The sequence below is a fragment of the Emys orbicularis genome, chromosome 13 (assembly GCF_028017835.1).
Source record: "Emys orbicularis isolate rEmyOrb1 chromosome 13, rEmyOrb1.hap1, whole genome shotgun sequence".
Classification (NCBI taxonomy): domain Eukaryota; kingdom Metazoa; phylum Chordata; order Testudines; family Emydidae; genus Emys; species Emys orbicularis.
Genome location: NC_088695.1, coordinates 24,178,222 through 24,311,101, shown reverse-complemented (window position 1 = coordinate 24,311,101; position 132,880 = coordinate 24,178,222). Strand labels below are relative to the sequence as shown.

General features: G+C 46.9%; 2 protein-coding genes across 3 annotated transcripts; both read left to right on the top strand.

Moving 5' to 3' along the window:
• The first annotated feature begins 22,067 nt into the window (after positions 1-22,067).
• On the top strand, positions 22,068-46,311 carry LOC135887904 (myosin-1B). Of its 2 annotated transcripts, none has more exons than XM_065415693.1 (38): positions 22,068-22,271; positions 22,357-22,500; positions 22,593-22,749; positions 23,573-23,600; positions 23,702-23,810; positions 23,907-23,999; positions 24,195-24,258; positions 24,354-24,452; positions 25,036-25,139; positions 25,302-25,440; positions 26,415-26,533; positions 26,632-26,781; positions 27,488-27,658; positions 28,249-28,555; positions 28,686-28,759; positions 29,879-29,966; positions 30,061-30,178; positions 30,570-30,693; positions 30,779-30,915; positions 31,842-32,097; positions 33,635-33,877; positions 33,985-34,161; positions 34,248-34,393; positions 34,475-34,565; positions 35,102-35,491; positions 36,353-36,479; positions 39,672-39,790; positions 40,115-40,311; positions 40,676-40,859; positions 40,940-41,105; positions 41,257-41,381; positions 41,630-41,938; positions 42,039-42,242; positions 43,652-43,777; positions 43,871-44,041; positions 44,126-44,230; positions 44,540-44,635; positions 46,159-46,311. In XM_065415693.1, the coding sequence occupies exons 1-38, from the start codon at positions 22,068-22,070 to the stop codon at positions 46,309-46,311; spliced, it is 5,814 nt and encodes a 1,937-aa protein (XP_065271765.1). The 2 variants fall into 2 exon arrangements, with proteins under 2 accessions (XP_065271765.1, XP_065271764.1); XM_065415692.1 differs by having other exon boundaries at positions 23,702-23,840; positions 28,249-28,573.
• A 24,801-nt stretch (positions 46,312-71,112) lies between these two features.
• On the top strand, positions 71,113-132,222 carry LOC135887592 (myosin-13). The gene is made up of 39 exons (XM_065415312.1): positions 71,113-71,316; positions 71,417-71,560; positions 71,655-71,811; positions 73,941-73,968; positions 74,063-74,174; positions 79,100-79,192; positions 79,313-79,376; positions 79,470-79,568; positions 79,672-79,775; positions 82,655-82,793; positions 86,419-86,537; positions 86,640-86,789; positions 86,874-87,044; positions 90,222-90,531; positions 95,563-95,571; positions 95,997-96,070; positions 96,183-96,270; positions 97,871-97,988; positions 99,652-99,775; positions 101,231-101,367; positions 101,759-102,014; positions 107,394-107,636; positions 110,188-110,364; positions 110,597-110,742; positions 110,828-110,918; positions 113,575-113,964; positions 114,054-114,180; positions 114,757-114,875; positions 115,693-115,889; positions 116,602-116,785; positions 123,979-124,144; positions 125,450-125,574; positions 127,684-127,992; positions 128,080-128,283; positions 128,368-128,493; positions 129,637-129,807; positions 130,854-130,958; positions 131,064-131,159; positions 132,052-132,222. The coding sequence occupies exons 1-39, from the start codon at positions 71,113-71,115 to the stop codon at positions 132,220-132,222; spliced, it is 5,847 nt and encodes a 1,948-aa protein (XP_065271384.1).
• The last annotated feature ends 658 nt before the right edge of the window (positions 132,223-132,880 follow it).

Sequence of the window (132,880 nt, the reverse complement as noted above, 5' to 3'; positions counted from 1 at the left end):
ATAATTATGAGCCAAAATATGTAAAAAAGAGTATTTAAACAGAAAAATTAGAAAGATAATTGGGAATTGTTTTAGAAGACTTTACTACACCTCTACCCTGATATAATGCGACCCGATATAACACGAATTCGGATATAACGCGGTAAAGCAGTGCTCCTGGGGGGCGGGACTGCGCACTCCGGTGGATCAAAGCAAGTTCGATATAACACGGTTTCACCTATAACGCGGTAAGATTTTTTGGCTCCCGAGGACAGCGTTATATCGAGGTAGAGGTGTATATACCCAAAAAGCCACAATCCCACAAAAAGCCACAATCCCACTTTGGTTAAAAAATAAATCTGGCTTAGACAGGAAGTGAAAGAGTCTATACAATAATAGTAATAATAATAAAAACTCATTATATAGCAAATGGAAGAAAGGAGAATTGATAGTAAAGAATATAACTCAGAAGCTAGGAATTTAGCAATTGATAAGGAAGCAAAAGGACATGAAGAGAAATCTATGACCAGGAGTGTTAAGGACAATTAGGAGTTTTAAAAAGTATATTAGGAACAAAAAGAATCCTAATAATGTTATTGGTCCATTACTAGATGGAAATGGTAGAATTGTCAATAATAATATAGAAAAGGCAGAAGTGTTCAATAAATATTTCTGTTCTGTATATGTAGCCACATCATATGATGATGCTGAAACACTATTTCCATTCCAATAGTAACTCAGAAGAATGTTAAACAGCTGTTGCTAAAGCTAGACATTTTAAATCAGCAGGTCTGGAGAACCTGCATCCAAGAGTTTTAAGAGAGCTGACTTAGGCTCTCACTAGATCATTAATATTGATTTTTCAATATACTTTGGAACAGAAATTCCAGAAGACTGGAAGAAAGCTAATTTTGTACCAATATTTAAAAAGGGTAATGGGATGACCCAGGTAATTATAGGCCTTTTAGCCTAACATCAGCCCTGGGCAAGATAATGGAGTGTCTGATACAGGACTTTATTCATAAAGAATTAAAGGAAAGTAATATTAGGCCTGGTCTACACTAGGCATTTATGTCGAATTTAGTGCCGTTACATCGAATTAACCCTGCACCCGTCCACACCACGAAGCTATTTAGTTCGACATAGAGGTCTCTTAAATTCGACTTCTGTACTCCTCCCCAAAGAGGGGAGTAGCGCTAAATTCGACATGGCCATGTCGAATTAGGCTAGGTGTGGATGGAAATCGACGCTAATAGCTCCGGGAGCTATCCCACAGTGCACCACTCTGTTGACGCTCTGGACAGCAGTCCGAGCTCGGATGCTCTGACCAGCCACACAGGAAAAGCCCCGGGAAAATTTGAATTCCTTTTCCTGTCTGGGCAGTTTGAATCTCATTTCCTGTTTGGACATCGTGGCGAGCTCAGCAGCACTGGCAACGATGCAGAGCTCTACAGCAGAGATGGCCGTGCAATCTCAGAATAGAAAGAGGGCCCCAGCATGGACTGATCGGGAAGTCTTGGATCTGATCGCTGTGTGGGGCGATGAGTCCGTGCTTTCCGAGCTGCGCTCCAAAAGACGAAATGCAAAGATCTACGAGAAGATCTCTAAAGCCATGGCAGAGAGAGGATACAGCCGGGATGCAACGCAGTGCCGCGTGAAAATCAAGGAGCTGAGACAAGGCTACCAGAAGACCAAAGAGGCAAACGGACGCTCCGGATCCCAGCCCCACACATCCCGTTTCTACGAGGCACTGCATTCCATCCTAGGTGCGGCCGCCACCACTACCCCACCACTGACCGTGGACTCTGAGGATGGGATATTGTCGAGGGCCGCTTCCTCGGACATGTTAGCGGACGGGGAAGATGAGGAAGAAGATGAGGAGGACGAGGCAGTCGACAGCGTTTACAACGCTGATTTCCCCGACAGCCAGGATCTCTTCATCACCCTTACAGAGATCCCCTACCAACCGTCCCCAGCCATTAACCCGGACACAGAATCAGGGGAAGGATCAGCCAGTAAGTGTTTTAAACATCTAAACATTTATTTTTAACAGAACAGGAATATTAACAATACCAACAATGGGTTTCTCATGATTAGTTTGCCCTAGGCGCTTAACGTTTCAGTCCTGGGCAGTGCAACTATTGAAAAAAAATCTAACAATGTCCGGTTTAGCATGATTGTTCTGCCCAAGCCGCTCTACTGTTTAGTCCCTGCCAGTGCAGCTACAGTAAAATGCGGTCTATATGTCCGGGGATAGAGCAGAAATCCTCCTGGGACATCTCGACGAAGCTCTCCTGGAGGTAATTGGAAAGCCTTTGCATCAGGTTCCTGGGGAGAGCGGCCTTATTGGGTCCTCCGTGGTATGAAACGTTTCCGCGCCAGGAGACAATCAAGTACTCCGGGATCATTGCCCTGCAGAGCATGGCGGCATACGGCCCTGGTCTTTGCAGGCTTTCCCGAAGCATTCTTTCTTTATCAGTGTCTGAGATCCTCATCAGGGTGATGTCGCTCATGGTGACCTGCTTTGAATTAGGTAGGGGAATGTTAGTATTGGGACTGCTTGCCCGTTCCTTTACAGAACTGTAACCGCCAGTTTACAGCCACGCGGTGGAGGCGGGAGAGGGGCGGCATACAGGGATCTTTCCCTGGGACAGCCGCGAGGGGGTGGGACAGGGGCAGAGTTCATGCTTGCCGGATTGCTGGCAGCAGGGACTGGCATTGCTTTCAATGTGAAAGGAGGCCAGTGCTACTATTAAAGTTTTAAGCAACCACAAGTCTACGGCTTACCATGTCTGCCTGCTACACAAATTCCGGTGTCCTGCCCCGCTTCTCAGATCTGCAGTGCAAGACCCCAGGCACTGAATGCGAGGGCCGAAAATTCGACCTTGTCCTGAGTGCGCATGTGATAGGTGCTGTGCATGGTCTTGTTCACAGAGAAAGACTATGTTCTTTGTTCACAACTACATTTATCTTTCTGAGGAATTCACTCCCTTTTTCCCATTCCCACAGCCACAGCTGCGACTGTCTCCCAACCCAGCCTGGCATCACACTCCCAGAGGCTAGCGCAGATTAGGCGTAGGAAGAAGAGGACACGGGAGGACATGTTCTCGGAACTTATGGGCTGCTCCCGAGCCCAGGCAGCACAGCAGACCCAGTGGAGGGAGAACTTGTCCCAAATGCACCGATCACACATGGAACGGGAGGAGAGGTGGCGGCAGGAAGACCAGCAGGCGACTCAAACGCTGCTTGGATTAATGAGGGAGCAAACGGACACGCTCCGGCGCCTTGTGGATGTTCTGCAGGAACGGAGGCAGGAGGACAGAGCTCCGCTGCAGTCTATCTGTAACCGCCCTCCCCCGCCACCAAGTCCCATACCCCCCTCACCCAAAGTCCAAAGAAGGAGGGGCGGCAGAGTCCGTGAAAACTCTCACTCCACTCCTGCAGACTGCTCTACTACTAGAAGGCTCTCATTCCCCAAAATTTGACAAGTCCTTTCCTTCCCGCCTCACACAAGCCCCCGTCCAAGTTTCACCCCCCAGTTTCATGTGTAGTTGCTAATAAAAAATACGTTTCTGTTAATTACTGTTTCCATCATGTTCTTTTGGAGGAGAGTCTGTCTGAAGGGGGGGAAGGGGGTTGGTAATTGGACAGGACAGTCACCTTTAGCAGGGTACAGAGGCGGGGGCAGGTCCAGCAGCAGGGCACATACACAGTGCAGTGACTAGTTACCCTGGTCAGTCTGGGAGGTGGTTTTCATGTTCTGGGGGGGCGGGGTTGCTCTGTGACTTTGTGGCGGGGGAGGGCAGTTAGAGATCTTATGCCGCGGTCCTTATCCTGGATCACAGAGCCACGCAGCAGGGGATCTGTAACCGTCCTCCCCCTGCCACAAAGTCACATAGCCCCCACATACACACAGTCCCGATCAGGAGGGGTGGCAGGCTCCGTTGAAACAACCAGTCCACCACTGCGGAGCCTGTCATTCCTGGAGTTTAGAAGCGTCATTTGCATCAGTACACTACACCCGCTCCCCACCACAGTCTGCGTCCCAGGTTTAAAACTTTCCCGCGAAAACAGTAATAAAGAAAACGGTGTTCATTAACAAAATAGAAGTGATTTTATTTTTAAACGTGTGTTGGAAGGAGGTGAAGGGGGTATGTAACTGGAGAGGATAGTCAGCATTAACTGGGTAAAGAAACGGGGGCAGGTTCAGCTTCTCTGTACACAAACTTAAAAGTCACAGGTTACCCTGCTCACTCAGGAACCTAGCTTTCAAAGCCTCCCGGATGCACAGCGCGTCCTGCTGGGCTCTTCTAATCGCCCGGCTGTCTGGCTGGGCATAATCAGAAGCCAGGCTATTTGCCTCAACCTCCCACCCCGCCATAAAGGTCTCCCCCTTGCTCTCACAGAGATTGTGGAGCACACAGCAAGCTGCTATAACAATGGGGATATTGGTTTCGCTGAGATCACAGCGAGTCAGTAAGCTTCTCCATCTCCCCTTGAGACGGCCAAAAGCACACTCCACCACCATTCTGCACTTGCTCAGCCGGTAGTTGAAGAGTTCTTTTTCAGTGTCCAGGGCGCCAGTATAGGGCTTCATGAGCCAGGGCATTAGCGGGTAGGCTGGGTCCCCGAGGATGACTATAGGCATCTCCACATCCCCAAGACTTACTTTGTGGTCCGGGAAGTAAATACCTTCCTGCAGCCGTCTAAACAGACCAGAGTTCCTGAAAACGCGAGCGTCATGAACCTTGCCCGGCCATCCGACGTTGATGTTTGTAAAACGTCCCCTATGGTCCACCAGTGCTTGCAGCACCATTGAAAAGTAGCCCTTTCGGTTGATGTACTGGCTGGCCTGGTGGTCCTGTCCCAGGATAGGGATGTGAGTTCCATCTATAGCCCCAACTCAGTTTGGGAATCCCATCGCGGCGAAGCCATCTATGATGGCCTGCGCGTTTCCCAGGGTCACTACCTTTGAGAGCAGTACCTCAACGATTGCGTTGGCTACTTGCATCACAACAATCCCCACGGTAGATTTGCCCACGCCAAAGTGGTTCGCGACTGTCCGGTAGCTGTCTGGCGTTGCAAGCTTCCAGAGGGCTATGGCCACTCGCTTCTGGACAGTCAGGGCTGCTCGCATCCGGGTGTCATTGCGCTTCAGGGCAGGGGACAGCAACTCACAAAGTTCAAGGAAAGTTCCCTTCCGCATCCGAAAGTTTCGCAGCCACTGGGATTCATCCCAGACCTGCAGCACTATGCGGTCCCACCAGTCCATGCTTGTTTCCCGGGCCCAGAATCGCCGTTCCACAACATCCACATGACCCATTGCCACCGTGATGTCCTCGGCGCTGGGTCCCGTGCTTTCTGACAGGCCTGTGCTACTCTCAGACTTCAGGCCCTCACCACGGTGCCGTAGCCTCCTCGCCTGATTTATCTGCATCTGCCTCTGGGAAAGGTGGATGATAAGCTGCGAGGCGTTGACAACGGCCACAACTGCAGCGATGGTCGCAGCGGGCTCCATGCTCGCAGTGCTGTGGCGTCCGCGCTGTCACTGACCAGAAAAGTGCGCGAACTGATTTCCCGCCGGCGCTTTCAGGGAGGGAGGGCGGGAGTGACGGACGGATGACGACAGTTACCCAAAAGCACCCTTGACACATTTTTTTACCCAGAAGGCATTGGCGGCTCGACCCAGAATTCCAATGGCCAGCGGGGACTGCGGGAACTGTGGGATAGCTGCCCACAGTGCACCGCTTCCAATGTCGACGCTTTCCCCGTTAGTGTGGACTCACAAAGTCGAATTACTGTCCTTAGTGTGGACACACACGTTCGACTTTGCAATATCGATTCCACATATTCGATTTAAGTAAAATCGAACTACTCTCGTAGTGTAGACATACCCTAAGTAATGCCAATCGACATGGGTTTATGGACAATGTTCTTGTCAAACTAACTTGATTATTTTTTTAATGAGATTATGAGTTTGGTTGATAAAGGTACCAGTGTTGACGTAATATAGTCAGACTTCTGTGAGGCATTTGACTTGGTACAGCATAACATTTTGATTTAAAAAAACTATAATGATATAAAATTAACATTGCGCACAACTGGCTAAATGACAGGTCTCAAAAAGCAATTATAAACAGGGCATCATTATTGAGCAGGTATGTTTCCAGTGGGATCCCACAGAGATTGGTTCTTGGCCCTGCACTATTTAGCATTTTTATCAATGACCTAGAAGAAACCATAAAATCATCACTGATAAAGTTTACAGGTGACACAAAAATTGGGGGAATGACAAATAATGAAGAGGACAGGTCTCTGACAGCAAGTAAACAATAGATATTTTAATATAGCCAAATGTAAATGGATACATTTGGAATAGAGACCTGAGTGCACTAGGCTGACCAGACAGCAAGTATGAGAAATTGGGACAGAGATTGGGGGGTAATAGGCGCCTATATAAGACAAAGCCCCAAATATCGAGACTGTCCCTATAAAATCGGGACATCTAGTCACCCTAGAGTGCACAAAAGGTGCCTTGAAAATCACTGTGATTCCAAAAGCTGAGTTAAGCACCTAAGCTCCTATACAATGAATGGGGAGAAGCAGGCATCTTAGACTGCGAATCACAAAAGGCAGCATGCTAGGCAGGGCATCACCTAAGCTAGCCAATGGGAGATGCCAACAAGAGGGGTGTGTGCTAAGCCCGCCCCTTTCTCAGCGATAGGTACCTAAATCCAGGCTTCAGGGAGGTCCTAGCTCTGCCTGGGAGTCTCAGCTGCAAATTTTCTCTTCGCGGTAGGTGCCTACACTGTTAACAAGAAGCTGGAGGGTCTGGGGGACGAGGACGACTTCCATCATAAGCTTTAGCCCAGTGGTTAGGGCACTCCCCTGGGATGTGGGAGACCCCCACTTCATGTCTCCCAACCACCTGAGCGGAGAAAGGATTTGAACAGGGATCTGCCAGAGAGAGTGAGAGAGAGCACAGGCATGAGAATGACCCCAAAGCCTGGTGGTTAGAGCACTCACCCAGGATGTGGGAGGCCTGGGATCCACTCCCCCTGCTCCAGTGACTTTTTTAAATGATTTATCCACAGTGTAACAGCTTCTACAGGAGAGATTGTAGGATCCCCATGTCATACTGTCCCACAACCCAGTGATTAGGGCATGCACCTGAAAGATGGCAGATCCCTGTTCAAATCCCTTCTCATCAGGCAGAGGGGAGACTTGACACATGCATCTCCTCTATTCTGGGTGGTGCACCCTGTCAAGACTGTATCCCTACTTTGAACTTTAGAGTACAAATGTAGGGGCCTGCATGAAGACTTCTAAGCTTAACTACCAGCTTAGTTCTGGTCCGCTGCCACCATCCCAAAGCTAATTCCCTTTCCTGGGTAGACTTGAGAGACCTTCACCAATTCCCTGGTGAATACAGATCCAAACTCCTTGGATCTTAAATAAGGAGAAATTGACCCTTCCCCCCTCCTTCCTTTCACCAACTCCTGGTGAATACAGATCCAAACCCCTTTTAGATCTTAAAACAAGGAGAAATTGACCCTTCCCCCCTCTTTCCTTTCACCAACTCCTGGTGAATACAGATCCAAACCCCCTTTGGATCTTAAAACAAGGAGAAATCAATCAGGTTCTTAAAAAGAAGGCTTTTAATTAAAGAAAAAGGTAAAAATCATCTCTGTAAAATTAGTATGGAAAATAACTTTACAGGGTAATCAAACTTAAAGAGCTCAGAGGACCCCCCTCTTCTGTCTTAGGTTCAAAGTACAGCAAACAAAAATAAACACTCTGGTAAAAGGTACATTTACAAGTTGAGAAAACAAAGTAAATCTAAGACGCCTTGCCTGGCTTTTACTTACAATTTTGAAATAAGAGAGACTTGTTTAGAAAGATGGGGAGAACCTGGATTGATGTCTGGTCCCTCTCAGTCCCAAGAGCGAACAACCCCTTAAACAAAGGACACACACAAAAGCCTTTCCCCCCCCAAGATTTGAAAGTATCTTGTCCCCTTATTGGTCCTTGGGGTCAGGTGTCAGCCAGGTTACCCGAGCTTCTTAACCCTTTACAGGTAAAAGGATTTGGAGTCTCTGGCTAGGAGGGATTCCATAGCACTGTACACAGGAGAGCTGTCACCCTTCCCTTTATAGTTATGACACGCCCCCCAAATCACAGATAGTGTTGGACGTCCGGTTCCACACTGGCTGTGATTTCTTCCTGGAGCTTTAGGAGAAAACAGAGTTAATAAAACACATGTACCTTTAGACATACTACTGATTATATAAAAACTAACAATATGTTTTATTTCAAGAACAATTGTTAACCAGTTAACTCTGGGAAACTTTCCCGGGAGAGTGCATTAGCCACTTTGTTAGAAGCTCCCGAAATGTGTTGTATTTCAAAATCAAAATCTTGGAGAGCTAAACTCCACCGAAGAAGTTTTTTGTTATTTCCCTTGGCGGTATGAAGCCACTGTAGCGCAGCATGGTCTGTTTGTAGTTGGAACCGCCGTCCCCAAACATATGGGCGTAGCTTTTCCAGCGCGTACACAATGGCGTAGCATTCCTTTTCGCTGATTGACCAGTGGCTTTCCCTCTCAGACAGTTTCTTGCTGAGAAACACGACAGGATGGAATTCTTGATCCGGTCCTTCCTGCATTAAAACTGCTCCCACGCCTCGCTCGGACGCATCTGTGGTTACTAGGAACGGTTTGTCAAAGTCTGGGGCCCTTAGCACAGGGTCAGACATGAGTGTTGCCTTAAGCTGGTTAAAGGCCTTTTGACACTTATCAGTCCACTGAACTGCATTTGGCTGTTTCTTTCTGGTTAGGTCTGTCAGCGGGGCGGCGATTTGGCTGTAGTGTGGTACAAATCACCTATAATATCCGGCCAAGCCTAAGAAGGATTGGACCTGTTTCTTTGACTTTGGAACCGGCCACTTTTGGATAGCATCCACTTTGGCCTGTAGGGGATTTATAGTTCCTTGACCCACCTGGTGTCCCAGGTACGCCACTCTGTTTTGGCCTATTTGACACTTTTTAGCCTTAACAGTTAGTCCTGCCTGCCGGATGCGCTCGAAGACTTTTTTCAGGTGCTCCAGGTGCTCTGTCCATGAATCAGAAAAAATGGCCACATCATCGAGATAGGCAATGGCAGATTCTCCCAATCCCGCTAAGAGACCATCTACAAGTCTTTGGAAGGTGGCGGGTGCATTTCGCAACCCGAAAGGGAGTACATTGAATTCATACACCCCTGCCTGGGTGATGAAGGCGGACCTTTCCTTAGCGGGTTCATCTAGTGGTACTTGCCAGTACCCCTTGGTTAAGTCTAAAGTAGAGATGAATTGGGCATGTCCCAATTTCTCCAATAGCTCATCTGTGCGTGGCATTGGATAGTTGTCAGGACGAGTTACAGCATTTAGCTTACGGTAGTCCATGCAAAAGCGTATTTCCCCATCTGGTTTGGGAACTAGAACCACTGGAGATGCCCATGCACTGCTAGAGGGGCGGATTATACCCATTTGTAGCATGTCCTGGATCTCCCTTTGTATAGCCGCTTGGGCATGAGGTGACTCCCGGTAGGGTGGGGTTCTAATTGGGTGAGCATTACCTGTGTCAATGGAGTGGTATGCCCGTTCGGTCCGTCCTGGAGTGGCTGAGAAAATCGGTGCAAAGCTTGTGCACAGCTCCTTTATCTGCTGTCGCTGCAGACGTCCCAGGGTCGTGGAGAGGTTCACCTCTTCCACGCCACCATTCCTTTTTCCTTCATAGTAGACACCTGCAGGCCACTCCGCGTCATCAGTTTCCTGGGCTGTAAACTGGCAAACGTTTAATTCTCTAGAATAAAAGGGCTTAAGAGAATTAACATGGTATACCTTAGGCTTTATGTTGGAGGTGGGGGAGGCTATGAGATAGTTAACAGCTCCTAGGCGCTCCTGGACCGTGAATGGTCCTTCCCACGATGCTTCCATTTTATGGGCCTGGAGCGCCTTTAAGACCATGACTTGGTCTCCTACTTTGAAGGACCGTTCTCTGGAATGTTTATCATACCAGGCCTTTTGCTCTTCCTGAGCATCCTTTAGGTTTTCTTTAGCAAGGGCTAAAGAGTGTCGGAGGGTGTTTTGTAGGTTGCTTACAAAGTCTAGAATGTTAGTTCCTGGAGAAGGCGTAAACCCCTCCCATTGCTGCTTCACCAACTGTAATGGCCCCTTAACCTCGCGGCCATACACAAGTTCAAATGGTGAAAACCCTAAACTGGGATGTGGTACAGCCCTGTAGGCAAAAAGCAACTGCTGCAACACTAGGTCCCAATCATTGGAGTGTTCATTTACGAATTTACGTATCATGGCCCCCAAAGTTCCATTAAACCTCTCCACCAGATCATTGGTTTGATGGTGATGAGGGGTGGCAACCAAGTGATTCACCCCATGAGCTTCCCACAGGTTTTTCATGTTCCCTGCCAGAAAATTAGTTCCCGAATCTGTAAGGATGTCGGAGGGCCAACCTACCCTGGCAAAAATGTCTGCTAATGCCTGGCACACACTTTTAGCCTTGGTGTTGCTTAAGGGTACAGCTTCCGGCCATCGGGTAGCAAAATCCATGAAAGTCAGTACGTACTGCTTTCCTCTGGGTGTCTTCTTTGGGAAAGGACCCAGAATATCCACAGCTACTCACTGAAATGGGACCTCAATTATGGGTAGTGGCTGGAGAGGGGCTTTAACCTGGTCTTGGGGCTTTCCCACTCATTGGCACACCTCACAAGACCGGACATAATTAGCAACGTCCTTGCCCATTCCCTCCCAGTGGAAGGACTTCCCCAACCGGTCTTTGGTTCTGTTCACCCCAGAATGGCCACTGGGATGATCATGGGCTAAGCTCAAGAGTTTTACCCGATACTTAGTGGGAACTACCAACTGTCTTTGAGGATGCCAGTCTTCCTGGTGCCCACCAGAAAGAGTCTCCTTGTATAAAAGTCCTTTTTCTACAACAAACCGGGATCGGTTAGAAGAGCTGAGAGGCGGTGGGGTGCTCCGTGCCGCCGCCCAAGCTTTTTGAAGGCTGTCATCTGCTTCCTGCTCGGCCTGGAACTGTTCCCTTGATGCTGGAGACATCAGTTCCTCCTTGGACTGTGGACTGGGGCTTGGTCCCTCTGGAAGCGATGCAGGTGCTGGGGCTTTTTCCATTGACTGTGAACCGCTGTCTTCTGGTGCACTATGTGGTATTTCAGGCTCTGGCTGAGCCTCTTGGGTAGGGTTATCTGCTGCTTCCGCCAGTTTAGGCTCGCTGGTGCCCTCTGGCATTGGACTTGTAGACGGGGTTGCAAGCGCTGGACTCAGTGCTGGCAATGGTTCTGGTGCTGGTTGCGTTGCCAGTTCCGGTTCTGGGACTGGCTTTGGCTGGGTCTCTGGGATTGGATCCACTACGGCTGTTGCAGTCGTTGGCAGGGGATCCGGTTCCACCACCTGTGTTTGGGTCTCCGGTAACACAGACGGGGCCCTGGTGGACGGCTCAGGAACAGGGATGGGGGTGAAAGCTTGCTTAGCCTGGCTGCGGGTGACTATTCCCACCCTCTTGGCTAGCTTCACATGGTTGGCCAAGTCTTCCCCCAGCAGCATGGGAATGGGATAATTGTCATAGACTGCAAAAGTCCACATTCTTGACCAGCCCTTGTACTGGACATGCAACTGGGCTGTAGGCAAGGTTACAGACTGTGACACGAAGGGTTGAATTGTCACTGTAGCCTCAGGGTTGATGAGTTTGGGGTCCACTAGGGATTGGTGGATAGTTGACACTTGTGCCCCAGTGTCCCTCCAAGCGATAACCTTCTTTCCGCCCACTCTCAAGGTTTCCCTTCACTCCGAGGGTATGAGAGAGGCATCTGGGTCTGGGGTTCTTTGGTGTGATTGGGGTGTAATGAACTGTAATCGGTTGGGGTTCTTGGGGCAGTGAGCCTTTATATGCCCCAGTTCATTACATTTAAAACATCGCCCTGCTAAGGTATCACCGGGGCGATGTTGGTTGATGGAGACTGGTGTGGTGGGGTGAGAAGGCGTCTGGGGTTTCCCTTGGGATGTGGGTGGGGCCTTGGGTTGTCCCCGGTGATAAGGTTTTGTTTCGGCTTGCCCCTTCTGATATTCGCTCCAACTGCTACTAGCTTTTTTCTTTTCTGTCACCTCCACCCATTTGGCTCCAATCTCCCCCGCCTCGGTTACAGTTTTGGGCTTCCCATCTAGGATGTACCTTTCTATTTCCTCAGGAACACCCTCTAAAAACTGCTCCATTTGCAATAGGAAGGGCAACTCTTCCGTAGATTTAACATTTGCTCCTGATATCCAGGCATCCCAATTTTTCCCAATGTGGTAGGCATGTCGGGTAAATGACACATCAGGTTTCCACCTTAGGGCTCTGAACCGCCGACGGGCATGCTCAGGTGTTAGCCCCATTCTGATTCTGGCCTTGTTTTTAAAAAGTTCATAACTGTTCATGTGTTCCTTAGGCATTTCAGCCGCCACCTCTGCTAAGGGTCCACTGAGCTGCGGCCTCAGCTCTACCATGTACTGGGTTGGAGGGATGTTGTATCCAAGGCAGGCCCTTTCAAAATTTTCTAAGAAGGCCTCAGTATCATCGCCTGCCTTGTAGGTGGGGAATTTCCTGGGATGGGAAGTGGTACCTGGAGAGGAGTTGTTAGGATGGTCTGATGCACCCTGCCTAGTCCTTGCTGCTTCCAGTTCCATCTCTTTTTCTTTCAGCTCCATCTCTCTTTTATGGGCCTCCTGTTTGGCTTTTTCTTCTCTTTCATGGGCCTCCTGTTTGGCTTTCTCTTCTCTGTCATGTTTGGCTTTTTCCAGCGCCATTTCTCTCTTGTGGGCCTCCTCTTCAGCTTCTTTCTCGAGTTTTTTAATTTCAAGCAGTCTCTGATGTTTTCTCTCATTTTCTTCTGCTTCTAGTCTGGCCAGTTCTATTTTGTAAGCTGCGTCTTTGGTAGTCATTTTCCTGTTTTCTTGTGCTGGGTCACACCCTCTGCAGTTGACTGAAACTGGGATGTATTTAGCTTAGGCTCCTGCTGAGTGCTGCTGAGTTAACAGAGACTTTCTAACTAGCTACTTCCGAGGATGTAAAAAGAAAAAGAAAAAATTCAGCTTGTAAATTACCTTTACCAGATCAAAGTTTGCTCACTTATTTGAACACTTCTCTTAACAAAGGACCTTGTTAAAAAAACTTAACACCTCTGCCTTCAGGCAAGGAGAGATAAGATATGCATCTACCTTCAGCTCTGCTCTCCAAGCAGCTAGAAGGGGGAAAAAAATCTCTTACTGGCTTTTGGGTTTAAAACGATCCCACCGCTGTGCCACCATGTCAAGGCTGTATCCCTACTTTGAACTTTAGAGTACAAATGTAGGGGCCTGCATGAAGACTTCTAAGCTTAACTACCAGCTTAGTTCTGGTCCGCTGCCACCATCCCAAAGCTAATTCCCTTTCCTGGGTAGACTTGAGAGACCTTCACCAATTCCCTGGTGAATACAGATCCAAACTCCTTGGATCTTAAATAAGGAGAAATTGACCCTTCCCCCCTCCTTCCTTTCACCAACTCCTGGTGAATACAGATCCAAACCCCTTTTAGATCTTAAAACAAGGAGAAATTGACCCTTCCCCCCTCTTTCCTTTCACCAACTCCTGGTGAATACAGATCCAAACCCCCTTTGGATCTTAAAACAAGGAGAAATCAATCAGGTTCTTAAAAAGAAGGCTTTTAATTAAAGAAAAAGGTAAAAATCATCTCTGTAAAATTAGTATGGAAAATAACTTTACAGGGTAATCAAACTTAAAGAGCTCAGAGGACCCCCCTCTTCTGTCTTAGGTTCAAAGTACAGCAAACAAAAATAAACACTCTGGTAAAAGGTACATTTACAAGTTGAGAAAACAAAGTAAATTTAAGACGCCTTGCCTGGCTTTTACTTACAATTTTGAAATAAGAGAGACTTGTTTAGAAAGATGGGGAGAACCTGGATTGATGTCTGGTCCCTCTCAGTCCCAAGAGCGAACAACCCCTTAAACAAAGGACACACACAAAAGCCTTTCCCCCCCCCAAGATTTGAAAGTATCTTGTCCCCTTATTGGTCCTTGGGGTCAGGTGTCAGCCAGGTTACCCGAGCTTCTTAACCCTTTACAGGTAAAAGGATTTGGAGTCTCTGGCTAGGAGGGATTCCATAGCACTGTACACAGGAGAGCTGTCACCCTTCCCTTTATAGTTATGACACACCCTAACCACTAAAAGCTATGAGGGAGGTTCTCCTCCTCTCTCCCCAGCTCTTTGGTGTGAATTCATGTGAAAGGCTCAATCCTATAGATGGCCTCCAAGCACACCTTCCGGACCAGGTCCCGCATGTGACTTAGGGCTTGTCTTCACTACGGTGCTAAATCGGCACTGCTGCCATCAATGCAGCGGCATCAATTTAGCAGGTCTGGTTAAGACACGCTAAGTCAATTGGAGAGTGCTCTCCCGTCAACTTCAGTAATCCACCTCAACGAGAGGCAGAAGCTATGTTGATGGGAGAGTGTCTCCTATCGACACAGTGCAGTGTAGACACCACAGTAAGTCGATGTAGGATACTTGACTTAAGTTACTTAGTTTACGTAATTTAAGCAGCATAATTTACATTGCCGTAGTAACTTGCTAAAATTATACCTTGCTACCAAACACTCCGCCTGCTGTGGACCATGCTGAGTAAGAGATGCCTGTGGGTGTACCTGGGTAATAAGACCAGCTCACCCTGTATCATAAACAATGGGCTATCACAAGGCTTTGTACTTGTGCCAATACTTTTTAATATACAGTATACATAAGTGACATGCCTCCAACTAAATCACGAAAATTTGGATATGCAGATGATCTTGCCATGACAATCCAAGCATCAAATCTCCATGACATTGAGAAAGCATTAACTGAGGACCTCCAAAATATGGAACAATATTTCCAGAAATGGAGGCTCAAACCAAACCCTGGAGAAACAATAGTAAGTGCATTTCATCTTGATAATAAGAGTGCCAAAAACACACTGAAAGTAGCTTTCTGTGGTAAAAATGTGCAACACGATTACACTCCAACATATCTCGGAATGAAACTCGACTGCACCCTCTCCTTCCATGATCATCTTGACAAGGTAGCTGCAAAGATAAAAACAAGAGCCAACATAATCCAGAAACTAGCAGGTACAATCTGGGGTGCATCAGCATCAGAGTTGCGAACATCTGCAATACCATTTGTATATTCAGTAGCTGAATATTGTGCGCTGGTATAGAGCTGTCATAAATATAGAGAGAAGGGTAGCATAAAATTCCTCCTTGGCAGCTGTACTGAATTGCCTTACCTGTAAGGGGTTAAGTACTCAAATAACCTAGTTGGCACCTGACCAGAAGGATCAATGAGGAAAGAAGATACTTTCAAAACTGGGGGGGGGGGGGGGAGGTTTTGTTTGGGCTCTCTCTCTGTTGTTCCCTCTCCGGATGGAGGGAGAAGCCAAGCAAGTACAACATCTCCTGAAAATATACCAGGAATATGCCATCTAAAATCACAGAAATTGTAAGTAAGGCAAGGAAATGTGTTAGGTTATCTTTTGTTTTAGCTTGTGAATTTTCCTATGCTACAGAGGTAGTTTTATTCCTGTTTTTGTAACTGTGAAGCTGAGCCAGAGGGGAATCCTCTGTGTTTTAAATCTTTTATTTACCCTGTAAATTACCTTCCATCCTGATTTTGCAGGTGTGATTCTTTTATTTTTTTCTTTTTAAATAAAGTTCTTCTTTTAAGAACCTGATTGATTTTCAGTGTCCTGAAGACAAAGGGTCTGGTCTGTACTCGCATTGCTAAGGCAATTGGTTGGTATATTATTCTCAAGCCTCCCCAGGAAAGGGGGTGAAGGGGCTTGGGGGGATCTTTTGGGGGGATAGGGAGTTCAAGTGACCCTTCCCTGAATTTTTGGGTAAATCACTTGGTGGTGGCAGCAATACCGTCCAAGGACAAGGAAATGAATTTGTGCCTTGGGGAAGTTTTTAACCTAAGTTGGTAAAATATAAGCTTAGGGGGTCTTTCATGCAGGTTCTCACATCTGTACCCCAGAGTTCAGAGTGGAGGGGGAACCCTGACAGGAGCAGATGCAGCCACACACAACTTGTGGATACCCAGCTAAATACAGTGATGTGGTGCATCACGGGAACCCTTAAGTCGACTCCAACACCATGGCTACCTGTCCTGTCTAACATCACTCCCCCGCCGATATGCCGAACTGCTGCAACATTCCGCGAAGCTCAGTAAATCCAGGAAAACAGATATCCTCCTAGCCACCAAGACCTTAACAACGCCCCTCCCCACCACAATGTCTTAAGTCCCGCCAGCCTTTCTGGGAACATTCGTTTAGCCTCATGCAATCAGGCTATGATCAGAAGGAGGCTTGAAAAGCAGATTGGGCTAAACAAGACTTTAAAAAGAAGCACCTTGTGCCAGTTCCCATGCAGAAGGTTCCTGGGTTTGACTTTCCACGGTCATCTTGGTCAACTCTGAACCAAATTCGAACCAACCATGGTAGATGTGGATATCTAATGCACAAATGGAAAATCAAGGACTCCCCGGTGTGTGAGTGTGGTTCTCCATGACAGACCACTGAACATATCACTACATACTGCCCAATTTATAAATATGAAGGAGGCATTACTGCAATAAATTCTGCTACTCCTGATGTAGCCATATGAAAGAAGAAGTGCCATAGTGAAGACAAGCCCTTAGGCGGCCAGCCACCTGTCTTCCCTAGTTTGTGCATCATTCGGGGGCTTAGGTGGGAGACAGACACCTAGAAGGAGGCAGCAATGCATGTGCCCAGTGCCAGAAAGATAGGTGCCTAGGCAACTTTCACTACAAAAATGTAGTGAGTTTAGGTGGGTTCAGCAGGAGTTTTGTGGATTGCGTGGGAGCCAAAGCTGGGACTTTGGAGTCTAAACCCAGACCTACGCGCCTATGTACTTTGGTGAATCTAGCCCTTTGAGGCTTTGGCCTGTGGCTCTCTGCAGCGGTGTATGTGGCTGTGTGTAGGTGATGTTGGAAGGGAGGTTTGGAGAGCATACAGAAGAGAGCAGGGAGATGATGAGAGCTGGCTGAAAAATGGAAATACTGTTTTGTGAAAGATTTTGATGTTTCCATTTTGCAGGGTTCAAAATGTAACAATATTTAATAGTTTGATTTTTTCTGAAATATTTTATTGAAAAATCTTGAAAATTTTAGTTTACAAAGCTGAAATTTCCAATTTATGCCATTTCATTTTTTGCCATTAATGCAACAAAAAATATGGTATCCAGGTTCTTCCCGTGCCACCATTTAATGTTTTAATTCCCAATCACCCTGCAGTTTTTCCTTTTCCTACTCTGTAATTTTTCAGAACTTCTCCAACTTGGAAAAAATTACAGTAAATTTTTCCTTTTGCTCTTGTGGAAATTTTCCAGAAAAGAAAACAAACAAACAAACAAATAAATAAACCCCCAAAATCTCAAGTCCCTAGATCTAATTTATTCTAATGAATTCAGTGGCAAAAGGAACACAGGAAAAAAGGGAGGAAAGTGCTAAGGGAGGAAGGAAAACAACCCCAAAAAACAAACTTTGAAATTTTACAAAATGTTCAGTTTTGAAGAAAAACCAGCAAACTTTGAAAAACAGAAAGCTTTTTGTGAAAGTTTTGGCTTTGAAAACAGTAATTTTTTGTTTTAAAAGAAAGTTTTGACCGAAGAATTTCACCCAGTAGTAGGGTTTCTGCAGGTGTGTGAATGTTACGGTGGTGTCAGCAGTATGTTTGTGCTGAGATACACATGTGCTTCATTTGGTTTTAATCATTTTCATTCCAGCACAGGAGTGAGGACAGCTCACAGTGATTGATATGCTGGCTGAAATCCTACAGCATTTTTAGGCCCAGATTCTCAGCGGTTATAAATCCATTGAAGTCAATGAAGCAATGCTGATTTACACCCACTGAGAATTTGGCTCTTAGGCTTTAAGTTCTTGGAGCTCAATATCTTCTGCACATTTTCAATGTGGATTTATGCCAAATGTGAAACTTGACCTCTGCAGGGTTCCTAGGACCCATCCCCCACCTCCAGCACTATTGTGCTGTACCAGGCAGACAGCTCACTGGGAGTAAAGGAGGAAAGCATTTCCTCAACCTCATAGCTGGACATCTAGGCAGGCAGCTCTAATGGGGTGTGCAGCCCAAGCTGGAAGCGCTAATGGGGGTGTATGCAGTGATCCCTGTATTGGGTACTATGATACGGTTCCCGGCTCTGATCCCAGTTACACAACAGTTTGCCTGGCTTATTATAGAAATTGACGCCTAGAAAGTGAGGAATGACAGATGGGAAAGAGAGGGACTCTCCGTCACTCTGTGGTGTATGCAAAAGTGGCCCTGGAACCCCACTGCACCCAGGAATGGTGTGGAAGGCATTTGCCCTTCCATAACAATGTGAGGTGCACCTGACTCTCCACCAACAATGGGAGGATGCACATGATCTCCCCTAAAATAGCAGGAGGCACCTCCCCCTCCAGATCAATGTGGGGTGCTCCTGTTCTCCCATATCAGTTTGGGATGCATCTGCTCCCTCCATAACAATGTGGGATGCATGTACCCTCCCCATATCAGGGGTGGTGGAATCTGGCTACCTATCACAGTCTGGGGGTAGCTGTTCCTTGCCCCTTTCCAGTAGAATGTATAATTTTTGCATCCATTTAACACTCCCCATCCATACCGTCTCCAGGGTCCTTCCCCCACTCACGTGGGGACCTCCTTCTTCAGGACTCCTGCTCCAGTCTCTTGACTCTGGACTTCCATTTCTCTGCTCTTTCCCTTCCACTGACCCCCATTTCCTAGCTATTCCCTTGCACTTACTGCCCTCCCTTCTGGTCCTGGATTTACTTCTTCTCCCTATCCCACTGCCCCAAGGATCCCCGTTCTTCTTTGTTCCCCCATCCCTGAGCCTCCGGGCCCCTTGTTCCCCAGACATCCATATCCTCTCTGGTCCCCTGCTCCTGTCAGCTATGCCCCCATTCCCAGACTCCCTCCTGCTAGACTGAGGGACCCTCTTCCACTGCTAGATCCCTGTCCCTGAGACCCCAATTTTCTCTCCAGCTACATGCCCCTGGAACTCTCTCCCCTCTCTGTCTCGTTCCCTGCTCCCTCTGCTAGGAGCTGTCTCCCATGACAGAAACTAGATTCTTCCCAGTCTCTCTTCTTCTGCTTGATTTCAGGATCCCCTAAAGCACAAACTCCAGGCAGCCCCTTTCACCTCCCCAACTGCCCCTGCCAGCTCCCTTGTCAAAGTATTTATAGGAGATTGATTCACAGAACTATGGCTAATTATATCCATTCACATCTAATATGAATGGGAATTATGTTAGGAGACAAGATTGCCAAAAATGTTTTGACCTAAGAAAGAGGAGGCGGCTGCTGTGTTTGCAGCTCACACCCTATAAAAGCCCCTGGGACCAGTCTGTCTTGTCCTTTCACAGAAAGCTCTAAGGTAAGAGTGTAAGGGACTTGGGTTTGAAGGGAGGGGGAGCCCACTCTGCATTCCACACATCCCACTGCATTCCTGCTGCTGCTAGCACTCATTTCCAGGAGGGATTGCGTATGACAGCAGGACTTTTAAATCCACTTTTCGAGTCATCTATACATTTTCAATCTCCAATTTATCACTGGAGTTTCATGCAGCAATAAGAAAGGAATTTCTATTTCTATTTTAGAATATTGACCAGCTTCCAGTCTGCATACTATCCATCTGGTATCACGAAAGAGGTAAGATCCTGATTTGCTAATTCCCAGGGGATGGTGAGTGACCCTCTAGGGTGGGATTTCTATATAGCTCAATAGGCAGTCATTGTATCCCCTAATATCTATGCCCATTGTGTAAATGCACTGTATATTGTGCTTGGGCTCTGTTGCCCATGATAGGCAGGTCTCCAAAGTGGCTGGACTTGAAGCCACTGACTACTAATACTGGGCCAGCAAGTGCCCTCTCTGAGATACCTCTCCTGAATACACACATCACAACGTAATTGTACACAGTGAGCTCCGACACCCCAGCTCATAGGTCCCTAATAAACCAGGACAGAGTGGCCCAAAAGAGGAGACCCACTAGGGGATAGAATCTAATTACTTGTCCAGAGAATAAATCTATTATTTTAATGAACACGTATCCAGAATTTGCTTTTTCCCCACACCCCAAACATCACTGACAATAATTGTGCCCCAGCTGAAAGAGAGACACATTTCTCTGGTAAATGCTAATCAAGTTTTCATCTCTTACTGCGCAGAGTAGCTTAGTGAGTGGCACTTAGATGCTATATGTGTGAAAATGCCTTCAGAAGAGGATTTCAGGCAGTGTTTAAGGCAGCTGGTGGCCCTTTCACACAGACATCTTGACCAGTCTGACAGTGCCATTAATGCACCGTATAGTTAAATAAAGAAACTATAAAAGGAGTAATGGCAAATAAAGGCATATTGATAATATTTGATTAACTGGCGTGGGAGGGGCAGGCAGACAGAGTAACTATTAAAGTAACCATTCTTAAATTGGCAACACTGGATGACTTGTACCCAAATGTATGAAAAGAATTGGCTGAACCACTAATGATGATTTTTAACAAATCTTGGAACACTGGAGTAATTCCAGAGAAATGAAAAAAAGCCAATGTTGAGCCAATATTTAAAAAGGATAAACAAGATGACCTGGTTAGCCCAGGGGTGCTGGAACAATTTGTATAGTGGGGGTGCTGAGAGCCATGAACCAAATTGTATACCCTGTATATGACTGAAACCACTTCAAGCCAGGGGGTGCTGCAGCATCCCCTGCACACCTAGCTCCGGCACCTATGGGTTAGCCTAACATTGATCCCAGGCAAAATCATGGAAAAGCTGGTATGGAATGCAGTCAGTAAAGCAATATAATTAATTAATTAAGATTCATTAATTCCAATCAATCTGGTCTCATGGAAAATAGATCTTGCTAAACAAACGTGATTTTTATAGGAGATCATGAATTTGGTTGATAAAAGTTACTCTGTTCACATAATACACTTCGACTTCAGTAAGGCATTTGAATTAGTCCCACATGACATTCTGATAAAACAAAAAAAGCACTATGAAATAAAAACTAGTTAACTGATAGATCTCAAGAAGTGATTGTAAATGTAGGATCATGATCCATTGGCAGATTTCTAATGGAGGCTCAGGGAGAGCTGCTTTTGGCCCAATGCTAGCCAATCTCTTTATCAATGCTCAAGTTTGCAGATGACACTAAAATTGGTGAAGTGGTAAATGATGATGACAGGTCAGTTATACAGACTACACTGGATCACTTATAAAGCTTAGCTCATTTGAACAATTTGTGTTTCAATATAGCCAAATACAAAATCAAATACAAAGAAGGGAGGTCATACTTATAAGATGGGGATTGGAATCCTGAATGAAAAGCTTAAATTACATCAAAAGCATATCTTTATTATTCAGTGCAAGAAAACACCGACAATAGCAGCCTCTATCTTGTCCCTCTCCCCACGCCCACTTTCCAGTGCCCCCAACAACCCTTTCATTGTAACCACAAAACACAGTCTAAAATGTACCCAGGAAAGAGGACCTAAGAGGGCTTTCAAAATTCCTGGTATGTTTTTGGCTCTTCCTGGTCCCTCATGTAGGGATCTACTTACGTTGTTCCTATAAACAATGGTGTTCCTTTTGGCAATGGGTGGGTGGACAATGGTGTGCATCCCACTGGAACTGCAGGACCTCTGGTTCTATAGATATGATTAGGAAAGGTATAAATAGGGGAAGGAATTAACAGTGTGATAATAGGGGCTCAAAATTAGAGTCTGGATCTAAATGACTGGGAAAGCCTCTCACTCAGATCTCAGGAGCGGCATTTGGGAGTGACGTGGCCAGTTAAACAAGTGTAAGAAACTGACATGGCAGAGTATTCTAAATGAACAGCATGTGAGTCAATGTCACACATTTTCTCCCCATCAGAACTCACTGCTGAGCTGCCCTAGATAACCGCAGCCATGTCGTCGGATGCTGAGATGGCCGCCTATGGGGTGGCAGCTCCTTTCCTCCGAAAGACAGAGAAGGAGAGAATTGAGGACCAGAACAAGCCTTTCGATGCTAAGACATCGGTCTTTGTGGTGCATCCCAAGGAATCCTATGTGAAAAGCGTAATCCAGAGCAGGGAAGGAGGGAAGGTCACAGTCAAGACTGACAAAGGAGAAGTGAGTAAAAACAAGGAGTAAGGAACAGCATTTTGTTCCTCCTCTGTTTTTAGCTGATAGAAATGGGTCTCTTCTTTCCTTCCAGACTTTGACTGTTAAGGAAGATCAAGTCTTCCCCATGAATCCTCCCAAATATGATAAAATCGAGGACATGGCAATGATGACCCATCTCCATGAACCTGCCGTCCTGTATAACCTCAAAGAGCGTTATGCAGCCTGGATGATCTATGTAAGTACAGGCCGAAGTCTTTCCTGGACTTCCAAACTAACAGCTACACTAAATCATGTGGAAGCCAATCACGTTATCTCCCTTTCTTTCAGACCTACTCAGGTCTCTTCTGTGCCACTGTCAACCCCTACAAGTGGCTGCCAGTGTACAACCCAGAAGTTGTGTCTGCCTACAGGGGCAAAAAGCGTCAAGAGGCCCCTCCCCACATCTTCTCCATCTCTGACAATGCCTATCAGTTCATGTTAACCGGTGAGTGGCTCAACTCCTGAAAAGTGATTATAGAGTGAAAATTTCATATGAGGAATCACAAGCTTCTTTCCGGGAAATATGACATGCAGCTAAAGACACCAAAAACATTGAAAACTAGCAATGTGCAAACACGAATTCGTCCAAAGACAAACTGAACCTGACCCAAACATTAGTCCAGCTCTCACAGAACCCAAAGCAAACCTTTTTGGAAGTTCACAAGCGTGTGGTTAATGGAAAAAGTACAGAATGTCCATATCTGCCTTTGCACATTCTGGCTCTAGCTGGGCCCAAAGAAGAACTGTCAAAAATCATGACACTCTGTTCTCAGGAAGCCTGATTCTTCCTGACTTTGCATCGTGTGTGTCAATTATACTTGTGCTAAGTGGTGCGTCAGAATTCTTCTCTCCCTTACATTGAGCGGTAATTCACACACACTTTGCACTCTTTTTGCACTGGTGCTATGCAAATGGTTATAAATTGAGGATCAGGTCATTATTCTGTATAATGCTTTGCTGTCCAGAGATATAAATAGCTCCATCAGATTTCTGTAAGAGGGAATTCTGTGAAAGGGAAGTGGGTATAAGTATCCTGCGATGGCTCTATTGATCTGCATGAGTTTATATTTATTATTTATTATGGCTAGGATTTTCAAAGAGGCCTAAGGGAGGCAGATGCCGAATTTTTATGGACTTTTGGTTAGTTGCCTGATGCCCTGAGGCCCCTTTGCAAATCCCAGCACTTATTTGTTTCACTCAGTTTTCAGTGAGTTCAATGTTACTCAGTAACTCTTTTAAAAGTCTCTTTGATTCTGTCTCTTTCACAGATCGGGAGAATCAGTCGATCCTCATCACGTATGTATATTTCCCTGCTCCGTTTTTTGCTGGCTTTGCTGTGCACTGCAGGAAGAAACTCTTTGGTTATGTGTTCTCTGCTTCTCTGTTTGATTTGACAGCGGAGAATCCGGTGCTGGAAAGACTGTGAACACAAAGCGTGTCATCCAGTACTTTGCAACAATTGCAGTTTCTGGGGAGAAGAAGAAGGAAGAGCCAGGCAAAATGCATGTGAGTTGGTCATTAGGGATGGGATTAAATGTTCTGTTCTGAAACTGCCACGTGGTTTAAAACAACCTTAATTTGACAATAATTGTTACTTTGTAGGGGACCCTTGAAGATCAAATCATCAGTGCCAACCCCCTGCTGGAGGCCTTTGGGAATGCCAAGACCGTGAGGAACGACAACTCCTCTCGTTTTGTAAGTCTTTTTGACAAAATTGCTCCTAGTCACAAGTGTAATGATGGGCCATATACATTCCTATCATTAGACTGATAGTATAAATCTTGGCTGAGGTTCAAACCTGCTGAAGGGACCCCCAGGGCAGCTTTGCAAATCCCACTTCTGGAGTCTGCCTCTGAAGGCTTTAAATGAAATGACTTTTTTCCTTTAAAGGGTAAATTCATCAGAATCCACTTTGGTACCACAGGGAAACTGGCTTCTGCTGACATTGAAACATGTAAGGGACCTCCCTTTAAGGGTCACAATTCTCTGTCTCTCTTTCTTTCTCATTGTGTTTTCTTGTGGCTAATTGTACTTTACCTGCCTTGCCAGATCTGCTGGAGAAATCTAGAGTCACTTTCCAGCTCAAGGCGGAAAGAAGCTACCACATATTTTATCAGATCATGTCCAACAAGAAGCCAGAACTAATTGGTAAGAAACGTTTTAACTCTTTTGGTGGAACTGGTCACTGAGTAACACTAACTGATGAGCTTTGTTACATGGGCAATTATGGACATGTCTGCACTGCATTGTAAACCCAGGCTCAGACTCAGGTTTGAGCCCAACCCCTCCTCTACAGTTCACACTCAAATCTATCTGACTCGGGTCAGTAAGTTGTCAGGACCAGAGTCCTATGTGGGGTGGTAGGTCCAACCCCAAATCATGCTGTGACTTGGGTCCAAGCTCCGTCATTTCTCAGCGTGGACCACAGCACAAGCCTGGGTCCCCAGAAGCAGAAAGTCTGACTCGAGTCTGAGAGCAATATGGATGCATCAGCATGGTTCTGAGAACCAGGTCATTCAATTGTAAACCTGGGTTTACTATGCAGCATGATGCACATGTGTAAGCTTGGAAACACTGAGTCTGTAGGCGTGGGGCCCACAGACCTGGGTTTGTAATGGAGTGTAGATATACCCTTAAAGCCCTGTGTTACCCTGAGGCAAAGTCTGGAATAAATACGTGACCAAAGACCAAACTGCAGCAGGTAAAAATTGGGATCTATTCTTGTTTTCAGAGATGCTTCTGATTTCCACCAACCCATATGACTTCCCCTTTGTGAGTCAAGGTGAGATCACAGTAGCCAGCATCGATGATCAGGAGGAACTCATAGCAACAGATGTGAGTAGCACACAGAAAGTAGCACAGGGACTATTACCTATACCAGAGAAGGGGTAAAATGTCTGAGTGCTTTAGGAGCTGAAATCCCATCATAAGTCAATGGGGCTTTGGCTCCTAAGTCACCTAGCTGCTAGATCTTTCCTTTCCTGATTCTGTTGACAGAGCGCCATTGACATTCTGGGCTTCAATTCTGATGAAAAAATGGCCATATACAAGCTGACAGGGGCAGTCATGCACTATGGGAACATGAAGTTCAAGCAGAAGCAGCGTGAAGAGCAGGCAGAGCCGGATGGCACAGAAGGTATTAGCAGAATTTGAGCTAAACTCTCAATAATAAAAGCAAAAAATGAAGCCTTAGTTATCACTTGTGCTGAGCTGGCACAATTTAACTCATGGGGGAGGTGGCTATAAGGGCTGATCTAAGTTATATCATACCTACTATAACATACCTACTACACATGGGTGTAAATAACACATAAGGTGTAAGCATCTCAACCTCCCCATCTCTAAAATGGCCATCTTTGTAAAGCAGCTTGGCTTCGCACATGAAAGGGCCCTGTAGGTGTTTTATTGCCTAACCAGCCCATGGATTGTGCTATGAGATGAGACAGGCAGTGGGGAAGTGATGGCAGGAGAGGGCCAGCATTGGGTATTTATACTAGTTTAATATCATGACGTTCCATTCTGTCCCAGAAGGCATTCACAGCTCCTGCCTATGCCAATGGGAGCTGCATGTTCATTCTGTGGATACAATTTGGGCCATGGTTTGAAACTGAAGAGAGACTTTCTCATTTGTTTCTAGGCCAAATGCTGCACTGAAATACATCCCTTTGTAATCCTGTTGAAGTCAGTGGGGTTGCACAGCATGGAATATGGCCACTAACCTGAGTCCTTTATTCTGATCATTCAGAAATCAGAATCTCTATACAGGCTGCACAGTAAAGTGGCAAAGAAAGAGCTTCAAAACCATCTTTTCATTCTGGCTGTTCATCTGCTTCTTTCTCCTTTAACATTTTTTATTCAGACCATATAGGATATTTTTTTGACAAATTATTTCAATCACTTGATGTACAGACCCTCTGAATCAAATGCAAAACATTTCAGCAAGAAATCAAGAAATAAAGGAAGCTCTAAACTCCATAATTACTGGAGTTATTAATAGTATGTGGTAGCTGGTGAAACACAAACAGATCTCATTGCTCTTTTCTAGTAATTATAAAAGACACCAAAGTCTATTTTTGAGCTACTGGTTCATTCCTCTCACTCTTTGTTTAGTGGCTGACAAAGCTGCCTACCTGATGGGTCTGAACTCAGCTGATCTGCTCAAAGCCATGTGTTACCCCCGAGTCAAGGTTGGGAATGAATATGTGACCAAAGGTCAAACTGTGCAGCAGGTAACAATTGGGGATCTAGAATTCATGGTTTGAATTAACACACCCAGGTTTCTTCCTCTGCTTTGTATGGTAACTCCAGTCCCTCTCCCACTGGTTAGGTGCACAATTCGGTGGGTGCTCTGGCAAAGGCTGTCTTTGAGAAAATGTTCCTGTGGATGGTCATTCGTATCAACCAGCAGCTGGATACCAAGCAGCCCAGACAGTACTTCATTGGTGTCCTGGACATTGCTGGCTTTGAGATCTTCGATGTAAGGAGCAGAGATTTGACAGCAGGTTCTTGGAAGGGATGCTCAGGGGTTCTGAGAACTTTGAGGGTTATTTTTTTTTAATTATTTAAATAATTTCCTGGAAAAGCCTGACTTTTCTGCAGAAACAGGTGTCTCTTGATCTTCCTCCACAGTAGTATGACCCTCCAATGATTTCATTTTTGGATAGATTTTGTGTGGTATATGCCCAAATGACAACTACACTGAAAGTGCCTTCAAATTGTTAACAGGTGGTGCATAATAGCAAAGAAATTATCCTCCACCTAATACAAATTATTGTAGGTGTTCATGGCACCTAGAGGACAGCTCATTAACTCCCAGGCAGGGTTGCAGCTGAGTATCTGGAAATGTTTGAGTAGGCCAGAGGGCTGAGAGCTCAAAAGGAGCTGGGCAGGCCCAGATCCTAATATATGATCAGGACCAAGAGCTTAAATGCCTGAGTACGCCTGGGCCCCAGAGCACAGAAATAGCTGGACAAGCCTGGGCCTTAGACTGCAGAAATGTCTATGCAGAGCTGAGGATTGAATCCCAAAACATCTGGCTAGTTTTAGGGAAGAGAACTCAGAATCCCATTGAAGCCCAGGTTAGTTACACAGACATGATGAGTTGAAAGAAGAGTCATTGTTAGGTATATCAGGTGTGCACAGGATTTTACAAATAGATATATCTTCTTTTTCCCTTTGTGTAGTACAACAGCCTGGAGCAGCTGTGCATCAACTTCACCAACGAGAAACTGCAACAGTTTTTCAACCACCACATGTTTGTGCTGGAGCAGGAGGAGTACAAGAAGGAAGGAATCGAATGGGAGTTCATTGACTTTGGGATGGATTTGGCTGCCTGCATTGAACTCATTGAGAAGGTTCTTATGCTTTATGTGCTCAAGCGTTCTTTAGCTTCTAAAGGATTTTGCTATACTTAAGATAATGAATAAATGCATGCTCAAGTGCATGTAAATTATTTAATATACTCTGAATAATTAAATAAATATATTGGACATTTGGGATAGGGTCACAAGGCAGCCACATATAACTGTATGGCAACCATCCCTGTCCCTGCTCACTTCCACAAAGAAAAGGACAGTGTAAGTTTTAGAATTCTTTTCAGTTACTGAGACACAGTCACTATTTGAAGGACATCTAAAGAAATGCATGGCCTCACCCCTAGAAACAGAGGTTTAGAATGATTCCTGTTTCATTCACTTTATCTGTCTAGCACATAGAAAATCTGTCTAGGACACGCAAGGTGATTTACCATGAGCTATATCTTTATTATTTTCAAACCTACAAATAGATACCATAGGTAGGTTACTCTAATTTCATCTTGTTGAAGGCACATTCACTGACACAATATCCCTTCTGAATGCAACCAAGAAATGCTCACATTGTCTAGGAGGCTGATTTGTAATATCTCTTTTCCCTCTCTCCTCTCATCTGTTGCTGTGTCTTTCAGCCAATGGGTATTTTTTCCATCCTGGAAGAGGAGTGCATGTTCCCTAAGGCAACTGATGCATCTTTCAAGAACAAGCTCTATGACCAGCATCTTGGCAAGTCCAACAACTTCCAGAAGCCCAAGCCTGCCAAAGGAAAGGCTGAGGCCCACTTCGCCCTGGTGCACTATGCTGGCACTGTGGACTACAACATCACTGGCTGGCTCGAGAAGAACAAGGATCCCCTGAATGAAACTGTCATTGGGCTGTACCAGAAATCGTCACTGAAAACACTGGCTTTGCTCTTTGCCGCGTATGGTGGAGATGCAGGTAATTTCTGTGAAATCAGTATTTTCTTTGACACACAGCAGGTGACTCCTATAGAATTAAAAAATATGCAAAATGTTAATCTTCATGAGATCCTTACATTTTAATTGCATCCTTTTCTTGTATTATTCAGAGAGTGGTGGTGGTGGCAAGAAGGGAGGCAAGAAGAAGGGTTCTTCTTTCCAGACCGTCTCTGCTCTTTTCAGGGTACAGTACAGTGGTCATTATAAATCTCTTTTCTATGGGAAGGAGGAAAGAAGACCCCCTTTAATTCTGCAAAGCCTGGTTTCCAGTTAGTTCTGACATGCACAAGCCTCCTTGCTCATAAAGAGCAAAGGGCTGCAGTCCTCAAACAAAACTTCCAGGCAGGTCACTAGGAGTTTTGCCTAATTAACAACACGAGAATAAGGGCCAGAGTCACTGTTGCCTCTGGATGATGTCAGAGTCACTGTCTCCTCTGGATGATGTCAAAAATGATATAAAACAAAATCATCCTCTGATATGGGGCTTAACGTGTCCCTTCCCTCTACTTACCCTTTCAGAGGAAAATGATTTAGGGCCATAAACTGTGCAGCCCTTCCCCCCACATGTGGATGTTGCAATGGGGTCGGGTCTGTAGGCACCCTTCATATCTCTGATTATAACTGAAGAGCTGAGTGTGTCACTTGTGTCTCACTTTCCTTCTGCCTCTCACCCCCTTCCTTTCTCATCCTCTTAAGCGTCCTGATTCTCCCCTGCCTGACACCTTGGGTGTCACTTTCACTGGTGCAAAGGAGTGCAAACAGGGTGTACAAAGCTCCCAAATCAGAATTCCTCCCTCCCCCCCATGAGTGGCAGTGCCTGACACCCACCTTGCATTCACTTTGTTCAGGTGTCAATGACTAGACAAGGTGGTGGGCAGTGGAGAATCTGCATTCAGGCCTGTGTTTTATCCTCACATACAGTCCATTAAATTTTAAGTTCAGAATAAACTTCTGATGTTTGTCCCAGATTTTTGAAAGTTGCCTTATGTTTTAGCAACTCCAGTGTCTCTTCTGCCAGTCATAATGGCCATTTCCCATAGGTTCAATTGTACTATTTTAATTATTTAATTTCAATTTATTAACACGTTTCAAAATTACAAGAAGGAGGGAGGCATAGGTTAGAATGGCTCCTGCTGGTAAGACCTGACAGCTCATTTGTCTGAATTTCAAACACTGGTCAACAGTTTGCTACAAATCCTGATCCCATTATAAACATTTTACTGTCTTTATCAGTGCATAGATCTGCATACATCTGCATAGGTGTCACATTGGTTAACCTAAACCTTTGCTTATGGTCTCACAGGAGAATTTAAACAAGCTGATGAGCAATCTGAAAAGCACTCATCCTCACTTTGTGCGCTGCCTCATTCCCAATGAAACGAAGACACCCGGTAAGAAGCGCCAGTGTACAGAGCTCTTAGTGAGATGCAGCCATTCCCTCTGGGCTGCACAAGGAGGTACTAATTCATGCTATGATTTGTTAAGGTGCCATGGAACATGATCTCGTACTGCACCAGCTAAGGTGTAACGGCGTGCTGGAAGGGATCCGAATTTGCAGGAAAGGCTTCCCCAGCAGAGTCATTTATGCAGACTTTAAACAGAGGTCAGACTCCTCCAGTCCCTGTTCCATTCTCTCTCTGTGGAGTAGCTTGCATTTTCTAACTACTTTAACTATTGTAGTCACTGCAGTGCCCAGCACATGCTGTGTGTATAGAAGAAATTTAGGACCAAACTGGTGTTGTCCAAAAGGCAGCAAAAATGCCACACTTTTCCTGTGTGGGGGGAGGGGAATGGGCTGGGTGAGCAGTGGAGTGGCCATGCTAGATGACTATGTAGCCCTTTAAATACCATAAAGCTGAATTTCATGATGGGTCTGTCTGTGGGAACTCAGAATAGGGGCTTCATGGGAGGACAAAGGCAGTGACAGAGATATGGCTAGTGTGGCCAGAATTGTGAGCAATGTGAGCTTCTTCATATTTTGTTTTCTCCCACAGATACAGGATTTTAAATGCAAGCGCCGTTCCAGAAGGACAGTTCATGGACAGCAAGAAGGCTTCTGAGAAACTACTTGGGTCCATTGATATTGATCAGACCCAGTATAAATTTGGTCACACCAAGGTACAAACACTCTTTGATTCAAACACTGTCTATTTGTATTCTGTACAGAATGAAAGTGATTGTCTGTAACATTCTCTTCCTCAAGGTGTTCTTCAAAGCAGGACTTCTGGGTCTTCTAGAGGAGATGAGAGATGATAAACTGGCACAGCTTATCACCCGCACACAAGCCATGTGTCGTGGCTTCCTGATGAGAGTGGAGTTCAAGAAAATGATGGAAAGAAGGTAGCAATGTACTGTATGTCTGCTGGGTCTGTGTCACCCCACAGAGGTGAAATGAACAGAATTGGAGGGATGGACTCAGTCTGACTTAGATCTCATTAATCTACTGTATCAATGTGTGAGCGCTTGGGAGTAGAGCTGGGTGAAAATTTTCGAATAGTTCATTTGCTGAAAAATGCAGTTTTAGGTCAACCAAAACCATTAATGAATTTGCTGGTAGTTTAGGCCCAAGAAAATGGCTGATCAAGATTCACAAGGGGAGTTAGGTGCCATTCACAAAACAACCAGAGGAGGAGCCCCAGAATACCTGTCAGTTAGTTTTGGTTCAACATTAGTTTTGGTTCAACCCAAACTGATTTATTTTATTTTATTTTTCGGAACTGCCAGTGAACCAACAAATCAATTATTTGCCCAGCTCCATCTGGGAGTGCAAATCGATATAACTGCTATAGCAAGGAGCAAGAAGAAGGTGTGTTAGACTAGGGTTGGCCAACTTTAACTTCCACCTTAACTTCCATCTTCCAGTTGGGTACTTTTATGCTACATTTTCTTTGGCTCCTCAGCATGAATTACACCAGTTCAGAGTTCCTTAGACTCCAAAACATTCATCAGAGGGAGTGGGTCAGTTACAGATGTGATGTGTAAAGAGGGAGCGAAAGTTCATCCTGGTTTGTGAGCATCAGTCTACAGAGAACAGACATTAGTTCAACATGCACATTGAGGAGACCGACAGTGGAGTTTTACTCCCCCTAGACTTTCTAAGGCTCAAGCAGGTCCAGAGTCTGTAACCCTTAGAGTAGTATTTTTTCATGTGAGTGGCCCCATTTGAACTCAAATGAGGCTACTTGGCTGAATAAATGCTACTCACAATTAGTAGCATTGCAGAATCTGGCCTTTAACATTGACCATATATTCTGATGACATTATAGAGAGTCCATCTTCTGTATCCAATACAACGTTCGCTCGTTCATGAATGTCAAGCACTGGCCCTGGATGAAGCTATACTTCAAGATCAAGCCCTTGCTGAAGAGTGCTGAATCTGAGAAGGAAATGGCCAACATGAAGGAAGAGTTTGAGAAAACGAAGGAGGAGCTTGCTAAATCTGAGGCAAAAAGGAAAGAACTGGAGGAAAAAATGGTGACCCTGCTGCAAGAGAAAAACGACCTGCAGCTCCAAGTACAATCTGTGAGTATCACCAGTGCATTCAACCCTTATTGTACAGTAGAAAGGTCCAAGCTGAAAGTTCCCAATGCAACTTTCCCATGAAGCATCCCATTAATAGCACTGGGATCAGTGTTTGGCCAAGATAAAATATTCCCTGTGTTTAAAATATAAAGTATCAAAAAGAAAGTATCGGTGTATAAATAAATAAATAACAATACTCCCAGCCACGTATGACAGGTCATGCCCTAAAACAAAGTGAGAGCAAGCAAATTCGGCGAAGCAAAGTTATGCTCTTTAAATACTCCTGCCGCATCCATGGCAATTTACTGTGACAGTGCCAATGTATTCACAAGCCCTGATGAATTTACACATCTGCTGTACCCTTTAAATGTATTATGCCACCGATGTTGCCATCCCAGGCTGGATTAAGGCAATCTGGAGCACCACACACACCATGACAAGGGGCCATCTATGGCTCCACCTGCACAGCCCAGCCCTGTGATGTGGTCCCCCCACCCCTCCAACACACACAGTTGAAATGGCAGTGGCAGCAGGGCTCCTCCCTTCCCAGAGAAGCAGTGACCACAGTACGAGGTCCTCTTTTCCCAGAAGAAGAGGCAGAAAGGGCCTCCTCTCCTCTGGAGCAGCAGTGGCGGATGTAGGGTTCCCTCTCTCCCTCCACAGAAGTAGAGGTGGCAGCACCCTGAGTACTTGCTTTATGAGCCAGGGTGTGTGCAAGGCGGGAAAAGCAGGGACACGGCCCCCCAGTAATTGGCGGGGGCACGGAACTCCTCTGGTGGCCCTAGGGTGATCAGATGTCCTGATTTTATAGGGACAGTCCTGATTTTGGGGTCTTTTTCTTATATAGGCTCCTATTACCCCCCACCCCCGTCCTGATTTTTCACACTTGCTGTCTGGCCACCCTAGGCAGCCCCAGGGCAGTGGAGGGAGACTGAGTGCTGGGCAGCCAGATCCCCTCTTCCAGGAGCCAGAGTTCTCCGGAGCTCACTCACCCTGCCCCCTTCTCTGCCTCCACCAATTAGCGCTGAGATGATATGGAGTGACAATCCTCTTAACCAATAGTAGTGCGGCAGTGAGCAGAGTCTCTGGGGGTGGGGCAGGCAAGGGAGGGATTGGTAGAGTGGGGAGCACAGCGTCCCCGGACAGTGGTGGTGGGAGCACAGGGTACCCTGTGGCAGTGCTGGGTAGGAGGGGGGAGCACAAGGCCCCCAGTGGTGCCCCGGGGGGAGAGCGAACTCCTCTGGCCAAAAATATGAACTGGTGAGAGATGCTTCACTTATGGCCAGATATTTGAAAAATATTTGTTTTTCATTTCTGAGTTGTGTTGAAATTAGATAAATTTCAGGCCAAATGGTTGTTTTTTTCCGGAAAATTTTAAGTGACTGATAATATGAGCTACAAGTGGAAGTGTCATCAAAACCATAACTATAAAATACCTATTCCATGTTATAAAAGATGCAGTAAAAGTCATTATGAGACAAACACCAGTAAAAAAAAAAACCTTTTAGAAAAGATCCTAATAATGGATTCACTGTAGGAATCTGATGGCTTGGCTGATGCTGAGGAAAGATGTGACCAGCTGATCAAAACCAAAATCCAACTTGAAGCTAAAATTAAGGAGCTGAGTGAAAGAGCAGAGGATGAGGAAGAGATGAACGCTGAGCTGACAGCCAAAAAGAGGAAACTGGAGGACGAGTGTTCAGAGCTGAAGAAAGACATTGATGACCTTGAGTTAACATTGGCCAAGGTTGAAAAGGAAAAACATGCCACAGAAAACAAGGTATAAGGCAGAATCTCTAACAAAGATTCTAAAATATGACACTGTTGGTTCACAAACAATAACGTTTTGTATCCATTTTCTTTAACTACCTTTGTTTAACTCTGCAGGTGAAAAACCTCACTGAGGAGATGGCAGTCCTGGATGAAACCATTGCTAAACTGACAAAGGAAAAGAAAGCCCTCCAGGAGGCCCATCAGCAGACCCTGGATGACCTGCAGGCAGAAGAGGACAAAGTGAACACACTGAGCAAAGCTAAAACCAAGCTGGAGCAGCAAGTGGACGATGTAGGCACAATAATATATTGAGAGAATAAAACCAGTGTGAAATTAGGCTCTTGTTAGCAGAGAATTTATGGTCTTTTTCTGTTTAGCTTGAAGGGTCGCTGGAGCAAGAGAAGAAGATTCGCATGGACCTTGAAAGATCGAAGAGGAAACTTGAAGGAGATTTGAAGCTGGCCCAGGAATCCACAATGGATTTAGAAAATGATAAACAGCAGCTGGAGGAAAAACTAAAGAAGTAGGTATGGTTTGCAGGGGGTGTCATGCAGATACATTTTGTTCCGGCATTAACTCTTTTTTTCTTTGTGCGTGTGAAAAGGAAAGACTTTGAAATCAGTCAATTCCAAAGCAAAATTGAGGATGAGCAAGTCCTGGGCGTCCAGCTGCAGAAGAAGATCAAAGAGTTACAGGCTAGTCATTAATTCTTTCTCTTCTGGCCTTCAGAACGAGTTCAGTTAAAAGGAAGCCATCTTTCTTAGGCTTGGTCTAAGTTAGGTTGACATAGTCATGTCGGCCAGGGGTTTGATAAAACCACATCCCTGACTGACATAGATTTGCCCAGTGTAGATGCACACCAGCTGTGTTGGTGGAAGAAAGCTTCCATCAATGTAGGCGGACGAGAGGAGGGAGAAAGGAGGGAGAGTTGTACCAGGGCCCTGAGCTCAGGGGATCCCCAAAACATCTTTAACATCTGTGTAAATAAAGTGAAATGGAAAGAGGTGAACACAGTGAACGTGATGTATCAGGGACCCAAATTTCTCTCAGTGGGTTTGGACGTAGCTATCCTAGTTCAGGGAGGTGGTGTTTCCTTGCCACCAGAATCCCCTGTTGTCAGTGTAGGCTGCATCTATTCTACGGTGTTATGCCAGCAGAACTCTGCCGACAGCCATACTGGTGTTGACCCCAGAATGAATCCACAGTCTTAGTGTTTCCTGTCGTTCTCTAGGCTCGTATTGAGGAGCTGGAGGAGGAGATAGAGGCTGAACGTGCCTCTCGGGCGAAAGCAGAGAAGCAGCGGGGTGATCTCTCCAGGGAACTTGAGGAGATCAGTGAGCGTCTGGAAGAAGCTGGTGGAGCAACAGCGGTTCAGATTGAAATGAACAAGAAGCGTGAGGCAGAATTCCAGAAAATGCGCCGAGACCTTGAAGAGGCCACTCTGCAGCATGAAGCCACAGCTGCCGCCCTCCGGAAGAAGCACGCGGACAGCACAGCAGAGCTTGGGGAGCAAATCGACAACCTGCAACGAGTCAAGCAGAAGCTGGAGAAAGAGAAAAGTGAACTGAAGATGGAGATTGACGACCTGGCTAGTAACATGGAGACTGTCTCCAAAGCCAAGGTACAGAGCTGTGTATTGAAAGTGCTGTCTTTATCCTAAGTGTTATTGCAGCTGAAAAGAACAGAGGATTTATATTTAATTATATCAAATTTACATGTAAGCAGGGTGTAAAAGAAGGGTAAGAGCTGTACATGTATTACTATGAGTTGGCGTTTAGTAATTTTGGCACTAATATAATGATAACTAATGGGTACTTTTGGTTTATAAGATAAGAACCAAATGCAGGGTTGAATAAAGTCTAAGGCTAATGGCCAATGTTTTGATAGGAAAGAAACTTGGAATCCAAAGGCCTGTACCTTTATTAGTCCAGGTTAGTACCACGTTAGCAGGAAAGACCTTCACAATTATTATTATTATTACACTGAAACTTTAATTAAATGATTAAAATTTAAATAATAAAAGAAAAACATTAAAAACTTCTGACAGATTAATTATCTCAACATCACTCTTTTTTACTTTCCTGCCTTTTTCTCTTCTGCCCTCCCTTCCCTCCCTCTGATCACTGTAAAGTGCTGAGTTTTGTTAATAGTAAATACGCAATAAATCATGATTTAAAATAAAAATCAAGGACTCTGCATCTCAACTGACAATCTGTTCCTTAATTTAAACAAGTGAGATAACATTTGAATGATTTATGACAATACATTATCACACACTACTACATATCGTGGTGCATATCTTCTATAAGTCCTGCAGTCTCAGTGATATAAGTCCTTACTATAGAACTGTTTTCTCTCTTAAACGCTGGCTAGCGTTTTGTGGTCCATGAGAGTTGCAGATGCTTAGCACCTCATGTGATCTCAGAATACAACAGAGCCAGTTGTGTAGCCTCTTTCCTTTTGTCCATTTCACATATTGCAGGCAAACCTTGAGAAGATTTGCCGCACTCTGGAAGATCAGCTTAGTGAGGTTAAGACAAAGGAAGAGGAGCACCAGCGCCTGATCAATGACCTGAGCACTCAACGAGCTCGTCTACAGACAGAAGCAGGTAAGACACTTCTAAGTGTTTGCTTCAAGGTAGAAATTTGACCAGTCTATGCCTGAGAATTGGGATACTTCTGACAATGGTAAATTTATCTCTCTATGGCTTAGAATCTACCTGCCATTCTATGTGATGCCTATAAACACTCTAGATCATCATAAGTCAGATCATTACCAAGTAGAAATCCCTTCTTGAATACTTCATGCTAATAGAATAAAGACTAAAAGATTTTTGTTTTATTTTGAACACACCACCAAATGCATTGGTACTGCTGCTACTGCTAAGAATAATAAGGAAGAGAGGGGAAATGACACACTAATGAAATTTGCAGAGGATACTTATATGGGGAGAGTTGCAAAACCCAGCAGGGAGGGGTAAGGAGCAGGGATCAGGGTGGGGTGGCAGGGGCTCCTGGGAGGGTAGAGTAGGGAAACTACCTGGCGGAGGCTTCTAGGAGGGGATGGGTCTAGGGGCTCATGGGCTAGGGAGGTCAGGGTGGTATGGTGGGGGGCACCTTGAAGGGGAAGAGGAGGGTCCGGCTGGTGGGGGGTTTCTGGGAGGGGAAGAGGAGGATCAGGCTGTTTGGGGGATGCCCGGGAGGAGAAGAGGGGGAGTCAGGGTGATGGGGGAGCCTGGGAGGGAAAGAGGAGGGTCAGGATGATGAGGGATGCCTGGGAGGAGAAGAGGGGAAGTCAGGCTGGTGGGGGGTGTCTATGTGAGGAAGAGAAGGGACAGGGTGGCGTGTGTGTCCAGGGATGGGGGGTCAGTGGCCGGTGTTTCTGACTCTCAGCGATGGCAATCCCCTTTGGGTCCCATTAAATCTGGCCCAACTGCCCCGGCTGTCATGCTGGGGGGCGGCTGGGCCAGACTTCAGTGAGTGGTGTAGTGACCTGTTGAATGGGATTGCAGGCTACCTAGGTTTGCCACCGTAGGCAGATGAACTGGCAGGTCTGGAGCCCTAGGCACTGGGTCTTGTCTTAGCGCTCTCCCGAATGGTCATGGTGATCAGAGACACCTAAGAGGAGGGGGCTTCTGGGAGGAGTCTGGTTTCTTGGGTTGCTTTTTGGGCTTCCTGGGAGCTGGGAATCTTGGTACTCAAGTCCACCCTTCTTCTCAGGGGAAAAGAACCAGCTTGCTTGCTTGCTCGGCTGGTGAAGCCCAATCCCACAATTGGTGTCTCAGTGTCAGTCCCTTATTTGTATTGATTTGGATCCAACATGTGTCCAGAGCCAGTTGAGACTCAGAGCCCCTTTCCCTGAGGAGCTGGCAAAGTTCCTCTCTGAGCCCTGCCTGTTTTTCAAAGGCAGCGAAGCGTCTGTGGCTCAGGAGGCTCACTCAGGTTCCAATGCACTAATGTACTTGCTCTTTTCTGATTTATATGGTCTCTGGCAAGTCTTGCTTTCATTGGGAACTTTCCCCCTGTAGCTGGAGAGCCAACTGGGCATGGTCACATTAATTTCTAAGTCCCATTTCATAAATATACCCCAGCAATTAGCTTACTTAGCAAATGTTTTCCAGAGCAAAAGAAGAGACAGAGAGTTGGTATTAAATTTTTAATAAATGGCCATGTATATTTAAATTAAATATTCTAGATCTATTAATACTAATATATTTCATATTCAATGTTTAAAAAGTCTTATCTGAACTTTCTCTACCAATTTAGAATAGTTATCTCATCTAGATATTTTGGGAAAGTCCTGGTGGCACGATCCGATCTCTCAGGGTATGTCTACACTGAAAGTAAGACCAGGGTTTGAGCTGAAGCCTAACCCCCTTTTTGTCTACACACAAATCACACTAACCCTGGGTTCAGACACAGGGTCCCAGGACCCCACGGGGGTGGAGGGTCCAAGCCTGAGTCAAGCCAGGACTCAGGGTCCAAGCCCTATTCCTTTGCAGTGTAGACACTGCCCCACAGGACTCGTGCTCTGGGAGTTTGCCAAAAGTACTGCACAACTCCACAGGCTGATTTTCTTTGTCCTCCAGACAATCAAGTTTTCCCCCACTGCACCATGAACAAAGGGCTAGAGTGGCCACATTTTGGGATGGTGCTAAGAAGTCTGGGACATGGGTGGCTGAACTCAGTCCCGCACAATGTAGCATAGACATTGGAGCCCCAGGTTGGGACCCAGGGTTCAACAGTTCCTAACCTGAGGTTACAAATGAGTGTAGATGCTCAAACCCTAGGTTAATAAACCCAAGGTCTTCTAACTTGAGTTCTATTAACCTTAGGCTTACATTGCAGTGTAGACAGACCCCTAGTGAAAGGTGGATACGTTATTATTCCTGATGTCCAGTATGTGAAAAAAACAATGCTAAGTCCTGTGGTGACCTGAGGTTATGAAGGCATCTTTATTGTCAAGAGTAAAAGGAAGCAACCAAATCTCATTGCAAAGCTACCATGTTATTGGGCTTGGCTGGCACTGACATTCATTTAAGTATTGGGAGACTCAAACTTGTGTGGCTGTACAGTGAGCTGCAAACTTCCACTCTGGGCTCTGAAACCAAATCCATGGTCCTACTCTAAAATCAATAGGTGCAAGAGGAAAATGATTGGGATACAGGTGCTCTCACTCTGATTCTCAGAAGGCTGTCTATACCTCTCCCTCTATATACACATTTGGATCATTCGAGTCTTGGCACAATGCCAAGCTAACTGAGACACGCTGCCATATTTACAGACTGTATATCACATGCTGTGTCTCGGGTTTAAGGAAGATAAGGGGCCCCCAATTTCCACAGTGCACAAGGCTCCAAAATTCTTTAATCCAACCCTGACCAAGGTGATGATGGAACTAGTAATGAGAAATGATTTAATAAGATAGTAACGTACAGTGTGGCTAAGTGATAACTATGTTTAGTGTGATGCACCAAGGGTATAAGTAGGACTACTGGAATGAAACTAAGAAAAGAAAATTTAGAGTCAATATTAGGAAAACCTTCCTGGCAGCGAGATGTATTAGACTGCCACAGGTGATGAGTCTATAAAATTATATGGAACTAGAAAAGTGGACTAGAGAAAGCTACTAGAAAATGTACTGTAGGGAACAAGAGATTGGCAGAGAGATAGACTGGATGATGTAACAGGAGTTTCTTACATCTAACATATGATTTTGTCTCATTTGTGAATAAACATTGTTTCTATCATTTTCAGTTGAATCTCATTAAATCCCTCCTATTTCACTTTGTCCTTTTCAGGTGAATTTTCACGTCAGGTAGAGGAAAAAGATACATTAGTTTCTCAGCTCTCAAGAGGCAAGCAGGCTTTTACCCAACAGATTGAGGAACTGAAGAGGCATCTAGAGGAGGAGATAAAGGTGAGGATTTTTCAAACTGTATTGTCTTCATCTGAAGGTTGGAGGTTTCATTTGATGCCTGATTCATCGTCTACAAAAGATGCTTTAACCTCGTATAAAATCATACCAGTTTGGAAACTAGACAGGGAAATGACTTATTAAGTCACTTAGATTAGCCCCTTACAATGCAGGTAATTTCCCTGCGGTGTATTTATATTTATCCAGATCAATTTTAAATGCCTCCATACAATGGGGTTTCTACCACTCCATCAATTGATGGAGGATACTGTCAGAAGGATTCCCAGGATATTTAGCAACACTGTACTAACACTGTTGTATCTCCAGGCTAAGAACGCACTGGCCCACGCCTTGCAGTCTGCTCGCCATGACTGCGACTTGCTCCGGGAGCAATATGAGGAGGAGCAGGAAGCCAAGGGTGAGCTGCAACGCACCCTGTCCAAGGCCAACAGTGAAGTTGCCCAGTGGAGAACCAAATATGAGACAGACGCTATTCAGCGCACAGAGGAACTGGAAGAGGCCAAGTACGTGCTGGGATCGGGGGAGGGCTGGAAGAAACCAAGAATGTAATGTGGAAATGGGAAGAGGCCAAAGATATACCCAGAACACGGAGTATATGGGGCCCAGGTGTGATGTATGGTAGAGAAAAAGAAAAATTAAAGTGTATATATCTCCTGGGAAACAATAGGGGGAAAGTCCAAATGCAGTAGTGTCTCGAAGGTTAGGAGAGGGCACATATTATGTATGCACTGGGGTCACAGCCCAGAAGAGATGACTTATGCTCTCACGAATCTCAGAGCAGCTGCACACAGTTTGCTTCCCATATTGCTCACTAAATGGGAGCTGTATTTACTCACTAAAATGGGAGCTGTACTTACAATCTTCCAGGAAGAAGCTTGCTCAGCGTCTGCAGGATGCTGAAGAACATGTCGAAGCTGTGAATTCCAAATGTGCTTCCCTTGAAAAGACGAAGCAGAGGCTGCAGAATGAAGTGGAGGACCTGATGATTGATGTGGAAAGATCTAATGCTGCCTGCGCAGCTCTGGATAAGAAGCAGAAGAATTTTGATAAGGTATTTCAGCCTTGTGGGTGTTGGATGGAGCACCCTCTAGTGATCTCCGTTGCTTAGACTAAGGTCTTGTTGTTCTTCAGGTTCTGTCAGAATGGAAGCAGAAATACGAGGAAACGCAGGCTGAACTGGAAGCTTCCCAGAAAGAGTCTCGCTCTCTCAGCACGGAGCTGTTTAAGATGAAGAATGCTTATGAGGAAACTTTGGATCAACTTGAAACTCTGAAGCGTGAGAACAAGAACTTGCAGCGTAAGTCCCCGGATTTCTTCTCCTAACATGGGGCTTCTGGAAAGCTTGTCAACACTCTAAAGTGAATCTGTCTGTGCCTGTGGCATTTCTAAGGAGCCTCTCTCTCTTTGGGCCCTTTGTCTGACTACGTTATTTGTCTGTAACCCAACAGAGGAGATTTCTGACCTCACGGAGCAGATTGCAGAGGGGGGAAAGGCCATGCATGAGCTGGAGAAAGTGAAGAAGCAGATTGAGCAAGAGAAATCAGAAATCCAGGCCGCTCTGGAGGAAGCTGAGGTACACACGCCATTAGTCACTGCTTTACAGAGAGATAGTCAGAAAACCTTGGAGCTGTATCCTATTGTAAACACGGTGGGATAATTCACAGGGACAGGGGGACAGCACATGCTGTGCTAGAAGCTATGTACTCAGTGCCCATGCTACCCACAGCACTACATTCCAGTCTGTGGGAGCATTTAACACTTTATTTGGAAGGAAAAAACTATTTTTGTCCCTTTATTGACCCTTCACTTGCTCTTGTTAAGGCTTCACTAGAACATGAAGAGGGCAAAATCCTCCGCATCCAACTTGAGCTGAACCAGGTAAAGTCTGAAGTTGACAGGAAGCTTGCTGAGAAAGATGAGGAAATTGAACAGCTGAAGAGGAACCATATCAGAGCTGTGGAGTCCATGCAGAGCACCCTGGACGCTGAGATCAGGAGCAGAAACGAAGCCATGAGGTTAAAGAAGAAGATGGAGGGGGATCTGAATGAAATGGAGATCCAGCTGAGCCATGCCAGCCGCCTGGCTGCAGAGGCACAGAAGAACCTGCGAAACACACAAGGAGTGCTCAAGGTACAGTAAGCCACACATGCCTAGTGCGATAGCTCAGCTGGTCTTTTCAGCATGCCAAGGAGTCTGCGCCTCCAGCTAATTTCTCTCACTCGTTTTACAGGATACCCAGATACACTTGGATGATGCTCTCCGAAGCCAAGAAGACCTGAAGGAGCAGGTGGCCATGGTTGAGCGCAGAGCTAACCTGATGCAGGCTGAAATTGAGGAGCTGAGGGCAGCTCTGGAACAGACAGAGAGGGCCAGGAAAGTGGCTGAACAGGAGCTTCTGGATGCAAGTGAACGAGTGCAGCTCCTGCACACCCAGGTCAGGGTCTAGTGTGAAAAGAAATCCCACAAACCCCTATGCAGGAGACTGCTCTGTACGTTCCCTGCTCCAAAGAGCAACGCTAGGGGGTGTTTAGAAGATTTTTTCCCCTGAAATGGCCTTTATGCTAATGTCCATAGGCTGGACGTTTGTTAAACAGAAAGCAAAAAGCTGCAAGGCCATCCTTGTTTTTCCTCATGTTGCTGTGTTGAAGGTGATACAGGGATGACGAAGGTTATAATTGCAGTGATGTGATGGAGGGGGGCAAGTGTCTCAGAGGCTCTGGGAGTGGCTTTCCTGCCTCCTATCCAGTTTCCATCATTGGATACTTTTAAGTCATCTCTGACATCCCCTGGGGCTCAGGAAATATTTCTACACAGTGATTATTTTGTTTTGGAATGGACCAGATTTACAACAATTGGCACATAGGGTTTGTCACAGGTTATGGGGGTAATGTTTGTGAGAGCTCTTAAAATATTCACAGCATATTCTTCAAAGAGCAGAATTAGGCAGTGTTAAGAAGCAGTAAAGACCTTTTCTGAAGTGAGTATTGTGGCAATATTCAGTAGGATGGACCATTGCTGAAATGGAAGCAGAAAACTGCAAGCCCGTGTTGAAGGCTACATGGGGGTTGTGAAGGTCAGAGGCAATTATAGCAATACTTGAAGTTGAGTGATGGAGGGGGATATCAGGGGCCTCAGGTAGCCTTTTGGAATCATTCTGAACCAGTCTGAAGGGAGAGCTGGTGGGTTTCCTGCCTCAGATGTAGTTTCTGTTGATGGATACTGTTAAATCATCTTTCCCAGAGATGATATTTGGGCTCAGAAAGTGTTTCTAAAGAGCAATTATTTTGCTTTTGGAGTTGACCAGATTGCACCACTATTTCCAACCTATTTTCACAAGGGATGATATCACCAGTAGACATTAAAAGATGATCTTCCCATTGTACCCTTCTGTAATGACACACATTGAAGTGTGAGCTACACTAAATTGTCAATACACAGCAATATATATCAAACATGTGTGTGAGGTGCTTTCTGTGTTTGTTTGCCAAGTACTCCTTACTGCTACCTTTATTAAGGCAATGAGAAAGATTTTTCTTTGCATTAATATAGTATTTATTCACTCACTACTTCTGTCCTTCCTGCAAGCACACAGCCTTGGTATACAGGGTTTGTCACAGACTGGGCGGGGAGGGATAATGTTTTTGAGAGCTCTATCTCAAAATATTCACAGCACGTCACTGACTATCTGCCAATGTTCTGCAGTGATAATTCATTTAGAGGAGAGTTCTGTTTTACAACATTTTAATAGTAACCTGTACCTTAAGTACAAATATTCAGTTCATGTTCCAGAGTCAATATTTTGGGACTAACTGTAAACACGACTTGTCTGTTGTTGTTAAACAGAACACCAGCCTGATCAACACGAAGAAGAAGCTGGAAACAGACATTTCCCAAATCCAGAGTGAAATGGAGGAGACAATTCAGGAAGCGCGTAATGCAGAAGAGAAGGCCAAGAAGGCAATCACTGATGTGAGTTGAAGGCACTTTTCTTTGGAGAATATGGCTGTGTTTGCACCTGAAATGGCTGGTTTTCTGGACCGGTTTTCTTTCTTTACTCCCTAGGCGGCCATGATGGCGGAGGAGCTGAAGAAGGAGCAGGACACCAGCGCCCACCTGGAGAGGATGAAGAAGAACCTAGACCAGACGGTGAAGGATCTGCAGCTCCGTCTGGATGAGGCAGAGCAGCTGGCATTGAAGGGTGGCAAGAAGCATATCCAGAAACTTGAGGCCAGAGTGCGTATTCCCCATATTTGTGCATTTAGGAGCATTTCCTATGTCCTGTCACAGTGAAACTCAATGATCCATTTCTCATTTCAGGTGCGTGAGCTGGAAGGTGAGGTTGACAATGAGCAGAAACGCAGCGCTGATGCTATCAAGGGTATGCGCAAGTATGAGAGAAGAGTAAAGGAACTGTCCTATCAGGTAAGGAGGGAGGCCCTTTGTGCTGTCACATCCTTCTCCTGGGAGCACGAATTATTTGCATGTGAACCTGCAGGGCAGAATTTTTATTGCCATTTTCAAATAGTAAGACAGTGAACAGTAATACTATGGAAAAACAAAGAGTTCACCAGAAATCATTTAAAAGATTATTAAAATATCCATGTTATAATCTTTATTATCCTACTTACCAAAATGTTTTATATGGAACATTGCTTTCACTTTATAATATGAAGGAAATAGACAAATAATTAGGAAATGAATTGACTCTCTTCCATTACAAACGCTTTTTAGACTGAGGAAGACCGCAAGAATGTTTTCAGGCTCCAGGATCTGGTAGACAAACTACAACTGAAAGTGAAAGCTTACAAGAGACAAGCTGAGGAGGCTGTAAGTATCATTCTGAGGCAGGCGAATATTCATCCTCTTATGGGATAGAAATTCTGCTACTTTGAGGAGAATGATATTAAGTTGTTTTCCACTAATTGGCTGTCTGTATGTCTGCCTATCTAAGCCCCTGGAATTTCTTTGATGCCTTGTGGTTGTTTTTTGCACAACAGCTCAAGTACACAGAGAATTAGTTTGTATTGGCCATTGTAACATTCCTTGTGGACACCTGGACGGGTTCAGAGCAACATCGTTGGGAGAGGGCTTCCCACAACACAGTGCCAACCTAGAACAATGGATCTGGGAGGCTGCAGTAAACACAATTTCATTCAGATATAAACAATACCTTTAAGTTGCAATTTTGCCAGAGCCAGAAAATGCTGTCACCTTATCAAAGAACGTTTCTTCCCCCGGGGCAATGGCTGAGGTATTTCGGTCTTGGAACAAATCAGGATTTGTGTACATCATAGCAGAGCTTGCACATTCTTTGGCCTGTACCTGTTCGGTTTACCACTCTTGTACATTCTGTAGCATGGTGTTATCAGTCTGGTGGGATATTTACACTCCTCCTGTTTTTCAGGGGTGCTTGTACATTTCTTGAAAAGAATTTGTCACAGAAAGTTATGAGCAACTGAGAAAGGGGTTAGAATGGAAGCTATCTGAACTACAGTATACACTACCCACTCAAATATTAAGTACATACAGTAAATACCATTAAAGTCTTTTTAATATAAAACTCCCTCTTATCTTGTCCCAGAATGTAAATCGCCTGTCCAGTAGCTCTTCTAATTATTTAAATCCCCACTATCTATCAGAATACTTTTGATTTCCCTGCAACAATACACAAAAAATAAGGAGCCACTCCGTGTGTGTGTGTGTTTCACACAGATAGATAGATTTGCACTAGGGAACTAAAACTTTTTAAAGTTTTTTGTGACAGGCTTATAGTGCTTTTGATATAGCAAAACTGATCTGTTCCTTTCATTCAGTTCTGTCTTCCTCTTCCTTGTAAGATGCATCTCACTAGAAAGTACCAATTGCCCTTTTCTTGCAAAAGCATGAGCACACATTCTAATTGTATGAAAGGTAATTTTGGAGGAATCTAATACAAAATCTAGCAAATAGGAGATTTTTTAGACTGCTCATCTAAAGTGTTCCCCTTAAAATGCTTATGAGCTAGAATGGTGTGGCATCTGTCATTTGGATTTCTTCATTGTCCCATCCACCGTAGGATAAACTTTTAGTAACAATCATATGTTTACTGTCATTTTGCAAATGCAAAAGACTCCAGCATTATCAGTGAACATACACAGCTAAAGATACATAACTCTTAAATGTTTGCAAAAGTATTTCAATTAGTTTTAAATAAATTTTCTAAATTAGAAAATGATGAGGTAAGAAGTGGTCAGTGGGTGACAGAGTTTGGGCCTTCCCCTCGGCAAACAGTTGCATCCAATCAAGTCCCAAATGTGGGAGAAGGGGAACTGTTAGCCTTTTGGTTTTCACAACACTTTCTCCATCCTCAGGAGGAACTATCCAATGTCAACCTCACTAAGTTCCGCAAGATCCAGCACGAGCTGGAAGAGGCTGAGGAGCGGGCTGACATTGCGGAGTCCCAGGTCAATAAGCTCCGGGTGAAGAGCCGCGAGGTTCACAAGAAGATTGAAGGAGAAGAGTGAGGATGTCTCCATGCTGCAAAGTGACTGAGAAATGCACAAAATGTGAAACTCTCTGTCACTTTGCTTTGTAATTATTGTTTATTCTGTCCTCAGTGTCTAGGAAATAAAGATTGTAGAGCGCTTTGCATACAAAGAACCAGAAGTGGCCTTTGTGTTGTACTCGTTAGCTCTAGAGTCTTATTAAGGTTTGTGCACTTATATTTTTCTAACTAAACATACACAAAATATTTGTAAACTGTCATCCCTACATTTTTAAAGAATTTGGGCCACCATTAAGATAATCCAATCTGACCTCATGCAAATACACCTCTACCCCGATATAACGCTGTCCTCGGGAGCCAAAATATCTTACTGCATTATAGGTGAAACCGCGTTATATTGAACTTGCTTTGATCCGCCGGAGTGCAAAGCCCCACCCCCCCGGAGCGCTGCTTTACCGCGTTATATCAGAATTTGTGTTATATCAGGTCGCGTTATATCGGGGTAGAGGTGTACAAGGCCACAGAATTCCCCCAAGAATTCCTTGAGTAGAGGAAATTATTCTTCTGTATGATGTAAGTGAATGCTGTCAACCCATCCAGTCTTGATTCAAAGCCACCAAGCAATGAGGAAATACCAAATCTCTTGGTAATCTGTTCCACTGGTTAATTACTCACACTGTTAACAAGTTGTATCTTATTTCCAATTTGAATTTTTCTAAATTCAACTTCCTGGGAGTTGTGTTACATGAAATTGACCCCACAAAGCAGATCTGCTCCCTGTGTAGTGTGGCAAATGGCCGGTGCTATTATGATGGGTCCCATGCTTTCCCTTCCTGTGATGAGTCAGGGCGCTGCCTGTTGCCCCTATTCTTGGGCATTGAGGGATCCGCTAGTGCCCTGGTAGGAGAGAGAAGGGGAGCTGGGAAGGGACCCGGGCCTGTCCTCTACTCTGGGTCCCAGCCCCTTCAGTTTCGTGGGCTTCCTGCCCTCTCCCCCCTTGGGCAGGGTTTCTCTCAGTCCTGTGTGCCTGGGGAGTCCCTCTGCTTTGCTTGAGCAGGGTTTCCCTTCCCCTGGTACTCTGATCCTCTGATTAACAACAGTACTCCTCCAAACTACAGTCATCTCTCCTTCCCCCTCCCTGTCTGACTGAAGCAGGGGGTTTTATTAGGTCTCTGGCAGGGCCCTAATTGTCTCCAGGTGCTCTAATTAACCTGTAGTAGGCTCTCCTCGGTCCATAAGGCTCTGATCATCCTGTGGCTTATGTATCTCCCATCTACCACTCTCCTGCTTCCCTCTGGCCCTGCTGTATCACATATTTTCCCTCCCGCCCCCACCCCCCCGCTCAACACTACAGGGTTGGGCTACACGGGATGAGAGGCAGTGCTGTCACGACAGGCCATCAGCATTGCCGTGTTGGTTTCCGGCCATATGCTGTACCTGGAAATGGAAGGGTTGCAGGGATAGGAACCATCTAGTCACTCTCACATTCTCCTTGTTTCTGTGCATCCATTGGAGTGGAGCATGGTCTGTCACAAGGGTGAACTGCCGCCCCAGTAAGTAGTATCGGAGAGTCTCTGTGCCCCATTTACTCGCCAGACATTCCTTTTCAACGGCGCTGTACCATTGCTCCCTGGGGAGGAGTTTCCAGCAGAGGTACAGGATTGGGTGCTCCTCCTCCCCTACATCTGCAAAAGGATGGCCCCTAGCCCTACCTCCAAGGCATTTGTATGTAGGATGAATTTCTTCTTGAAGACTGGGGCTATGAGCACTGGATGACTGCAAAGGGCCATCCATAAATCTGTAAATGCATCTCCGTCTTCTGCCACATTGGTCCACTTTACTATATTTGGGCCCCGAGCTTTTATCAGGTCCGTCAACAGCCATGTCCTCATGGCGAAGTGAGGGATGAATCTATGATAGTACCCCAGTATCGGTAGGAATGCTCTGACTTGATTTTTGTGGACCAGTCGGGGCCAAACGTGTATTGCCTCTACCTATTTCCATTGAGGTTTCACCAACCCCCTTCCTACTACATACCCGAGGTATCTGTCCACGGCAAGCCTGACCACACACTTGGGAGGGTTAGGGTGAGGCCGGCCTGTCTAAGGGTGTCTAGCACCTCTTCTACTTTTCTAGGTGCATCTCCCAGTCAGGGCTATGCATGACTACGTCATCTAAATAGGCAGCAGCATACTTGGCATGGGGTCATAGTAATTTGTCCATTAGTTGTTGGAATGTTGTATGGGCCCCATGGAGTCCAGAAGGGAGGATGGTGTATTGGAAGAGGCTGTCGGGTGTGGAGAAGACGGTCTTCTCCTTGGTGTCCTTGGCCAGGGGGATTTGCCAATAGCCTTTGGTCAAGTCCAGAGTGGTCAATCGGGCCTTGCCTAACTGATCAACTAGCTCACCGATGTGTGGTATTGGGTAGACATCAAATTGGGATATTTTGTTCAACTTCCATAAGTCGTTAAAAAACCTCAGGGTGCTGTCAGGCTTGGGGAGTAGGATGCTAGGGCTGGACCACTGGCTGTAGTATTCTTCAATAACCTCAAGTTCCAGCATCCTCCTCACCTCCACCCTAATTTCTTCCCTTTTGGTCTCTGGTACTCAGTATGGTTTTATCATTATCGTTGCTCCTGGGTAGGTGATGATATGGTGTTGGACCATCGTCGTACGGCCTGGCTGCATGGAGAACATGTCTTGGTTCCGCTGGATCATATCAATGACCTCTGTTCATTGTTCTGGGGTTAGTTCAGGGGATATCCTCACTTGCCCTTGTGAGCCATCTATCTGTCTCCCGGTCACACCAGGGTTTCAGTAAGTTAACATGGTACCAGTTCCAGCACCCATTCTTCTGCTTTCTCCCTGCTTTTGCCCGGCGGTTGTAATAGGTCCACTGGGCCTCTTGTGCTTTCTCCAAATTCTCTCATATTACGGGAGTCACTCAGGCTATTCGCTCTCTCATCTGTGCCATGTGCTCAATGACATTCTTCCCTGGGTTAGGCTGTTCTTCCCAATCCTCCTTGGTGATATCTAATATGCCACGTGGGTGGTATCCATATAGTAGCTCGAAGGGGGAGACCCAGGAAGTTTTTGGAAAGTGTAGGGGACAATTTCCTGGTGCAAGTGCTGGAGGAACCAACTAGGGGCAGAGCTCCTCTTGACCTGCTGCTCACAAACAGGGAAGAATTAGTAGGGGAAGCAAAAGTGTATGGGAACCTGGGAGGCAGTGACCATGAGATAGTCGAGTTCAGGATCCTGACACAAGGAAGAAAGGAGTGCAGCAAAATATGGACCCTGGACTTCAGAAAAGCAGACTTTGACTCCCTCAGGGAACTGATGGGCAGGGTCCCCTGGGAGAATAACATGAGGGGGAAAGGAGTCCAGGAGAGCTGGCTGTATTTTAAAGAATCCTTATTAAGGTTGCAGGAACAAACCATCCCGATATGTAGAAAGAATAGTAAATATGGCAGGCAACCAGCTTGGCTTAACAGTGAAATCCTTGCTGATCTTAAACACAAAAAAGAAGCTTACAAGAATTGGAATATTGGACAAATGACCAGGGAGGAGTATAAAAATATTGCTCAGGCATGCAAGAATGAAATCAGGAAGGCCAAATCACACTTGGAGTTGCAGCTAGCAAGAATGTTAAGAGTAACAAGAAGGGTTTCTTCAGATATGTTAGCAACAAGAAGAAAGTCAAGGGAAGTGTGAGCCCCTTACTGAATGAGGGAGACAACCTAGTGACAGAGGATGTGGAAAAAGCTAATGTACTCAATGCTTTTCTTGCCTCTGTCTTCACGAACAAGGTCAGCTCCCAGACTACTGCACTGGGCAGCACAGCATGGGGAGGAGGTGACCAGCCCTCTGTGGAGAAAGAAGTGGTTCAGGACTATTTAGAAAAGCTGGACGAGCACCAAGTCCATGGGTCCAGATTCACTGCATCTGAGGGTACTAAAGGAGTTGGCGGATGTGATTGCACAGCCATTGGCCATTATCTTTGAAAACTCATGGCGATCGGTCCCGGATGACTGGAAAAAAGCTAATATAGTGCCCATCTTTAAAAAAGGGAAGAAGGAGGATCTGGCGAACTACAGGCCAGTCAGCCTCACCTCAGTCCCTGGAAAAATCATGGAGCAGGTCCTCAAAGAATCAATTCTGAAGCACTTAGAGGAGAGGAAAGTGATCAGGAACAATCAGCATGGATTTACCAAGGGCAAATCATGCCTGACTAACCTAATTGTCTTCTATGATGAGATAACTGGCTCTGTGGATGAGGGGAAAGCAGTGGACGTGTTATTCCTTTACTTTAGCAAAGCTTTTGTGATACAGTCTCCCACAGTATTCTTGCCAGCAAGTTAAAGAAGTATGGGCTGGATGAATGGACTATAAGGTGGATAGAAAGCTGGCTAGATCATCGGGGTCAATGGGTAGTGATCAATGGCTCCATGTCTAGTTTCAGCCGGTTTCAAGCGGAGTGCCTCAAGGGTCGGTCCTGGGGTCGGTTTTGTTCAACATCTTCATTAATGATCTGGAGGATGGCGTGGACTGCATCCTCAGCAAGTTTGCAGATGACACTAAACTGGGAGGCGTGGTAGATACACTAGAGGGTAGGGATCGGATACAGAGGGACCTAGACAAATTAGAGGATTGGGCCAAAAAAAACCTGATGAGGTTCAACAAGGACAAGTGCAGAGTCCTGCACTTAGGACGGAAGAATCCCATGCACTGCTACAGACTAGGGGCTGAGTGGCTAGGCAGCAGTTCTGCAGAAAAGGACCTAGGGGTTACAGTGGACGAGAAGCTGGATATGAGTCAACAGTGTGACCTTGTTGCCAAGAAGGCTAATGGCATTTTGGACTGTATAAGTAGGGCATTGCCAGCAGATCGAGGGACGTGATCATTCCCCTCTATTCGGCAGTGGTGAGGCCTCATCTGGAGTAATGTGTCCAGTTTTGGGCCCCACACTACAAGAAGGATGTGGAAAAATTGGAAAGAGTCCAGCAGAGGGCAACAAAAATGATTAGGGGGCTGGAGCACATGACTTATGAGGAGAGGCTGAGGGAACTGGGATTGTTTAGTCTGCAGAAGAGAAGAATGAGGGGGTATTTGATAGCTGCTTTCAACTACCTGAAAGGGGGTTCCAAAGAGCATGGATCTAGACTGTTCTCAGAGGTACCAGATGACAGAACAAAGAGTAACAGTCTCAAGTTGCAGTGGGGGAGGTTTAGGTTTGATATTAGGAAAAACATTTTCACTAGGAGGGTGGTGAAGCACTGGAATGGGTTCCTATGGAGGTGGTGGAATCTCCTTCCTTAGAGGTTTTTAAGCTCCGGTTTGACAAAGCCCTGGCTGGGATGATTTAGTTGCGGATTGGTCCTGCTTTGAGCAGGGGGTTGGACTAGATGACCTCCTGAGGTCCCTTCCAACCCCGATATTCTATGATTCTATGAATCCAGTAGTCACCTGGGAAACCTCCTGTATTGCAAACATCAGGTACGGTAGAAGGGTATCCCAGTCTTTTCTGTCCCGGGCCACTACTTTCTGGATCATGCTTTTGAGGGTATGATTAAATCGCTCTACCAGACCATCTGTTTGAGGTTGGTAGACTGAGGTTTGCAAGGACTGGATGTGGAGTAGGGTACATATGTCCCTAATTAATTTTGACATGAAGGGAATCCCTTGGTCATTCAGGATCTCCTTAGGGATGCCTACTTTAGTGAAAACCTGGACCAGTTCTTTTGCTATTGCTTTGGACATGGGGCTTCTTAGGGGGATGGCTTCTGGGTACTGTGTGGTGTGGATGATAAGTATGCTTCAGTGGTTCTAGGACGATCTTTCTAGAGGGCCCACTAGGTCCATGGCTATCCTTTTGAAAGGGACTTCAATAACAGGCAAGGGCCCCAACGGGGCCCGTAAGTGAGGCCAGGGGCTGTGCATCTGGCATTCTGGGCAGGAGGTGCAATAGCACTAGACTTCCACCCGTACTCCTAGCCAGTTAAACCTCCTTAGGACTCTATCCAGGGTCTTATCTACTCCTAGGTGTCCTCCAAATAAATGGCTGTGAGCTAGCTCTAACACTGCCCTTGTGTGCTTCCGTGGTACTAAGACCTGCTCTACTTCTCCCCCCACCCCATATTTGGGCTACGTGGTACAACAGATTGTGTTTGACCATGTAGTATGGCTCTGGGCCTTTGGTTTTCCCCTCTGCGGGCATGCCGTTTATCTCCACTACCTCCTCCCTCATGTTCGCATATAGTAGGTCATAGGCTTGGTCCTGCCCAAAATTCTCACATGCAGGACCGATCTGGCCTAATTTTATGGGATCAGTTTCAACTCTGCCCCCTGAGTTGCTCCTATTGGTGCTGGGGACTGCCTCCAGGTCCTCACTGGTCCGAGCTGTCTCCTGGCCTCCTGAATAGATTTGCCTGCCAACCAGGGTGGCTTTCTGGTTCCCCACCAAAATCCTGGTTCCTAACCTTTTATTTAACCTCCTTTCCCACCTAGATTTCTGGGGCTTCCTGGAGGGTGAAAATAATTCTTGGGCAAGTCTGGTGAAAGTTCGAGCGGGGCTATGTGTGGGTGCCTCAATCTCAGTCTGGGGGTTGCTGCCCTCCCCTGGCTCTATTGGGGGGAGTAGGTTCTCAAACCCTGCGAAGTCCCGATTAAGACCGGGTAGGGAAGTCCGGAGACCACCCCTGTGGTCACCTTGGTAATATTCCCCTGGATCTCAACCCTCACTGGGATCGTGGGGTAGAAATTTATGGTGCCATGGACACACATTACTCCTGTGGTTTTGGCCCATGTCAGTTGTTCTTGCCCCACTAATTTCCCCGAGACCAGTGTGACAGCACTCCCAGAATCCACCAAAGCTATGGTCTCGATGCCATTCATTTTTACCGATCTCATGTACCCACGTGGGGTCGTTGCGACCCCCACCAGGCTGATTAGGCTACATTCCTCCCCGTGATACCCCAGATTGCACTGCATGGGCTCCTTCCTGTAGGGGCACTGGGCTGCTATGTGCCCCAATTCCCCACACTCGTAACACTGATACCTTACCCTGGTTGTCACCTTCTGCATTGGGCTATTCGGCCCACTCCCCCAACCCCCTTCTCCCAAGCCCCCTGGTCCCTTCAGGGCCTCGGGCTGTTCCTCAGCGCCCCTCCTTCCAGTTATGGCTCTCCTGGTGTTCTCGACAGTCCAGGGCCTCAGGGTTGGGACTGGCTTCCTGGTCTGTCATGCCTCATCTCCTGGGGTCTGGAACAGTTCACGGGCTGCCAGCTGTCTCTCTACCAGGTGGAAGGGTCATTCTGGCCAACCCAGGCTTGAGCCCCCAGCACCAGGAGCTCCATCATTTTCTCAGAGCTGAGGGCGTCGGGCCACAGCCACTTCCGGGTCAAGTGGATTGGGTCAAAAAGTTGTCACCATGGTGCCTTGTCCTCACTATACAGCCACTCATGGAACCTCTGGGCTCGCAATGCTGTCGTTGCTCCGGATTTGGCCAGGATCTCTGCTTTCAGCTGGGGTTAGTCTGCCACAGCCTCCACGGCCATATTGTAGGCCTCCCAACACAGGAACAGGGCGAGGATGCCAGACCACTGATCTCGGGGCCAGGCCTCCCATAGGGCTCCCCTCTTGAAGGCCAAGAGGTACGCCTCCGCATCATCCTCCTGCATCATTTTCTGCAGGCAGTTGCTGGCCAGTACAGTCCGTATCCCATCACAGCCATGGCTCGGCACCGTAAGGGCCTTCATCTGGTTCACCATTTCCTGCAGCATGGCGCGGTCCTGGGCGGCCTGGCTCATCAGCAGGCAATTGGTCTCCTGCTGCAGCTGTACTGTCTCCTGTTGGGCGGCTGCCTGGAATTTGTATTGAATTCACTGAGTTGTTTCAGTCAAAAATATTTTTTCCAATTAAACATTTCAATCTTTTAAGTCAAAATAACTTTTTGTTTTGAATTTTATTATTTAAAAAGATTAGAAAACCTTGAAAGTAAAAAAGAAAGATTTGGCTGACTTGAACCTACTGTTTTTTTATTTTTATTTTTTTTTGGTTTGGCTACCGAATCAAAAAGCAGCTCTAAAGACACAAGATCATGGTTATTTTTCAGGTTTGTGCTGGGAGATGACCAAGTGACAGGTTTATTGTAGTGAGCATCATTTCCCGATAACTTGTGATGTACAGACTGACTACCTTTTGCAGTGTTTAGCAACCAGCTGTCAGACTCTTTTCCTGCCCATGCTGCTCTTACAGTGGAAACTATTCTTGTGTTCAGGATAGTGATGGCAGCTGTGAAATAAGTATGCAAATATATTTTTAGAAAGGAATCTATCAAAGTCTATTATGAAGTCAATCTGCCCTTCATAGGAGTGTCAAAAACAGAGAACCAGTGCAGAGAACCAGCAAGAATGATCAAAGGTCTCTCGCTTGAAATTTATGTTGTTCACGTATTGGTTAATTTTCTCTCCAACTTTGAATAATTTAAAATACTATTTTGAGAAAGAGAAAAGATCATCATTTTAAGTCAAACAAACAAATTCTTTTCTCATGTCAGATAAAATTTTGAGCACCACATTTTCAAAGCTGAATACAACTGTCTCTGAAAAATACAACAGTGCCTACTATGTTCAGAAAATGAACATTTGCAGGCACAAAACCATACATTGTGCACTCAAATGTAGTTACAACAATGTAGGTAATTGGGACAAACTGATGGGTTGGATTTTAGTGATGTGTAATTTGTAAAATCATCATATAAATAATACTGACTGAAATGTGTAATTCTGGGCACACCCCTTCTCTGTGAGGTGAATGAAACATCACTGCATAAGATGGCTTCCTGGAGACTAGTATCTTATAGAACTTTTTTCCTGTATTATATTATTACTGGCTTATAGCAATAAATCTGACTGATATTGGTTATTTGGTCTCTTGAATATATTTTATAACAAACCAAAGTGTTGTCAAGCAATTTACTATACAATTTATGAACAGCAATCAATTTGTAAGCACCTAGAGGATAAAAGGGTAATAAAGAATAGTCAAGATGAATTTGTAAAGAACAAATCATGCCAAAAAAACTTAATTTCTTTCATTGATGGGATCACTGACCTAGTGGCTGGGGCAAAGCAGTAGACATGATATATTTTGATTTTTGTGAGGCTTTTGACATAGTCCCACACGACATTCTGATAAGAAAACCAGGGAAAACTAGGGAAATGTGGTCTAGATTAAATTACTATGAAGTGGGTGCACAACTGCTTGAAAGACCATACTCAAAAAATACTTATCAATGATTTGCTGTCAAACTGGGAGGACGTATCTAGTGGAGTCCCATCGTGGTCTGTCCTGGGGACATGGGATCATAGAATCATAGAAGATTAGGGTTGGAAGAGACCTCAGGAGGTCATCTAGTCCAACCCTTGCTCAAAGCAGGACCAACCCCAACTAAATCATCCCAGCCAGATCTTTGTCAAGCCAGGCCTTAAAAACCTCTAAGGATGGAGATTCCACCACCTCCCTAGGTAACCCATTCCAGTGCTTCACTACCCTCCTAGTGAAATAGTTTTTCCTAATATTCAACCAAGACCTCCCCCACTGCAACTTGAGACCATTGTTCCTTGTTCTGTCATCTGCCACCACTGAGAACAGCCTAGCTCCATCCTCTTTGGAACCCTGCTTCAGGTAGTTGAAGGCTGCTATCAAATCCCCCCTCACTCTTCTCTTCTGCAGACTAAATAAGCGGCACTATTCAATATTTTCATTAATGATTTGGATAATGGAATGGAGAGTTTGCTTATAAAATTTGCAGATGACACCAATGGGGAGGGTTGCAGGCACTTTGGCGAACAAGATTAGAATTCAAATCAACCTTGACAAATTGGAGAATTGGTGTGAATTCAGCAAAATTAAATTCCAAAGACAAATGTAAAGTACTTCAGTTGGGAGGGAAAAATCAAATGCACAACTACAAAATGGGGAATAACTGGCTAGGCGGAAGTACTGCTGAAAAGAATCTGGGGGTTATAGTGGATCACAAATTAAATGAGTCAACAACATGATTCAGTTGCAAAAAAGGCTAATATCATTCTGGGGTATATTAACAGGAATGCTTTATATAAGACACAGAAGGAAATTGTCCTGCTCTACTTGGCACTGGTGAGGCCTTAGTTGGAATACCATGCCCAGTTCTGGGTGTCACAAGAGGTGGATAAACTGGGGAGACCCCAGAGGAGCAACAAAAGTAATAAAAAGTTTAGGAAACCTGACCTATGAGGAAATGTTAAAAAAACTGGGCATGTTTAGTTTTGAGAAAAAAAGACTGAGGGGGGACCTGATAATAGTCTTCAAATATGTTAAGGGCTGTTATAAAGAGGACAGTGATCAGTTGTTCTCCATGTCCACTGAAGGTTGGAGAAGAAGTAATGGACTTAATCGACATCAGGATTAGACATTAGGAAAAGCTTTCTAACTGTAAGGCTAGATAAGTACTAGAAGAGGTTACCAAGGGAAGTTGTGGTATCCCAATCAGTGGAGGTTTTGAAGAGCAGGTTGGACAAACACCTGTCAGGGATGGCTTTAGAACAGTGGTTCTTAACTTGGGGTGCACATACCCCCTGGGGGTGCGAGATGCCCTTTCTGGGGGTGCGAGACATGCCAGATTTTTAGAAGGTAAATCATTGAAAACACAAATTAAGCACAGGCACATAAGTACAACTACTTTGTTTCATCAAACCTATGAATTTATTAACATTATACATTTTTAACGATTACTGTAATATACAAACAAAAATATATCTAGGTTTAAGGGGTGTGAGAACATATTTTGATTTTTGATAAGCGGTGCGCGAACATATTTTGAGAACCAAAGGGGTGCAGGCTGCAGTAAAGGTTAAGAACCACTGCTTTAGACAAAAGACTCAAGTTAATGGTCTGTTGATGTAGCGGCCAGTCAATCCAGTTATCCAGAGGGAAGGAAACAACATGGGAGCCTCAGCAGTTGTAGTGCTGGATTGGGGTTGAAAATGCTGACCAAGGTAAAGAGTGAGGCCCTAATTCATTGCTTCTCCTCACCACATGTAGTCATTTAGGTCTTGTCTAGACTGGGACAAAAGGTGCTTTCCCCCCCACTCAAGTTAGGTCAGTTGAGCTAGTTTAACTAGCAGCTAAAAAGCTAATGGGTCATTCTTGACATCTGACAGTACAAATGGTTCCTGGATTATTCCCTTACCTCTCTGGCTGTGCCCATATGTTCTGATGGACACGTCTCATTTTCAATGTCTCCTGTTTCTCCAAAGGGTGACTGCTTTCCGCAGCACAGAAGAAGCAAAAACAACATCTTTGTCTGGGTTCCTCTTCTCTTACCAACCTTCTCTCTGGCAGACTGCTGCAGGAGGAGTTGCATCCAGGGGAGATAAACATTCTTCTCTGTCTTCCTTACTCTGGGCCAGGATTTCATGACCCCATGGCTGCAGAGGGCGAGCAGCATTATAAATACATATATCATTATAGCAGTTAAGAACAGAGGTTAAAATGTCTTAGGGCCTGATCTAAACCCCATTGAAACCTCTGGGAGTCTTTACATTGATTAGAGTCGGCTTTGTATTAGGCCCTAAATTGTCCATTCTCAGAGTCAGAGGCTAATCTGCCATTTCCTCTGCTCCTCACCTGTCTCTCTCAAATATCTGGACTCAAATTTTCACAAGTTGCTGCTGATTTTGGGTGCTCAACAACAGATACTTGGGGCTGATTTTCATTAATGCTGAGCACCCACAACTCTATACAAAGCCCCAGACAGGAGCTGCAGGTGTTCAGCCCTTCTGGAAACTGGCAGTGCTACCCCCAGTGCCATCACAGTAATCGCACGAGCACTTGCAATGGTGCAATGATGACACACCTTTCAGGTGTGGGCAGGGGAATGCAGATACTCACCAGGACAAAGCTCTAAGAGGAGGTCTTGGACAGTGCCAGAACCTACTTTAAGAATAAAAAAAGGTCAATTTAAAGTCCAGCAGCCATCTCATCGCATGCGTGCAGTGTAAAGAATACTGGGTAGCTGTAATGTGATCAAAGCGGCTCTGTGCTGCGAGCAGGTGTGTTCCTGTACTCTGCACCATCTTCAAGCAACTGTGGAGTCCTGCTGACAGCCCTGTAAACAGGGAAGTGAATGATCAGCTCTTTTGCCCACAAGGGCAATGGCTTTGTAGGACAAACAAGTGCACAAAGTTTGCAGCTGACATTTTTTTGTACCTTGTCAGTGTCCATTGAACTGGTGTGGTTGGAAATAACGCCAAGATGTTAGCCTGACACATTCCTTCTGAATAGTCCCTCAGCAAGTGGGGTCATTCAAGGAAGCAAAATCCTCCTCATGCCAACTATCTCTATCCAGCAGCAAAAGTCCTCGGTCAAGGCAACCGTGATGAATCACAGCTACATTGACCAGTACCTAGAATGCTGGTATTCAAAATAAAGAAAAGGAAGGAACAACAATGTAGGTAACTGGGACAAACTGATGGATTTTAGTGATGTGTAAAGAGGCACGTAACTTGTAAAATCATCATATAAATAATACCAACTGAAATGTGTATCTCTGGGTGCACCCCTTCTCTGTAAGGTGAATGAAACATCACTGCATAAGATGGCTTCCTGGAGACTGCCATCATATAGAACCTTTTTCCTGTACTATATTATTACTGGCTTATAGCAATAAACCTGACTGATATTGGTTATTTGGTCTCTTGAATATATTTTATAACAAACCAACGTCTGGCCAAGCAATTGACTATGCAATTTATGAACAGCAAGCAATTGGTAAGCACCCTTTTTCTGATAAATAGATTGAATGCCTTAAATCGTTTGTCATAAGGCTTATTCTCCAGAGTTGGAGGGTTTTTTGCAGCTCTTCTTTTAACCCTCTCCAGTTTTTTAACATCCTTGTTCAAGTGTGGATACCAGAATTAAACACAGTATCCAGCAATAGTCTCCCCTGCATTGCATACAGGATAATATCACCTCCCTACTCTTAGTCAATATTACTTTTATACAGCTAAGAAGCACATTAAGTCTTTTTGTCACAGCATTGCACCGGGCGTTCATGACCCCTACATTCTTTTCAAAGTCTCTGCTTCCCAGGATGCAGGTTCCCAGCCTTTCAGTGTGACCTACTCTATTTGTTCCTAGATCTATAACCTTGCGTATGGCTGCCTTAAAATTAATGTTGTTTAACTGCCCAGCTTTCAAAGTGATCCAGATTGTTCTGCATCAGAGGTTTGTTCTCATAATATTTAGGGCCCCAATGATCTTTGTGTCTTCAACAGACTTTATTAGCAGTGATTTGACTTAACCCTGTTGGACCAAAAAACTGATTTCATGTTTTTTCATCTATGGTTCATGCCAGGACGTTTCAAAGGGGGATAACTTTGGGAAACCAGGTGGCATAATCTAAAACCACCAGGATATATTTGAACTTCATGATGCTCTTTGTGAAGGGCCCCATGAGGTCCATGGTGAACTTCTTGAATGAGGTGCTAATCACTGACAACAGGATGAAGGGAGCCTTTGGCACTCCACACAGGGCCACGAGCTGGCATTCGGAACAGGAGTCGCAGAATCTTTCACCTCCTGGTGCACCCTGAGCCAGAAGAACTAGGCCAGGACTCACGCTAATGTTTTCTCATGACCCAGGTGGCCAGCTGCTGGAATGTCATGGGCGAGTCGCAAGACCACGCATTGGTGGCATTGGGGTACCACAAGCTGAGCCCAGAAGGGTTGTGGTTGATCCAGTAAAGGCAAGTCACTGGTCAATTCAAAGTGGGGGATACAGCGTCATTTGATGGGGCTCGGTCATGGTCCCATTGATGCGAGCCAGCTGCTCATAGACCTGACTGAGTGTGGGATCCTCCCTTTGGTCCTGACTGAAGTCTGCCCCCAAATTCAAGGCCTCTTCACGAACAGGCTGCCGGGGTGACCTCTTCATCGGCAAGGGCGGTGGAGTTCGCAGTCAGGATCTCGGTTTTCTTGGCCATTCGGGTCGGGGTCCTCAGGCGCCTCATCCACTTTCTCAAAGGCCTCTCCCTCAAAGGTTACTTCAGGATGTTGGGACCCAACATTGGCAGCAAACCCCCTCTAGTCATGGCCCAAGATGACGGGGAATGCTGGTCTCGGCACCAGGCCTATCGTCATGTCCTGTGTCTCTCCTTTCACCGTTATGGTGACACACGCTTTGGAGTAGAGCTCACATCCCCATGGATGCATTGCAGCCAGATGATTCCTAGAGGTGGGTCTGGGGGCTTGATGTAGTCCTGGTGGATGAGAGTCTGTCTGCATCTGGAGTCAATAAGGCCAGAGACTTGGATTTTGTCCACATTGAGGGGAATCATCACCTTACCCAAGGGCTGCTTACAGGTCCTAGACTCCCTGGTCCATTCCTGGTCGAAACTGCAGTACATCATGGGACAGTCATGTTGAAGGTGCCCAAAGCACCCACAGATAAAACTATTTCTGGCCGCCTGAGCCTGTCTTTGGAGTTGGGCAAGTGTATTGGCTCACCCAAGGTCTGAGACTTCCCCACCATGTCTAGGTCCCCAGGTATTCCCCAAGATGCACAGGGTGGGTGCCTCAGGGTCCTCCATCTCTTCAGGCAGTAGGACACTGGTCTGCTCAGGTCCTGCAAAAGGCTCGGCTTCCTAGAAGCAAGATCCACTGAACTTTATACTTCCTGTCCTACCCTGGAACTTCCGGCGAGGGGGGAGAGTTTGGCTCCGCCCATCAGGGGAGGGTAGTGGTCTCTCACTCTCAAGTCCAGAGGAAGGCCACTCTGCCGCATTGCAGCTACAAATATAACTAATGCAGTTGGCATGGTTTCATGGAAGGCACGTCTTGTCAAACTAACCTTTTTTGACAGGATTACAGGTCTGGTAGATAAAGGTAACTGTGTTGGTATAGTATATTTGGATTTCTGCAAGGCATTTGTCTTAGTATCACATGACATTTTGATTAAAAAGGTTGTATTATATGAAACTAACAGGGCACACATAAAATTGATAAAAAAAATAACCTGGCTCATTGAAGATCTCAGAATGTAGTTGCAAATGGAGAGACATCAATAAGTCTGGCTGTTTCTAGCATGGTTTCCCAGGGATTGTTTCTTGGTCGAACACTATTTAATATTTTTATCAACAATCTAGATGATGATATAGAACCTTTGCTGGTAAAGTTTGCAGATGACACAAAGATTGGTGGGACAGCAAATAATGAGGACAGGTTACTGCTACAGAGGGATCAGTCACCTGGTTAAGTGGTCACAATCCAACAAAATGTGTTTTAATACAGCCAAATAATAATACATCTGGAAACCAAGAACACAGGTTATACCTACAGGATGAGAGACTCTGTCCTGGAAAACAAAGCCTCAGAGAAGGGCTCATTGTAGATAATTGCCTCTACATGAACTCTCAGTGCAATGCTGTGGCAAAAAAGGCTAATGAGATTCTTGGATATACAAAAACAGAATATCAAGTAGAAGTAGGTGTGACGCTTTGGGGTTCAATCCAGAGCAGTAAAGGGCCACGTCACCGCCTGCCCTGCAACTCTGGGTACCTTCAATGCTATGCTGCTGCAGCTCATAGCCCTGACACCAACAGCCAGCAGACAAGCATTCAGTCACAGCAAGGCTTCTACAGCCCAGTTACTCTTTGCAGAATGACGCCAGCACCCTCCCAGTCCTGAATTTTCCCCAAATTGTCCAGCCCTCTCACTGAACACTTATTGAAGTTGTTAAATTCATTGCTCCTATAAAGAGACATTACACTGCAGCTCATTAATTTAACTGGGGTTTGACAAACACTCTTATTTCAGTCATAGCACCGATTCGGTTTATAGTAAAGTAAAACAAGTTTATTACACAAAAAATCATAGATTTTAGTGACACCAAGTCTAAGGAATAAAGAAAGATAGAAAGGGTGACAAGCAAACAAAAGTAAAAATATGCTTCTAAGCCTAAAACTTAAGTTCAGCAAGTTACAATCTTTGACAAAGCAGGTTTATCACCTATAGTCAGTTCCCAGAGACTGCAACCACCTTGGCTGAAGGATCCAACATTCTGTGAATTCAAAAGCTCTGACCCCTTTATTCCCCCAATGATGGATACCAAAAAGGCTTTCTGTTTCTGTTTATATTTCCCATAGTTCACTGACCCTGCTCCAAGCGGAAGGATGGCTTCCTGCTGGTCTTCTCTTCCTGTTGACTTCCCTCCCCTCTGCTGATTTGTATGTAAATAGGGCTTCCATTGTTTTGATTCCACACTGCTTAATTTACATTGGAGACACATAGATAGCTGCCTTCCCTCCTGTCTGAGAGAAAAACAGTCACAGACTTTAAAGCATAATATCAATGAATATCCATAATTCTCATATAAAGTTAATACAGACATTTCACAATGACATTAACCACTTGTGTGTCACAGGCTTTCATAAAAGACCTTACTCAATATACTTTCAAAACACAGTAATATTGTTTACAATCAGTTGATTCAATTGCTTATCATTTGAGGTTCAGACCCCCTGTCTTTATAGCCCAGTAAACCTTTTACATGTATTCTCAGCTAAAGTTCCTTTACTCAGGCTGGGAAGAGATGTCTTGCGCTCTTCTCCCCTGCTTGTTAGCTTGATAGCTTTGTTTACCTTGTATGTAAATGTTTTTTTCATTGTCTTTGCCTGATGGCCAGGCTGGTCAGACAAGTACATCCATATTCCTTTGTCGAGAGCAGACTGGGCTTAGGCACTGCTTGCCAAACACATTTTAAGGACATAATTACAGCACACGTCCAGAACTCTTTGTGCACAGCCCGTACATACATCATGCAAGGATTTTCGGAACCAGTGTGTTACTAGTTTGTAGCTGGTACCTTACAGGCCACTTTCTGGGTCTATATTATGACACCAGTGTGTGAGGTCTAGTGAGTCTGTCAGGCCTGACACAAGATGCTGACACAGAGCAATGAACCACCAGTGGGCCTCTGTGTAACAGAAGGGCAGTGATTATTGCTTGCGTACGCTGCATTGGTAGAACCACAATTAGAATACTGTGTCTAGTTCTGGTGTCCATACTTCAAGAAGGATGTGGAAATTCTGGAGAGAGTTCAAAGGAGCGGCCACTAAAATGATCCAGATGCTGGAAAACAAAGAAGCCTTATGATGTGAGGCTTAAGGAGCTCAACGTCTTCAGCTTATTGGAGAGAAGTCTGAGAGGTGATGTGATCACTGTGTCTAGGCACTGACACATCATGGAACAGAGATCTGAGAGCAGGGGGCTTTTCAACCTTATTGACATTGGCAAAACAAGATCTAATGGCTGGAAGTTGAAGTTTGACAAATTCAACCGTGAAATGAGATGCAATTTCCAAGCAGTGAGGGTAATTAAACATTGGAACTGCTTAGCAGGGGAGATGGTTGACTCACTATTGTTTTCAGTGTACAAGATGAGACAAGATATCTTTCTGAACGATGTACTTTAATCCAGTTTCTGGGAGAAATTCTATGGTCTGTGTGTGTGTGTGTGTGTGTGTGTGTGTGTGTGTGTGTGTGTGTGTGTGTGTGTGTGTGTAAGTAGACTGGGTGGTCCCTTCTGGCTTTGGAGCTTGTGTTTCAATGAGTCACCATATTCATCCTCTTCCTTTATGGGCTGTGGGGAGAATGGGATTGCCTGCATTATCCTCAACATGCTCAGAACACTTGCAGCTCTGCTTTAAGATAATGACAATAATAAAATCTCAGGCTTCAGTCAGTTGCCTGAAGGGGTCAGGAAGGAATCTTCTCTCCTTCCCCCGCCCCACCCAAGGCATAATTGACCTGATGTATTCTAGTTACTTTTGCCTTTCCCTGAAGTATCAGGACTAGCCACAGCTGGAGATGGGATGCTGAACAGGGTGGGCCAATGCTGTGAGGTGGTAGACAATCCTTTTTTTTTGCTCACATGCTCAGGATCTAACTGATTGGCAGATTAGGGGTCAGGAAGGAATTTTCTCCCAGATCAGATTGGCAGGGACCTTGGGGGTTTTCACCTTTCTCTGCAGCATGGTTTGTCTGCTGGACCCTACGGGCCTAACTCACCATATTAATTCCCTGCCACTCCAGGGGCCTAGGCCACTGGTATGGCCTTTGGTGCTGCTGACACCTCAGGCTCTCTTGGTCTACACCTGTGGCACACAATTTAGCCTCCCAAAGGCTGAAATGTTTTGGTTTAACTAAAATTTTTGGAATTAATACAGGGGTAACTGGATGAAATGTAATGGCCTGTGATGCATAGGAGGTCAGACTAAATGATCTAATGGTCCCTTCTGGCCTTAAACTCTATGAAACTATCAGACATACACACACACACACACACTCCATACAACACACACACACACACACACACACACACACACACACACACACACACACACACACACACACACACACACACTTACTGGTTTACATTATAAAGGGAGCATTTTTCTTTTTCTTGTGTCATTACTAGAAGGTCCTCACCACATAACATTGTAGGAATAGGAAAATATCTTCTCAATATATTTTCAGGTTAGGATTAAGACACAGGGCTAGGGATTCCAGCTGAATCTCAGCTTTCTGTTTTTTTTAAGAGTAAATTCTAGCCCTTATGTTTGCAAACAAAAGTTTGAGAATATGACCTGAGTGTAACCGATGCAATGACAACTGCCTGCATCTTCAGAGAGCCTGAAACGATAGCTCTGTAAGGGGAAAACAGCCCCCTTCATGCTCTGGGGTGCCACAGGAGGGAGGGGAAAGTGCAGCAGGCCTGGCCCACTCACTCAACCAAGCAGATACATCATGGTAGCTGAGGCAAATACTAGAGCTCCCTGCCTCTCCAGGGGCAGAGGGGACCCCTTGTTTCCTCCCTTGCTGTTCCTAAGAGGAAGTGGGCCCTGCTACCACTCCTGGATGAAGGAGGGGACCCCATGCTGAGACTTCTGCATCTGCAGGAGGGAAGGGGCTCCCTTCCACTATCATTCCAAGTGGGGTGCAGGCACCAGGGTATGGTGGTACGTGTAAAGGGGCGCTAACATGGGAGTGAACGAGTCAAAGTGCGTCACCCTGGCAGACAGGTGAAAAGGGGGAATAGTGTAAATGAGAATCACACCTCACATGCTATATTTTCCTATTTCTCTATCATTGTCAATGGTAGATGGATAGTGTGATTTGCACTAGACAGCTACAATCTGTGAAGCCTACATTTTGAAGAGAAATCTCTAACTGGTTGAAGTAATCTCCCAAGGTCGGGTGCAGACAATTCCCTTATTTGGGATTATCAGGGACTTTTCCCAGCTTCCTCCATCCCCCAGGCCGGCCGCAGCCTTTCAGAGGGCAACGCGTGTGACTAAGCAAAAAAATCTCAGAGCAGCTGACTCCATGCAACCTTCAGCCAATCATGTCTCTCAGTAATTAACAGAGAGTGACAGATCAGAGCTTCAACACATTTACAACTAAAGAGTAAATTATTATTCACCAAAAATAGAGGGGTAGAGTGCTGTGTTGGCAGATGACAGGGTATAAAGAGGCTAGGGCTAAGGCTCCCTTATTCTTTGTCAGCTCAGCATCTCAAGGTAAGTCTCAGATGCCTGCCCACACTCCTGGACTTCGATGTTGCTCAGCTGAAGAGCATGAGGGATCAGGGAAGAGCAAGATCTGTCCCACTCCCCATTTCTGACACTCTGGATACACTCACATTTAGTGTAAGAGAGAATTGTCCCATGCTGCGCACATGTGGCTGTGGTGACAGGAGCAGAAGGAGGCCCCTCAGCACACTTCACCACCTTTTAGCCTGCCACGGGCACAAAAAAGCTAACAGTGCAGGTGTTGATGCAGGACAATATATTTAATGCATCTGACCTTTCCCAGCATCTCAGTTCGCTGGTTCAGCGTTCTAATGTCAATAGTTTACAGTAAGATAGGGGGATACATGCGGTTCTCGGATCCAAATTGGTAGTCCAGAGGAACTCCTATGTAGTTTAATGGTTAAGAGCAATTATACATGAAATGGGAAACATGCTCCCTTTTCTACAATCCTATTATTCAGCTGTGTAGTACAGTAATACTCAGAGTAGATGGTAAAAGACACTAAGCTACTAGATAACCAAGACAATGAACTCTCTTGGATTTAACTTTCTTTTCCTTTCCTTTCCTTTCAACACCATAAGGAGATACCGAACACAGTTTGCCTCCTTGGGTTACTGAAGGTAAGAGTCATTTTAAATGCAGTGTGTACCTGTGCCGATATCCCTGAGCAATGTGTGTAGTTTACACACAAGATGAAATGCTGTCTGGTGTGCAGTACTGGCCGATCTCTCCAGCTAGCACATGCTGACCTTGCGCTTTGAAGCTCCTGGGCAAGCTGGGAATTTGTTCATGAATTACCAATGGGATTAGTTTTACCAGTGTCAGCAGAATGTACCTAAGCCTTCCTGCCAGCCTAGCAATTCCCACCTTGTAGCAGAGCAGGCAGACCTTAGAAAGGTAGAAGTAAGATGTTGTGCTAATTAGCTCTGGTCCATATTGCCCAGAGAGACAGGTGGCAGCCCTGACGCCAACACTGTAAGGAATACACAGACTGGGATTTTGTTAGCAGTAAGTACCTCATCATACTACAGTCAGGTGCTAGCATCTTCCTGCAAGAGTCTAATCAAACTGACCATTGCTAAATATCTTATGGATCGGTAAAGGCTTGTCTACATGGTCTGCTAGTGCACGGCAGGCGGGGCATATGCACCTGCTTTGCACTAACTGGCCTGTGGACCCTGCTACCATGTATTAAAAGTTCCTTAGTGCATTTTGATCTACTCCGCTTTGAAACAGCAGCAGATCAAAGTGCACTAGGGGGGGAGGGATAGCTCAGTGGTTTGAGCATTGGCCTGCTAAACCCAGGGTTGTGAGTTTAATCCTTGAGGGGGCCACTTGGGGATCTGGGGCAAAAATCAGTACTTGGTCCTGCTAGTGAAGGCAGGGGGCTGGACTCAATGACCTTTCAAGGTCCCTTCCAGTTCTAGGAGATAGGATATCTCCATTAATTTATTTATAATTTATTTTAATTTCAGGGTGTAGTAGCAGGGTCCACATGGACAGTCAGTAACCAGCAGGCTATCACACTGTAGATTCTCACCCTGGCTTGGCATGCACTGTAGCCCTTACAGGACAGACTCTTGGATCAGTTACAAGGGCAGACACTTAAGGTCTGACGAAAAATGCAAGGGCAATGTGGTAATGAAGAGCTAGATGGATGATCTAGTAGTATAAACTTGCTATAAACCAAGTACCCTGAAATTGTGTGTCCTCTTTTCATTGGCAAGAACGTGTTCCATGGTGTTTAATATAAGGAATGATTCAGTTCTGGGCAGAAGGGGTGAAGAGAACTGTCAGGAGAATTCAACGTGCATTGGATGAATACAAAATGGGAGCTATAAAACTAAATGACAAAGCCCATTGTCAGAAATGAAACAAAACCCAAAAATGATCTGTGAGAGCCCAGCACGACCAGCACACTGTGTTTTGCTAAGTAAAAGTAAGAGGTTTGTTATATGAAGTAAACAAAACCAGCCGACTGTATTCTGCAGCTTTGTAATTGTTTGCAGCCTGTTGATCAGCCCGTTGACTGTTGTAAGAGGAGCCTGTTAAAGTCTTTCTCCCTCCCCCCCCTCGCCCTCATTCTGCTTCTGAATGGCGCTGATTGTGTTTGCTAGAGGTCTCGGCCTCCATGCAGCGTGTAGAAGTGTGTGACCTGCCTTCCCAATACAATGCAGTTCTATTCCACACAGGTTCCACTCTGCTTTTAGAAAATAATCACATCTGTCCCTCAGTAAAATGCTCTGAGGAGAATGGAAAGGCCCTTCTGGAAATGGAGCACATTCTTGGCAGTCCAAATGGTTAATTTACCTCCACATTCACCTGTGATCAGACTGGTCATTTCCATGAAAACTCTAGGCTGTTCCTGTGTCTGTGTTTTCCCCAGGTCATTCCCTCAAGTGGGGGGAGTGGAGGTTGCCATGACCCCTCTCCAGCAGAACAAGCTGGGGTCCCTCAGTGGCGCCACTGGACCCTGAACAGGGAGCTCTGCTTTGAAAGGAGCTTACAGCACAGTGCGGGAGGTTCTACCCAGAAGTGAATACCTGGCTGCATTAGCTTTGGGGGATTTCCTCTAGAAGAAAAATGCATGTCCGCCTCCTCCCCATACAACAGGTCTCTGGGGCCAGTGGGGCCAGTGTTATGGCAGTGGCCAATCCCTCCACCTTCCCCATAGAGCTAATGGAGCCAGCGCAGCTCTAGGCCATTTCTTTCCTAATGCTCATGGAAATGCTGGTGCTTTGGCAAACAGGATGGAGCTCACTAGCATTGGCAGGGGCTGCCCACACGTCTATCAGGAATCCAATGGGCCATTGAAATTAGAGCGGCGATTGCCCAGACACTCAGGCTTGTGTCCTACAATCTGCCCATGCACTTTCATGCTTCCATGTCTTTCTTTAAAGGTATTCAACAATTTAATAGATCTCAGCAGTCACACAATTTCCCAATATTCAGCCTCCAGTTTCTGTGCTCCATGTTACCCCATCGGTCCCAGGAATTTCTGTGTTAAATGATTTCTCTCACTCTTTGGTGTTCCTACCCTTTGGATACTTCCCTTTGGACACTCATAGTTACATGTCCCATTTAGTTGCCTATCCAGGCTCTATACACTCGAGCAGGGATTTTTAAAGCAGTTTATAGGCTTTAGGAGCTGAGTTCCCATTACTATTCATGAGAGTTGGGTCTCCAAATCCCCCAGCTTCTCCTGTTGAATAGCAGCAGTTTAGATGAGATTTTCCTCTAGTGTAGGAGTTTGCATTTGTCCAGACTAAATCATATTGTTTCTGTGGTTTTCTGCCCCTATTTCTACTACCCCAGGATCCCTTTGTGTCAGTCTTGTGCTCACACTGGGCTTGTCGAATCCCAGCGTCATCTGCAGATTTAGTCCATGTGGTGCTTGCCATCTCTTGTAGATCATTAACACAGATGCAAAATAAAACTGGGCTTAACCCCCATCTCTGTGGTACAGCTCCTAGGCAAATTCCTTTCTAACAGTGTGGCTATTTAACATTACCCTTCCATTAATTGCAGTGGTCCATATGCCAGTTTCACCCCATGTGACAACATTTATATTCGCAGTAATGTTGTAAGTGACATTTTGTGAAATGCTCCATCAAATGCTTTATTCCTATCCAGATAACATTACTTTATTAACTCCACTAACTTTGTTACTCTGTTTTAAAAAGCAGTCTAGTTTGGCTGGTATGATCCATAGTTTTTTGCTTAATATTCTGTTATAACTCCAGCTGTGTAATCATATGTAAGCTAGACGGGACCTCGAGAGGTCATCTAGTCCATCCCCCCTGTGCTGATGGTAAACCTAGACCATCCCTGTTTGTCTAACCTATTCTTAAAACCCTCCAGTTGGGGATTCCACAACCTCCCTTGGTAACCTATTCCAGACTGTAACTATCCTTATAGTTAGGACGTTTTTCCTAATATCCAACCTAAAGCTCCCTTGCTGCAGATTAAGCCCCTTACTTCGTGTCCTACCTTTAGTAAACAAGGAGAACAGTTGATCATCACCATCTTTATACCAATCCTTAATATATACACCTTCAGTCTTCTTTTCTCAAATCTAAACATGCCCTTTTTTTTTCACCTTTCCCCATAGGTCAGGTTTTCTAAACCATTTATCATTGTTGTTGCTCTCCTCTGGACTCTCTCCAACCTGCCCACATCTTTCCTAAAGTGTGGAGCCCAAAACTGGACACAATACTCCAGCTAAGCAGCTGAGGCTTCACCTGTGCCAACTAGAGCGGTACAATTGCCTCCCATGTCTTGCATGCTATACCCCTGAATTCTATTAGCCTTATTCACAACAGCATCACATTGTTGCCTATCATTCAATCAGTGATCCACTGTGACCTCCAGGTCCTTTTTAGCAGTACTACTGTCTAGCCAGTTATTTCCCATTTTGTAGTTGTGAGTTTGACTTTTCCTTCCTACATATACTTTTTGGCACTTGTCTTTACTGAATTACATCTTGCTGATTTCAGACCAATTCTCCAATGTTCAAGGCTGATTTGAATTCTAATCCTGTTCTCCAAAATGCTTGGTGTCATCCACAAATTTCATAAGCATACTCTCCACTCCATTATCCAAATCATTAATGAAAATATTGACTAGTACTGGATCCTATGGGACTCCACTAGCTACTCATTACAGAACATTTAGTGCTTGGCCCAGGTTCCACACAGCACCTTAGTGCTCTGTACATTCACACCCTGACTTGCTGTGCAATAAGTCTCTATGGAGACAAGCCTTCAGACTACAGAATGATGGATTTCAGGATCACGTTTTTTGTTTAAGATAGATTCAGTTTTGCTTTTCTCCCCATTTCTCTGATACCTTTAATTCTCCGAGCCATTTCTAAAGCAATCATCAGTGGTTCAATTTTTTTCATTGTCTAATTCCCCAAAAGCCCTAGAATGTCCGTCATCCAGGCCTACTGACTTTATGTAGATGTTGTTTCTAGGTATTCCCTTATCTGCTTTTAACACCAGACTGAACTTAGGCCTGTAGTGGCCCCAGTCCTATCAATCAGTCCTGGTAATGGTTTACACAGCCCAGTCCCTAAATATGGAAAAAAGAGAGTGTGCATTCAGAAGTCCTGGAACTGAAACTGACCATTGCCAGACAGTGCTGAATTTCAAACACATCCTTGGTTCCCCAGCCAAACTTCAGCCATGAGTTCAGATGCAGAGATGTCAATCTTTGGAGATGCTGCTCCCTATCTGCGGAAGCCTGAGAAGGAGAGGATTGAGGCCCAGAATCGCCCATTTGATGCTAAAGGAGCCTGCTTTGTAATCGATGATAAAGAAATGTATGTGAAAGGAATCATCCAGAGCAGGGAGAGTGACAAAGTCACGGTCAAAACATATGATGACAGAGTAAGTAGGAAATTAAACCATCCGCTTCAAGTCATTTTCTTGCAGCTCAGAAAGTTTCCTTGCTTAGCTTTCTTCACCTGTTCTCTTCTGGTTTTGCCAGACTGTGACTGCCAAGGATGACCAAGTCTTCCCTATGAATCCTCCCAAATATGATAAAGTCGAGGACATGGTGATGATGACCCACCTCCATGAGCCTGCTGTCTTGTATAACCTCAAAGAGCGTTACGCAGCCTGGATGATCTATGTAAATGGATTTTTAAAACTTCTTTTCTGCATAAAGATATTTAATTCTCATGGGCACATGAGAACTAACAGTCCTCCCATTCTTCTTTATACAGACCTACTCAGGCCTCTTCTGTGTCACTGTCAACCCCTACAAGTGGCTGCCAGTGTACAACCCTGAGGTGGTGGCTGGCTACAGGGGCAAAAAGCGTCAAGAGGCCCCACCCCACATCTTCTCCATCTCTGACAACGCCTATCAGTTCATGTTAACTGGTGAGTCATTTACCTGGAGGGGAAAACCCTAGTATTTTGCAGTGATGTGCAGGGCTAGCTGCCCAGTTAACGGAGCTCAGCATTTAAGCATAAATATTTAAATATTCATTGGACCAAAGCGAGAGACCACAGCCTGGTGATGAAGGTACTCAGCTCTGAATCAGGCAGCAAGATGATTTGACTCCTTATTTCCTACCTTTCTGGGGAGTGACTTAATCACCAGGCTATAGAGCTGTTCTCTTTCCTTCTGGCCCAATAAACATTTAAGAATGTATTCAAAGTTGAACAGCTGCAACAGGCAAGATTAAGAGGCCCCAACCCCCGTACAGCCTGCTGGTTAGGCTGCTCACTTGGGGGGCAGAAGCTGTGCACTTAAGTCTCTGTTCCAGAGTGGGGATTCAGACCTGGGTCTTCCACATTCTAGGCAACTGCTCTAACTACTGGGCTAAAGGTTATAAAGTGGGATAGATTCGTGGTTTGAAAACCTTTTTCCAAGCTGAAACTATTGGGTCAAGTTTTTGACTAGTTTTGGGTCCACCAAAACTGCATTTTTTGGCAAATTATTTGTCCAAATTTTCCCCCCAGCTCTAGTTTCTAGGCCCAGATTTTTCAGTAGCTCACTGAGTCAGGTTGGAAAAGTCACTTCCCTTCTCTCACCTTTGTCTCTCCATCTATAAAATGGGGAGACAAATAATGGCTTCCCTCATGAGGGGTTAGAACATGGGTGGGCAAACTACAGCCCAGGGGCCATATCCGACCCTTCAGACCTTTTAATCCAGCCCTTGAGCTCCTGCTGGGGAGCGGGGTCAGGGGCTTACCTCGCTCCGCACGTGCCGTGGCTCCCGGAAGCAGCGGCATGTCCCCGCTCCGGCTCCTACGTGTAGGGGCAGCCAGGGGACTCCACACACTGCCCCTGCCCCAAATGCTGGCTTTGCAGCTCCCATTGGCCGGGAACTGTGGCCAATGGGAACTGCAGGGGTGGCGTCTGCGGATGGGGCAGTGTGCAGAGCTGCCTGGCTGCACCTCCATGTAGGAGCTGGAGGGGGGACATGCCACTACTTCCAGGAGCTGCTTGAGATAAGCACCCCTGACCTCCTCCCATGCCCCATCCCCCTGCTCCAGCCCTGATCCCCCTCCTGCCCTCCGAACCCCTTGGTCCCAGCCTGGAGCGCCCTCCTGCACCCCAAGCTCCTCATCCCCACTGCAGAGCCCGCACCCCCAGCTGGATCCCTCACCCCCTCCCACACCCCAACCCCTAATTCTGTGAGCATTCACGGCCTGCCATACAATTTCCATACGCAGATGTGGTCCTCAGGCCAAAAAGTTTGCCCACCCCTGGGTTAGAATCTTATCTGTGTTAGGCTGCTGCCTGGGGACTCCTAGAGGCAATGGGCTTGAGACCACGCCAAGTATCATTATGTTAGCCATCTCCTCTGCCAGAAAGTTTAGCTTTTCTGTGAGTTGTCAAGATCTCAGGCTAGGAAGGATATTTTCTGCCTAGAGCAAGAAAGCCTGACTTCCTAAGAAAGAACTGAAGTCTGCGTCATATCCTGACGGTTCAGGCTTTGGCACTGCTCTGCATATCTATGTGAGACATAATCAGGGCCTAAGGGGTTAATGTTCAGTGCAGCAGAGAAGGGGGGCCATCAAGGAACTGGTTACAATTCCCCAATTCTCTGAGCTGCCCTAGCTCCAGGGCAGGTTAGAACAGCTTGGGTACTACTCTAACGGCACCAGTTGGCAGCCGTCTCTAAGGGCCTGCCCTGCAACTGAGCACAGAGACGCGCCATATTCCAGATGGGAGCTAGGGACAGAGCAGGGCAGGGAATTTGACTCTAAGCCAATAAATATTTAAAATATTGATAGAAAACCCAGAGTCTTGTAAAAAACTAGCTCCAGCCCAGTCAGTTCTGTAACTGGCCCCTTTTGCACATCCGAGCTCCAGTCAAGTGTGGTGTTTCCTCAGCTTCGACCACAGCTTTGGAAATGGAACATTAAAATCATCCCCCAGGCAGAGTGTCCTGGTTTTGGTGGAGTCTCCAGGGGGTGGAGGTGGAACAGAGTTTGGCTTTAGGATGCAATGTGCACTACGGCCCATTTGATAGCTCTTTGTACCATTTTATTTTCAGACCGTGATAACCAGTCAATCCTGATCACGTGAGTATATTCCAGTACCTGTGAGTAAGATGACAGGATGTGAAGAATAGATTTAATTTTTTTTACAAGTGAATACTTTCCGCCCCCCCAACAGTGGAGAATCTGGTGCTGGGAAGACTGTGAACACCAAGCGCGTCATCCAGTACTTTGCAACAATTGCAGTTGCTGGGGAGAAGAAGAAAGATCAGCAGCCTAGCAAAATGCAGGTAGATCTGTAGCATCCCCTTCAAGTGCTTTGTCTCGGCACGTGCCTGTCCAGGGAAAACAGAAGAGTTGGGGCTTGGGGGCTCTCTAGTGGCTGCATTTAGCTCTGAATGCGCTGAGGTTAGTGGTCACTGTTATTTCACCTGGCAATGAGTTCCAGTCATGGTCTGGTGCCTGTGAAGGCTCTGTCTCCCAAGGGCATCAGGCATCCTCTGTTGGTGGATGATATCTATAGCCCAGCAAAACGTAGCTGCTCTGGGAGCTTGTGGTTGTGAAGGGAACAGAGTTGCTCTGAGAGCTTGCGGTTGTGAAGGGAGGGTTGTGGGGTAGCTGGCAGTGGTGCCAATTCATATATTTTTTGGGGGTGGAGAGGGAGGCAAATTCCAGTCCCTGCCCCCTGCTCCTGGCAGGGATCCTGTTTCAGTCCCCGCTCATCCACCTTCTTGCAGGGACCCCAAGTCTCCCTTGGCTGGGGAGTCTCCCCTCTTACCCACATAGTGCATGAGCCAGGGCTGCCAGGAGTCGAGGTCTCAGCAGACTCCCCATGCTCTGCCCTACAGGAACAGACTCCACACGTGCCAGGTCACAACACCATTTGGCTCAGTCCCACTCTGCTGCAACGCAGGGGTGGCGGGGTCAAATTTCCACACAGCGATGCTCTGGACTGTACCAACAGCAGCTGTCCTGGTTTAGTATGGGACCCTTGTGTAAAAGTGGTCAGGCCATGCCCCCCCCCCCCCCCCCCCCCCCGCAGCTCTGCGGCCTACAGAACTCTGAGCAGGGCGGGGGCATTTACCCCCCAACTGCCCCTGATTGGCACCACTGGTATCTGGGACCATTCCATGCAGGGTTTCAGAGTCAGGACAGCGACCACAAACTGGATTCTGTTCAGTGAGGAGCCAGTGAGAGAGCAGAGTATCAGGCTGGCATGTTCCCAGTGACTTTTGCTGCTCTTTCCAAACCAGCTGGAGCTTTCTTGTGGGCACAAGGCTTCATTAGGAAATACAGAGAACTGCATTAACCAGGCCCAGATGGCACCAGGGCATGGATTGCCATGGTCAGAGAGAAAGGGGCACAGACCAAAGGGGTTTTGGCTCCAGGAGTATTTGAGTGTCCAAAGGCAGGGCAGAGTCCAAGGAGACTCTTAGCAATCTGAGGCCGATGCCTTGGGTTGTCAGGCTGTTATGGGGGTAGCGAGTTCTTCACAAGCACTTCCCACTTCCCACCAGGATCATTGCAGGCCTGCCTGAGCTCAGCTTTCACCAGCTGCTCTCCAGGTAGGTGCTGAACTAAACTCCAGCTGGGGGCTGTGCAGCATGCACTGAATGTAAAGGAGAAGTAAGAGCCTCTCAGATGCACAACAACCTGCTCTGCCCTCTGCTGAGTTTATTCAGGTCTGAAATCTTCCTAGGACTAGAATACTGTTCCTTCTCAACGATACCAGGGCACCTGGTGGCATAACAGCATCCGACATGTAGCGTGCGAATGGGCATTTCTGTTCAGCCTGTCTGCCGCTCTCTACTGATCACTATTTCTTTACCTTGATCATATTCTATACCTTGTTTATCTCCCGTCTCCAGGGTCAGTCCTTTCTTTGCCATGTACTGCTGTGCTGCCCCAGGAGTCACCCAGGAAGCAGCCTATGACTCTGCCTGGTGAAGAATGTACTGCATGGGGCAGGGGTCCAGAGGAGACTACTCTCCTCCCCCATGCTTCCACCTGCAGTCTGGGTAGCTGGCACCACGGAGCCTGGCACCCTATGCCCTGGGGGAGTCATGGCCACCATCTGGTCCTCAATTTCCTTAACAGGCTAAGAGCATCTTGTGAGGGGCTTTGACAAAGGCCTTGCTCAGCTGATACCAGAGTAGCATTTCCTGCTCTGTAATTCCCAGGGGTACCCCGATGCCTCTAATTCTAGCAACAACATTTGCTACCCTTCAACACTCCAGAAAAGGAGCTGATGTTAATGAGATTCCAAATGATTCACTAGCAGCTCAGGTGCTTCATTGTTAAGCTTCTGGTGACCTGGTGCTCTTTAATGTATCGGTTTGTTCCAACATGTCTTCTTTTGAAACCTCCACCCCTGAGCGAACCTCACCCTTATTACCAAAAGGAGCAGGTATGTCCGTGTATCTTTGTGGTGAAGGCTGATGCAAAGCAATTATTTAGCCTCTCGGCAATATCTTTGTTCTCCTTAATTGCTCCCAGGTGGACCAGTGGACCCAAAGCTTCTCACACCAGCTTCCTGCTTCTGATAAAGAATAGCAACGCTTGAAGTTTGATTTTATATCTTTGGTATTTGCTCCTCAAATTCCATCTGAACCTCCTAATTTCCTTCCTACCAGTGCCTCACTTAGGGCTGCATTTCCATCGTCAGAAGGACTCTCTTCAAGTCAAACGCCCTCTTTCAACCACAGCTGGGTCATAACTTGCTTTCCTAGTCCCTTTTCAACTTGGGGCGTGGAGGTACATGCCTGCTGGGACTCTCTTGAGTAGCCTCTGGGCCACAAGGATTTTTATAGAATCATAGAATATCAGGGTTGGAAGGGACCTCAGGAGGTCATCTAGTCCAACCCCCTGCTCAAAGCAGGACCAACCCCAACGAAATCATCCCAGCCAGGGCTTTGTCAAGCCGGGCCTTAAAAACCTCCAAGGAAGGAGATTCCACCACCTCCCTAGGTAATGCATTCCAGTGCTTCACCACCCTCCTCGTGAAATAGTATTTCCTAATATCCAACCTAGACTTCCCCCACTGCAACTTGAGACCATTGCTCCTTGTTCTGTCATCTGCCACCACTGAGAACAGCCGAGCTCCATCCTCTTTGGAACCCCCCTTCAGGTAGTTGAAAGCAGCTATCAAATCCCCCCTCATTCTTCTCTTCTGGAGACTAAACAATCCCAGTTCCCTCAGCCTCTCCTCATAAGTCATGTGCTCCAGCCCCCTAATCATTTTTGTTGCCCTCCACTGGACTCTTTCCAATTTTTCCACATCCTTCTTGTAGTGTGGGGCCCAAAACTGGACACAGTACTCCAGATGAGGCCTCACCAATGTCAAATAAAGGGGAACGATCACGTTCCTCGATCTGCTGGCAATGCCCCTACTTATACAGCCCAAAATGCCGTTAGTCTTTTTGGCAACAAGAGCACACTGTTGACTCATATCCAGCTTCTCGTCCACTGTGACCCCTAGGTCCTTTTCTGCAGAACCATTCGGTCCCTAGTCTGTAGCTGTGCATAGGATTCTTCCGTCCTAAGTGCAGGACTCTGCACTTGTCCTTGTTGAACCTCATCAGGTTTTTTTTGGCCCAATCCTCTAATTTGTCTAGGTCTCTCTGTATCCGATCCCTACCCTCCAGTGTATCTACCACGCCTCCCAGTTTAGTGTCATCTGCAAACTTGCTGAGAGTGCAGTCCACACCATCCTCCAGATCATTAATAAAGATATTAAACAAAACTGGCCCCAGGACCGACCCTTGGGGCACTCCGCTTGATACCGGCTGCCAACTAGACATGGAGCCATTGATCACTACCCGTTGAGCCCGACGATCTAGCCAGCTTTCTATCCACCTTACAGTCCATTCATCCAGCCCATACTTCTTTAACTTGGCGGCAAGAATACTGTGGGAGACCGTATCAAAAGCTTTGCTAAAGTCAAGGAATAACACACCCACTGCTTTCCCCTCATCCACAGAGCCAGTTATCTCATCATAGAAGGCAATTAGGTTAGTCAGGCACGACTTCCCCTTGGTGAATCCATGCTGACTGTTTCTGATCACTTTCCTCTCCTCTAAGTGTTTCATAATTGATTCCTTGAGGACCTGCTCCATGATTTTTCCAGGTGCTTTTCCATATTCTTTTGATGTGAAGGCCTTAGTGACCAGCATCCCCACTGGTTAAACAACCCTGCCTCCTCTCCACTATAGGCTCACTACATTAGTGCTTTATTCCTATGCCTTCCCAAAGGTTTTGAAATTTCTTCCGCATCTAATATTTAAATTCACCGTTTAGTTTCTGAGGGTTTTTTAGCTGAAAGTCTCTGTGGGGTACAGCACGCCTACGGGACAGCTGTGCGCGTGTGGGATACAGCACGCCTACGGGACAGCTGTGCGCGTGTGGGGTACAGCACGCCTATGGGACAGCTGTGCGTGTGTGGGGTATAGCACGCCTATGGGACAGCTGTGCGCTTGTGAGGTATAACACGCCTACGGGACTGCTGTGCGCGTGTGGGGTACAGCATGCCTATGGGACAGCTGTGCGCTTGTGAGGTATAACACGCCTACGGGACATCTGTGCACTTGCAGGGTACAGCACGCCTACGGGACTGCTGTGCGCGTGTGGGGTACAGCACGCCTACGGGACAGCTGTGCACTTGTGAGGTATAACACGCCTACGGGACATCTGTGCACTTGTGGGTTATAACACGCCTACGGGACTGCTGTGCGCTTGTGGGGTATAACACGCCTACGGGACAGCTGTGCGCGTGTGGGGTATAGCACGCCTACGGAACAGCTGTGCGCGATGGCACCTGGGAGCGTGAAAGGGAGTCAGATGCTCACCTTCCACTGGACATCAGCGAGTGGGAGTGGGTAGCTTGATTCCCTGAGGCAGATTTGAAAATCCCAGCATAACCCTGAACTTCCCATTCATTAATGGCGGTGGGCAGGTGGGTATGTGATGGCAAATGTCCATAGTGGGCCCTGGTTCAGCTAAGACGCCTAAGGAAGTGGCTAGTTCTCAGCAGGTCTCCACTGAAGTCGGTGGGACTACTTGCAGGCTTACAGTTAGGCATGTACTTAAAGGCCTCACTGAGCCAGAGCCAAGAGGGATGTCGTGGAATCTGCAGGTGCTTGGTTTGTACTGTTTCCTTTCCAAAGTTCCACCTGAAGCGACTGCACGGCTTAACGGGAAATCTTTGTACTGCACCTAGGGAACCCTGGAGGATCAAATCATCCAGGCCAACCCGCTCCTGGAGGCCTTTGGCAATGCCAAGACAGTGAGGAATGACAACTCCTCGCGCTTTGTGAGTTCATTTCAATTGTTGGAGTGTAGGCAAAGAACATATCCCACATGAAATACACTGACCGCTGTAGCTGCTCAGTGCACAGCATGAGTGTTGATTTGGGTTTGTATAATTCAACAGGGCAAATTCATCCGGATCCACTTTGGGACCACAGGGAAGCTGGCTTCAGCAGATATTGAAACTTGTGAGTGGCAGTAAGCTCTTATCGGCAGTATTTGAACAGTATTGGTAATGAATTTGCCTGGGACAATAACTGTCTGACTCTTTGCCCCGTTAGATCTCCTGGAGAAATCCCGGGTAACATTTCAGTTGGCTAGTGAAAGGAGCTATCATATTTTTTACCAGATAATGTCCAATAAGAAGCCCGAGCTCATTGGTAAGTGCTGGCCATGCTGTGTTTAGTTCGATGGCATTCAAACCATGTAGCCATTCTCCTGGGCCTGTGACTCTGAAGCTAATGACACGTTGTTTGTTTGCAGATCTGCTTCTCATTTCCACCAACCCCTACGACTTCCCCTTTGTGAGCCAGGGCGAACTCACTGTCGCCAGCATCGATGACAGTGAGGAGCTGATGGCTACAGATGTGAGTATCATAGCGGGGTAGGGAGCATCTCTTCTCTCTGTGGCTGTACAGCACCTGGCACATTGGGGTCCTGTCCATGGCAGAGGCTCCTAGGTGCTTGGTAATACAAATCATTAATACTATGTATAGCAGGGGAATTAGGCATATTTGGACGGTCTGGCCGAAATGCTGGCCATTGACCCCACCTTTCTGCCCCCATCAATCCTGCTCCTTGTACTACAAACCACTCATGCTCTTCACAGGTGCTGAGTGCACATGCCTCCCCAGCCATATAACTGGGACAGAAGGCACTCAGCACCTCCCAGACCTAGGCCCTTTGGGGCATGATCCTATATATGCTTATACACAAGAGGAGTTCCACTGACTTCTCTAAATGCATAGATCTATAGATGTTAAGGCCAGAAGGACCCATTGTGCTCACCAGTCTGCCCGCTCCAGACGTAACCATGGTGCCTGCCTCCAGCCCAATAACAGGGGAGGACACTAACACAAATGCAGCCCCCCTTTCCTCCTGGTGCCCCATATGGATACTCTGTCCCTGGGTCTGAGCACCTCTTTGGCTCATGCACAGACAGGAAGCAACAGGGTCTAGCAAACCCTTTGGCATTGCGTGGGGTCAGCGCTATCCCTCGCAGAAATCCAATGAGCACCACAAAGTCACACGAGGGATGGATTTGGCCCAATAGCACTGTAATCTTTGCTTCTGCCCCTTTGCAATCCAATCTCATACTGTGTGTGGCTTCGTTACTGCATTTGTGCTGTGGGAAGATGGTTTCAAAGGCATTTTTCCTAATAACTCCTAAACCCTTCTCCTGATTCATGTGCTGGACAACCAGAGTTTTGTCCCCTTTATGCTGCACTGATGTGTCATAGATCTGCTGCCCAACCAGCTCAGATGACAAAATCCTTCTCAGCCTGGACACATTGTTACTCATTAGTTGTTTGGCCACCAGTTTTATCCAAAAACTTATCTTGCTCACCAAACTTTTGTCCAAGGCCCAGCACCTCTAAATATGACACATGGGCCCAAGCGGCAAAGCTCAGATCAGGATCCACATGTCTCCTAACTTCCAGGCAGATCTGATATGGGCTTGAAGCCACATCTCCTATCGAAGTGCCTCAGTCACCAGGCTATAGAATCATGCTCACACACGTGTAGAGCAAGGACTATTTCTGTACTTATACAAAGGGGAACACCTGCAGCAGGTGAGACTGAGAGCAGCATAACCTACAGTCTGCTGGGTAGGTGCTCCCAGCGGGGAAAGCTGAGCTCAAGTTGCTGCTTTAGAGTTAGGATTTGAACGCTGGTATTCCACATCCTAAGCAAATGCCTTACCCACAGGGCTAAAGACACCCCTCACCTAGCATGTGCACAAGCCCTTGGTTTGCATCACAGCTCAGGACAGCCCCTGAGTCGAGGGAGGAGTTTGACTAACAGACATTTTATACGGTGAATGAGAATGATGGATTGGAGAAGTGAGAGCTGGCCCAAAGCTGCAGGGGCTGCGAGGTCCTGGGAAATGGTGCCACTCAGCCCTCCCATTCCCTGCCTCCCACACACCCGCTTTCCAGTCACACACAGGAACCTCATCATCACTTGGAAGAGAGGCTTTTTGTAACCTGAACGGGGTGGAGCTGCTTGGTCTGAAAGGCAGTAACAGCACTAGCAGAATGCAGCTGCAGATCCATCCCCTTCCTGCTCTGCCAGTCATTGTGATTTGTATTACCAAAGCATCTCAGAGCCCTGGCCCAGCCAGGACCTCACTGGACTAGGTGCTGTCCAAACACGGAACACACGTTCCCTGCCCCAATGGGCAGTTCGCATCTGCTCCATCCACAGTGCAGCCTGCAGTACTGCTGCACCTGGCAGGGACACGGGAAGGGGAGGGGTGTGATGCTGGGTCTCTGATTCATGAGATGGTCTGGTGGGGAAGTGCTGCCAGTGTCCCATACATTGCTGCCTTACTGCTTAAGATGCTATTTCAGCTGCAGTAGAACCTCAGAGTTACGAACACCTCCGGAACTCTGAAATGTTCGTAACTCTGAACAAAACATTATGGTGGCTCTTTCAAAAGTTTACAACTGAGCATTGACTTAATACAGCTTTGAAACTTTACTATGCAGAAGAAAAATGCTACTTCCCCACCCCCTTTTTTAAAATAGTTTACGTTTAACACAGTACTGTTCTGTATTTGCTTTTTGTGTGTGTGTCTCCGCTGCTGCCTGATTGTGTACTTCCCATTCCAAATGAGGTGTGCAGTTGACTGGCCAGTTCGTAACTCTGGTGTTCATAGGATGACCAGACAGCAAATGTGAAAAACTGGGACAGGGGGTGGGGGGTAATAGGAGCCTATATAAGAAAAAGACCCAAAAATCGGGACTGTCCCTATAAAATCGGGACATCTGGTCACCCTAGGTGTTCATAACTCTGAAGTTTTGCTGTATTACCAGGGGAAACCTGGCTGTGAAGAACCCAGGACATGGTCTTTTTCGCCCCCCAGTGGCTCCTAATGATCATTGCAGACAGAAAATTATATCCATAAAGCAAATCTCACCTAGTTACTGCTAATTGACAATAGTCCCTGCTGTTTCCTGCCAGGGCAGAAATGTAAGGAGCTTAGGCTGTTTTCACCTGACCACAAGGAGAATTGGAATTAAAACAAAAGATATTTTTAGAATTGCCGCACTCCCTCCCTCCCAGCTCCTGAAAAGCACCAGGACAGGCATCGGCCAAGCAAGATGCCGGGGGTGGTTGTGTGCAGGGAACCCAACCTAGGGCAAGGCCCATTTTCCTGTCAAAGCCCTGCCCCAAGGGGTTTACAGTTCAGCTGTCTATTTGAACCCTTGTGCTGTTTGACTGTCCTGGTTCCTCTACGCAGAGTGCCATTGAAATCCTGGGCTTCAACCCTGAGGAGAAGGTGGGAATCTACAAGATGACAGGGGCAGTCATGCACTATGGGAACTTAAAGTTCAAGCAGAAGCAACGAGAGGAGCAGGCAGAGCCAGATGGCACCGAAGGTAAAGCTGTCAGGAAGTGCGACCCCTGGGTTGACATGCTCTGGGGGAATGTTCACAGCAATATTACCCACCTGGTACAGCTATCAGCAGGGGCCATGGGGAATGCCTTTCCTTTCACCTAGCCGTGGCCTCTCCAGGATGTGGCTGATGCATGGGAGAGAAGCATATTGCTGCTGTCCCTGCTTCCTGTTCTATGGACAGAGGGTGAAAGTCAGGTCCTAGGGCTGTCAATAAGTCAGGTCCCAGGGCTGTCAATGGGGTCAGGACTTGTTATGGACACCTTGTACATGGTAGATTGCAGGCCTGCTACTAGCAGGTCAGGCTCTTGTCCAAGATATGGACTGGCTACATGGCTTCCTTCCCAGAGAGATTATACCAGAGGTATGGTCACTATAAGACATTTTAATGCACTGCCTTGAATGGCTGTTGTGAGACATTAGAACAACAAGGTTGGTTAGGTAATATCATTTTAATGGACCAACTTCTGTTGGTGAAAGAAACAAGCTTTCGCGCTTACGCGGTCCTGACGCAGAGCTCTGTGGTAGCTTGAAAGCTTGTCTCTTTCACCAGCAGAAGTTGGTCCAATAAAAGGTAGGACCTCACACACTTTGTTTCTCTAATGTCCTGGGCCCAACATGGCTACAACAACACAGCAACCAATTAAATTAAGTACTGTATGTTATACAGGCTCCACCCAGTGGCTGAACATTATAATACAGCTTAACATTCTGTTACAGCTCCCTCTAAATTTTTACCATTCCTATCATTTACAAAATTTACACTGTCACATTGTCTTTAAAGTTCAGCATGGATCAGTCTGTTAAGGGTCTCTGAATTGTACTTGTTTTCCAAACACATAACAACTTTGTCATCTGGCTGTCCAGTAGCTGCAACAACTGTCTCTGGTTGATTTGGAATCTGTCTTCTTCTTCTGCACGTGCCATCTGTAGAGTTTGCTTTGATTGTTCTTTCTGAGGAACAAACTGTAGATGTCGATGGTTTCTGTCGAACTCTCCACAGTTGATCTCGATCACATATGGTCTGGGCACTTCAATTATTTTCCTTTACAAAAGCTGGAGTTGTCCATCCCCTTTCTCCATCCAGCGTATCTACCTCTCCTCCCAGGTTAGTGTCATCCACGAACTTGCTGAGGATGCAATTCATCCCATCATCCAGATCATTAATGAAGATGTTGAACAAAACCAGCCCCAGGACCAACCCCTGGGGCACTCTGCTTGATACCAGTTGCCAGCTAGACATTGAGCCATTGATCACTATCTGTTGAGCCTGACGATCTAGCCAGCTTTCTATCCACCTTATGGTCCATTCATCCAATCCATACTTCTTTAAATTGCTGGCAAGAATATTGTGGGAGACTGTATCAAAAGCTTTGCTAAAGTCAAGGTATATCAAGTCCACCACTTTCCCCATATCCACAGGGCCAGTTATCTCATCATAGAAGGCAATCAGGTTGGTCAGGCATGACTTGCCCTTGGTGAATCCATGCTGACTGTTCCTGATCACCTTCCTCTCCTCCAAGTGCTTCAAAATGGATTCCTTGAGGACCTGCTCTATGATTTTTCCATGGACTGAGGTGAGGCTGTGTGTGTGTAGTTCCCCAGATTCTCCTTCTTCCCTTTTTTAAAGCTGGGCACTGTGTTTGCCTTTTTCCAATCATCCAGGACCTCTCCCAACATGTCATCATATCAGCCAACTCCCTCAGCACCCTCAGATGCAGTGCATCCGGCCCCATGGACTTGTGCATGTCCAGCTTTTCTAAACAGTTCTTAACCTGTCCTTTCACCACTGAGGGCTGCTCACCTTCTCCCCATACTGTGCTGCTCAGTGAAGCAGTCTGGGAGCTGACCTTGTCTGTGAAGACTGAGGCCAAAAAAAGCATTGAGTACTTCAGCTTTTTCCACATCATCTGTCACTAGGTTGCCTCCCCCATTCAGTAAGGGTTCCTTGACCTTCTTCTTGTTGCTAACATACCTGTAGAAATCCTTCTTGTTACCCTCCACATCCCCTTGCTAGCTGCAACTCCAATTGTGCTTTGGCCTTCCTGATTACACCTCTGCATGCTCGAGCAATATTTTTATTCTCCTCCCTAATCATCTGTCCAAGTTTCCACTTCTTGTAAGCTTCCTTTTTGTGTTTAAGCTCACCGAAGATTTCGCTGTTAAGCAAAGCTGGTCGCTTACCAATTTGCTATTCTTTCTGCACATCAGGATGGTTTGTTCCTGCGCCCTCAATAAGGCTTCTTAAAATACCATCCTTCTTGAAATGGACAGCTCTCCTGGACTTCTTTCCCCCTCATATTAGCTCCCAGGGGATCCTGCCCATCAGTTCCCTGTGGGAGTCAAAGTCTGCTTTTCTGAAGACCAGGGTCCGTATTCTGCTGCTCTCCTTTCTTCCTTTCATCAGGATCCTGAACTCAACCATCTCATGGTCACTGCTGCCCAGGTTGCCACCCACTTCTACTTCCCCTACCAATTCTTCCCTGTTTGTGAGCAGCAGGTCAAGAGGAGCACGGCCCCTAGTTGGTTCCTCCAGCACTTGTACAAGGAAGTTGTCCCCAATACTCTCCAAAAACTTCCTGCATTGTCTGTGCACTGCTGTATTGCTCTCCCAGCAGATGTCAGGGTGATTGAAGTCCCCCATGAGAACCAGGGCCTGTGATCTGGAAACTTCTGTTAGTTGTCCAAAGAAAGCCTTGTCTACCTCATCCTCCTGGTCTGGTGGTCTGTAGCAGACGCCCACCATGACATCACCCTTATTGTTCTTGCCCCTAAACTTAACCCAAAGACTCTCAACTTAACCCAAAGACTCTCAACAGGCTTTTCTCCAGTTTCATACTGGAGCTCTCAGCAATCATACTGCTCTCTTACATACAGTACAACTCCTCCACCTTTTCTCCCCCGCCTGTCCTTCCTGAACAGTTTATACCCATCCACGACAGTGCTCTAGTCATGTGAGTTACCCCACCAAGTCTCTGTTATTCCAATCACATCATAGTTCTTTAACTGTGCCAAGACTTCCAATTCTTCCTGCTTGTTTCCCAGGCTTCTTGCTTTCGTGTACAGGCACCTAAGATAACTAGCTGACTAGTGACTTCAGCAGTGTTAAGGTGGAAGCGGATCATGTGGCAGTCAGATGTGCCTGATTCTCCATACACAAGAATGTGAGTCGAGTTAAATTTTTGCACTAAAGTGAGTTGGATAGAGTTGGGGTGTGTACTGCTGGTGATGGAAGTGAAGGCCATATGGAGCACTGGAGAGTATGTTATCGCTAGGGTTATAGGCACCGTGAAGGTGGCAATGAATGCTGGAGATTTTTTTTTTCATTTCTGATCTGCATGCATTAAGGCTCTGAGTGCCCTCATGCAACCTGAACGGTCATTCAGTGTAGTTTATGCTTGTGTTAATAAAATAATACTAATATGAATATTAATAACTGATAATAAATATAGGGCATGAACTGCTTTCCACTGAAGTCAGTGACAAAACTCCTATTGAACTGTGCAGGAGCTGAGTTGGGCCCAAAGTGGGGAGTTGCTACCAGACTAGAGGACCTGAGAAATCTTTTCTAGACTTTGTCTAAAGCTGAGTTCCTTCCTTTTTGGTAGTGGCTGACAAAATCGGTTACCTGATGGGTCTGAACTCTGCTGACTTACTGAAGGCCTTGTGCTATCCAAGGGTGAAAGTTGGGAATGAATATGTAACCAAAGGACAAAATGTCCAGCAGGTACTGCGCCACTAGCTTTTGCTTTCCATTTTATTCAGACAGTTGTTTCAACTTTAGAGGCTAGCTGATCTCTAATTCTTGCTATGGTGGTGTCTCTGGCAGGTGCACAATTCAGTGGGGGCTCTAGCTAAGTCGGTCTATGAGAAGATGTTCCTATGGATGGTCACACGCATCAACCAGCAGCTGGATACCAAACAGCCCAGGCAGCATTTTATTGGTGTCCTGGACATTGCTGGCTTTGAGATCTTTGATGTGAGTTATAGCAATGTTTGCTTATTAATGAAATGTCCTACTTGTCCAAATTAATCAGCACTGCTTTGTGTTTTGAATGTTCAGTTTAACAGCCTGGAGCAGCTGTGCATCAACTTCACCAATGAGAAACTGCAACAGTTTTTCAACCATCACATGTTTGTGCTGGAGCAGGAGGAGTACAAGAAGGAAGGAATCGAATGGGAGTTCATTGACTTTGGGATGGACTTGGCTGCCTGCATTGAGCTCATTGAGAAGGTAAAGTGAAGTGTCTCTGGATAAAGGAAAAACAAATTTTCTTCTAGTCATTTTGGGTCAGGCTGGACACTGTGTAGAGGGAGACTGGTTTAAAATCAAAGCTTTTTAATATCACCCCATCCCGAAACAAGGGGATGATTTCAGGAGAAGTTGGCTTTAAAAATCCCACTAGGTATCTCTCTGCACCTTTAGGTGCCTAAATTCATTTGAAAAATTGTTCCTTCAGAGTCTGCAGTGCATTGACTTTCAGTAAGACTGAAGCTTATATGCATCTAATAGGTCACTTTTGAGAATGGTGCTCTGGAAAATTTACCTGCAGTCTGAATTTGCCTTTTGTTGTTGTTTTTGTTTCTACTTGTTTTTTTACTCCATGCATTTTAAAATTTAGAAATAAAACTTTGGGGAGAAAATAAGACAATGACCAGGATTTATTTTCCTTTTAAAAAGGGGCTGTGAAGGAAAGGTGAAAAAATTGGTTCATTAGATTCCAAGGTCAGAAGGGACCATTATGATCATCTAATCTGAACGCCCCTTCTCTGAGAACTTCCCCAAAATAATTCCTAGAGTAGATCTTTCAGGAAAACGTCAAATCTTGACTTTAAAATTGTCAGTGATGGGGAATCCATTACAATCCTTGGTAAATTGTTCCAATGGTTGATTACTCTCACCATTAAAAATGTGCACCTAATTCCCAGTCTGAATTTGTTTAGCTTCAGCTTCCAGTCATTGGATCGTGTTAGACCTTTCTTTGATTCTCTGCTAGACTGAAGAGCCGATTAATAAATATTTGTTCCCCATGTAGATATTTATAGACTGTAATCAAGTCACCTCTTCATCTTCTCTTCATTAAGCTGGTGTATCTCTTACCTATATGTCTGATGCTCAGGCAGGGCTGCCCAGAGGTTTTTAAGGGCCCAGAGCAAAATCTTAATCTTAAAGGGCCCCGCATCCTTCAAAAAAATTACCACTAAGACCAGGCCCTGGGAGGGGAAGGCTCCTGCACTACACCACCCCAGCAGCAGCGGCTCAGCTCCTGTCCTGCGGGGCTGGGCCCAGCTCCCCACTTCAGGCGTTGCGACCTGGCATGCGTGGTCACAGCGCCACTTGGGTTTGGCCTGGCAGCCCTTTCATCATGACAGAGGGTGCTGGGTCAAATGTCAGTATGTGATGTTGTGTCCTGGTGCGCGATGTCACACCATGGCTCTGTTTGGGGGTCCTCTCAAACAGATGGTCCTGGGCAAACTGCCACTCCCTTTGGGCAACCCTGTGCTCAGGTACTATTGTTATGGGCATGTTTGAAACGTAGATGTTTCCCATACACTCAAATGTCATTAACTTATAGTTAAGGTTGCTCCAGTCTATTTCTCACAACAACAAAGAATTCATAAACGACGGCAACATTCATCCCAATGTCCCACATTCACCTCGAATATCTGAGTTTCATACCCAGAAACCGACATGTGCCAACATTATTCACACCCACTGTCCAACTTCACACCAAGCATCCAAAATGTACATTCACACGGCCACCCAGCATTCATACTCAACATCCAACACTAACAGTTAACCATACTGCCCAACGTCCAACAGTCACAGAATGACGGTTTAAGGACCACCAGATCACCTCATTTGTGATATGCAGGAGGTCAGGCCACCAGAACCACCCTCACACTAAACCCAACAACCAAAATTAGAACGAGGTATTACATTCATGCCCAGCACTCCCACACAATCACCCACATTTATGCCCTGCACTCAGCCACCATCCAGTATTCTCACCCATTAATCGCACCCAACAGCCACTGATCACATTCAACACCCAGTGGCTGCCCGATGTCTGGGTGGTCCTGACACTGACTCTTTCAGGCCCTTTCCACCATAGAGTAGGACTTCATTTGCAGCGGCATGTGGCGCACAGACGCTGCACACCCAGCTAGCAGGGGTATCAATAGCAGTGTAGATGGTGAGGTCTGGCTTAGGAGGCAGAGTAAAGACATGCCTGAATCCTGTGGGTATGTCCCTACACAGCTCTTTACTCGCCCAAGCTAGGCCTCCTCTGTCTACGTTTTAGCAGTGTAGTGTCCTGCTGCCTTCTCCCTGCTGCATGTAGCTACACGTGCAGCCTGCCTTTCACTATGATGTGTAATTACATGTACCCTACACGCTGCTGCCAGTGTAGACAAGTCCTTAGACGAGATCTGAGGCCATTTTACTAAATTTAAAACAATTTAGTCTGGATTACGAGCAAAATTCACAGAGATTTATTTCTATAATACACTCTGGGACAGATCCTCAGCAGGTGTCAATCACCATCTCCAGCATAGTCAGTGGCTCTATGGTGGTTTATGCCATCTCTCCCTAGAACAGCTTGGATGAAAGCTCCATCCAAAGTGGTTGAACCCCCATCATTATCTCCCCAAGCAACGCTGGCGGCATCACTCTGCTGCTCCCCTATATATCTGAATGTCTCAAAATATTCCCATTTGGGCTGAAATGTCATGTGCTTGGTTGGAGGGAACTTGAGCAAAATCAGTTTAGAAGCTCTGATAAAATAGTTTCCACATTAAAAAAATACTTTTAAATACTAGAACAATTCCAAAACCATCTGAAAACATCATACTTAGTATGTGGCTGTTCAGCAATGTGGAATCATTGAAACGTTCACCCCCAGCACTCACTGGAGTGAATCTGACCCAGCACGTTTGGTGTTTATCATTAAAGTCTTCAAAATTGTTGTTTCTAAGTAATTAACATTAACAAAGGAGATACAGAAGTTACCACACTAACATTAGTGAAGCAAAAGACACCCTACATTTATAATGGCAACCACTATATAGTAAAACTGCAACCTCATCCTTGCAATGCATATACTGAAACCTTCCAGACAGATTCCTCTCTGGCTTTCACTTTTATTTCCATTTCTTGGAATGAGATGACAATAAAAGAAAAAGTCATGGGAGAGGAAAGTTAGTCATTAGCTATAGTGCACATCACTGACTTTATATGCAAAGATACAAAGATAGATATTGCTGTTCACTTCCCACAGTCACTATTAGTGGCATTGTTAAAGCCACTGAAACAATATCCTATTCTGATCCAGACCATGATAATCAGATGATCACATCCGGGAGGCCAGTTTGTGATCTCTCTCTCTCTCTCTGTTGCTGTGTCTTTCAGCCAATGGGTATTTTCTCCATCCTGGAAGAGGAGTGCATGTTCCCCAAGGCAACTGATGTGTCTTTCAAGAACAAGCTCTATGACCAGCATCTTGGCAAGTCCAACAACTTCCAGAAGCCCAAACCTGTCAAAGGAAAGGCTGAGGCCCACTTCGCCCTAGTGCACTATGCTGCCACTGTGGACTACAACATCTCAGGCTGGCTCGAGAAGAACAAAGATCCCCTTAATGAAACTGTCGTGGGACTGTACCAGAAATCATCACTGAAACTGCTGTCCTTCCTCTACTCTAACTATGCTGGTACAGAAACAGGTATGCCCTCTTCGTGGTAGTGCAGGCATGTGCTCAAAGGCCTGGTCTACACTACGACTTTAATTCGGATTTAGCTGCTTTAATTCGAATTAACGCTTGACCCGTCCACACAACGAAGCCATTTAATTCGAATTAAAGAGCCCTTTAATTCGATTTCTGTACTCCTCCTCGACGAGAGGAGTAGCGTCAAAATCGGTATTGTTAATCCGAATTAAGGTTAGTGTGGCCGCAATTCGAAGTTATTGGCAATTCAATGTTATTGGCTACCCACAATGCAACGCTCTGGAAATCGATGCTACTACGGTAGCTTGGACGCACACCACCGAATTAATGGTGCCTAGTGTGGCCGAATACATTCGAATTTATAAAATCGGTTTCCTAAATTCGAATTATATAAATTCGGATTAATCCTGTAGTGTAGACATACCCAAAGTGAGGAAGGCTTAGGAGCCATTGGCACAATTGGGAAAGACAGCCAGGTTCAAGTGCGGCAGACCTGGAGCAAACACAGCACAGGGAATCAGGAGACAGCGCTTTCCCAGGGGCCAGCCCAAGCTGTGGAATAAACTCCCCTGGGAACTAAGGACCATCCCAAACCTTCCCACCTTCCACTGTAAGGACACTTCTCTAACAGAAACATATGGCGACTGGTATAGATATATATTGTCTTAAAAATCCCGAACAAACACTCCCTTCCCCACTCCCTTCCCCTGAGGAGAGGATGAGAGAACAAGCATGTGACAGATGTGCTCAATGCACAACTGGAAAGCACTCACAGAGCATGGTGAGGAGTGTGGTGTAAGAACCTGTACAGAACTGAGCAATAATAATAATACCCAGCATTTGTACAGCGCTTTTTAATGGAGATCAGTCAGTCATTATCCCTGGTTTACAGATGGGGAAAGTAAGGCACAGAGCGATGAGGTGACTTGCCCACAGTCACCCAGAATAGAGGTGGACACTCACCCCATGGGATACCCTCAAAGGTTTCTGGTCCTGGAGAACCAGATGCCTCATGGCTGCCCTATGCAGCAGCCAAGCCTCTGACACAGCACAGAAAGATATGAGGGAATGACAGCCAGGGGCGGCTCTAGCTTTTTTGCCGCTCCAAGCACGGCAGGCAGGCTGCCTTCGGGAGGTCCCTGGTCCCGCAGATTCGGCGTCATGCCTGCGGCAGGTCCGCCGGTCCCACAGCTTCAGCATACCCGCCACAGAATCCGCGGGACCAGCGGACCTCCCGCAGGCATGCCGCTGAAGGCTGCCTGACTGCCGCCCTCGTAGGGACCGGCAGGGCGCCCCCCGCAGCTTGCCCGCCCCAGGCACGCGCTTGGAGTGCTGGTGCCTGGAGCCACCGCTGATGACAGCTGCAGCCCTTTGCCACTCCAGACACCCTCCTGTCAATAAACAGTCAGCCCCAGCAATACAGCTCCTGTCAGCTGCTAGATATATGTACCCTTCTGCCAGGGCTGCCGGCAGCAATAAGGTCTGGGTTTAATATCTCAGGGTCCCTTTAACATTATAAAACAAAAGCAGCTTGAGCCCCCACCCAGAAATCAGGGAAAACTAACCACCACCCCAGGTGCCTTGACGGGGCAATGCTAGCACTGAGTCTACTTATTACAAGAGAGAACTTTTATTAAGAGCAGAGGGAATACAGCCTTAATTTGGGGAAACACTGCAAGAATGATTACAAATTACGCAAATAAGTAAACACCTGCTCCACAGCCCTTTGGGCAGAAGTTGTTTGCCTCAGTTTCCCACCTTGCAGTGTGAAATTCCAATGAATGAATGTCCCTATAACACCATTCCCTGTTCCGTCCACTGCACCCCACATGTTTTGTTGTCTGAGATCATTGAAGTCCTGAATCCAGGGATGCATTCAGATGAGTTCACCTCCCACCCCTGCAGGGACGGTTTGAATGAGGCCGCTGTAGCAGCTTGCCACTGCTGCCACCTCTGCCGCTGCTTGCTGCCGCCTCTACCTCCAGCTGTGGTGGCCTGTTCTGAGCTTCCACCATTTAGCCCAGAGATTACAGGCTTAGTGATTTCACCCCATAGTGGGGAATCTCACTATTGCTACAGCCTTTGAGTTGTCTTTCATGGCAACACTGGCCCCACACCAGATCTAAAGCTCAGCCCCTAGGCCTGCTCACCAGTGTTTTCAGCTCTAGTTATCACGGAGTAGAAACAAGAATCTCCATTGTGTCTTCATTTCACAAGACTTAAACATGTCCAATTTTTTAAACCTTTCCTCATAATTTTATCAGTTTTGTTGCTCTCCTCAGGACTCTCTACAATTGATCCACATCTTTACTAAAATGTGGCACCCGGAACTGGACACATTACTTCAGCTGGGGCCTCACCAGTGCCGAACAGAGCGAGACAATGACCTACATTACCTTTGTTAACATTCCCCCTCCCCCCAATGGTATTAGCCTTTTTAGCAACTGCATCACATTATTGTCTCATATTCAATTTGTGATCCACTGTAACCCAGAATCCTTTGCAACAATTCTACCATCAAGCCAGTTACTCCCCATTTTGTAGTTGTGCATTTGATTTTTCCTTCCCAAGTGAAGTACTATGCACTTGTCTTTACTGAATTTCATCTTGTTGATTTCAGACCAATTCTCCATTTTGTCAAGGTTGATTTGAATTCTGGAGGATAGGATTAAAGTGCTTGCATCCTCTCTCAGCTTGGTGTCACCCACAGATTAATAAGTATACTCCCCACTCCATTGTTCAAATTGTTTATGAAAATATTAAATAGTATTGGACCCAGGGCAGATCTTTGAGAGACCCCAGTGGAGATGTCCACCCAGTTTGACCATTGATAACTACTCTTTGAGTACTTTTTTTCAAAAAGTTATGCACACACCCTATAGTAATTTCATCTAGATCACGTTTCCATAGTTTGCTTATGAGAATGTCATGTGGGACTGTGTAAAAAGCCTTACTAAAATCACGATATATTATATCTATTGCTTCCCCTTCCCCCCATCCGCATGTCCAGAAACCTGTCAAAGAGGGCAATTAGGTAGGAGAGGCAATATAGGCATTAAACACTCAGCCTTCTCGGTGTTCTCCATTAGTAGTTCTCCTTTCCCACTAAGTAGAGGGCCTACACTTTCCTTTGTCTTTCTCTCTAAGTTATTTTGTGCCTTAGCCTTTCTGATTTTGTCTCTACACGCTTGTGCTATTCTTTTGTACTCCTCCTTAGCGTTCATCCATGTTTCCACTTTTTGTAGGGTTCCTTTTTGATTTTAAAGTGATCACAGAGCTCCTAATGGAGCCATATTCACCTCTTACTGTTCTTCCTGTCTTTCCTTCACATCAGGATAGTTTGATGTTGTGCCTTTAATATTGTCTCTTTGAGAAACTACCAGCTCTAGTGAACTTATTTTTCCCTTAGATTTTCTTCCCATGAGACCTTACCCACTAGTTCTCTGAGTCTGTTGAAGTCTGCTTTGCTGAAGTCCTTTGTCCTTATTCTGCTACTCTCACTCCCTTATTTCCTTAGAATCATGAAACCTATCATTTCATGATCACTTTCACCCAAATTCCCTTCCACCTTCAGATTTGCAACCCATTCCTTCCTGTTAATCTGAATCAAATCTAAAATGGCTGTCCCTGTGGTTATTTCCTTCACTTTCCAAAACAAAAAGTTGTCCCCAATACATTCCAAAAACTTGCTGAACGTTTTGCTGTATTACTTTTCCAATAGATGACTGGGAGCTAAAGTCTCTTCTTTGTAGAGTACCTGCAAGTTAAAGTGTAAAAGCCCTATCTCCCAGCCTTCCTCTGCTGGTGAACTGAGCTGGCTAATTCCCTCAGACTCCCAGCTGCCTTCATCCTCCCTGCCACTGGGAGCCAGCACACTTCTTAAAGTTTGGGCCCCACACACAGCTGGAATGGGTGGCTCACCCCCTCTCACTCATCTGCCTCTAATCACTGACCTAATCAAAGAAACTGCCAGGCTCTCACTTCAAGAGCCTTGCTAAAATCTGGCACTAACGCCCCTAACTGCAGGGCAACTTTGCTTAGACAATCAGTCACCAAGCCTATATTTCAAACAAACCAAACACAGCAAACCAGTAAACCAGTCCACAGCCCCACAACTCGATGGCAAGATCCCAGCACAGAAAAGAGCTTCTTTTTTGCTCCCTAAAGTTAATCAATAGCAGTAAGACATAAGTGCCCCAGCTGCCTTCATCTCACCAGCCATGTGCTAAGAACACTGCTTTTAGCTGCCGCTTTCTGGTCACAGGCTTACAGCAGTGTTGCAAAATATAGAGTCTTGGCTGGCTAAGCCGTACTCTCGTTAGACAGAAAGAAAAAGTAGAGGGTTAGGAAAGAGAAAATAAGTTGGGGAAGGAAAAGAACACGTAGGGGACGAGGGGTGGGGCAGGCAACAAAATCTCATTTCCCAGGTGGTGTTAGGGATTTAGCTGGAGCCAGTAGAGGTGGCAATGTCATCTGGGTCCCTCTCTCTGGCCCCATTTGGTCTGGACATCTCTCAAGATCAGAACAATGAAGGCCCAACAGTGTCATGGTGGATCACAGGGTCCCAGGAGATGGTAGGAGTTGTAGCCATGATAGTGAAGCTCACTCCTTCCGGCTCTCCCATGACCCAGTCAGCAGAAGTGGTCAGACAATTTCTTCCAAAAAGTGTGGGTTTTTTTAACCACCCCAAAAGGGATCCGATTGTGGTTAACTGATTTCTGGTCCCACACTTCTCTTGTTTACCAGACATGATCTTAACCCAGCCCTTGAGTTGTATCAATAGTCTTCCTTGTTTGGACTAATCCAGTCTGTCTGTCTCCCTTTTACACTTTTCCCTATCACCATTTATTGTTATAGGTTATTGTGCCATCTTAGGAACTTTCATTCACTTTTCACAGTTCAGGTAAATGTGGAGGCCCAATCATTACACCATGACCCAGAGAACCCACGCAGTAAGAAGAACGCAAGCTCCACAGCTGATAGCTAAGTCCATGGCCACTTTTCTGGTGGCCCTCCCTCCATCTTGAGAGAACACTGGTGAAGCAAAATGTGGCCGCACACTGCCCTCCACCCCCCTCTACAAGGGGGAATGTACCAGTGCCCCTCTAGAGCACCCAGTGCATTAGTAAGAGCAAATGACTTTGATGGCCTGAATACTAAAAGAATTGAGGCTGCTCCCAAAGCTAAAATTCAGACAGCTCCCCGCTAAACTCAAGCATACCAGGCCACTGTGTGCTGTACCACCAAAAACACCTGCCCCATGACATGAGGGCCTTTCCCTCAAAGCCATGCATCCCACTGCAGAGTGTGGCATGCACTAGCTCACAATCAGCCATTTCATTATACAGCAGCACTTCACTTAAAAAACTCCACTGTACATATTTGGTTCCTTATTGCACAAGGGAAGACCCTGCCTATAGAACATACTATCTGCTCTGACATGTCTGGTGTCTCCTCCCAAGGTGATAGCGGGGGTAGCAAGAAAGGTGCTAAGAAGAAGGGTGGTTCCTTCCAGACGGTGTCTGCTGTGTTCAGGGTACGTGAGTTGCACTTTTCAACACTGCACTGCATGCCCTGTCATTGGACAGGAAAATGCAAAATAAAACTATCTTTCACTGCATTCAGAGCCCTGGTTTCCTCTCTCACAGGAGAATTTGAACAAGTTGATGACCAACCTGAGAAGCACCTATCCTCACTTTGTGCGCTGCCTCATTCCCAATGAAACTAAGACACCTGGTAAGTTATCAAACCAGACTGCAGGTTAGGCCATGGAGCCATGGCACTGAGTAGAGCTGGCTGAATTGTTAGTTGTGAACAGTGTATTGATCTTATTTAGCTCTTTAGCCTGCTTGTGAATTGTCAGTAAGTAACCAGGTATTTAGCATGTGAGTGTCATGTAGAACTGTTTGGCAGGTCCCTTTCTCAAACACATTCCAATCTGGATAACTTGAAAACTCTGGTTATGTAAATCACATGGTATTGTTTCTGTTCTTTGGTCAGTGAGTTTCATCTTTTAATGGGCTTTGGCTTTCACCTGAAACAAATTCCATTCAGGCATGCAACACATTTGGTTTCTTGATTTAAATGAATCTTATCTCTAGGCAATAAATTAGCTCCCTGGGAACAGTCACATGTGCAGAACCTGTGTGAGTGGCCGTGGAATGGAACCAAAAGGAGGGAAATGTGGCTGAATGCTGCAGTTGGTCTCAGGTTTAGCCCCAGGAACAGGATTATCCCTTTCCTTCCATTAGATGCCAGAGGTCTGGAGCAGTGTACCAGAAGGGGAGGGGTAGCTGGCCAGGAATGAGCAGGATGAGTAGGTGTGGGATATGGGAGTGGGTTGAGTGTGTCACCGTTCAGGGCAATGGCACCTGTATTCCCCCTCTGTGGTCCAGCAAGGGACCCACCCTAGGCTTTCAGATCTCCAGCCTTCACATCTCCTGGGCAGACCCATTAGTCTCTCCCTCCGGACTGGGGTATTTCCAGGCTTCTTAGGTCCCTCTCTATACTGTGACCGCCCAACAAAGTCAGACTGCCTAAGCCAGCCTGCTCTGCTTTGCTTTCTCTTCGAAAGCTACGAACAGGGTAATTGTCACAGTTAAGTTACCACTCAGCTCTGTCTAGGAAAGCACATTTATTCTTGAGATAAAAGCATTACAGAGAAAATATATTAAAAACAATAAAAGAACCTACACACATGCTCATAAACTGACCAGAGATCACATATTGTCACACTCCACTAATGACCAAACCTCACACATTCACACTAGCTGCCATGGCCCCCTACAGGCCATTCCACTATGTGGAGTATTCCCAAGGCACAGTGTACCCCAGTCATGCCCCCTTCCCCACACAACCCTTATTCCTGACACACCCTGTATGTTAAGGCACTGAGCCAGCTCTGCACACCAAGTGTGGATACCCCAACACTAGGTAGGGAGTTCTCAGCTGGCCTGTTAGGGCAGTTTCTAGGCTAGGCCTGGTTCTGCTATCTTTGAGATGAGCTCAGTCCCCATTAACTTGCAGCCAGTGGAGACTCCCAGGCACTCTTTGCAAGGGGGGTTGTGCCAGCCCTAGTGTCCTGTACAACTCCCACCTTGAGCAGTTGCTACTCAAACTTTCCTCTGCAGCTTCAGTGTGATCCTCCCTTCATCTTCGCTTCCTGTCCTAGGCATTGTGCAGTCTCATTATTAGACAGCTGCTGTCTTTTGCCCTTGAGGTGGCTGCATTTCAGTAGAAGGAGAGATTTCTGAGTGCTGATCAGTTTGGGATCCTTTGAAATGAGAAGCGCCTGTGTGCAAGTGTTGACAGTCATTGCTGTTTTATCTTGTTTAAGGTATAATGGACCATCACCTGGTGATGCACCAGCTGCGGTGTAACGGTGTGCTGGAAGGCATCCGGATTTGTAGAAAGGGGTTCCCAAGCAGAATCCTATACGCTGACTTTAAACAAAGGTTGTCTTTAATTATTACTATGAGTGACAGTATGGCAGTGCCTATAACCCAATCAAGGATCAGGGCCCATTGGAGTAGGGCCCAACACAGCTGACAGTCCCTGCCCCAGGGAGTTGACAATGTACATGTCAGACAGGATGCAACAGGTGAACGAAACAGACAAGTTCTTATCCTTATTTGTTTTTAGCCTTAGATTATTTCTATTACTGCTGTGTCTAGAGACCTCTCCCATTTGGGATGAGAGGTAAATAGGATCTGTCACACCACTTCAGACTCTCCCTAGTCTGGTATCCCATCTCCTGTCAGACTAGATCAGATTATTGGTCCATCCAAGCCAGTATCCTGCCACAGAAATGGCCAGTTACTGATGCTTCAAAGGAAGGTGAAAAAAAAGTCTTTAATGTAATTAATTAGATTTATAAATAGCTCTTATCAAACATCTCTGAGTGTGTATGCAAAAATACACACGTATCACATAGCACAATAACAGTTGGCCAGCATCAAACCCATAACCCAGCATAAGAAACTCAGCCAAGCCCACCCCTGCAGTCAAAGCTTCTGCAAAGAGATGCCTCTTGCTGCATGCACTGACAGCCAGCAGACTTAGGCCCTGTGGTACAAGTGAATTCTATTGTCAAGGGCTCCTCATTGAAAATGCCCTGTCCCCTGCACCTGATATTTAATCCAGCAGGTCACAGTTTCCATGCCAACTGCAGGGAAAACTTTGTTCCAGTAGCCAATTGGCTACTTAAATGCAGTTGGGATCTAGTGGGACACCTAAACTGCACTTCAGGACAAGCACTTTCTTTGGTTTTGTTAGCAATTAAAATAGGCAAGTAAATCCAAGTATGCAAAGATTCCATATACACCTCTACCCCAATATAACGCGACCCGATATAACATGAATTCGGATATAACGCGGTAAAGCAATGCTCCGTGGGGGCAGGGCTGCGCACTCCGGCGGATCAAAGCAAGTTCGATATAACGCGGTTTCATCTATAACGCGGTAAGATTTTTTGGCTCCCAAGGACAGCGTTATATCGAGGTAGAGGTGTATAATGGAGCAGTGCTGTCTGTGGGGGAAATCCCTCAAAATCCCTGCTGAGGAACAACCTGTCCATAGGCATGAGACAGGACTACCCGAATCAGGCTGTTATCTTGCAGAATGCACAGACTATTAACAGCAGTCACACAATTATACAGGCCATTGTTTATCCAAGCCACAGTATTTCCCTGGGTGACTTTGTGGGCAGAGAGTTCCACAAGCTATATATTCATTCTGGAAAAAGTATTTTCCTTTGGTGCTTTTAAATTTACTTCCCTTTTAAAGTCATCGAGTGTCCCCTTGTTCTGGTTTATGTAACAGGGTGAAAAAGAAAGGACTGGACAGTTCTCACTGTGTCCTTCCTAACTGCTGGTGCTAATGACCCACATAATAACACAGCCAGCAAATTCCAGTGGAGAATGAGTGAGTTATATGTGGTCCCTGTCATAATGTTCAGTTCACCCACAGTTTGCATAATCAAAGCCCTCTTGATATTAGACAGTGAATTCAATGACCTCCAAGCAGCGCACCTTCCTGTCGCTCTGCAATGTCCTGCTTATTATAAGTGTACTCCTGACCCTGTCTAAAACCGGTGTCCTGCTGTTTCTTTCCCCACAGATACAAAATCCTGAATGCCTCAGCCATCCCTGAAGGCCATTTCATTGACAGTAAGAATGCTTCAGAAAAGCTTCTCTCCTCCATTGATGTCGATCACAATCAGTACAGATTTGGCCACAGTAAGGTAATGCTCATATGTAGAGGTGAGCAGGCACCTCTATCTGGAGAGGGGCAGCGTGACACATGACAATAAACAGTGGGGAAAATTCATGAATACTGCACCGAACTAGAGCCTGGGATTTGATTTGCTGTTTTCACACTCCTCTTGTATTCGTTTCTTATAAACATTAAGGTAGGAAGTCCAGTTCTACAACTGTTCATAGAAAACAAAACCCAAGTTCACCATCAAACGAGGAAACAAAATCCAGTAGGGGTGGGAGCAAAAGGAGAAGGCTGCCACCTGCAGGGCTGTGTGTGCAGCTGATCTTTGAGCTCTGCTGCTAACAGCAATGCCATATTCCACAAGAGCCATGCTGGTTGTGCCCGTGTTAGATCTGGTGCCTGCACTGAGCCCAAACATGCCCTCTGGGCAGACTTGTTTCTCCCTCCATGGCTTGCTCTCTCCTTCACTGTGTCTGAGCTGGTGTGCAGGAAAGCAGCACACACCTGACATGCAGGCTCCATGGCTTGGATGTCCCAGACTCATGAGGAACAATGCCTTTTAATGGGTGAGAAAAACTCTAGGCAATTTGCAGAAAACCTGCTTTGCTTTCCCTGCATGAGCTCATAGGTGGCAGGAGCAGGAGCCTTTAGCCACAGGGCACTTTGATTTTTGGAAGAGCCTCCCATGGTCCATGGTAATTGCTTTGATATGCTGCAAAGATTGAAAATAAACCCTGGAAAATGGAACATTCCAGCCCCACACACTCTCATCAGCAGCTTCTTGGGATGCAGACAGCATCTGCACTGGGGGAGGACAGGCAGGGGGCACAGGGAGCAGCTGTTACTACAGCTAACAGCACTTATGGAAGACGTCTCTGTATGTTTCTCTGGCAATGTGCAGTCCGGTTTATTGTGTGACTGCTCAGCAGGCGTGCTGAGCTGCAGAAGGGTAGTGTATGGGTGAGCAATAGAACAGAAAGGGCTGTTATGAATTCATGAGCATTGCTGTAGTAATAACACCTCTCTCCCCCTTTGCTTACCAAGATCATTGCTGGCTTTGAATAGAGTCAGAGCAAACTACTTGGCCGGCTCCTAGTCACCTTGCTGCCAGGGGGACGCTAGTGCCCTACCCTGATGGCTCATTAGTGGCTGTCAGCTTGAGCTCCCTAGCCAGATGTGGCATTATCATAGGGCTTTGCTTTAGTAATTTGAGATCACGGAGGACCCTGAGTGACTCATGCTGTTCTGAGAGCATGAGAGCAGAGCTAGAGTGACATGGGGAGCAGGTTCACACTGATTGACATGTGCCGGTGTCAGTGCACACTCAGGTCTGTAAAGGGGATCCAGCATTCCTCCAGCTTTTCAAATCTTCACTCCATGGGAATCCTTTCTTTGCTGCTATGTCCTGTGTCCTCTCCATTGGCTGCATACCCGCTTTGCCCCCAAACTAATACTGTATCTCTCCATGATGCTGTAGGTATTCTTCAAGGCTGGTCTCCTTGGACTGCTGGAGGAGATGAGAGATGAGAAGCTTGTGAGCCTCATCACCCATACGCAGGCTGTGTGCAGAGGGTACCTTATGCGTGTAGAATTCAAGAAGATGAGTGAGAGAAGGTAACAGGCAACTGCCTCTCTAAACCTGTATTCCCTGGGCAGGTGGAGTCCTGCAGCCAATTCTTCTCAATAGCATTAGCCTGAGCAGCATTGAGATTTGGGGAAATCACATTCTAAAGGCCCCACAAGTTACAGTCCAGAAGTGTTTTCTCTGTTTCAGAGCATTTCTTTGTGTTCTATTCAGAGAGTGTCCATCATTGCACCTCCACAGGGACTAGAAGTATCTTGTTTACACCCAGTAATGTATTGGTTTCAACACAAATCTCCCGCAAAAGCTGTTTAGATGGTACTTAGAGAAACTGTCCTTCTAATACCTGGAATTTATTCCTAACCCAAGTCCCATTGGCTCCATACTCTGCATTCTTTAAGCTGTAGTTTAATGGATTTTCAGGGAATCCATCTATACTCTCCAATACAACATTCGCTCATTCATGAATGTCAAGCACTGGCCCTGGATGAAGCTGTACTTCAAGATCAAGCCCTTGCTGAAGAGTGCTGAAGCTGAGAAGGAGATGGCCAACATGAAGGAAGAGTTTGAGAGAACGAAGGAGGAGCTTGCTAAGTCTGAGGCAAAAAGGAAAGAACTGGAGGAAAAAATGGTGACCCTGCTGCAAGAGAAAAATGACCTGCAGCTCCAAGTGCAGACTGTGAGTAACTTCCACTCCTTCAAATACAATGAACTTACCCTTTCCTGCCTGCTTCCCTCCCTACTCCACAACATTCATAGACTAGCGGCCAGATTCCCCACTGCTCTGCACCTGCTCTTGTCACTTACACCTCAGCAAAGTGAGTACAAAATGGGCATAAAATGCTCCCACCCAGCAGCAAATAACCCCTGGAGGCATCAGCCATGCATAGGTGCTGGAACTAGGGGTGTAGGGGGTGCTGCCGCATCCCCTGGCTTGAAGTGGTTTCCATCTTATACAGGGTTTACAGTTTGGTTCAATGGCTCACAGCCTTCCCCCCCCCGCAATATACAAATTGTTCCAGCCCCCCTGCAGCCATGGCACATAGACACAGCATATTCCCAACTGGGGTCTGTGAAATGTGAGATAGAGCACAATCTGCTCCCACATCTGCTGGGGCAGAACCTACAGCAGGTGCTGGAGGGGATACCTTATTAGAGAAGGGATGGGGGTGGGGCAGAGACTGATCCTCATCAGCTGTCAGGGAGGGACTCTACAGCAGAGACTGAATCTTCATGAGTCAGGGAGAAGGTTGTGAACATGGACTTAAGGACAGTCACAACATGGACCAGTCCCCTTCTGTACAGTCACCAGTCTGTTGCGAGTGTACCCAGTCACTGGATCCCATGTGCTTCCAAGCCTGCTAGGTCTGGGCAGGGCCGGCGCAACCCATTAGGCGACATAGGCGGTTGCCTAGGGCGCTACAATTTGGGGGGCGGCGACCGCGGCGGTATTTCGGCGGCGGGACCTTCCGCCACCTCTGTGGGGGGCGGCATTTCGGAGCGGGACCTTCCGTTGCCTAGGGCGGCAGAAAAGCTGGCGGCACTCCTAGGTCTGGGCAGAGTCTAGTCACTGTTATAGACTCATAGACTCAGACTTTAAGTCCAGAACCGATCATCGTGATCATCTGAGCTTCTGCAAATCACATCCACAGAATCTCACCCACCCACTCCTGTAATAGACCCCTAATCTCTGACGGAGTTACTGAAGTCCTCAAATCATGATTTAAAGACTTCAAGTTACAGAGAATCCGCCATTTGCTCTAGTTCAAACCAGCAAGTAACCCATGCCCCATGCTGCAGAGGAAGGCGAAAACCCCACAGGGTCTCCGCCAATCTGACCTGCGGGAAAATTTCTTCCCGACCACAAAGATGGTGTTCAGTTAGGGTGTGTCAGCAATACACACCAGCCAGACATCTGCAAAATAATTCACGGTAGTAACTCAGAGCCCTCCCCATCTAGTGTCCTGTCTCCAGCCACTGGAGATATTTGCTACCAGCAGTTGCCAATGGGTCATATGCCATTGTAGGCAGTCTCATCATACCATCCCCTCCAGAAACGTATCAAGCTCAGTCTTGAAACCAACTAGGTTCTTTGTCCCCGCTATTGCCCTTGGCAGGCTGTTCTAGACTTTTCCTCCTCTGATGGTTATAAACCTTCATCTAATTTGAAGCCTAAACTTGTTGATGGCCAGTTCATATCCATTTCAGCATTGCCCCTTGACTTACATAACTCCTCTCCCGCTCTGGCGTTTATCCCTGTGGTGTATTTATAGAGAGCAACCATATCTCCCCTCAGCCTTGGTCTTGTTAGGCGAAACAACCAAAGCTCCTTAAGTCTCCTCTCATAAGGCAGGTTTTCCATTCCTCGGATCATTCTAGTAGCCCTTCTCTGCACCTGTTCCAGTTTGAATTAATCTTTCTTATACATGGGAGACCAGAACTGCACACAGTATTCCAGATGAGACCTCACCAGAGCCTTGTATAAAGGTACTAAATACTTCAGAAGGTCTCAGTTCACAGCCTTACCAGACAAGCCTGCAGCCAGCAAAGCTGAAGTCTGTAGCAAGGAGAAAAGAACCAGGTATTGGGAAAAACTTTCCAGCTGTCACTCCCAGATCAGTACCTTTTGTAGAGTGAAGAGCCAGTAAAGCAGAGTCTTTGTAGTTATTTCCAGACAAATTATATGTTAACTTTGTGAGCCCTGGTCTCTAGTGCACATGCCCAGGCTCAGAATTCTTCACCGAGCACCTCCTTGGGCCATGGGACTGTGCGGTCAAGCTGCCCAAGGTCCTGAAACCAGCCTCTCAGACCTCCAGAGCCCCGCAGCCACATGGGCTATGTCTACACTACACACCACAGTCAGCAGCGTGTAGGGTGCATGTAGCTACTTGCCGCAGTGAAAAGCAGACTGTGACCACACTGCAGTGTGTAGCTACACATGTCAGTGAAAGGCTCTGGCAGGGTGAGACAGTGGGGAAAGGCTTCAGCAGCTCCCTGCCTTTCACTGCAGCGAGGAAAGGCTCTAGCAGGGAAAGGCCCCGCTGCCTCTCCACTCCCAGAGCCTTCTCCTTCCTCTGCCTCCCCACTCCCAGAGCCTTCCCCCTCCTCTGCCTCCCCTGTCCCAGAGCCTTCCCCCTCCTCTACCTCCCCCGTCCCTGAGCCTTCCCCCTCCTCTACCTCCCCCGTCCCAGAGCCTTCCCCCTCCTCTGCCTCCCCCCTGCCAGAGCCTTTCCCTGCTGCCTCCCCCCGCCGGAGCTTTCCCCCTCCTCTGTCTCCCTCCTCCCAGAGCCTTCCCCCTCCTTTACCTCCCCCGTCCCAGAGCCTTCCCCCTCCTCTGCCTCTCCCCTCCCAGAGCCTTCCCCCACCTCTGCCTCCCCCCTCCCAGAGCCTTCCCCCTTCTTTACCTCCCCCATCCCAGAGCCTTCCCCCTCCTCTGCCTCCCCCCTCCCAGAGCCTTCCCCCTCCTCTGCCTCCCCCCTCCCAGAGCCTTCCCCCTCCTCTGCCTCCCCCCTCCCAGAGCCTTTCCCCTCCTCTACCTCCCCCGTCCCAGAGCCTTTCCCTGCTGCCTCCCCCATCCTGGAGCCGTTACGTGTTGCAGTGTAGACGCACCCTTACACACACTCCCTCAGAGTCTCACCTTGGCCATGGTCACTCTGGTCTTCTAGTTTAACCCCTTCAGGGACAACATGGCAGTCACTTGACTCTTGAAGCACTGGAGAGGTACTGAGCTTTGAAAGTACTGAAAGTCCTGAAACTCGGCCCCACTCCTGCCCCGTCCCACCCCACGGTCTGGTCTCACCCTGCTGCATCCAAGGGTTCTAGGCATGTCAGGCTGGGAAAAGCCCCTCCTGCCTTCTCTTTCTGCTGCAAGTCCTGCCTAGATGAGGCAATAGTTGGCTCCCCCTGCATAGGGAGGCACCTCCTCGAAAACAGCCTCACTCCTTTTCCCATGTGCTGGTCCCTGAGCAGAAAATCCATTGTTCATTGGGCTGGGGCCTGCAGTTGAGAGACAACAGGGCTGGCTCCAGGCACCAGCTTGGCAAGCAGGTGCTTGGGGCGGCCACTCCGGAGAGGGGCGGCAAGTCCAGCTATTCGGCGAACGGTCCCTCACTCCCGGTTGGAGCGAAGGACCTTCCGCCGAATTGCCGCCGCAGATCGCGATCGCGGCCGCGGCTTTTTTTTTTTTTTTTTTTTTGGCTGCTTGGGACGGCCAAAACCCTGGAGCCAGCCCTGGAGACAATCACAGCTGCTGGCCCTAGACTGCCCTGCGATGCCTTCTTGCTCAGGCATGTCTGCACCACAGCGGCTGCAGCAACTGAGCTGCTCTCTGTCGCAGAGGTGGCTGAACTACGTTCCTCCAAGTAGGAAGTGGCAACCCGGTAACACAAACTTCCCCTTCCCCTCCATGGGCCCATCTGGTGGAACTGGCATGCTAACTCGTCCAGCTGCTACCTGATCACTGGCCCCCGCACACCCCGCAGCCTCCCTCCTGGCCCCCAAACACACCTGTGCCCCCTCAGCCTCCCTCCTGGCCCTGCAGCCTCCCCTCTGCCCCACATCCCCCTGCATCCCCTCTGACCCCACACACCCCTGTGCCCCCCTCCATAGATGCTGGAACTAGGGGCGTGGGGGTGGTTTCCATTATATCCAGGGTTTACAATTTGGTTCAAAGGCTCTCAGCACCCCCACTGTACAAATTGTTCCAGTGCCCCTGACCCCCTCAGCCTCCCTCTGGTCCAACATACCCTGCACACAGTTCAGCCCCCCACATCCCCTCGCAGACACACACCCCCCGCAGCCCACACACACCCCTGCACCCTCACAGCTCCCCTCTGCCCCCATGTCCCCTGCAACCCCCCTCAGACTCCCTCTGCCCCACATCCCCTCGCAGCTGCCCTCTGCCCCCTGCCCCCCAAGTTTCCCTTCATCCTCCTTCTGCCCCCTGGAACCGGCCCCCACACACCCCTGCCCTCCCCACATCCCCCTGCACCCCTTGCTGCCTCTTCCTGCCCCCACAACCCCCTGTAGCCCCTCAGCCCCTAAGCCTCCCTCCTTCCCCTGCACCCTCCTCAGCCTGCTCCTCCCCTCCACACCCCATGTACCCCCCTCAGTTGCCCCCTGCAACTCTTTCAGCCTCCCTCTGTCCCCTCCATCCCCCTGCACCCTTCCTCACTCTCCCCATCCCCGTCACTGGTCTCTGCTGCTCCTCCCTGTGCCCTGTCCATACCCTGGACCATAGAAGGGCAGCCATTTTGTTTGTGGGCCTGGCATCCGACAAAGGTCAGCCAATGGGTCCTAGTGGATTCTGCATCACTGGCCATGTCCAAATCAGGATGGGATGTTGATCTAGGAGGTCTGCGCTAGGATATGTGGGGCAGTTCCCCAGCTCGTGCGGTGCAGGAGGTGGGACTAGATGATCACAGCGGTCCTTTCTGGCCCCCCCACTCCATCTCTCCTGAGCAGTTGCAGTGTCGTTATGGCCACATGGGTCCCGGGCTCGGAGACAGGCAATGGGGGAGGTGAGATCTTTATTGCACCAATGGCTGTTGGCAGCCGAGCTCCCCAGGCCCTTTTCCAGCTCAGAGAGGTCAGTCCGAAGGGCAACCATGTACGCCGCATACAGACGGGTTGCTGGCTGCAGCCCCACCAACACACAAGCACTCCCTAGTTGGTGCTTTCCTTTGCGTTTTCATGAGACAGGTAAAAAAACACCCAGAATCGCCAGTGTCATTGCAAAATAACAGAGAGTTGGCAACAGGTATCCCTGGGCTTGGAGGGAGTTCAGGGGTCCAGGCTGATCCCATGTCATTGGGGTTGTGGGGGCAGTGTGGGGGCCCAGGCTGATCCCATGTTGTTTGGGTTGGAATGGGGGGCCAGTGCAGAGTCCCAGGCTGATCCCGTATCATTGGGGTTGGAGTGGGGGGGTCAGCCAAGGAACCCGTGTTCTGGATCCTGCCATGTCCATTCCAATAGCATGGAAGATTCACCAGCACTGTGTGTGCCGTTGCCTCTTTCGTTCTTATGCTAAATGTAACATGCCTCCAATATGTTTCCCCAGGAAAGTGAGAATCTGACTGATGCCGAGGAGAGATGCGATGGGCTCATCAAAAGCAAGATCCAGCTGGAAGCTAAAATTAAGGAGCTGACTGAAAGAGTGGAGGATGAGGAGGAGACGAACGCAGAGCTGGCAGCAAAGAGGAGGAAACTGGAGGATGAGTGTTCAGAGCTGAAGAAAGATATTGACGACCTGGAACTGACACTGGCCAAAGTGGAGAAGGAGAAACACGCCATGGAGAACAAGGTGAGCGGGAGCTCAGGGAGGCAGCCCAGCACTGAGGCCTGCTGCTCCCAGCACTAGGGTTGCCAACTTTCTACTCGCACAAAACCGAACACCCTTGCCCCACCCCCTGCCCCGCCCCTATCTGAGGCCCCACCCATGCCCCACCCCTTCTCTGAGGCCCCGCCCCCTGTTCACTCCATCCTCCCCTCCTTCTGTCACTTGTGCTCCCCACCCTCACTCACTCGCTCATTTTCACCAGGCTGGCTCAGGGGGTTGGGGTGCAGGAAGGAGTGATGGCTCTGGCTGGGAGTGTGGGCTCCAGGGTGGGGGTAGGGATGAGGGGTTTGGGATGCAGGAGGGGGCTCTGGGCTGGGGGGTGGAGCCGAGGGATTTGGAGTATGGGAAGGGGCTCTGGGCTTAGGCCGGGGGTTGGGGTGTGGGGAGGTGTGAGGGTTCTGACTGGGGGGTGCAGATTCTGGGGTGGTTCTGTGAATGAGGGGTTTGGGGTCCAGGAGGGTGCTCCGGGCTGGGGGGGGTGGAGCCGAGGGGTTTGGAGTATGGGAAGGGGCTCTGGGGTGAGGCAGGGGGTTGGGGTGTGGGGGGGAGTAAGGCCTCTGGCTGGGGGTGCAGACGCTGGGTGGGGCTGGGATGAGGGGCTTGGGGTGCAGGAGGGTGCTCCAGGCTGGGATCGAGGGGTTCAGAGGGCGGGAGGGGGATCAGGGCGGGGGCAAGGGGTTGGGGCCCAGAAAGGGGTCAGGGGTGCAGGCTCCAGGCGGCGCTTACCTCAAGCAGCTCCCAGAAGCAGCAGCATGTGCCCTCTCCGGCTCCTACATGGAGGCACAGCTAGGCTGCTCTGCGTGCTGCCCCGTCCGCAGGCGTCGCCCCTGCAGCTACCATTGGCCACTGTTCCCAGACAATGGGAGCTGTGGAGGTGGTGCTTGGGGTGGGAGCAGCATGCAGAACCCTCTGGCTTCCCCTACGTGTAGGAGCCGGAGGGGGGACATGACGCTGCTTCCGGGAGCCGCACAGTGCGGAGGCTAGCAGGGAGCCTGCCAGCCCCGCTGTGCAGCGCCGGCAACCGGACAGTCAACGGCCCGGTTAGCGATGCTGACCGGAGCCACCAGGATCCCTTTTCGACCAGGGGTTCCGGTTGAAAACCAGACACCTGGTCACCCTACCCAGCACGCTGGGCGGGGGGCTCACCAAAGGCACGTGGCGCTCTAGAGCACTGTTGTTCGTTTTAACCATGCTGAGCTGAAGCGACATCAGACTGAGATACAAGGAACTGGGGAGGGGGGTTGCAGTTACTCACCAGCAAAAGACACATCTGAAGGAATGTTAGCTTTTCAGTGGGAAAAAATATAGCCCCTTTCTGACAGAACAGCCAGCTCATGCGGACGATGGGGGCTCGCATGGACTGTCACCTCCCTGCCCATTGTGCAGGTGTCACAGTGTAACACTGACAAACCCCAGTCAGGCAGGATCAAACCTGGGACCTCTGGAGCTAAATGCATGAGCCTCACTGCTCCAAGCCCCATGGCTCCTAGCTAAGGCTGTAGCAGACTCATTAATCTCTACGTGGTCTCGGTGCAACTAGAGAGGACAGAACACCACACCCAGGAGGTGCGTGGGTTACAAAAGCAGCCCCCAGTGGCCAGCAGGACACTTTGCAGGGGACAGGTGCTTCTAACCAAACCAGGAGAGTTAGCCTCTATGCATGAGAAAAGCAAACTGTCATTGGCTCGAGAGTCTCACTGCGTTAATATGTAGCCTGGCAGATTTATGGTTCCTGCTGGCTGGGCTGAGCCAGTTCCTCCTCTTCCTCTCAAGATCCCTCCTTCATCATTCCACTGGTTCCTTTCCATAGCGCTCCATCTCTGAGCCCGCCTGCACATGCCTTGGTGTGGGGTATTGCCCAGCATGGCCTAGTGACAAGGGCACTGCACTAGGGCTCAGGACACCTGGCTCTATGCTCAGTCTGTAGTAAGTCACTTCCTCTCTCACTGCATCTGGGTCCCTCTTGCCTTTGGTCTCTGCAGTGTGTAAGATGTTCTGTGGCTTGATTGCACAGAGGGCTGCCTCTCCTAGGAGAAGGGAAGCTTCAGCAGGGGTGTGAGATGAATCCTTTGGGCTGACCGCGTGTCCATACTGCTTCCCAGCTGTGCCCCTAGCCAGTGAAACACTCACGGCAACATTCACATCACATAGAGCAACAAAATCCCAGAGGGCCTCAACATCTGTCCTTACAGGGGCACTTGTGGGGAGGGGAAAGAGAGCCCTTGCCCATCTCCAGGACAGGACACAGGCAGAATCAGGTTGCAGATAGCACAGGAGTGCCATGCTGGGGTGCCTCGCATTACCAGCAAGTATAGCAAGCCTAGAGGAGTATGCCCCCCCCCACACACATCCTGAGTGCCTACAGAGCTGCACTGGAGGGAACACTGCCTATCCCTGTGCAAGAGTTTGGCAAAGGGCACCTCCTTATGTGCTCCCTGTGCCTTCAGATCACCATGCATCCAAATACCACACTCTGCACCTACCCCTCAGAATATGGGTGCTGGTTGTTTTCTAGATTAAGAATCTTACTGAAGAGATGGCGGCTCTGGATGAAACTATCTCCAAGCTCACAAAGGAGAAGAAAGCCCTCCAAGAGGTCCACCAGCAAACACTGGATGACCTGCAGGCCGAGGAGGATAAAGTCAACATGCTGTCCAAAACAAAATCTAAGCTGGAACAGCAAGTGGATGATGTAAGGGAAGGTTTTCGTGAGGGTGAACCCCATAGGTAGATGCCATGGTGGATTAGGGGAGGGATGGACTATGTGTGGTGAGATGGATGAGCTGTGTTTAAAGCAGGAAAACCCACACAAATAATTTTTAAGCCTTCAGAAAACCATTGGCACACTGGTGTGGTTTGTTTGGGGCAGCTTGTCTTTTATCTGTTCCTCTCAAAGTGCTGGTGTGTTTTGTGTGTTGTTTTAGCTTGAAGGGTCTCTGGAACAAGAGAAGAAGCTTCGTATGGACTTTGAGAGAGCAAAGAGACAACTTGAGGGGGATCTGAAGATGTCTCATGAATCCATCATGGATTTGGAAAATGACAAGCAGCAAATGGATGACAAACTGAAGAAGTATACCACTGCTTTTTAATCCCTCTGAATTTGGGTCCAAATTTGTCTTTAAAACATTGACTTTCACATTTTTCTTCTTTACCAGGAAGGAGTTTGAAATCAGTCAGTTACAAAACAAAGTGGAAGATGAACAGGCTCAAAGTTCTCAGCTACAAAAAAAAATTAAGGAACTGCAGGTAAAGTCTTAGAGCTATTGGTGGCTTCGTGCTCATAAAAGCCCACTTTAAAGTTGATCAGATTCTCTGCAGTATTAATGGGTATTTATTCTTAAAACATTCTAGTAGAAATAATTTCCTGCACATAAATGAAAATATTAACATGACTCAAAGTTTAATAAATCACCCAAGTGCACTTTCTCCAGTTACCATGGCCCTTGACTGGTAAGTTACTGTATATATAGTGATATTCTCCTGTGCATATGTACAGTTCTGAATGTCCAGAAATAAAGTTAAAATAAAAAGTAATTTCCAGACAGCAAGCTTTGCTAAGATACGGTTAGGGTTGGAAATGTACATCCCTCAAACAAAACAAACAGTGTTAGAACATTGCAATTTTGGGGCAAAATGCCATTGAAAATCAGAAAAATTGGGGTTTAGTTTCCACAAACTACCTTAACTCTGTCCTAATGTCCCACAAAAATGTGAACCATCCTGGTAATGAAGCAATGGAGCTGGTTTGTCAGGGAGAATTTTGTTTCCAAATTTTTTTCTTCTGGAAACACCAACTTTCTCCTGAGGACTTTGTGATAAAGTTCAAAGTAAAATACACTTCTTTCTTTTCTGTATCTCTCCACCTGTAAAGCTGCTTCAGTACCACATGTCCAAACATACAGGTAATTTAAAGGATGCAAAATTGTAAAAAAATACACTTTAGAAACCTTTACAAATTGCTTAAAGAGCTTTTCCATTATCATGATGTAGTAGGGACTAAAAACCACAGCTTCTGCAAAGGAAAATTATGACTCACTCATCCATAAGAATTATTTGAAAATGTCAAACAAGTGAGTAAAAGAAAATTGGTTGACATAATTTATTTGGACTTTAAAAAGGCTTTGACAAAGACCTTCTGACGAGACTGTTAAGGAACTGAAGCAGTCATGTGGCGAGAGGGAAAGTACTGGCATGGACCAGAAACTGGCTGAGGAGCAGAAAACAAAAAATAGGAATACTGGTCAGTTTTCATCATGAAAGGCAATCAGTAGGACCCCCATGGTTCCATGACTAGGACTGTGTTGTTTATAAATGATCGGCAAAAGGGGATCGGCAGCAAGATCTGCAGGTGATACAAAATTATTGGGTTAGTCAGGGCTGGAGAAACCTGTGAGGAACTTTTGAGGGACCTAACTAAATTAGGCAAATGGTCAACACAATGACAGATGAACTTCAGTGCTGACAAATGCCAGGTAATGCAAATTGGAGGGAATAATTTGAACTACTTGTGTAGCTTACTGGGCTCTAAATGATTTGTATAAACTCAGGGAAGAGATCTGGGCATCACTGTGGATGGCTCAGTGATGACCTCTGCCGTGTGCCGTGGTGGTTAAAACAAAATGAAATGTCAGGATGTATAAGAAACAGGATGCAAAATAACACTGAAAATATTCTAATGCCATTATGTAAATCAACTATTTGATCTCCTCTGGAATAGTGTGTGAAGGTCTGGCCATCTAAACCACACAGCAGAAATAGAGACAGTTTAGAGATAGGTGTTGGAAATTGTTAGAGGCAAGGAAAGACCGTCGTATGAAGAGAAATTGAAAAGATTGGTATTCTTTCATTTCGAGAGGAGACCAGTGGGGGTGGTGCGGCACAGGTATACAAAATAATGAATGGCAGAGAGAAGGTAAACCAGGCATTCCATTTCATCCTTTGTCATAACTCAAAACTAAGGGACCATTCTTTAAAACTGAAAAACAGCACATTTGAAACCAATAAAAGGAAATTGTTGTTAAGTAATGTGCAATTAGCCTGTGGAACTCATTGTAACAAGGTATCATTGAGACCAAGATCCTTGCAGGCTTCCAAAACAAATTGGATGTTTATAGAGTAACAAGAACATCCAGAGTGACAAGATTGAGGATACAAATGGAAGTGATATAAACCTTTATGATCCAGGACAGAAATCACCCTTTGAATGACAGGGTTAGGCAAATGTTTCCTCTATGGGCAGGATATCCCATAACTCCCCAATTCCGGATTTCTTTCATCTTCTTCAGAAGTATAGATATTGGTCACTGTAGGAGATAGGATAATGGTCTGTTCTGGTCTGACAGTTTCTAGAATAATGTTGCAATATCAAGATTTACCAGAGATAGAGTCAAATCTCTTAACCCATTACAAAGGTACAATGCTGGCTTTTTATTATATAACTTCCTGCCATTGCAGGGGCCTCAGGCTTTGGTGGCATCTCGGTATCTCCTATTCTTTGCCTGTGGCACACAATAATTTAGTCTACTGACTGCTGGAATGCTTTAGTCTAACTAATGTCATTGCACTCAATATAGGAGTATCTGGGTGAAGTTTAGTGGCCTGTGTTATATGGAAGATGAGACTGGATGATCTAATGATCCCTTCTAGCCCTAAACTCTATGAAATCTATAGAGCTCCCATATGTAGCTTTATGAAATATCAGGCCTTCAATCTGCCACTGCTCCAGAACTGCATATTGTTTGTCCAAGGCCACAGGCCAGTGTAATTTCTGGTGAGGCCTAAAGTATTTATGAACTTCATCCTCCGGGCCTACAACAATGGAAGTGTAAGTGCTGCTGTTGCCTAACACTAATTCCAAACCTGACACTTCAGAACTATTGATTTCACAAATTAACCCTCACAGGCCCACATGGAGGAACTGGAGGAGGAGATAGAGGCTGAACGTGCCTCTCGGGCGAAAGCAGAGAAGCAGCGGGCTGATCTCTCCAGGGAACTTGAGGAGATCAGTGAGCGTCTGGAAGAAGCTGGTGGAGCCACAGCGGTTCAGATTGAGATGAACAAGAAGCGTGAGGCAGAATTCCAGAAAATGCGCCGAGACCTTGAAGAGGCCACTCTGCAGCATGAAGCCACAGCCGCCGCCCTTCGGAAGAAGCACGCGGACAGCACAGCAGAGCTTGGGGAGCAAATCGACAACCTGCAACGAGTCAAGCAGAAGCTGGAGAAAGAAAAGAGTGAACTGAAGATGGAGATTGATGACCTGGCTAGTAACATGGAGACTGTCTCCAAAGCCAAGGTAGCTGGACAGTGTGTTACTCTTCCCACTACAGTTGTTCTGCAACAATGTTAGATAAGCTAAATCATCTATTTTGTATTTTTTAACAGAGTAACCTGGAGAAGATGTGCCGAGCCCTTGAAGACCAGTTCAGTGAAACCAAGACAAAAAACGATGAACATATGAGGCTAATCAATGATTTGAACACACAGAAAAAGCATCTGCACACTGAGAATGGTACGCCCAGAGACCACCCGTAAAAGTTCTTTGTGCTGACATTTTGAACATGCTGTCTAAATATCTATGCATTTTTAACATGTACATCACCATGGTAACTGAACACAGCGCTTAGACTGTGGAATATTCTTCCTGTGCAAGTGGTGAAAACACCACCATCATTTAAAAGAAGGCTGGACCAAGCAACAGCATATGAACTATAGGGAACAATCCTGGGACATGGACTTGGTGTATCCTATAATGTATTACTCTTATGGTGCCATGGATGTGCATGGGACTTCACAGAAACATAAATGGAGCGCCTGCCTTGAAGAATGCACAGTTTAGGTTAAGGTGTGAGCAACAGTGGAAAGAACACAATCAGAAATGGTTGAATGAGGGGAAGATGGGGGAAGATCCCATGTGGCACTGAGCAGAGTAATACAAATGCCTTGAGATTTATACAGATGTATCTCAGTCCTGGGTAGTTTGTAGGAGTTTAAGCCACTTTGAAAAAGCAAGTTTTAAGAAAGCGCTGAGGGAGATGTCATGTGACTAGTGTCTCTAGAATCTGATCATGTGCATTTTTTCCATTAGGTGAACTCACTCGACAGATGGAAGAGAAAGAATCCTTGATTTCTCAGTTGACTAGAGGTAAACAAGCCTTCACTCAGCAATCAGAGGAGCTGAAGAGGCAGCTAGAGGAAGAAAACAAGGTGATTTCTCCTAATAGATTTCTGCGATGTCTTGAGGCTCAGCAAATTCTGGAGCTAAAAATCCAGCTGAACCAGTCAGGAAGTCTGTCCCTCTCCAGAATAGGTAGCATACCTAAGAGGCAATAATATAAGTAAAGCTGACATCCAACATTGTCGGAGAGTGAAACTCAAAGGGGAGATTACAAATGTATACAGAATAATGAATGGTCTGGAGTCCTCTGTTCATTGTTGTGTTTCATAACACAAAAATAAGGGGACAGTCAACAAAATTGAAAGGCAACCAATGTAAATACTTTTTGATGTATAATTAGTCTGTGGAACTCATTGCCACAAGATACAAATGAGGCAAAGAATGTAGTAAGATTCAGGAAAGGATCCCCTGTTTAGGTGGATAACAAGAATGCCAAAATTTAGAATACACAGAATTTGAAAAGTTTGAAAGGATCTCCTCCTGCTTCAGCTGTGAGCCAACCTCTACATGAGGAAGCCAGGGCAAACTTTCTCTAGGAGCAGATTATCCCACATCTGCCTGCTGCGGCGTCTCTTCCTCTGACATTCTTGGTACTGCCACTGTGAGAGACAGGATCCTGAGCTAGATGGAGCATGAGTCAGATCCAAACCGGCAGGGCCTCTGCTGAGTAATGTTCAGAAGGACCCCAAGTGTAGATCACTCTGCACACTGGCTCTTCCCTTGACCTAGTGAATTTCACTCACTGGCAGCATGTGGCCTTTTTTATTAAAACATCCAACAGGACTGCAGTTTAAAAATCTGTTAATGTGATGTTTGGACAGCACTCATTTCATTATACCTCCCAAGGCTAAGAACGCACTGGCCCACGCCTTTCAGTCTGCTCGCCATGACTGCGACTTGCTCCGGGAGCAATATGAGGAGGAGCAGGAAGCCAAGGGTGAGCTGCAGCGTGCCCTGTCCAAGGCCAACAATGAAGTTGCCCAGTGGAGAACCAAATATGAGACGGACGCCATTCAGCGCACAGAGGAACTGGAAGAGGCCAAGTACGTGCTGGGGTTAGGGAGAACTGGAAGAGGCCAATGATGGGCTGGTGTTGGGGAGGACTGGAAGAGGCCAATGATGTGCTGAGATGGGAGCAGGACTGGAAGTAGGTCTGGATGTGAATGTGGGAGGAAGTGGAAGAAGCAAGGTTGTGCTAGGGAAGGGAGTGCCTGGAACAGTGTGCTTTGGAGTGGGCAGTAATGGATTGTGGGCTGCTTTCTGGGGATTGTGACTGGATGAGGACAAGTGTGCTAGTTCTTGTGCTAGATTTCCATTGTTAACCGCAGCTGAGTCATCATATTTCCCATTGAGTTTACATTATCCTTGCTGTTCAGAGTCTGTTTTCTGGATCTTCGCCAGTCCTTTGATCCCTCCCCCACCAGACTCCCTTCTGGTTAATGATGCTGCTGCTCTTCCATACCTCACTTCTCTCCAGCCTCCCCCATCCCTCGACTGCAACTACCCACATGCCCTTGTTCCTTGCTCTTTATTCTCCTCTCCCAAACTCCAGTCCAGCACCCTCCCTGAGCCAGCCCAGACTTCCTCAGATGCCCCCTGAGCCACGCTGTCTGTCCCAGCTTCTCACATGCTCTTCTCCCAACCTTACAACAAACTCCCTTCTGGCCACCCCTGGCTTCCTTCCAGCCCTTCCCTCACACAGGCTCCCCAAAGGGGCTGGACGTTTCCATTCAGCACTGATGTCTGGCCCTACAGGAAGAAGCTTGCTCAGCGTCTACAGGAGTCAGAGGAACAGACTGAGGCCATCAATTCCAGGTGTGCCTCATTGGAGAAGACGAAGCTGAGGCTGCAGGGGGAAGTGGATGACCTCATGACTGATATGGAGCGATCCAATGCAGCTTGTGCAGCGTTCGATAAGAAGCAGAGGAATTTCGATAAGGTCCTTTCAGAGCAATCCCATTTTTCATTCCATTTTTCCAGGGCCGCCCAGAGGGTTCAGGGGGCCTGGGGCAAAGTGGGGGAGCTGCAGCGCTTGTACTCACCCGACGGCGGTCCGGGTCTTTGGCGGCATTTCGGCGGCGGGGGTCCCTTCAGTCGCTCTGCATCTTTGGCAGCACTGAAGGGCCCCCCGCCGCTGAAATGCCACCGAAGAGCCGGACCGCCGCCGGGCCAGGGCTCGTGGGGCTCCTGCGGGGCCCAGAGCCTGGGGCAAACTGCCCCACTTGCCGCCCCCCCCCCCCCCGAGGCGGCCCTGCATTTTCAAAGAAAGTCTAAGTTTTGTAGATCACAGAATGTCATTGATGTTCCCACCCAATTGGCTCCCAATCACCTGGAGTCTCAAGAGGGCAGTATACATTTCTGACAGTCCAACACAAGGTGCTGTGCAGTTATGAAAGCTCTACTTTTATTCAAAGCTTTAGTTGGGCTCAGTCTAACCTAAGTAAAGAGTGTCCAGATACCATGGTGCTGGCCACCTTCACGTACACGTAATAATAACAATATCATAAAGCAGATGGATCATGTATTAGTGCCAATCTATCCCCAGGTAAGAGACCAGAATTCAAACCACAGCAAACAAACAGAGCAACCCACTAAGGACATTAGAAATCATGAAGCTCTAGCGAAGGAAATGGCAGTGGTCAGAGCCTTATATAAGAACATAAGAGCTGCCATACTGGGTCAGACCATGGTCCCTCTTTCCCAGTATCCTGTCTGCAACAGTACCCAGTACAGAGCTTCAGGGGGAGTATACAGAACAGGGCAATTATGGATCCACCCCTGTCTGCCCGTCCTGGCATCAGGCAATGAGAGGTTTGTGGTCTCCCCAAGCATGTGGTTGCATCCCTGACCATCTGAACTAACAGCCAGTGTGTATTATTTTGCACTTATCAACATTAAATTTCATCTGCCATTTTGTTTCTCAGTCACCCAGTTTTGTGAGATCCCTCTGTAATTCCTCACAGTCTGCTTTGGATTTAAGGATCTTTAATAATTTTGTATTGTCTACAAACTTTGCCATGTCAATATTCTCCCCCGTTTCCAGATCTTTATTGAATATGTTGAACAGAACAGGACCCAGTACAGATCCTTGGGGCCCCTGCTGTTCAGCTCTCTCCATTATGAAAACTGACCATTTATTCCTACCCTTTGTTTCCTATCTTTCAACCTCTTACTGGTCCATGAGAGGACCTTCCCTCTTATCCCATGGCTATTTAGTTTCCTTAAAAGCCTTTGATGAAGGACCTTGTAAAAGGCTTTCTGAAAATCCAAGTACACTATATCCACTGGATCACCCTTGTCCACATGCTTGTTGACTCTCTCAAAGAATTCTAATAGATTGGTGAGGCATGATTTCCCTTTACAAAAGCCGTATTGACTCTTCCCCAACTTATCGTGTTTATCTAGGGGGCTGATAATTCTGTTCTTTACTATGGTTTCTACCAAATTACTTGGTGCTGAAGTTAGGCTCACTGGCCTGTAATTGCCAGAATCTCCTCTAGAGTCCTTTTTAAAAATTGGTGTTACATTAGGTTACATTCATCTGAACAGAGCCTTTGAGTGAGCCTGTGAAACAATTTTTCAGTTTCCTCCCAACACGGTAGATAGCCCTGGTAACGCTGAGATCACACAGCTATGCACAGGAGCAGCAGAGGATTTATGGCCAAATTTTTACCCTTTAGGCACAGCTCTATGGTTTTGGAAGCTGCCACAGACTGGTTGGCCCGTTAAGGGGAGTTGGGCTCAGTCTTCCCTGTGATGCATCGACTACCCCCACACCCCAGCTGATCCTGATCAACTGGGGATCGGATGGCTTGGGTAAATTCAGACCCACCTGGGAAGGAGTCAAGTGATTTCCATAAAGGGCTGGGAGAGCTTAGTTCGGGATGGGATCTGCAGGAAGGACGTTGTTTCCTGTGACTGGCCATGAAAAAAGAGGGCCAAACCCCAGGCACATGGCCCAGATGAAGACTGGGAATAAGGATATGCGGGGAACTAGATTGAGGGAAGGATTCCAGGGAGAAAGTCCAGACAGACAGCACTCAACAAGAGATTAGGGCTGAGAGGTAGCCCAGGAGAGGCATGTCATGTACACCTTGTGCACAGTAGGTTGCAGGGCTGCTACTAGCAGATCAGGCTTCTGTACCAGATATGGAATGGCTATAGAACTTTCTTAGTTCCTTCTCAGAGAGATCTATCAGATGTGTTCACTATAAGATCCTTTAATGCACCGCTAGGAATGACTGTTGTGAGCTTAAGTCAGGTATGTTACATGTGGCACTATCTAATGGATCAACAATATAACACAATATAACAATATAACTACAATATAAGTTGTAGATTCCTAACTGTTATAATATGTACACTATCTTTAAACTTCAGTACATATCAGTCTGTTAAGTGTCTCTGAATCATACTGGTTTTTTGATAACATGACTTGAACACGTAACAACTTGGTCATCTGCTGTCCATTAGTTGTAATGACTGGCTGTGATCAGTTTGGAATCTTTGAGTTGTCTTCTTGTTCTGCATCCATCAGCTGTAGAGTTTGCTCTGTTGATTAGTCCTTCTGGGGAACACATTCTAGATATCAATGGTTTCTGTTGAACTCTAGACTGTTGGCCTCGATCACGTATAATTTGGGCGATTAATTATTTTTCTTTACAAGATCTAGGGTTGTCCATCCTTTTTCTCGATGCAATTTGACACAAGCACAGTCACCAGGTTCTAGACCTGGAAGTTCTCTAGCTGAGTGACATGTGTTGTAAACATGTCTGAAAGCTCTTTTTGCCTTTTTAGCCAATATGACTACTTTCTTCATATATGGCTACTTCGGAGATAGTTTCTTGTTCAAAGTTGGAAATGTAGTTCTGAGTCGTCTTCCCACCAGGAGTTGTACTGGACTATATCCTGTAGCTGTTATTGGTGTTGATCTGTAATCAGAAGAACAAAGAATGGATCTTCCTGTTGTTGGATTTTCTTGGCTGTCTGTAAAACTCTCTTAGCCTCTCCATTCGCTTGTGAGTAATGTGGGCTACTAGCAATATGATGAAAATCATATTTCGTTGGAAAGACTTAAATTCTACTGCAGTGAATTGTGTCAATTGTCCATCATTAGTTGTTCTGGAATACTGAAGTGAGCAAAAGTGCATTTCAGTGTCTCAATAATACTGTGACATGTTATATTTCAAGTACATTATTGCTATATACCTGGAAAAAATAGTCCACCGTAAGCAAGTAAAGATGTCCTCTGAATTTCATGGTCTGTCTGATAGAGGTGTTTGTACACTGTAAGGTTCAGCAATGTCTCTTGAGGTTACTTGTACTGGATCTTTTTCAAAAGTTCATTATCACCAAACTCTAGAGTTTCTCACTAGGCCCATCATGGCTGCCATGCTGCAGCTGAGAAGGTTTTTTGTCTTTGATCACATGAACTTGAATGTAAAGCTCTGTGTTTGTAAGTTGTCTCTGTGGTAAACTAGCCCATGCAGTTCAGAGCACCTCCCAGGCTAGTCAGGGCTGTATCAGGTGATTTCACCTATAGGAGGGATTATTGGAAATCCCTTCTGAGATGACTGTCTTGTCTGCTTCTGAGTCAATTTTAAAGTCAATACTCTTTCCATGAATATTCAGTTACACTCTGAGGCAGGCTCTGTCTCTTCACATGATAGATCCCAGAAACCTAGCTCTTGATTTTATATAATATTAATCAGTTCTCTGACTGCCTAGTGAGAGCAAACAGCTGCAAAAGTCTCTATTTTGTGCATTTATTACAACTTGTGCCTTTGGCTAAACATTCATCTGTTGGGCTATGAATTTTTCACATTGAATCATAGAAGATTAGGTTTGGAAGAGACCTCAGGAGGTCATCTAGTCCAACCTCCTGCTCAAAGCAGGAACAACCCCAACTAAGTCATCGCAGCCAGGGTTTACCAAGCCGGGCCTTAAAAACCTCTAAGGATGGAGATTCCACCACCTCCCTAGGTAACCCATTCCAGTGCTTCATCACCCTCCTTGTGAAATAGTTTTTCCTAATATCCAACCTAGACCTCTCCCACTGCAACTTGAGACCACTGCTCCTTGTTCTGTCATCTGCCACCACTGAGAACAGCCGAGCTCCATCCTCTTTGGAACCCTGCTTCAGGTAGTTGAAGGCTGCTATCAAATCCCCCCTCACTCTTCTCTTCTGCAGATTAAATAAGCCCAGTTCCCTCAGCCTCTCCTCATAAGTCACATGCCGCAGCCCCCTAATCATTTTCGTTGCCCTTCGCTGGACTCTCTCCAATTTGTCCACATCCTTTCTGTAGTGGGGGGCCCAAAACTGGATGCAGTACTGCAGATGTGGCCTCGCCAGTGCTGAATAGAGAGGAATAATCACTTCCCTCGATCTGCTGGCAATTTTCCTACTAATGCAGCCCAATTTGCCGTTAGCCTTCTTGGCAACAAGGGCACACTGTTGACTCATATCCAGCTTCTCATCCACTGTAATCCCCGGGTGCTTTTCTGCAGAACTGCCATTTAGCCAGTCCATTCCCAGCCTGTAGCAGTGCATAGGATTCTTCTGTCCTAAGTGCAGGACTCTGCACTTGTTCTTGTTGAATCTCATCAGATTTGTTTTGGCTCAATCCTCCAGTTTGTCTAGGTCACTCTGGACCATATCCCTACCCTTCAGCATATCTACCTTTCCCCCCAGCTTAGTGTCATCCGTGAATTTGCTGAGGGTGCAATTCATCCCATCATCCAGATCATTAATGAAGATGTTGAACAATACCAGCCCCAGGATCGACCCCTGGGGCACTCCACTTGATACCAGCTGCCAACTAGACATCCAGCTGTTGATCACTACCCACTGAGCCCGACGATCTAGCCAGCTTTCTATCTACCTTATAGTCCATTCATCCAATCCATACATCTTTAACTTGCTGGCAAGAGTACTGTGGGAGACTGTATCAAAAGCTTTGCTAAAGTCAAGGTATACCACGTCCATCGCTTTCTCCATATCCACAGAGCCAGTTATTTCATTATAGAAGGCAATCAGGTTAGTCAGGCATGACTTGCCCTTGGTGAATCCATGTTGACTGTTCCTGATCACCTTCCTCTCCTCCAGATGCTTTAAAATGGATTCCTTGAGGACCGGCTCCATGATTTTTCCAGGGACTGAGGTGAGGCTGACTGGTGTGTAGTTCCCCAGATTCTCCTTCTTCCCTTTTTTAAAGATGGGCACTATATCTTGTATATCTTGTACACTTAGTCTGAAAGGCTTTGTAATTTGCCTGGAATTTGTCCCTCTTAGCCTCAGGGCTTTTATAATGATGACTTTTAGCACTCATGCTGTGTCTGTTTACAGCTTCTAAGCTAGTTTCAGATTTTTCATGTTGCTCCTGCCTTTTGTTCAGTTATTTGACTAGTTCAGACTCCTTTCCTCTCTGTATAGCTGTGGGTAGATTTAAGTCTGTCTTTAATTGTAATTGTTGTGAGAGGTTCTTGTCTCTTAACCCAATAACCTGTCTGATATTTTCATGTTTTGCAGTACAAAAAATCACACTTTACAGCCAACACATTGAAAGCTCTTATAAAAGAATCAATATTTTCTCTTTGTTCCTCAATTCTCTGGTGAAAACGTACTCTTTCATAAACTGCATTTCTCTGAGGTATAAAGTGTGCATCAAACATAGCCCAAACTCTGTCATAGCCATCTTTGTGACTGTCTTTAGTAAAGATAAAAGGCTTAAATATATGCCGTGCTTACTTCATAGCCTACATTAAAGAGATACCTGAATATCTCGTTTTCTTATGGAGTTTTATAGCAATGCAAAATACGGCTCCCACTCCGTCCATTGTGAAGGTTTGTCAACGCTGAAGTTCTCTGGGACATTGAAGAGTGGCATGGTGATGAAATCCTTCAGCCTTTGGTGCTGTTTTCCTTCTGTTTCTGTTCTCCTCTGGCTCTAGTTTACTTCTGACATCATGTCATGTACATCCTGTGCACAGTAGGTTACAGGGCTGCTACTAACAGGTCAGGCTTCTGTACCAGATACGGACTGACTACAGAGCTTCCTTAGTTCCTTCCCAGAGAGATCCACCAGATGTGTTCACTATAAAATCCTTTAGTGCACTGCTAGGAACGGCACTTGCGAGCTTAAATAAGGTTTGTTACACATCGCGCCACCTAGTGACTGAACAGTATAATACAGTTTAGCATTCACTTACAGGACGAAAGACCCTTCTACTGAATGTGTCTTCTAGGTCTTTTGTTTATGCACCCGGCCTGGAGCTGCTGAGAGATGGGAGGGGGCTCATCAGAAGCACAAAAGCGCTGTCCCCTCTCCCATTCCAGGAAAGCTCTTGGATTTGGGTGCCAGGGTTTCCCCATTACAGCAGTTTATTGGCTTGGTTTATTCACGCCAAATTCCACATCAGTCTGCGATGCTGAGCAGACAGTAAGACACTGCTGGGGCAGCCTCCATGGCTGACCTAAGCCTGGATATTGTCAATGAACTGCTGACAAATCAGACTATGGTGCCCTAGCTGGTCTTTCGATAGCTTCATGCACAATGAGCAACAAGGGAGACAAAGTTAAACCCTATGGGACTTTCTATGTCCAGTATTCACAATGCTTTTAAATGGAGCCTTTTCATTATAGGAGAGAGGCTGCTAAACACCAGGGATCCCGAGCCAAATCCTTCACGCCCCACCCTTGCTGCTCAGAAGAGTGGTGCCTGGGGAAACATCTGCATTTCTCATTCTTCACTGCCACTTAGTAGAACTACTGAAAGAATCGATGCAGATTCCCCCAAATGACAGTGCAAGCTCATGCAAGGGACCAGTGGCCTCTACTGCAAAACAAAAGTTCATAGTCTGACTCTAGCAGGACTCCCATAATGCCGCACTCCTTCCTGAGGCCCTTGTGAGATTCGTTGGGGCTGGATGGAGATAGTATATAACCAGCTGCCAGTGAGGAGGCAGCCAGAGTGAGAGTTATAATGAAAAAGCTCTTGAAAGCAGGGCACATCAAATGGGTCATCTGCAGGGCTGTGGCATGAGCTGTGTCTGCAACTCCGTCACATCCTGTGTACTACACAAGAGTCACAAAGCACCATGTTCTCCCACTACAAGCTGATTCTCATTCCGTAGGTCCTGGCAGAATGGAAGCAGAAATACCAGGAGAGCCAGTCTGAACTGGAGGCTGCCCAGAGGGAATCCCGTTCCCTGAGCGCAGAGATCTTCAGGATAAAGAATGCCTATGAGGAGGTGCTCGACCAGTTTGAGACAGTCAAAAGGGAGAACAAGAACCTGCAACGTAAGTCTAGTGCCTGGCCTTTTGAGACCCACCTCAAGTTCACAGAGCCATCTCCATGTTCCTGCGCCTCCAGAGCATTGCCTACTCCTACCAGCCCAGCAACCATAACCTCCTCCAATCCAGCTGCTCCCAAAATCCCACCGTAAAACTGTGCATGTTCATACGTGCTGTTACAGTATTGGTTGAATACACCTTGTGACCTGAGTGCCACCACAATATGCATTTTGATGCAGCCAAATGTAAGGTCATATGTCTAGGAACAATGAATGCAGGTCATACGATCAGAATGGGGGACTCCATCCTAGGAAGCAGTGACTCTGAAAAAGATTTGGGAGTCATGGGGCTAATCACTTGAACATGAGCTCCCAGTGTGATGGCTGTGGCCAAAAGGGCTAATGCATCAGTTCCCAACTCACACACACCATATGTGTGAGGTCATGCCACATGGATGATGCCATTTTGCTCTACAAAATGGGGCCCCCCGTGCAGTGTGACCTCGCACATATCGTACATGTGCAAGGTCATGCCGTGTGGAGGGTGCCATTTTTAAAGCAAAATATCTGCAAACAGGATAATGCAGCGGAAACTACTTGGCTAATGTGATCCTGGGAAGTATAAATAGGAGTATCTCAAGTTGGAGTTAGGAAGCTGTATTACCTCTATATTTGGCACTGATGCAACCACTACTGGAATACTGTGTTCAGTTCTGGTGCCGACAATTCAAGAAGGATATTGATAAATTGGAGAGGGTTCAGAGAAGAGGTATAAGAATGATTACAGGATTGGAAAACCTGCCCTATTATGATAGACTCCAGGAGCCTAATCTATTTAGTTTAACAAAGAGAAGGTGAAGGGATGATTTGATTACAGTCTGTAAGTACCTACATGGGGAACAAATAATTCATAATGGGCTCTTCAATCTAGCAGAGAAAGGGATAACACGATCCAATGGCTGGAAGTGGAAGCCAGACAAATTCAGACAGGAAAGAAGGTGTACATTTTTAACAATGAGAGTAACTAATCATTGGAACAACTTATCAAGGTGGATTTTCCATCACTGGCAATTTTTAAATCGAGACTGGATGTTTCTTTAAAGATCTGCTCTCATTCAGCCAAGAATTAATTCAAGGAAGTGCTATGACCTGTGTTATACAGGAGCTCAGACTAGAAAATCACAGTGGTCCCTTCTGGCTTTATAATCTATAAATCTCCTCGTAACCCCCAGTGTTCCCATCCCATCTAGCCTTATTCCTAATGTGACTCATTGGCGGGCAGGAGGCAGATTGTCCATTTTCTGTGTTGCAGAAGAGATTTCAGACCTCACTGAACAGATCGCCGAAGCTGGCAAAATGAATCATGAACTGGAAAAAGCAAAGAAACAAATTGAGAAGGAAAAGTCAGACCTGCAAGCAGCCTTAGAAGAAGCAGAGGCAAGTATCCTGGATAAGCATTTATGTAATTCAGGCACTTTAGAGATGCAAGAGACCTGGTGGTGATGTATCCCTTCCCTCCCCAGATCCCACCATGAGGGGTGCAGTGTAAGAACCTGAACAGTACAGAATAGCTTAGACAATTCCCTCTTACCCACAACCAGTGCAGCACTGCTGACTGCTAGGCGGCAATGTCAGTTCCAGAGTAAGACAGGCTCATTTTATATAATAGAAATATAGGTCTGGAAGTGACATCAAGAGGTCATCTAGTCCAGGCCTAGTGCTGAGGCAGGACCTAGTATACCCAGATTATCCCTGACAGGTGATTTTCTACCCTGTTCTTAAAATCCTCTGACAGGGATTCCACAACCTTCCTTGAAAGCCTATTCCAGAGCTTAACTGTCCTTCCAGTTAGACTGTGTCCTAAACCTCCCTTGCTGCAGATTAAACTGATTACATCTTATCCTACCTTTGTGGGCATGGAGAACAATTTATCACCATTCTCTTTATAAGAGCCATGAACATATTTGAAAACTATTATCAGGTGTCCCCTCCGTTTTCTTTTGTCAAGACCAGTTTTTTTAACTTTTATCATTTTTGTTGCTCTCTTCTGGACTCTTCCGGTTTGTCCATATCTTTCCTAAATTGTGGCACCCAGAACTGGACACAGCAGTGCCGCTGAGGCCTCACCAGTGCCAAGTAGAGCAGGACAATTACCTCCCATGTCTTACATATGACACACCTGTTAATAAACCCCAGAATGACATTTGCCATTTTTGCAAATGCATCACATTGTTCTTTTCAGCCAGTTAGTCCCCATTTTGTAGCTCTACATTTGAGTAGTCCTTCCTATGTGAAGTACTTTGCACTTGTCTTTAATGAATTTCATCTTGTTGATTTCAGACCAATTCTCCAATTTGTCAAGGCTTGTGTGAAATCTAATCCTGTCCTCCAAAGTGTTAGCAACCCTCCCAGCTTGGTGTCACCTGCAAATTTTATAAGCATACTTTCCACTCCATTATCAGTCATTAATGAAAATATTGACTAGTCTCAGACCCAGGGCTGACATCTGTAGAAGCTCACCAGATACATCCCTGCAGTTTGACAGCAAACCATTGATAACTTCTCTTTGAGTAAGATTGTTCAACCAGTTTTCCACCCACCTTACAGTAATTTCATCTAGACCACATTTCCCTAGTTTGCTTATGAGAATGTCATGTAGAACTGTGTCAAAAGCCTTGCTAAAATCAAGAGATCCTACCTCATTGTCACTGGCGTTCATTATGTTAGACATCCAATCGCTACTAAACTTTTTGGTGAAAACTGAAACAAAAAAGTAATTTAGCACTTCCGCCATTTCCACATTTTCTGTTATTCTCTTTCCCCCTCATTGAGTAATGAGTGGGGAAAGATTTGTGGTCCATACCTTGTTCAGTGTGCAGGGACTCCCAGACTTTAGAGCATGCAGGGAGCAGTGTGCTTTAATGAGCACCCATGGAGCTGTGCATGGTCTGATACATGCATCTGCACTGGGCAGTGTGTGCTGTTCAGACATGCACAGGCCTTAGTCTTGGTCTGGGGATGGGAAGGCGGCAGGAGCGTCTCTGGTCAGACCTTCCACAGGAGGCAGAAAGTGGGAGAGGAGAGACAGCTTGTGAGCTCACTGGGTCTCTTGTCACTAAATGGGAGTTGAGATTTGACATTAACTATATGCAGATGTGGAGGGGAGATGAGCATCTGCTTTTGTCATGCTGGGAGCTTGGCTGCCTTATCTGCGTATTTCATACTTTCTAATCTTATCTCTGAATGCCCTAGCTTTGGGATGCCGGGGATGTTCTTGGGAGGAGTTTTACCTCTAAGTTACTGACACATGCTCAGCTCAGGCTCAGTGAAGTACTTGGTCTGAGAATAACATTTTGTACTTCAGTGCTCTGTCCAGTCCAGTTCTAAATGTCCCAAGTAACTAGGCTTCAACTACTTCCTTGGAGACTGTTCCAATGCCTGGCAAAGCAGTTTGTGTCTGTGGTTCCACACTGCCATAGGAGATTGATTGGCAGGTTTATTGGGGGCACTGCACTGAGACAAGCAATGTTCTCTTAACCCCACTAGGGCTCATTGGAACATGAAGAGGGAAAGATCCTGCGTGTCCAGATGGAGATGACCCAGGTGAAGTTAGATATTGACAGGAAGATTGCAGAGAAGGATGAGGAACTTGAGCAGCTGAAGAGGAATCACCAGCGGGTGGTGGAGTCCATGCAGAGCACCCTGGACGCTGAGATCAGGAGCAGAAACGAAGCCCTGAGGCTAAAGAAGAAGATGGAGGGGGATCTGAATGAAATGGAGATCCAGCTGGGCCATGCTAACCGCCTGGCTGTAGAGACACAGAAGCACTTTCGGAATGGGCAGGGACAGCTCAAGGTGGGCACCAGCAGAGTTTGTTCTTGTACCTTACCATGGACCTTACCTTGTTTAGCTGTGAGTCTTACTGTGTGTTTCACCCCAAAGGATTCCCAGCTCCAGCTGGACGATGCTCTTAGAGGGAATGAGGACCTGAAGGAGCAGCTGGCTATCGTGGAGCGTCGAAATAACCTGATGCTGACTGAACTGGAGGAGATGCGAGCAGCTCTGGAGCAGACAGAGCGAGCCCGGAAAGTGTCCGAGCAGGAGCTGACAGATGCCAGTGAGCGAGTGCAGCTCCTGCACTCCCAGGTACTTTCTCCCACCCTTCTCAATAGGCAGGTGGGATTGTCTTGAAATGTGGCTGGGATGACCTGTCTTCCAATATGCCAACAGAACACTAGCCTCATCAACACCAAGAAGAAGCTGGAAGCAGACATGTCTCAGTTGCAGAGTGAAGTAGATGATACCATCCAGGAGGCGAGAAACGCAGAGGAGAAAGCCAAGAAAGCAATTACAGATGTGAGTTCTGCTGCTTGCATCCCACTCTCACTTCTGTGTGCTAGGAAAGGAGCGGGGTGGGGTGAGGTGCAATAACAACTTTGGCCCTCCCTGTACAGCAGTGGAGATGGGGGGGGGGGGGCACTCAGGGATGAGGCCTGTGCCAACTAGCTCTCTTTCAGGTCTTTCCCAGGAAGGAATCCTGGAGCCAGGAGTGATGGCTGACCTTACTACATGACACAGGGCAGCAGGTGCTCTGCCAGTTTTGGTGCCCAAATGGCTCCCACTGTCCAAGCCCCGGAGCTGCATCCCAGCGCTCCAGCCTGCTGCCTCTGGGCCACAATGAGCAGCTGTTCTGTGCAACCCTCCTCGGGCCTTGAGGAGTCAGGGTGCCAACCCCGTCTTTGCCATCCTGCTCCCTCTCCTTTCTCCTCTCTGTCCTCCTGCACCTCCCACGCTGCTGGCAGCGTTCAGCCAGACTAAGCCCACAGGAATCAGACGAGCCCGGCATACCGTTGCCACAAATTAAGGGGACTGCCCCGTGTCAGCCCCTAGGCCCCTCCCTCAGTTTTGTCCTGCCATGTTGCTCGGTGAGATGCTGCTCACGTGGCCCCAGTGCAGGCCATGACCTGGTCTCCACAGCTGGATGATTTTCATGGGGTGGATTGCAAAAGAGCCTGAGCTATGAATTTCAGCCCTGAGCCCCGATGAGAACCACCTCAGTGCTCAGGGCTGTTTGGATCCAGGTTAGTTCTGGCCCCATCTCTTGTGTTTTACTTAATTGCACTTCCTAGCAGCCAGGTGCCCTCCACAACTAGCGCTAGCTGGCTGCTTTGCAGGCATCTCAACAGAGAGGCCAAGGTCTGTGTGAGTCACATGGCTGAACTCCCTTCTCCAGGCACTGGTGAGGTAGCATTTGGGAAGCTGATACTGTCTCCGCTGTGCTTGTCCTGTGGAGGAGCAGAACCACCATGGCTGTCAGTGCATGAGTCCCCTTAGGATGGCCAGGCTCACTGGCTGAGGTTTTATCCTCCCTGTGGGGATGGTTGCTGTGAGGAGCTGGATCCTGGGAAGAGAGCACGAATATAGACACAGAGCTCCCAATGACGGCCTCAGCAGCACAGAGACGATGCTCATTAATAGGATAATTGTGCACCTAACTAGGCGGCCATGATGGCGGAGGAGCTGAAGAAGGAGCAGGACACCAGCACCCACCTGGAGAGGATGAAGAAAAACCTGGACCAGACGGTGAAGGACCTGCAGCTCCGTCTGGATGAGGCAGAGCAGCTGGCATTGAAGGGTGGCAAGAAGCAAATCCAGAAACTGGAGGCCAGAGTATGGCTGTGTTCAGACATCGGGGCCAGGCTGGATTTGGGGAACAGAGCCAGGCTGGATTTGGAGATTGGGGCAGGGCTGGATTGCGGGGACTGGGTTTGGTGGTTTGGGGATTGGGGCCTGGGTTTGGGGCTGAGCTGAGTTTGGAGGGACTGGGGTTGGGGCTGGGCTGGATTTGGGGGTTTGGGGATCAGGCGGAGTTTGGGGATCAGGGGTGGGCCAGTTTGGAGATTTGGGGATCAGGGCTAGACAGAGTTTGGGGAAGGGGACGGACTGGGTTTGAGGGGGTCCCTCACTACGGCCACTCTATCATGGCTGTGCTAAGGTGGTGGTGGCAGGCCTCAAAGAGGCCTCTGCTTGGGTGGGTAGGGGCTGAATTGTTCCTCCTCTGGGGTGAACCCCGGCTCACTTGGTGCTAGGGACTCCTAATCTCGGGCATGGTGCTCCAGCATGCCCAGAGGGGTGGGGTGGCCCTCGACAGCCACGCAGATGGATCTTGGGGGGAGATCATGTGAATCCCATCTCAAGCTGGCATGGGGCCATGGAGGTCTCTCATGGGGATGTGCCTAGGCCCTTGGGCAGGGGCTGCTCATCCAGAGTGCCTGGACTTGGCGTTTGCTTTTTTCTTGAGTCTAGTGGAACATACGTATCCCGTTCAGCTGCAATGTGGTGGCAAAACCTGAGTGAAAGAGGCAAATACAGCCTGAGCTCTCCCTGACAACACCTTGCCCCCTGCTCCCTCCCTTCCCTGGCTGCAGTAGAGCCATGGGCACATCGCTGTCTTTGGCTGTAAGGTGCCAGCAGGCGTGGCACTGAGTAACTTATGCTGCTGCTAATAAGGGCTTGTGACTGGGCCACAACCCATCGGTCCCCATGCCCCAGAGCAATGGCCAGAGGATTCACTTGGAGTCAACAAGTTTCCTGGCCCATCCACAGGCACAACAGGTGTCTCCTACCCACACCTTGGCCATCAGGGCCCAGGGCCGTTATGCACATGCAGCTCTTCCCTTTGCTGTTTGCTCTCTTCACCGTCTTACTGTGCTTAGGTTCAGGAGCTGGAAAATGAGCTGGATGCTGAGCAGAAGCGAGGCATAGAGGCCATTAAAGGGGTACGCAAATACGAAAGGCGGCTCAAGGAAATCACTTACCAGGTACCACTGGGAACCACCGCTCCCATTGCAGCTCCGCTGCATTCCAAGCACATCCCAGACACTGGCCTCCCCAGCCTGACCATATTGCTATTGCATTCCCTGCAGTCTGAAGAAGACAAGAAGAATGTTATCCGGCTCCAGGACTTGGTAGACAAACTGCAGCTGAAAGTGAAAGCCTACAAGAGACAAGCTGAGGAGGCCGTGAGTGCAGAATCCGCCAATCTGCTGAGCAAAGATTTGCAAAGCTGCCTAGGCCTCAGGACACCCAAATCCTTTCATGTGGATGGAATGGGGGGCGGGGATCCAAATCCCCTGGCAGTTTTGGAAATCTCCGCCTAAATTCCTAATGGCTTACAGACTTAGGGCGTATCTACACAGGGAAGTGTAACTAGCTGGCAGGGCTGTGTGGGGCACAGTGCTGTGCAGGGTGCAAGGAGGGCCGTGGCATTCTCTGAGGCTTGGTGCTGGGTGGGACATGGGTTGATTGTGCTGGAGATGGCATGGCAGGGCATTGCTGATGCTGAGTGGGGTAGTTGCTGCTGGCAAGGGGCTGGGTGTGGCATGGCAGGGCGCTGCTGGTGCTGGGCGGGGCATGATTCTGAGCATGCTGGGTCAGGTGTGGGTGGTGATTGTATGGGGCAGAATGTGAGTGCAGATGGGGTAGGCAGAGGGCACTAGGCAGGGTGTGGGCGCTGATAAGAACATAAGAATGGCCACACTGAGTCAGATCAAAGGTCCATCTAGCCCAGTATCTGGTCTTCCGACAGTGGCCAATGCCAGGTGCCCCAGAGGGAATGAACTGAACAGGCAATCATCAAGTGATCCATCCCCTGTCACCCATTCCCAGCTTCTGGCAAACAGAGGCTAAGGATGGTGCTGGGCAGGACAGTGCAGGTACACATGGCATTAGCCGAGGGTGCTTTGTGAGACATGGTGCTGACAGTGCCGGGTGGGGCGCAGGCGGAGATGGCACTGGGTAGGGCACAGACACTGATGGTGCTGGACAGGGCCCAGGTACTGAGGGCACTGGGCGGACATGGTGTTGACGGTGCTGGGGGTGTGTGGGTGCTGACAGCACTGTTTGGCTCTACAGGAGGAGCAGGCCAACACCCACCTGTCACGGTGTCGTAAGGCCCAGCACGAGTTGGAGGAGGCTGAGGAACGAGCCAACATCGCTGAATCCCAGGTCAACAAGCTGCGGGCCAAGAGCCGCGACATTGGAAGCAAGGTGATCACAGGGCTCAAAATTTCTTATTCACAGTGACTTCACTCCGAAAGCACTTCAGAGTTATAGACCTCTGAAAATAACAAAGCCCTGAGACGTGTCCTCCCCCCATCCTGATCTCACCCCTTCTCCCAGCTCAAGATTTGTCACCTTTTCAGAGCCCCTCCAGCCCGCTCTCTCCTGCACGTCCCCCTACATGGTGCAATGGGTGGCCCCCTGCTAGGAGCAGCCAGCACCTTGCTCATAGAATCTCTGTCTCCTTGCCATGTGCTTCCCTGCCACACTCTAGCCCCCTCCCTCACCTGCAGAGAAAATCATTTTTTGACGGCAATGCGCAAGTAGGGGAGAGTCATTCCCAGTGATAGTCCTCCACTGAGGTGTCAGGCACTCTCTGGGATCAGGGCTGCTGTCTGGAATGCAATTCAAGCAGCTGCCATCGCACATTTATTATTATCATTGTACTTGTATTCAACAGAAAATAAAACATGGAGTTTATAGTTTGATACTGACATATTGCACCCTGCCACAGGGTTGACCTGGGATAACTATCAGTTAGTCTGGCATCAATCCTGGGCAAGATCATGGAAAGGCTCATACTGGATTCAATCAATGAAGAACGACTTAGCAAAACAAAGAGAAAGTTTAGGGGTGACTTGATCCCAGTCTAACAGCCTCTTCAGTCTAGCAGAGAAAGGTC

Bases quoted from the DNA above. Each gene is read 5' to 3' on its own strand.
- LOC135887904 (XM_065415692.1), top strand. From the start codon at position 22,068: ATGTCGTCGGATGCTGAGATGGCCGCCTATGGGGTGGCAGCTCCTTTC. The intron at 25,441-26,414 runs GTATTAGCAGAA...CTCTTTGTTTAG, and splicing joins AGAGCCGGATGGCACAGAAG to TGGCTGACAAAGCTGCCTAC. The intron at 40,312-40,675 runs GTACGTGCTGGG...ACAATCTTCCAG, and splicing joins GAGGAACTGGAAGAGGCCAA to GAAGAAGCTTGCTCAGCGTC.
- LOC135887592 (XM_065415312.1), top strand. From the start codon at position 71,113: ATGAGTTCAGATGCAGAGATGTCAATCTTTGGAGATGCTGCTCCCTAT. The intron at 86,790-86,873 runs GTGAGTTATAGC...TTGAATGTTCAG, and splicing joins CTGGCTTTGAGATCTTTGAT to TTTAACAGCCTGGAGCAGCT. The intron at 131,160-132,051 runs GTGAGTGCAGAA...TTGGCTCTACAG, and splicing joins AGAGACAAGCTGAGGAGGCC to GAGGAGCAGGCCAACACCCA.